General features: G+C 40.0%; 1 protein-coding gene across 2 annotated transcripts; it reads left to right on the top strand.

The window, feature by feature from the left end:
• Positions 1-47,810: 47,810 nt before the first annotated feature.
• Positions 47,811-119,479, top strand: LOC126260953 (2-amino-3-ketobutyrate coenzyme A ligase, mitochondrial). Of its 2 annotated transcripts, XM_049958466.1 has the most exons (9): positions 47,811-48,151; positions 72,356-72,517; positions 73,840-74,072; positions 78,376-78,477; positions 78,635-78,842; positions 97,995-98,178; positions 104,500-104,692; positions 113,180-113,357; positions 119,279-119,479. In XM_049958466.1, coding segments are annotated over exons 2-9 (1,257 nt in total). In that variant the 5' UTR covers positions 47,811-48,151; positions 72,356-72,516; the 3' UTR covers positions 119,437-119,479. The 2 variants fall into 2 exon arrangements, with proteins under 2 accessions (XP_049814423.1, XP_049814422.1); XM_049958465.1 differs by lacking the exon at positions 72,356-72,517.
• Positions 119,480-144,179: the final 24,700 nt, after the last annotated feature.

Below are 144,179 nucleotides of genomic sequence, written 5' to 3'. Positions count from 1 at the left end.
TAATGACATGCAGTTTGTTCTGTGTACCATTATTCCATTCCATCTCCCAAAGCTGAAAAACCCTATGACATAAGTCAGAATGCAGGTCAGGTTCAGAGATGCCCATCTCCAGAAGCAACTTCAGCATAGCCTGTTTGGCCAGCCTGTCAGCAAGTTCATTGCCTGGTATGCCAACATTCCCTGGGGTCCACGCAAACACCACTGAATGATGGTACTGTCCAGGGCATAGATGGACTCCTGGATGGATGCTACCAAAGGATGGTAAGGGTAGCACTGGTCGATAGCTTGAAGGCTGCTCAAGGAGTCAGTACAAAGAACAAACGATTCCCCAGGGCATAAACGGGTATACTGAAGTGCAGGAGAGATGGCCACCAGCTCTGCAGTGAATACACTGCAGCCATCAGGCAAGGAATGCTGTTCAAAATGGCCTCTGTGGAGGTAGGTGAAGCCAACATGACCATCAGCCATCAAACCATTGGTATAAATCACTTCAGAGCTGTAGAAGATGTCAAGAATCAAGAGGAAGTGACAGCGGAGAGCGGCAGTAGTAACTGAGTCCTTAGGGTCATGCGAAAGGTCCAGAGGAATCTGCAGCCTAGGTGTACACCATGGAGGTGTACATGGACAGACCTGGATGGGAGGTAGTAAAGGGAAGTACTCCAGTTCAGTCGCTACGGTTCCTGTAATATCCCTTATAGCTGTGGAGGGCAGGGGTCCGCATTGCTGGGAACCAGGTTTCCTGGAGGGCAATGTAGAAAGCAGGTGTAAAGCTTAAAAGTTGCTGTAGCTCAGCCAGGCAGTGGAAAAAACCGCCACAATTCAACTGGAGGATGACATCATTGTGTGACTGGGAAGGCATGCAACATTCAATGAGGCACCTGCTTCCACCGACATTTACCTGAGCAGTCTATATCCATTGTGTCTGAGGGTCCACCAGCAGACGCCAGAATCTCCACCCCATCCTCAGACACAGAGCTTTTAGGTAGTGGTGGTGTGGGTGCCACCGCAAGTTCTTTGTTCTTGGGGGTCTTCTTTTTCGATTTCTTGCACTGTTCCTTGAGTTTCCCTGGCTGGGAGGACTTCACTGAATCAGTCTCTGGGACTGAGGATGAGCGTGAAGCCCTACAACCAGCTGCTTTTGGGCTCTTAAGCCACTGGCGGGTACTAGCAGAAACCTGGGAAGGGAATGACCCAAGGGACACTTTCCTAGCAAGAGGAACTGAAGAAGCGTTATGCTTCTCTGGCTCAGAAGTGGGGACTGTGGTCCCCGATGGTTGGGGGATGTTGCTCCTGAAGTAGGTGGTGCAGGGGCAACAGGGAGGGAAGTGTCCCCCACCACCAAGAGGGCAGGTGTAGTCTCCCAGTTCTGAGAGGCAACAGGAATTCAAGGAACTGATGAGGCAACAACTGATCTCATAGCAGCGGCATATGAGGAGGTCATAGCTACAGGATACAGGCGCTCAAATTTCCTCTTAGCCTCAGTGTAGGTCAGTCGGTCCAGGGTCTTATATTCCATGATTTTCCTCTCTTTCTGTAAAGTCCTGCAGTCTGGCAAGCAAGGTGTATGATGCTGTCCAAAGTTGACACAGATGGGAGATGGACCACATGGAGTATTGGGATGTGATGGACATCCACAATCTCATCAGGTGTGGCTGGAAGTACAGTGGGAAGACATATGGCCAAACTTCCAGCAATTAAATCACCGCATCGGAGGAGGGATATATGACTTGACATCACAGTGGTAGACTGTCACCTTGACATGTGTCACCCTCGAAGGCCAAGATGAAGGCAGCAGTGGCAATCTGGTTATCCCTCGGATCCCTATGGATGCACCGGATAAAATGAACACCTCGCCGCTCAAAATTGGTGCACAGTTTGTCGTCAGACTGCAAATGAAGGTCCCTGTGGAATATAATACTCTGGGCCATATTTAAGCTCTTATGAGGAGTGATGGTAACAGAAACATCCCCCTACTTGCCACAAGCGAGTAATGCCCGTTCTAATGTTTTTGATGAGAAGAATGTGTGGAGTTGGATTGCTACCTCCTCACTTCTTTTACACACATAGACTCACTTAGTATGCACAGCCGATCTTCTTCTCTGGATGGCCAGCTACGTCAGTCTCCAAAGCTTCTCCGAAGAATGATGCTAGTTAAAGGAATATATACGACTCACACACCCTTACTCTACTCGTGAAATAAGTAGGTACTCAAAGAATACTTTTAGTCCACTGTCGATGTATTTCAACTTCCATAAAGAACAAAATTATCATTTCCCACATAAACATTAGACTTCCTGTAAGTCACCTGTGTCGTCTCACGTTAGACACAAATTGAGATACATTTACACATAGTTGATTGAACAACCACGGAAATCATGAACAAGTCTTGCCTGTAGCACATCTGTGTTAAAAGTTACTAAAAATCTTTTTTCAACTCAGCTGTTTATTTAATCACTACAATAGTCAAAGTTATAAAACAGCACAGAATAACACAGAAGTTCCTTGGGGCTGCCGTGTTCTTTCATTGTGACTTCCTTGGCGTGACCGACAAGTACTTGTCGGTGCCATTCGAACACCATGTCTACAGTCTCCTCACTACGCACTTCGGACCTGCACACACAGACAGGTGTCACGCAGTAGATAGGCTCTCTCACACTTATATTTGAAATATCGGGTGTTCAAGACAGTAGGAGTCTGAGTGGTTCTAGAATTTACGCGATAATTCTTGCGACACTACACCATGACTGGGCAGAGGACGCTGTTTTTATCAAAACTGACCCAGAGCGCATTTCGGACAAGCTCTCCACCTCCACAAACTTGTCCTCCAAATGCTCCACAAAAAACTGAGGCTTTATGGACATGAAAGATTCCCCATCAACTCTCGTATGTACAAGGTACCAGGGTGAATAAGCTTCACTGCCATCCTTAGCCTGACATTACTCAAATGGTGTGGCCAGGGAGGGGAACGACTTGGACTCATATTTCTTAGTTTTGTAGTCAGACTTTGCCCGCTTAGAGACTGCTGGCAGTGCACCACCAGCAAGAGATGATGTACTATGCTTCATGGCATGTCATTCACCCTGATGCCACCCGCTCCGACCAGGTACCCTTCCCATGGGTGCCACCCAGCCGCAGCAAAGGCCACATGGCAGGATGACCTTTGCCAGGAGTCCCAGTGCCCCAGGGTGACAGACATCTACTCCTTGGCATACATGGGGACTTAACAGCGGTGCAAAGAAGTCCATGGTCATCGTGGGCAAAGAAAGTGACATAGCATAATGCATGGTGGAAATGCACGCAGGAAGGTGTCCTCACCCAAGAGATGGAGAATGGGCAGGACTGCAGTGCAACAACAAGAAAGTGGGTTAAGATCTCAATGCATGATGGACATGATGAACCATGTAAGGCGCCCTTCCCCAATTGGCTCACTCTTCAGGAAAATTTTGAAAAATGGAAATCAAACCCTACAGGGGGCCATCACAGAAAGGCTGAAATGTGTGAGACTCCTTTTAGTTGCCTCTAATGACAGGCTGGAATACCTCGGGCTTATTCCAATCCCCAGACCCGCACAGGGGTCTGCAGGAGGGGGCTGGGAACAATGTACAGGTGTTATATGTACTTTTTTCCTGTAGTTGTTATAAGTCACCCAGTACTTATGGCACATGGCCCTGTCATGTTGCACAACAGTGTGGGCAAGATGGAAGCATGGAATGCTGATGTTGCTGTGGTTGTTGTTGTTGTTTGGCACTTTGCTGGCCAGTGTGGTGCAGAGGCCACATTTGTATGGCTGCCACATTGTCCTCCTCCCAAGAACTGACTGATGACCTGGAATAGGAGCAACCATGGTGATGTCATGCCTCAATCTGAACCAGCAACATGCAGTACCTTGAAAGATTGAGTAATATTTAACACTTGAGCCAAAGTTTGTTTCTCAAGGTTGTAGTGCACATTGACACATCTTCTTGTCAGGAGCCAACTAGATGATGGTGTCACAGACCACAGTATCAGCATAGTAATGAGATGAGCATTGGTTACAAACTGACATTTGCCACTGAGGCCATGGCATTCAGCCACCCAAGCTCGGTAGGACTGGTGGGGCTGTTTACGGCAATGATAGAACAGTACACACTGCAGTAACATTTGTGTATTTGCGGTGATGATTTGACAACAACTTACACATTGCATTGGATGAAAATTATCCAGGTTCCTGAAGTGGAGCTAACTGGCACAGCAATTGGTAGATCCGATGAGAAATACAAGAAAGCAACAAAGCCTTACACATGTTTGCCTCAATGACACCAAAAGCAAGAAAGTGTTGTTGATGCTGTTTCTTGTAAGCCTCCCAATCTTTGGTTGCATTATTGGTAGGGGGAAAGGACATTGAAGCCCGCAAAGTCAATGTGACTGACAAGCTGGTGATAGCAAAGGTAAGAGTGTGCTATTGCTCGAGGAGAGGTTGGAGCACAACCTCCATGAGCAGAAGAACTGAAGGAACAACCAAATAAACTGAGCACTTGAATGTGAACACCACACTCATTGCTAATTGTGTCATACTGTAAGAAACAAATGGGAGCATGGCCACAATGAACCACAGTTTATTCTTCTTGGCATATAAGCAATTAACAGTTGAGAATACAGACACAAACATAGAAACAACCCAGGTACTGGCACAAGCAGTTGCTGACAACAATTATGAACACAATACGAGAGCGAGTATTGGCTGCACTGTGCTTATAAAGAGAAGGGCTATGGTAAGTGGCACAGCTCACTGCGTGTGAAGCTGGTAGCAGTTCCACGTGGATGCTGTTGGTGGAATATTAAAACTTTAGTGCACTGGTAGCCTGGTGCTGCAGTGTATATCTGAATATTATGTACAGGGTTATAGCACATTGTATTACTTTTTCATACAAATTCCTTATAAAAACAAATAATTTGTAAAGTTTTATGTTTAGATAAATATTTACATATTTTGATTCCGGTAATTTTAATATGAAATTCAAAAAATAAGCATAATTCTTTTGACACCATTGCCTCTAGTGCTACTATTTTTCTAAGAAATTTGCATAATTCTACAAATTTTAATTATTTTGACATTATTATGAATAAGATATATTGTTACTCAGCACATAGTGGAAATGTTGTTAGTTGTGGAAAAGACAGCAAAAAGTCTGCTAATCAAGTGAGCTTTTGACCAGAAAGCCTTCTTCTGAATTAGACAAAACACACACACACACACACACACACACACATTCACACAAATGCGTCTCTCACACATGCCAGGCTGACAAAGCCAGATAGTGAGCCACTACACATGTTGGGAGAAGCGGCCTGGGTGGTGGGAGTAAGAAGAAGGCTGGGTGGGAAGGGGAAGGGATAGCAAGGTAGGGGTGGGGGATGGTAAAGTGCTGCTTGTGGTAGCATAAATGAATGAGGTGGAGAGAGGGTAGGGCAGATAGGTGAAGTTGGGAGGTAGATGTAGGGCAGGGAGGAGGGGAGGAGTGGGAAAGGAGAGAAGTAAACAGACTGTGAGTGTGTTGGTGGAATAGAAGGCTGTGTAGTGCTGGGATGGGAACAGGTAAGGGGATAGGTTGGTACTGAATAATGAAGGTCAAGGCCAGGTGGGATACGGGAATGTAGGATATATTGCAGGGAAAGTTCCCACCTGCCCATTTCAGAAAAGCTGGTGCTGGTAGGAAGAATCTGGATGGCACAAGCTGTGAATCAGTCATTGAAATGAAAAAGATCCTGTTGGGCTGGGTGCTCAGCAACTGCGCAATCCAGCAGTTCCTTGGCCACAGTTTGTCAGTGGCCATTCATGCAAACAGACAGCTTGTTGGTTGTCATGTCCACGTAGAATGCAGCACAGTGGTTACAGCTTAGCTTGTAGATCACATGACTGGTTTCACAGGTAGCCCTGCCTTTGAGGGAGTAAGTGATGCTTGTGACTGGGCTAGAGTAGGTCGTGGGGTAGGGAGCAGGAGATGTGCAGGGATGGACAAGGATATTGTGTAGGTTTGATTGGCAGTGTAATACCACTGTGGGAAGGGTGGGAAAGATAGTGGGTAGGACATCCTCATTTCAGGGCCTGACGAGAGGTAGTCAAAACCCTCCCAAAGAATTTGATTCAATTTCTCCAATCCTGGGTGGTACTAAGTCACCAGGGAATGCTCATCTGTGGCTGTATGGTGGGACTTTGGGAGGTGGTAGGTGACTGGAGAGATAAGGCACAGGAGATCTGGTTCTGTACAATGTTAGGAGGGTAATTATGGTCTGCGAAGGCCTCAGTAAGATCCTTGGTATATTTCAAGAGGGACTGCTCATTACTACGGATGTGCTGGTCACAGGTGGTTAGGCTGTATGTAAGGGACTTCTTGATATGGAATGGATGGCAGCTGTTGAAGTGGAAGTATTGGTGGTGGTTGGTAGGTTTGATATGGATGGAGGTACTTATGTAGCCATCTGTAAGATGGAGGTCAACGTCAAGGAAGGTGGCTTGTTGGGTTGAGGAGAACAAGGTGAATCTGTTAGGCATTGGGAGTGGTAGTAGTCAATAGCACGAAGGCCATTGGCATTAGGGATGTTAGTGTAAAGGCAGATTGTATCAATAGTTATGAGCAGGCACTATGTGATAAAGGAACAGGAACTGTGGAATTTTTTTTTTTGCAAGCAGTCACTAGTCATAATATCTTTCAAGGCATATAAAAACAATAGTATAATATATATTGGATTAATTTGCCAAATTAATCTGTTTTGAAATATATGATAAATTTACAGTTGAGATCTAATTTCTGAATAATACAAAATATCAAATCAATTTGGATACAAAAGAAAATAAATACTAATGCTCAGTTCATGCAAAATGGTTACGCAGATCAAGGCAAAGATGGAGAGATTTCAGTATTGCTGGTTCCAAGTGACAGTTGTGGTACATGCATAAATGGACTTTGCACTTGAAGAAAGGATGTATCCTGTGAATCATGTCTCTCAAATGCATATGTAGAATTTTTTCGCTTATCTCCATCGTCAGCCATGACAACTCATACCAATTAGAATAAAAATTCACTAAAAATCACACTACAATGTTCACGGCAGAGTGCTCAGAACACTACTGACTGCTCATTGTATTGGGAAGAATGTGTGTCATCAGCTGCACAGAACCAGTGTAAACTCGAATACTGTCATTTGTGATGGCAATGTTGCAGGGTGTCGTTGGTTGAACCTGAGATTCCAGATGGCCAAGCTGAATCTGGGACCCATGGCGCCACTTTTCATCAGGGGGCCGATCAAGTTCAATAGCATCAAGGGGCAGTGCAGAGAGATACAGCGGTATTTGGAAGCATTGCTTTATTCACATAATTTACAGTACTACGATGGGTGCAGTGTAGTTTCACCGTGCCACCTGCAGCATTGTTGTGTGAGTCCAGCTGGCTCAGCAACTCCTGGTATGCCAACGCCATTGCTCTGTCATCAAGGCCACTCAGCTGGGAGTCGGCTGCGCTCTGCCTGGTAGTCGCCTTGCCAAGGAGAAGCGGTAGGCACTGCTCTACTGCCTGTGGTTCCGGAGACTGTTACAGTCCCTGGTCCCCGCTGCCCTCTGCCCCATTTGGCCTGCTGTGTCCGACCATGGGACGAAGGTGGTTGTACTGGTCACCCGTGGCCCTCAACTGCCGCTGCTCCCAGGGCAGGCCCGGACTTGAACCCGCACCATCTTGGTGCGGTGCCGCAACTTGCCGCTAGTGGTGCTTGCCGGATTGCAACATCCGCCGCCGCCTCTGACGATGCTGCACCTCCCGTAGCATACGCCTGGCCCAGACCCCGGTACACCAGGTGTGAAGTGAACGTGGCCAGTTCTGGATCTACTGTAGACCGCTGTCACTGCCCTCCTTCAGGCAGACCATGCAATCTCCAAGTACCCGGCTGCTGTTCCGTCCCACCCCGGTGTTGTGTCCTCGAAGGTGGAATACAGCCCGAACAAGTACATAGAAATAAAGTAGTGTAGTGTCAGAGAGAGACAGAAACTATGGCAGGGGTAAATTCCCATACATCAGCCACTTACACATCATCATTCCCAGCTCTGACCTACTGCCTCGCCTCATACATCACATAACTTACAGCAATGCTGCAGTTCCCTGCCTCATGGTTGCTCCAGTCCAAACAGTATGTGCAATATGCCACTATAGCTCCACACATTGTTTACTCTGCCTGGCCCACTGGCTGCTGACTATTACCACAGCCTGCCATTGGCCCCAGACTTCACACTCAACCGTGCCTTTACTGAATTTTTAACAAAATTCCCCTTTTCTATGACTAAGACTAATACTAGTGCAGCACACCTTCCCCCTCTCAACAAGATTCGTCCCAAATTGAATTATAACAGCCATGGCCTGTGGCTGCGTAACATACCTTTTTCACAAAACTTATATGCTACAGACTAAAACTAACGAGAACATAAAAACATTAATGCTATCCCTATACACTGTTTACACTGGTTACCCATTCCATAGGCAACTGATGTGTTGGCACCTCCTCTACTGGTGCACGTTTCCACGCTCTCCACAAGGCTATACTCAAGAAAAATAGAAAAACGGCACACCCTGTGGCTGAAATGCTCACTGTCATTATCCTGTTGTTTCTATGCTGTTGTAACGTTCAAACGTGTTGCAATACTTTATTAACCATGACAGATCCTTCCTGTGCATTAATAAAGGAATGCAACATTTCCAAAAACTCTGGATTTAATGTGGAGTTTAAATATGTCAGATTCTGCAGTGGTAATATCTCCAGAACCCCTTCCGGATGAAACAACATCCCCTGTGTCAAAGTTAAAGCTGTTTCACCCATACATGATGCTGGAAGATGGAAATCCTTCCCCACAATTTCACAAGCCATACTATTTGTAATTATTTCAATCTCCCGCAGTTGCAACCTCCTTATTTTATTCGCTCTCTGATTGGTATAACAAGTGACCATCACCCATATCGGCATAAATACCAAATATAACCAATGCCTCCCTACCTTCTGGAAGTAGGAATGTGTCGATAACACCTCTTTCTCACAATCTGAAGCATACTTCGCATGTACTACTGTCCAAAAAAACAGGTTGATTAGGGCAAATCATCACTCGTCCTTTTGTAGAAAAGGAACAAACTATGCCTGTACCACTCCTTTCCACTACAAGTTACTACAACATCATACAACATCCTCAAAAATTCCCAATAGTACACTCCGCCCCTATCGAACTCTCTGAAAATAGTCTCCCCCATACAATGACAAAAAAACTAAAACAACAAACAAGAAAAATGCAACTATTATCTGGCCCACCAAAACACACAAAAAAAATGCAAATTATCCCTTGATACAAAAACACAAAATGTAAACATGCCATACAATATTACACAGATAATAATTTACTCCCTCCGTGACCATAATGCATACGGAACATTATGCATATGCTGTTGTCCCTCTGCTGCGAACTTCTTCTTCAATTTGGGTCACTTCTTTGTAGTTGAGGTAATCCATCCAACATTCCTTTAAAAGGCTTTACTCTATGTACATCGATAACAGATGTTTTTGTTGACAGCTACAGCTGCACTTTAACATTTACAGGGAAGGTCATCTCCACGATTTCGTCTTTCCCTTAGGAGTATATGGATTCATGGATTCATGATCAGTACCCATTGATCTACCCTGTACTGTGGTAAAGGTCCCAACCACTTTTCTGTTCTTCCTGCCTTTCCAATGCTTTTGTATTGGCCTTCTGTACCCTCTTCCAGACTTCCTGTATTGTCCGTGCAAATTTCCTCACTTCGTCCCCTTTAGCTCCTGATTTCAGACATAGAACGTCAAACAGTGATGCCATCTTTCTTCCTTAGACCACCTCGAACAGTGACATTCTGACTCCCGAATGTATTTTGATGCTATAACTCGATACCATGTACGAAAGATAAACATCCCAGTTATCATGGTTTCCATTCACATAATAACTTAGCATTTTTGAAATTGTCTTATGTACTCACTCCATTCTCCCATCCACCTGTGGATGAAATGGACTGGACTGTAATTTTTCAATAACCAACACAACTGTGACATTAATTCGGACATGAAGTTTGTTCCCTGATCCGTAATTATGGTATCAGGCACCCCAAACTTCAATAACCAGTTATTGACTAAAGCCTGTGCTACCACACTTGCCTCTTGGTCTGGTATTGTGACCATGGCTAGAAGCCTTGAAAAGTGATCAATTATAGTTGAAATGTAATGATTCCCTTCCAGTGTTTTGTTATGTGGCCTGCAGATATCTAGCCCAATAAACTTGAAAGTTTTCAAAGCCTCTGGTAATCGTTGCAATGGAATCCTTGCATGCATCACATCCACTCACTGCACACATGGCACACAATTTGCTATGTATTGTTCCACATCCCTTCTCCGAGTGCACCACCAAAATCATTCTGCTACTCGTCATTCCATTACTCTATGACTCCCAAGCCCTGAAAGCACATGATCATGGGCCTGCTTCAAGACTTCCTCTCTCAAACTCTTTGGTACCACTACCCATGGTCCACATCTGGTAACTCTACACAACAAATTTCCTCCACAATGAAATGTGATTGTGTTCTAAAACCCTGGCACTCCTCATCCTCTGCTTGTGCTCTTTACCATTCCGCGACACTCTTACCCATTACTACTAATGCATCTAACCTGTGACTTAATGCATCTGCATTCCCATGTTTCTTCCCTGGCTTATGAATTACTTCAAGTAAAACTCATTTAATTTTAGAGCCCACTGTGTTAAGCAACTAGAAGGATCCTTGATTCCCAGTAACTATCTCAACACCGCATGATCTGTCATGACGTTAAACTTCCTACCATAAAGGTAATGACAAAAATACGTTACTCCAGATATTACAGCCAACATCTCCTTTTCCATTGTGAAATAATTCTTCTCTGCCCTATGTAACTGTCTGGAAGTATATGCCACCGGATGCTCCTGTCCCTTTACCATTTGCGTACGCCTCGCCCGGACCCCGGTACACCAGGTAGGAAGCACACGTGGCCCATCCTGCACCCACTGCAGACCACTGTCACTGCCCTCCTTCAGGTAGACCATGCAATCTCCAAGTACCCGGCTGCCATTCCGTCCTGCCCCAGTGTTGTGTCCCTGGAGGCGGAATACAGCCCGAACAAGTACATAGAAAAAAAGTAGAGGTTTACGTAGAATATTTACAACATCGTTGCCAGACTGGCCCCTATAAGCGTAGACCAGCACAGGTCCAACCCGACTCTCAACTGACCTGGCACACCCCCTCAAGCGAAAAGTGTCTGACTATTTATACTGCTTTTCCCCTCACTTCTGATGTAGTGTCAAATAGAGACAGAAACTATGGCAGGGGTAAAGTCCCTCAGCCACTTACACATCGCCACTCCTGGCTCTACTGCCTCTCCTCATACATCGCAATAACTTAAAGCAATGCTGCAGTTCCCTGCCTCACGGTTGCTCCACTCCAAACAGTACGTGCAGTTAGCCACAGCAGCTCCGCACCATGTTTACTCTGCGTGGCCTACTGGCTGCCAGCGGCCCCTGACTTCATCACCCAACCGCGCCTTTACTGAATTTTTAACAAAATTCCCCTTTTCTATGACTAAGATTAATACTAGCGCAGCAGCAACTTTAGGACATCCGGATTTAAGTGGCGTCTAAATTTTGAAAAACAAAAATGTTTTATTTGAAAAAATATATGCAAAAAGTTGTGATCTATGTGATATGAAAGCATTGTTTACATGGTAGAGGGTGTTACAGTATTCAGATATTGTGGACACATTACTCAACCCTAACTTGGCAAATCGTATTCATCATTAAAATGGTGCATCTTATTCATCATTAAAATCAATGTGATACTATGTTCAGTTTCAGTACAACATGTGTGTGTGTGTGTAGTCTGTATTAGTTATCTGTGAAGAAGAACGTCATTTGAAAGCTTTGCAAAGTTTTCAGTCTTGATTACACACCCATTCAGCACCTCAGCTTTACAGTGAATTGTTACTTCTGTTCCATCCATTACTTATTGTTGCACAATTTTGAGAAGCTATCTTGAATCATTTGCATACATCACCAAATCACAAGGCAATATTGATGGCAAAATATCTATATATAAAATGAACAGAAATACTACAAGAGAGAGCCTTGCAGCACAACTTTTTTGACTGATAACAAACTTGATCCAGAATGAGATTTTCACTCTGCAGCGGAGTGCTGCAGAGTGAAAATCTCATTCTGGAAACATTCCCCAGACTGTGGCTAAGCCATGTCTCCGCAATATCCTTTCTTTCAGGAGTGCTAGTTCTGCAAGGTTCGCAGGAGAGCTTCTGTATAGTTTGGAAGGTAGGAGACGAGGTACTGGCAGAAGTAAAGCTGTGAGTACCGGGCGCGAGTCGTGCTTCGGTAGCTCAGATGGTAGAGCACTTGCCCGCGAAAGGCAAAGGTCCCGAGTTCGAGTCTCGGTCGGGCACACAGTTTTAATCTGCCAGGAAGTTTCTTAACAAACTTGATCTTTGATTATTTGTATACATAAGTTATTTTCCTGTTTCTTAGGTGTGGTTGCAAAAAGGTGTTACACTCTCTCATGTTACTCAGTGTTATAGGTTTTTACAGTATTTAGGCTATTGAAGGATACAGTAAAGGAGGTTTTCCGTTCAGTAGAGTTGTCAAATTTACAGATATATTCTCAGAGCAATTCTGTACTATCATTAGAATTCTCTAGACTGTTATCATGATAGAGAGCTCACATCTGAAGCTATATAGTCCCTGTTACTGTTGATTATTACATTCAAATTATTTGTTCAGCTGATGGTGCAAACCACACTTAATTGTTTTAAAAATTATTAGTGAAAGTGAAATGGGTTAGTAATAGACTTATAAAAAAGTATGATTATAAATATTTTTAATAATTTTCATTCAATATGTTTTTGAAAGAATTTTAATTTCTTTTCTTGTGTTTTTAATTATAAAATTAGAATGGACTTGTTCTGTATTATTTTCTGTTTTTAGGTTATTCATATTTAGAAGCTAAACTTTTTTGTATTCACTACAGATATGTCACTATTAAACTGTGTTATTCCTCTGTTGAAGCGAGAGCAGCTGAGGAGGTCATGATTTAGGATAGGTAGGAAAAGGAAAAATAGTTTTTTTTTTTTTTTTTTTTTTTTAATGGTCAATTTCAATGTTATTTTTTGCCAAATTCAATGTATTTTCTTATTGCCAATTTTAATGTTATTTCCTTATGACTTATTTTTCAAGGATACTCTTTATTTATCTCCTTATAAGCATTCTGAATATAGTGTCACATCTCCTTATAAAATACTTAAAAACACTGAAATATACTGCCAATTTGACTGACCTGCAATGGTTTTCCTCAGAACAAAGACACACATCTGATAAATGTAACAGAGGCAGTCTTGTGACACCATTAGAAAAATCATATATTGATACTCCCACATCCCTGCTAATCAGTCTTTATCCAGAGGAAGTCCAGTAAACTCGCCTGAAAAATCAGTACATTTTTGTATTTTATAATATGATGCAGCAATACACCCAGAATGAATTTTAATGAGATTGACTTTGTCTGCAGAATCCTGCACATTCTTTATGTTCATCTTACTTACTGTTTTTCAGTGATATGTTGAAAATGAAAGTATAACTATTAATTGTTGAAAATGAAAGTATAACTGTTAATTGCATTACATTTACTGACATCCTACACCAAATTTATTTCCATTATTGAAAAAAATGAACATTAATATTAAACCTATAAAATCTTATTGATTTAAGAAAACCCTGTTGAAAGTTTTTCAAAAGAAACCACTGTCACAATAACTAAGTCCTCTTCTAAAAGATTTTTCACTGATCAGTCAACACTTCACTATTATGTGAAAATAGCTTCTTGGAGTCTATACTTTGCAAACCACTGTAAAGTGTGTGGTGGAGGGTACTTTCCATTGTACTACTTATTAGAGCTTCTTCCCAATCCATTTTTGCTCATATGCTTTCCAGAAGTCAAGAAATACTTCATGTACCTGATTTCCTTGATCCATGGCTTTCAAGATATCATGTGAGAAAAGTGCAAGTTGGGTTGTGTATGATCACTGTTTTCAGGATCACTGCTGGCATGGAGGAGGTCATTCTGCTTGATATACCGCATCATGTTTGAGTGCAGAGCATGTTCTAGGATTTAACAATAGATGGATATAAATGAGATAGGACAATAGTTTTGTGAATCACTTACGTTATCCTTCTTGCAGGTAGGTGTCACCTATGTTATTTTCCAATAAGTGGCCACAGTCTTTTGTTCAAGAGGTCTGTGTATATTGCGGTTAAAATGTGAGTTGCCTCAGTTGCAAACCCTGTATAGACCCTGACACAGTTTACATCAAGGCCCGTAGCCATGTTTAATTTTAATATTTCTCAATATCACTGACACTAATACCTATCACTCACCTTAGCAACAGTGTGAAAAGTACAGTGGGACAGTATATCTGTATCATCCTCAGTAAACGAATATTTGAAAACAGTTAAACATTTCTGCTTTCTCTTTGAAATCCTCAATCTCAATTCCTTTGCCATCTTGGAGCTGTGGTTTATCTAATGCAACTAAATGAAAGGCTTCTGGTATTGTGCCATACATGTTTCACTTCTTTTTATTTGTGAAGCATATAAGTTTTGATTAAACACCTCACTTCCAGTGTTCACTGTGTTTTGGTTTGGTGTGTATACTGTATGTAGTGTTGCTAATTGTCACTCTGTGGTTTTTTGTTTATCATTTGTTTGTGTTTTGGTTACTGTAATTAGTTAGATATTTCTTTGTTATACATTTGGATCGATCTTTTTTTTGAGAGAAGGTGGGGTTGGTGTTGTGTTATTATTTAGTCTGGTTATGTCCTACATCTGTGTTTGTTATTGTTTTAGTGGCTAACATGATCAATAAGCTGTTACTTGTCTTGATTTGGTCATTTAATACTTTTGTGTTCATTGCATAGACTCTTTGTATGTGAAAGTTTTCCTACAATGTTGTGATTGTTCATCCTAATAATTTTCATATACCAGTACTTTCTATGTCAGATGCTTCATGTCCATGTTTATTAGGTTTTCAGTAAAGGTAAAATGGACTTTCCGTATTTCCAGCCTCTTATGTGTTCTTTATATGTAGTTTTGAAATTTCTGGTGTAATTCCCAAATACACTGATCCACAGTTTTGACATTCTAACTGGTATATGTGAGCTCCTTGATAGTCACCCTAGTTTCCTCTATTTGTATCTGTAAATGCAACTGGAATGTGTTTCTTGCTCTGTATCCCATGTGTAATCCTTGTTTCTTTGTATACTTACTATTCTGTGTACTTGTTTGTGTTTCTATGTTAAAAAGTCCCTCTTCTTCTTGTTATTCATGTCAAGGTATTCCCATTCTGTGTTTTTGTGTCTTTTGTAGTGCCTGTGTTGTTCATGGAGTTTTGTGGTGTTTGTTCCCTCTGTTTATTCTCATTTTTCTTTAGTTTTGTTTCAGTTTTGTTGTTGAGTTTTTGTATTATTTGGGTGCCATTGTTTTCGCCTATGAGCTTGAAGTGTTATAGAGATCAAGTTAGTGTGTTGTAACTGAATGAAAAACGTAAAAATTTGTCACCTTGACTTTGTTCATGAGCACTTTTACGTTACTGAAGATTTACAGTCAGTTTCTTTTGTTTTCTCAATCCAGAGGACATGCTACCAGTATGCCATGCCACTAATTGTGCCATGGGACTTCTTCACTATCTGTGGTGGCTCAAGGGTGGTAAGGAAGCTCATATCTACACTAACTCTTCTGCATTTGGCTGTTCCCATATTTAACATTTACAATGTTAGATGACAAATATCTTATTACTCAGGAAAATATATCTGAAATGAATCTTAGAACAGAACATAAAATGGCTTATCTCCTCAGCTTCTTTCAACTGCTTTTTCTGATGTTTACATTATCAGCAGAGGTGCTTGTTCTGTGTCTTCCAAAATACTGCCAAGCTGCGACACCGAAGTATAAACGCCATCCCATAGCAGGTGGAGACTCTTGACAGCATTGTGCCTTTTTAATGTTCTGGGCTTACACTTTTCTCATCGTCCCTGCACACACCAAAATCAAAGAGTGCACAGTGGGAATTCTCTACATGCTAATTATCCAAACAATAGTTTTACATGAACATCTTTCATATAAGTGTGAGGAAAAGGTGGAACAACCTGTTATACCATGAGATATATTGTTTCCACTATTTTTCATAGTTCTCTCTGCTGAGAGAGTTTTATTCAGACTGTGTATTGTGTTGGAAAGCTGCTATAAGTGGTTTTTTGGATGGTTTGTTGTGGTATGAATAATGGTATCTGTCACTGCTGGCTTTTTGTTAATGTCAAATTTTTGCTTATTTTCATCTCCCTTTATTGTTACTGGTACAGCAAAGAAATGTATTTGTGTTTGTGTTTCTTTGTCTATGGTGACTTGGATATTTCTGTTTTTATTGTTTTAACTGATTCAACAGTGGGTTCTTGGTGGAATATTTTATATTGTATTAACTAAATAAAACACTTTCTTAGCCTTGTTTCATAAACTTTATTATTATTGTACAATGTTGGTTTGGGGTTATAAGCTCATTTGCTAGTGCACATCGGGATCTGATAGGTTTCAGGTTATAAACGCATTTTCTAGTATACATCTGCATCAGATAAGTACTAGAAAAAAGGCTTGTAACCTAAACCTAGGTTGTTCAATAATAATAATAAAGTCTGTAAAACATGGATATTTTCACGCATAATGTTTATGTTTGCATTAGATGATCCACCTCTCCATCAATATAGAAGCAACAAAGGAATGACAGAAAACATAGAAAATGACAGTAGTAAGTAGTCTGTGATAATTCATTGTTAGTGCAGTGTACATATTAAATTTCTGCAAATTTACTCTCTTTTGTTAATTATACTTTGCCCCATTCCAAATCCCTAAAGAATTTTCTTATTGATGGGATCTATGGAACATGATGAATGAACAAATCAATGGATGAATGAAACAGTAGTAATGGTAGTAGTAGTGGTAGATGGAGGAGGAGGAGGAGGAGGAGAAGGAGGAGGAGGAGAAGGAGGACAGTTCTCAGTAAAAGTAGATGGCAGTAGTTTGTAATCCAAGTGGCTGAAAAAGTACAGGTTTCTCCTGTACATAAGAAGAGAAAAAGAATGCTTACGCAAAATCAGAGACCAATATCCATAATGCTAGTCTACTGAAAGAGCTCCAGAAAAAATTTAACTGTGTGCTGTACTGTAGACTGTTAACAGAGGTCCAAGCATACAAAATAGGTTCTCAAATAAATTTTTGGCTTGAGACCTTTTTGAGTTATAAAATGCAGTACATCAATGTGAATGGTGAGTATTTATCAGAAGCAGAGGTTAACATCAGGAGTGTCCAGGGAAGTGTGGTAGGGCTAACATAAACAATTTGTGGGCACCAATATGAGCCTCTTTACTGATGACACTGTCTTGTTTGGGGAAGTTTTATCATCAATGGACTGTAGAGGAAAGAAAAGTTGACTTAGAATTTCTGTATAATGCAATATAGGTATCTTGCTAAAAATGCATATAAATGTAAGATTATACAGACAAGTAAGAGAAACATCCCTATAATATTTGAATAGGCAAATGTTATTAATGCTATACTACTTTTCTCAATTGTGTTGATTAAGTAGCTAGGTATGACACTGTGGAACGAGTTGGGATGGATCAAACACTTCAGGTCTCTTGTAGGGATGACAGATGGATACCTCTGATGGTTTGGGAGAATTCTGGGACATTGTGAAAGATGGCGGTGCCTTCTGGGCAGGCCACTGTTGTGGTAATAGCCATCAGGCACTTCCCCTTTCATTTTGTTTTGGTGATTATTATAAAATTTCATTCACCTTTGGTGTATCTAAATTTTCCCTGATTGATATTAATCTGATGGGATATTAGGGTTAGGGTAAACCACTGATTGATCTCACAGTACTTGCATGACTTGAGAAGTGGTAGTAGAATTAAACTTGGCTACAGAGACAGATTTTTGGATGCTGGAGGTGACCATTGTATTAGGGGCAGATTTAGAACTTTCCCTGAGCAGCAGGCAAGTTCTCACAACCTTCTCATTGCTAACCTTCCTTTGTAGTCAACAGAACTGGCTGTGGGCCTTGCAGGGCAGTGGTTTATGGGCCACCATTCTGGCAGTCAGCCTTGTTCCGCTAGCAGCCAAAGCAAGAGGGTGGGAACACCATGGCTGAATGCGAAATGACACTTCTTTAGAAACTGGCAGCGCTGGGCATCCTGGCGCCAGCCTATGCTTTGTTAATGAGTCGATGTGGTGTGGGTGTCTGGTCTCCTTATCCCGCATGTGGATCCAGGTAAAGCAGCATCAGGCTGGTGCTCAACTAATGTGTTTATTACAAGAACAGCATACCTTGTGAGACAGGATGACGAATTTCTCTGGATGTCGTGTTTCTTAGATGCCACCACACCTTTCCAAAATGGCACCCACTAAATCGTTTTACAGATGAGATGCAGCTTGTTTGCCCTACGAAGCTTTCTTCATCTTGTATAATGCACTGGGGTTGAAGAAGATTGGGTCTCCTTGCTAGAAAACATGAATGGCACAGTAACCATTGCTGTGCCATGATAGGCTTATTCAAGAACATCAGTGGGAATCACCATACTTTGGAAGGTTTTGAGCAATGTTAGAGGCTGGGACTTGCTTCTCGACCATCACGGAGTACAGATGCTAGAGCTCTTCTGTTTCTATGGAGAGGACAGTTAGTTGTAAACTCAACCAGACCCCCGGGCAAAACTTTAATATTTTTGCAGACATGAGACATTCACCAGTGGACATGGGGTCATCTCCCACAGTATGATGTGCCACTGAACCTTGCAGTGCCCACACACAGACGGCAGCATCTTGCATCTTGTCTTTCACCAGCTATATCGGTAACGTTGCACCGCTTCGGCGATTCAGAAGCTTATCAGTCGTTTTCATGGCCATCTATTTTGTAGTAGCCTTGTATTCGCAGTACTTACTCCCAGTGTCCATTGCATGCTTAATTACATTTTGACGTGAGAGACCAATCAATGGAACTATACTGCAGAGTGTGCTTGCCTACATTGGCATTCTTCCTCTCACAGTAGCCAGTCTCATCTACACATAAATTCCAATTACATTCCCCAATCTATTGCCAACCAACCTGATTTTGTGTTAATGAAATGTTATACACTTGAAATTTCTGTTTATATGTTTGTTCTTTCTTGACCTCAGTATTAGTTAATAAATCTCTCTGTGAAACCATAGGTTGTTGTTATTGATTTTTCAATAACACCCACTCTCATTCCCTATGGTGTTTATTTTGTTGTGGGGTTGAATTTTATGTCAAATTAGTCAACTGATTAGATGATGCATACAGGGGATACTATTCAATGAATGTCAGATTTCCTTGCGCTATTGATAAACATGGCACCTCTTGAGTGTAGTGGTTACAACTTTTTAGTTGTTTGGCGGATGAAGAACTGCCACCACCATAGGCCAGCTTGCAAGTGTGGCACACGTATAAAAGAGACAAATTATAGAAGTTTGTATGGCCCATTCTTGAATAATAATTGACTGTCTGGGAAAACCACTATGTCATACTAGGGGAAGACAATGAATCAACTTAGAGGTGAGCTATTAGTTTTGCTACTGGTCAGTCCCATCAGTACAAGGGCAGTATGTAAATGTTCAATGTGCTTAAATGGGAGTCCTTGGGGGAAAGATGACAATCTTTTAAAGAAACACTACTGAGGAGACTAGAGAACCATTTTGTGACCAACTGCACAATGATTCTACTATTGCTAATGTTAATTTCACAGAGGACACTATAAAGAAGGTTCACGCAGAGATACATAAGCATCCTTTTTGCCTCACATCATTTGTGAGAAAAACAGTATGTGGAATTACTAGCAATGGTACAAGGTACCTGCCCCCTTCAACTGCCAATTGTTTGTTAAGGTGGGTGTAGATATGGAAGGTCAATAAGTGTTCCACACATAGCGTCACAAGGCTCCACTTTTTGTGCATACGTAAGGGACTTCTTTTTCTTTGGTGATTTGTGAAAATTGGTCTTATGGCAGAGTAAACAATTTTGCATCTCCTGCCATCCTCACAAAAGATTGGTTCATCTCATTCTGAGTGACGCATCCTTCCTTTACAAACTTCCCCACTCTATTCTGCTCTTATTCCTGAGAGTGGCACTATTACTTTTCAAAGCTTTTATACTACAGTTCCAACATTTCTCCTGATGAAAAGCAATGGCCAGATGTCGCATAATTTTATGAAGAATGGTTCAGAATTCTAGTGATACTGGAATGGCCAAGAATCCGTATGAATGACACTCAATGAGGGGTTGCTGCAAAACAAGAAGCTATAATTCTCCAACCTCTTTCATACTCTGCAAATTGGTGTGGAGAATCTGACAGATGATGCTTCCCATTGTCCCTCATATCAAGGTTTCTTCCAATTCCAGTAGGGTTTGGACTGCAAGAAGAAAGATTGCATAAAGGCCTTTATAATAAGTCTAATACTGTCTTTGTGAACCCTACAGAAGTGGAATGAAGTACAATATAGTATATTCACAGTTTCTTCATTTACAATTGGTTCTTCAAACTTTGTCTGTAGGCCTACATGGCATAGTTGGCAACTATCTGCAAACATCACCCAGTTTGTGTGTTTCAGAGTTTTCATAATGCTTACTGCTGCACACACAGTCACATGATACACAGTGATGTATATATCACCACAGAGTGCCACTAACGAGGCACTCTCCACACCAGGCCACACTCAGCTCCAATCTGTCTGCATGAAGATGGTGTCGATAAACTTCAGCTTCCACTATGAGACCTTCAAATTGTCTGCTCTATCTTATAGCAGAATACTGAGCCATTAGGATAAAAGAATGGAGCAAGTGATGACCACATTTATTGAAAACTGTAATAAAATTTGCATGACCATAAAACAACATAATAAAATTCAATTCAACATGGACTCACAGCTCACTATAAGGAAGTATTAACTTAAATAACAGTCAGTGTTCCAATCACAACAGTGGTTATTTAAGAAACATTAATACTTCAGATATTTCAATAGGTTTATAATTAACACTCAATTGAGAACACATTAATCTCTAGTTGTTTGACAGCTTGGCAAGTAACATTCTAGCAAGGTAGCATTAGCTAATATTCCTTTCTAATATCTAAACAGGTTTTCCGGCAACACTTAATTTAGGAAACAATTATGCTTTTAGTTATTTAATATATGCTGGCACTTAATAATTAAAAACAACAGCCAAAATATCCTGCAGTTGTTCCAGCAGCACATACTTGAGGAAATGGTTATACTTAAGTTATTTAAAATAGACTGGCAAGAAATATTTAATTAAAATGTATCAGGCTATTTATCCTTTACTTATTCCAACAGGTTTGGCAGCACTTAATTAAGGAAACAGTATACATTAGTTAATTGAAATAAAATGGCAAGTGAGATTTAATTGGAAAAGGTTACTTCAAATATCAGCCAATATTGAACATACAGTTATGATCAATAAGGAAAAACTTTTTATTAATTAGTTCCCTTCAGTACAACAATTAAGATAACATAGGGGATGAAACTACTTTGTGGCTGTTAAGGTAATCATAAAAAAAACTATCTTACTAACATGTCCAAGTAACATGAGCAAAATACAGTAAATTTAAATTAATGTAAAGATACAAACAACATTAGCTTCCCCTGTGCACTGCATGCTACACTTGTATAGCCCTCCTTCCCACATGTGGCAGGCATGTAGCACTTTCATTCATTCAAGTAACATGTGTACAAAGGAATCAAACTTGCAACAAACTATAATTAATAACCAGCAATCACTTTTTTTAATTATCAAGACTATTCAGTACTTCTCCTGTTCACTAAAAATGTGGGCTCATGGTTATACCAGCACACATCCAAGTAACTGATTGTCAGTTACATGAGCCCAACTTGGATTCAGAAAATAGCATGTAGAAATGCCAGTGTAGTCACAAGTCTGTGGGTTGCTAGACTTGCGAACTTGATATTATGTCCTAGTCACAACCATAATTAGATACGAAGAAATGTGTGGCTTGCAGTTACATTTTGTTTTCTTAAATAGCATGCCTTCTTATTCAACATGATAACTGGAAAATGTGATGTGCTCACTAATGCAAAAGTGTAAACAGTTAAGTTGTCTAGGTAATGAAGTGAACAAATAAGCAAGCAGAAAACACTGACAATATTAAAGTCTTTGCAACTCCACACTGCAGCAAGGAGAAGGCATTTTACATTGGTTGTGGTAGCCAGTGCGTGAACCCTATTGACATCTACCAAAACATCGGCTGATCATCATCAGTTGTCTACAGTGGCTATCACTTGTCGTCCATACGTAGCCCCCTTTCAGGAAACTGGAGTGTCATCCTCAATTGATGCCCAGAGTGCAGTCCATGAATTGTGCTGGGTAGAGTACCCATCATTCAAAATAGGTTTAACGCTGAGTCAGAGTTGGCAAAGGATCCAGGGGAGGTGGCTTGGTGACAGGTGGAGGTCTTGTCTGATTGTGTGAGAGATGCTGGTATAAAGATTCTTGTCTTATGAACACTGGCTTCAACCTGTCAATGGATCCAGTTTTCCTCTCACTGTTTATGAGGATTTCAAACGTCAGTCACCTCTGTTACTGATGTGATGGGGACTGGTATAAGGTGGCATCAGTGGAGTTTTATGCTGTCTCTTAGGAGCATTACATGCATTCACTGTTATAACTCTTGATGTACACTACGTGGTCAAAAGTATCCAGACACCCCCAAAACATACACATATGTTCTGGTTTGCACCAATAAAGTTTACTAATTTTAGTTTTTTAAAAAGTATTCTCCCTTTTGTTCTTCCAATTTTGGATGTTTAGGAAGCCTATTGGAACATAGTTTTCACTGTAGTCGACATCTCTTAGGCGCTGACACGAAATTAATAGAAACTATTTTCACTTATATGTAATTATTTTTCATGTACCTTTGCAATTCCTTTGCTGTTTGAATGAGTTTTCATTAACATGTTGTAATAAGGGTTCTGATACAGCACTTGAATATGTATCTCATAACTGCATTACAATATTTTTATTACGTGAACACTGTTTTCACCTACTAGGTAATATGTGTGAATCAGATAGCTGAACCACATTACCCACACTATTCACTAGCCAACATATTTTAATGTACAGCAATTTTTTGAGGTTTTTTATTGAGATTGTTAATTGGCTTGTACTTTTAGCACTGGTTTTGTAATAACCTCTGTCAGCTGTTGGTCAGGTTACATAACTGACAGTCATAATAGACCTTTAACAAAATCCATGCGCACTACACATTAAGCGTTCAATTATGATAATTTATATGTTTTCCCAATAGACAAGAAATTTAAATCCTCATCACTTTCATGTGATTATTTTACGTTGCTAGTTTGTCACTACATTTTAATTGCTTTAGTGAGTAATTGTGGAAAAATGTGTATAATCTGGTTCTAATTTGTCTATAGTATGATGTATATTTTGGAAATAATTTGTACTGTTACCTTGCCTAAGTTATGATGCTTTTTTCTGGATGTACAATGTATATTACTACTTATCCACACCTTGCATTTTAGATTAATTGTTATGGCATACTTTGGATATATGGGTATTTTCAAAATCAGCTTTTATGTTATAGGGGGTCCCATTGCTGCTATATGACATGTAATAAAATTATCTCCTTCATACGAGTATCCAAAACCATTTGCTTGACAGTTTTCATTTGTGTTGTATCACCTGTAAATGCATGAATGATGAGTTCTGACCCAGTGCTTGTGCAAAAGTGCATAACCAGAGTGCAATGTATTTTTTTTGGGACAAAGCTTTTATACTTTAAAGAGAACACTGTTTCCTTATACCCAAGTTCTGTTTGTATCATATGAGGAATTTTTTTTTATAAATAATAGGTGTGGTAGTGGGGGTTTCTACTAGGCTACCGTATGTCATACACTTGTATCTCTAGCCAACATTCTTTGCAATTTGTAACAGTAGTTCTTCCTTATGAGTGCGCTAAATGATCTCTGCATCCACAATGTGTTTTTATATCATTCTGCTTTTCATAATTACAATGAATTTTTGTAATTAAGCCTCCGAAATAGTTGTAATGTGTTAACACGTCCCATAGGGATGAATGAGATGTGTGTATCATCATGTCGTTAAATACGATAAAAAATTGTTAGTCTGCACCCTAAAAATTTTTGCATAAAGCATAATGTTTTTATGACATTTTGACCTGTTAAATCATGACATATATTGTACAATTACCATTATTTATGCATTTGACTTCCTGGTTTCAACGTAATATTTTCGTAAATTAAGAACTTTGCACCTCTGACTTCCCACACCAGATGGCGGTTACTGTGCTATAACAAATTCTGTTATATTTGATGTCATGTTATTTGTATCTTTTTCTTTTTTACTAATCTTGTAATTTTACCTGTTGATTTTTATTCTTGCATGTTTTTCTAGTTGTTTTGAAAATAACACACCAGTGTATGTTGGCAAGATGTGCATTTCCCCCTTCCTTTTTGCTATGTGTTTTTAATGTACAATTTTAAATTTGGAATATTCAATTAATGAGCAAAGTCAATGAAATTGCATGTTCTGGAGGCGGAGAGTAGACTATGTTACATATACACACCTTAATAGTGGAGAGACGAGGCATTCTAGAGATGTGGCGTCAAGGTGAAACAGCAATATTATCCTGTACATGAGCAACACAACCTAACATCGCGCCATCACTTCTGTGTGTAAGGGGAAGGTTACCAGGGGCGGTGGTAAACTGCGATAAGACTGTTACATCTCCTCTGGCTACTGATCGTAACGTTTATTTCTTCGTTTGCATTTATGGCTGTCGACAATCATTTTATAGGGCTATTGTGAGCGTATATAATTTCTGAAAATAATCGGGCTTCAGCTTCGAAACCTCTGGAAACCTATGTGGTGGTTTTTTTTTTTTTTTTTTTTTTTTTTTTTTTTTTTTTTTGTACAGCGATTGATGTTTTCTTTGTTGTGCAAGATAGTAGCTTTATACTTTACCGTTTGTCACCATAGTTTATCATATGGAGCTTGCAGAGAGAAAGTATGTCATGCACTGAGAATATATTTCTTTTCACATTCGATTATGAACAGCGTCGTATTACACACGACTAATAGGTTGGAAGCTGTGCCGCTCTAGCAATACAGTGTGTTTTAAGTACAGAACCATGTAGCCTTAGGAGTGTATGTGTTTATGTTCCACGATTATTTCTCTTACCAATACCTTCTTGGTACTGCCTCCAGACACTAGGACAGTACTTCTGAATTGATAGCACAGTTGCTTTATGTGAAATGCTTCAAACTACGTCCATTTGGAGCTCCATCATGCATAAACCACATGTCTCTTCTTCATAACCGCCTGTTATATCATCACAACACTCTCATATCAGCTATACACCAATAAAGGGTGTTAACCTCCTCATCATACGCGCATCTGGAGAAATCCTTTACATTTGGGTGGGCGCTGTGAGTAAGATTAGCCAACGGCCTTGCCACAGTAGTAACACCGGTTCCCGTCAGATCACCGAAGCTAAACGCTCGGATGAGTGGCCATCCGGTCTGCCGAGCGCTCTTGGCAAGCGGGGTGCACTCAGCCCTTGTGAAGCAAACTGAGGAGCTACTTGATTGAGAAGTAGTGACTCCGGTCTCAGAAACTGATCTACGGACGGGAGAGCGGTGTGCTGCCCACATGCCCCTCCATATCCGCATAGTCATGCCTGTGAGCTGAGGATAACTCAGCAGCCAGTCGGTACCTTTGGGCTTTCATAGCTGTGCGGGAGGAGTTAGTTAGTTGTGAGTAATATTAGTGCAGAACACTCTTCACTGAACAGCAGTTACAGGCTCAGTTCACTCTGCTGCATAATGTGCATATAGTAGCCTCCTACTTATGGTCAACCGCAAGTTAAATCAGTGACAGAGTTTCAGGGAGGGTTGGCCAAAGACAGTGCAGGGATATCTCTCAAGCTACAACTTTATCCTCAGAATGCGAGAATTCTCTGTGGCTGTCAGCCGCGTATGGAAAGATGGGCAATCGTAAGTGCAGATAACACATTATGATAAAAGTACTAGAAATATGTAGATCAGTATAGTACTCTGTCTGGTATACTTTGGTACATAAATGTGAGAGAATTAACAATGAATGGACATACTGCACAGTCATCTATCTACATTCACAATATTCTATAGGGTACTCGCAAAGTAGTGGAGGGGTGGTCCAGCAATGATACAGGAATTGGGAGGCACACTGCCGCCTCATTGCTTGGTGTTGAAATTACAGAAAAATGTACAAAATTGCTGAAATCGATGGCACTATCAACTGCGGTTCTTATTACAGTAAATCGACCTCATCTTTTCTATCTCATCCGTACATTGGTACACTGTTGATCACCACAAGATTATTGACTAACATCACTAGTTTGAGATGGAGAGAGAGTCTCAGTGGGAGCAACAAACTCTGCAGGTGGCCTGCACCAAAAAAGTGATCGCGTACGTGACTGTGATATGCTGGATCAGTAGAAATAGGATACTAGATATCTGCTACCATGTAACTGAGAAAGATGGCTTTAAATGTAGGGGTAATCAATCACCCTCAAACAGCTGTTTGGAAATGCCCCACAATGCCGCAAAATTCTACCAGTTTCCATATGTTTTGATGTCTTCCACATTTTTTTGTCAATAAGAACCACCACCTCTGTCTTTTATTTCAATTATGCTGCGTGTATTTTGGAAGTGGCATCTGCATGATTTACGCCATGTGATGTCCAGCTTTCTGTGAGGGGCAGTGGATCAAGACATGTTAACGTCAGTTTAGCACTTGACACATACCTTTAAGTCATGGTGGACAAAACAAATTCATGGCTATGTATATAACCGTATTCATGCACTGCTTAGATGTGTTACAGCAGAAAAAACACTGTATAAGACAACAACACAGGAACCTTCTCTTGCAATTGATAGCCTGTGGGGTATCGTCCTCCTACAGTACAGGTGATGAAACTTTACACTGGTCTGTGGAAGCAACTGTGACCATGAACCACCTGATCCAATGAACCAATACCTGTATATTTAATAGGATCACCACATATGGTCAATGCCGGCCCACAGACAGTATTTGTTTCCGATTCATTGGAAGACAGACGAGGGGTAATACCTTACTCTCTCTAAAAGATGATGTTAGCAGAGTTTTTATAGTGCATAGTTTTTCTCTGTTGGGTGGTACAAAATACCAAGGTGGGAGGGAACATTTGGGTGACAGACAAGAATGCACCCTGAGAGACGCAGATCTCCTTCAGACTGTGGTACCTGTACGTAATCTGGAGATGTACCTCAATGCAGTATCAATATCCTTGTTCTTCTTCCATGCCCTGTATGATGTGGAGTTTTCCTAATTTAGCGACGAAGCGTCATTCACCAACAGCGGTAACGTAAACCAGCATAATGTGCACTATTGGACAATGGAAAATCCACGATGGCTGCGACAAGTGGAACATCAGCGACCTTGGCGGGTTAATGTATGGTGTGGCATTATGGGAGGAAGGATAATTAGCCCCCATTTTATCGATGGCAATCTAAATGGTGCAATGTATGCTGATTTCCTACATAATGTTCTACCGATGTTACTACAAGATGTTTCACTGCATGACAGAATGGCGATGTACTTCCAACATGATGGATGTCCGGCACATAGCTCGCGTGCAGTTGAAGCAGTATTGAATAGCATATTTCATGACAGGTGGATTGGTCATCGAAGCACCATACAATGGCCCGCAAGCTCACCAGATCAGACGTCCTCGGATTTCTTTCTGTGGGGAAAGTTGAAGGATATTTTCTATCATGATCCACTGAGAACGACTGACAACATGCGTCAGCGCATTGTCAATGCATGTGTGAACATTACGGAAGGTGAACTACTCACTGTTGAGAGGAATGTCGTTACACGTATTGCCAAATGCATTGAGGTTGCCGGACATCATTTTGAGCATTTATTGCATTAATGTGGTATGTACAGGTAATCACGCTGTAACAGCATGCGTTCTCAGAAATGATAAGTTTACAAAGGTACATGTATCACCTTGGAACAACCGAAATAAAATGTTCAAACATACCTACGTTCTGTATTTTAATTTAAAAGACCTACCTGTTACCAACTGTTCGTCTAAAATTGTGAGCCATATGTTTGTGACTATCACAGCGACATCTATCACAAAGCAAAAAAAGTGATCCAATTAAAACATTCATATTTCTTTATGTACTACACGAATATGTAATAAAAAATGGGGGTTCCTATTTTTAAAAAAACGCAGTTGATATCCGTTTGACCTATGGCAGCGCCATCTAGGGGCCAACCATAGCGCCATCTGGCTTCCCCGTTCAAGCTAGACAAGTTTCGTTGTTTGTAGTTTTTTCGTTTGACGGTTATTTCGTGAGATATTTGGCCCGGTCACGGTCAATGGACCACCCTTTATATACAGTGTTGTCAGAAAATGTCTGAAGCGCTTGTAGGGATGTTGCAGGGCAGGTTGTACTGAGATATGAATGTTACAAAAAAAATTCGATACGTTGCGCAGTTTCCGGGTTATTTAGCATTGAAGTTAGCCAATCAGATCGTCGCGCGCGTAAATTCAAGTTTCAGCTAACGAGACAAAGCACTCGTTGGGCAACACCGCCCCTGGCAGGCCGCTTGAGTGTGAGCGCGCAACGCCCCGATTGGCAAAATTCTACGCTAAACAACTCGGAAACGGAGCAACGTATCGAATTTTTTTCTTAACATTTGTGTCTCAGTACAACCTGCCCTGTAACATCCCTACAAGCATTTCACACATTTTCTGACCACCCTGTATATAATTTAAAAATATTAAATGTCATGTAATATTTTGTGTAATGTAATATCTTGTATAGACACCTTTTATTAACCTGACACGTTCCACATCATTACGAAGTGTCGTATTCATAGTCTGTGGAACAAGTACTAATCTAATCTAATCTCTATACACGTGAGTTTATTTACAGACACTGAATGCAAGAGGCCGGCCGGAGTGGCCGAGCGGTTCTAGGCGCTACAGTCTGGAACCGCGCGATCGCTACGGTTGCAGGTTCGAATCCTGCCTCGGGCATGGATGTGTGTGATGTCCTTAGGTTAGCTAGGTTTAAGTAGTTCTAAGTTCTAGGGGACTGATGACCACAGCAGTTAAGTCCCATAGTGCTCCGAGCCATTTGAACCATTTTGAATGCAAGAGACGCTCTCAGGTTATGTAATTTGTCCATCAAGTTGAAAGGAATTGCTTCATATGGATGTTTTTTTCTCTGGAGTTTAAATTCTCGCTTTTTCTTTACTCCAATCACAGTTTCGAGATAAAGAGGACATTCTATGGTGATTGGTAATTTTTGCAGCAAAATAGTCGATTTTATGCAGGGTGGACACATCTCTGCCGATCATTTGTGATCCGTGACGGTGCACTTCGTTGACCATCACAAAATAATGAGATGCGAATTGTATCCTGCAATCGAAAGTAATAAACTATATCGATTTTGCTGATAAAACTAAAAGTAAATGAACTATATATATATTTCCGTGGAAAGAGGACATTTATTATTGTCGCTATTATGTTCCCTGTTCCCCTTTTCTAGAAGGTGATCCATTGTAAGAGATGCATTGATGTTAAATTGCAGAACAACAGACTGCTGGGGGCATGGGAGGCAAGTCTACTGTGGGTAGTCGCCGGACATAGCAGTGCTCCGACTACGGTGCTGTTAAATTTCCCTTTTGTGTTGGCGAAGGACTGTCACTTCAAGGTAGGCCGTGTACCGCAAGCGGCCGCTGAGGATTGCGGAGGGCCTGGTGAGGCCAGCGGCCACAGAGGGGTGGCAGTGGGACCACAGAAAAACAGGGAAGCACTCAGCGAAGCAGCTAGCCATTTGAAAAAGCGATCTGGAGCGTTCTCCAGAATTTTGTCGTTGTTCTAGAGGGGTCCAGTCTTTCTAAGAAATACATTTAATAGATGTTAAGAAAGAGTTACATTGGTGTTAAATAAAAGTGTTCTCCATCACAGAACGATAGGCCTATTGGAGACATCAGGAGTGTGCTTAGACCGTGTGAGGTCGCCAACGCAGTTGCGCCCCATAACCATTAGCTGCAACGTGTGGGTGTGGGGCTGTGTTGCTATATTTTAGATGAGGAAGTTGCACTTGGGGCAGCCGTCCTTTTATCTCCTATTGTTTAGTTTGACTATACATGCTATTGTGTTAGCAAAGGAGCATCACCTCAAGGCAGTTAGCGACTGTGGCAAAGGTGGTAGGGCAGTAGAGCGCAAAGCACAGAAGAGCGGCTGATCATTTGAAAAAGCCTGTGTCCCCCTCATAAGTGAATGGATTAAGGGAGAGGAGGGATGAGGGAAGGTAAGAGGGTTTTGAATTTCGGCAGCTTGTGAGCACCTATCGAGGAGAATGCACGTTCAACTGCTGCACCCTCTGCAGCCTTTCGGGACGAAGATTTTCCCCAGTACATATGTTGTATTATGACCCGTTCATTATGAGTGCTGTTTTTTTCATGACAATTTCGAAGTGTAGTTAGAACTGTGATGCATTTTTTCATCAGTTGTGGTAGCATGTATTGGCTTCAATTACCGGGGCTATGGAATGGTTTTTGAGCAGGCGTCTGTAGCGAACTCTGACAACAAACAATGATGAATACTGTCCTCATTTGTATGCTTACAGGTATTATACTTATTAAACAACATCTCGTCAATTGAACGTATTTCCCGCCAGAAAGAATAAAGATAGTACGTTACACCCCAGCCTCCTTCCTGCCAGCTTGTAGGTGAAGTGTAGAGTTTGAGTGTGTCTGTCACTTGTTTTGAGTGGTATTGTGAAATTTTTTCTGGCATGATAACACCAGTTGTATGATATTGTCAATTTTTGAAGTTTGATTCGATTTTAGGCAGTCCTTGTAAAGGCTATGCATATAGTTGTGTAATTAGGCTCAATCTTTATGATTAATTATGTAATTGGAACCGATCTTTACATCAATTTCCCAAACAAAATAAATAAAGTACACTAACCTAACCTTCCTTTCCTGCATCAGGACAATTTCCATGTATTGGGGGGAGCACGTGGGCTTTCCATCCAGAAGGATAAGGTTTCGAGTCCTGGAAAGAGTACCACATTTTTAATTTCCAGCCTATTCCAGACACCTCCAGTGGTAAAATTATGTTGAGGGGGGGGGGGGGGGGGGGACCTGCACTTGGGCTTTCTGTCCATGGAGAGAAGTGTTTGAGTTCCAGAAAGGGCACCGCCAATTTTAATTTCCTGCCAATTCTCGGGTTGGAGGTGAGGTGTTATGTCAGCACAGCCCATGGACAAAGAAATTCCCACAAAAATTCGAAATTGCCGCCAAATTTGAAATTCCCGGCAATAGGGATGGGTGGGGGAGGGGGGAGGGGGGAGGGGTCTGTGGCCCACGTGCAGGATGAGAAAAACACATGATGTCATCTGGGGGTGGGGTGGGCATGGTCGGGGGGATTAATTGATAAAATTTAATTAATTTGCATACCAATTCTATATCATAATTATGCTCGTAACCCTATCTCCCTACTACTGCTGGTTTGTCTCTGCCGCTCCCCCCATCGAAGGCTTGACATTCCTGTCAGCCACGGACTTTTCCATTTTCTGGAACTGTAGGTCTATTGGTCTGTACCCTGTACTGAATTCACGTCTTCTTTAAAGTACCTCTCTATTTTCGGTAGGTACTGGACCCAGGCATCGTGTCTGTCAGGAACCAATATTCTAAAGAACATTCCCAGCTGGTGCATGTATCGTTCTGAGGGATTGGATTGAGGGTTTCTAATCGAGGAAGAATGTCACTTTGATCCCTTCCTTTTTTAATCCTGCCTTCAATTTTGGAGATGTGAAAATTGTAACATGCTCTGAGAGAATTTTGTTGGGCCTTCCACATGTGCGCACATAATCTTCCATCAAAATTTTTACACAGCTTTTCGTTGTGGTGCGGTTCGTGGCATAAAGCCTGACATGCTTAGTAAACGAGTCCACAACAACGAAAATAAATTGCCACCTGATATGTCCTTTCAGCATAGGACTGTAGTGATCAACACACAACACGTCATTCGGTGCTTCTGGTGAAGGCATGCATTTCATCTCCCACAATTGCGTTTGGATGTTTCACACGCTGGTACATGTTGCATTTCCTCTGTATCTCCGCCACCTTCCGTCTGAGAACGGCATGTTACCGTTCCTTGGCAATTGTAGTATACAACTTTGTCACTCTGCGGTGACAAGGCGCTGGTGATAGCGCTCGACTAAATCTTCCAAAAGTGCATGAGGAACCACATTTTCCTTTGTTCTTTCACATTCCACCGGAAACATGCCTTCTGCTCGATCGTGCACAGTAGAGGAGTACTTCTAATTCGCACATCCTCGCCACCAATGTCGTACGTCAGAAAGTCGTTTACTCTCTGGATTTCTGGCTGTTGGTCTTGTGCTGTGGCTAACTCTGTCCTGTATTGTTGGATGCACTCCTGGTCCCATTGTTGTATCTTTGCTATTACAACCTCATTATTTTCTCCTGCGAGGTTTTCGTCGCTGTCCTACCGCAAAGGATTTCTCTTAACCAGTCGGCAAATTAGTTGTGTTTACACTGACAAGACGCGATTTCCAGATCGAGTTCCTGCATCGTCAGGGCGCCACGCATCACTCTGTTACTTGTGTATCTGACAGTTCTTAGGAACGTTAGAGCATGGTATATAAACGAGTTTTCCAGCCGAGCAGGTAACACCTGAACTGTTTTGTCGCATTAGCAGCATTTCTAGTTCTATAGTGAAATACTGTGTCTCTGCATCCAGTAGCTTCCGGCTACATGTGGACACAATGCCCACGGTCCCATCCTTGACTTCCTGTTGTAGATCTCCCCCAACGCCTTGTGAACTTGCGACTGTGAAGAGTTGGAAAGATGCCGAGAAGTCAGGATGCACCAAACAAATACTGTCATGAAATGCAATCTTAGCCTTCTCGAACGCATTTTCCTACTCTTTCTGCATCTCCACTACTTACCCTTCCTCAATAGCGCATTAAGAGGACTCAGCATCTGCGAGAAGTTGAAAATGTGCCCCATGTAAAATGAAATCAGCCGCAAGAACTGCCTTAATTCTCGCACGCAGGATGGCCGTTTCATGTTCGTGGTTTCTACCAATTACACCTTTCTGGACGGATACCTTCTGGCGAGATCTCGAACCCGAGACATACCACCCCGTTTGTGCAAAGGTTCGCTTTGCAGGCCTGAGCGTTACATCATATCTCTGGAGTAATGCCAGCAGCTGCTTTATATGGCACGTGTTCTTCAAATGTAGCGAACGCGACAGCTATGTCGTCGGTGTAGGCAGCCCAAAATTCCCTCATCTCTGGTGTGATTATTATAGGGCCCTAACAATGCCGAATGCGAGAACAGTAGTTACAAGGCTTTTTGCACTTATGTCTGGCAACGTACTGGCAAATGCAAAGATGAACATATGTCAGGGCAGTGTGCGTCACAGTCATGCCAGTCCATGGCAACATACGCTGCTCACTTCCTTGTTCTTGCGGGATACTTGGTCGACAAAATGACAGCAATGGGCGGCACATGCTAACGCAATTAGGACAGAAAATAGGGCGCTACAAGGGTTCGTGCAGCACAATGACTGGCAGAATTGGTGCAATAACGGACGAAGGAAAGAAGAAGGGAGTAGACGAGAGCGAGATAGACGCCATGATTCAGACTAGGGAGAGCAGAGTAGGAACGAAGTACCACACCACAGACACCACGTGAACTGCGTTCAAGCCTAGCATAATTGGAGAGATCTGAGAATAATGAGGATTCACCACCTCTGGCCCCTCCTGGTGCAGAGGAGCATGAGATCACACGAGTGAATGACCAAAGACAATGAGATATTACAGGGGACGCCAGAGAAGAGAAGGGCTATCACATATGTACTGTGTGGTACTGGCAATCACTAGCACTGTCATGACCCAGAGTTGCCGAAAAAAGTGGTCAATCGATGTCCTCTCATTGAAATAACCGTGGAAGGAATTAGGACGAGAGCATGTCTGGATTCTGGGTTGGAAGTAACAGCAAATTCGACGTCTTTTTACGAAAAACTGGTACAAAGTGGTAGTAAAAAAAAAAAAGTCGTGTGACTAGGACTTTACGTCGGGTAGACCGTTCACCGGGTGCAAGCCTTTCGATCTGACGCCAAGTCGGCGACTTGCCCGTCGATGGGGTTGAAATGATGACGATTAGGACAACACAACACCCAGTCCCTGAGCGGAGAAAATCTCCGACCAACCCGGGAATCGAACCCGGGCCCTTAGGATTGACATTCTGTCGCGCTGACCACTCAGCTACGGGGGACGGAGAAAGTGGTAGTAAATTAGGTAAGATGCCCTTAAAAGGAATCTCACTAATTCCTGTTTTTGGGGAGAAAAGGAAGATGGTAGAAAAACAGGTCCTGTTGTCGCTAAGTGACGGAAGACGTAGTTTCCAGGTGAATGCAGCAGTCACCTGTGGGTTGTCACTCGATTTTATAATCGGCAATGTCATGCTCTCGAGTACTGATCATGGATCGTCCGGAAGTTGTCATGCGAACTCCATGCACACAGCCCGTGAAACAGCATCTGACAGACACGAAGCGATTGGTCGTGGGTTAGAGGCCTTCGCACATGTATTGTTCATTTAGAGAACCAGAGGCCGTAAACGAGTGCGCTCCCATGACTCCTCCAAGCCGCCCATGCTAGTATAGATGACACTCTCAAAACGGAACTTAATGATACACTCCTGGAAATTGAAATAAGAACACCGTGAATTCATTGTCCCAGGAAGGGGAAACTTTATTGACACATTCCTGGAGTCAGATACATCACATGATCACACTGACAGAACCACAGGCACATAGACACAGGCAACAGAGCATGCACAATGTCGGCACTAGTACAGTGTATATCCACCTTTCGCAGCAATGCAGGCTGCTATTCTCCCATGGAGACGATCGTAGAGATGCTGGATGTAGTCCTGTGGAACGGCTTGCCATGCCATTTCCACCTGGCGCCTCAGTTGGACCAGCGTTCGTGCTGGACGTGCAGACCGCGTGAGACGACGCTTCATCCAGTCCCAAACATGCTCAATGGGGGACAGATCCGGAGATCTTGCTGGCCAGGGTAGTTGACTTACAGCTTCTAGAGCACGTTGGGTGGCACGGGATACATGCGGACGTGCATTGTCCTGTTGGAACAGCAAGTTCCCTTGCCGGTCTAGGAATGGTAGAACGATGGGTTCGATGACGGTTTGGATGTACCGTGCACTATTCAGTGTCCCCTCGACGATCACCAGTGGTGTACGGCCAGTGTAGGAGATCGCTCCCCACACCATGATGCCGGGTGTTGGCCCTGTGTGCCTCGGTCGTATGCAGTCCTGATTGTGGCGCTCACCTGCACGGCGCCAAACACGCATACGACCATCATTGGCACCAAGGCAGAAGCGACTCTCATCGCTGAAGACGACACGTCTCCATTCGTCCCTCCATTCACGCCTGTCGCGACACCACTGGAAGCGGGCTGCACGATGTTGGGGCGTGAGCGGAAGACGGCCTAACGGTGTACGGGACCGTAGCCCAGCTTCATGGAGACGGTTGCGAATGGTCCTCGCCGATACCCCAGGAGCAACAGTGTCCCTAATTTGCTGGGAAGTGGCGGTGCGGTCCCCTACGGCACTGCGTAGGATCCTACGGTCTTGGCGTGCATCCGTGCGTCGCTGCGGTCCGGTCCCAGGTCGACGGGCACGTGCACCTTCCGCCGACCACTGGCGACAACATCGATGTACTGTGGAGACCTCACGCCCCACGTGTTGAGCAATTCGGCGGTACGTCCACCCGGCCTCCCGCATGCCCACTATACGCCCTCGCTCAAAGTCCGTCAACTGCACATACGGTTCATGTCCACGCTGTCGCGGCATGCTACCAGTGTTAAAGACTGCGATGGAGCTCCGTATGCCACGGCAAAGTGGCTGACACTGACGGCGGCGGTGCACAAATGCTGCGCAGCTAGCGCCATTCGACGGCCAACACCGCGGTTCCTGGTGTGTCCGCTGTGCCGTGCGTGTGATCATTGCTTGTACAGCCCTCTCGCAGTGTCCGGAGCAAGTATGGTGGGTCTGACACACCGGTGTCAATGTGTTCTTTTTTCCATTTCCAGGAGTGTATACAGAGAGAGACCACAATCAAATGCCGTGACGACAAGAGTGCTGAGAAAATGAGAACCTCTGAAGGTCAAGTCCCCACAGCAACAGAGAAGTTCATGTGGAGTGTCGAATGCGAAAATGATTGCATAGTGGCAGAGGAGCACTGTGCAGTGAGCCGTAGAAGTACTAACGCCCATTCGCCAGCAGTAGAAGGCAATGTTGTTCCCTCTGCGGTCGCAAAATATGCAAAGATACGACGGTTTTTGGAGGACTGCAGGGTTTTCATGCGTCGAAGTGGCGAGATAAATTGATCACGTCTCACTCTGAAACAAGGGATACGGTAGATCGCACCCTGTGTACAGGTGAAAAGCTGATCCCTGGTGGAGCCTACAGCAGAAACAGGAGGTGAAAAAACAATCATGGAATTCGCGGATACATTCTCGTTCCTACCTGGAAGATTTTACGGAGCGGTCCCCAAGTTTACAGTAACGTGTGACCGTCCGCCGACAAGGAAAGGGTTCTCAGTGGCCTGGAAGTACAGTAAAACTACCAGGGAAGCGATACAGGCGATAGAGGCAGCCAGAGTCATATCGCGGGCCACGTCGGAAAATGTGAATCTTCTTGCAGTTGTGGCTAAGAAAGACGGATCGGTCCGTTGTTACCTCAACACGAGTGTGTTAAATGATCACATTGAGGCACACGGAACAAGGCCGGAACATATCGAGGACATACTGCGCCAATTCCCGGGAAAAATTTTGTCATCTTTTTCTATCAAGTAGAGCTCGATCCATCCTGCCGAAAATACAGTACCTCCCTATCCAAAGGGGAACAGTACGTGTACAACCAAGTAGCATTCGGGTTTAAGGACTCAACTTGAGCAGTGGTATTTGTGCCTCGTGCATCGGGAACACGCCCTGCAAATTCTATGGCGTGTCCCGCGTTACAGGGACATTACCTTGCCGCATTGCAGACACTTGAACTCGCCTTTCTGTTTCCTTGGATGATTTTCTTTCCTCGTCTATTCGCACAGAGATATCAGTCATCTTCGCGTTTACCCGCGTTTCACACTCTTTTCTCACCTCGTCCACGCTGATGGCGACCTCGGTCAGTATCTTTTCTGTTTCGGTCTCCATCTCGTGCCTAACTTCAGAGGTCTGCCGATCAAGCTTTTGACTCCAAAGTTTTAACTCAGTTTCCAGTCTTTCAAACTGTGTTTTATTCTCCTCTCTCATGGCTGTTAACTGTGATGTGTGGTTTTCTAATATCGCGAGAATTCGTGCTAGTGGACTTTGACTTTGCATACCCCGCACAAAAATGCGTTGAGTTTCCTCTCTTGCCACCGATCTTTCCTCAACTGGCCTGACTGTTTCCATATTTATAAGTCCCCCAGACCTCAGTTGCATAGAAAAACGAATCTAAAACTAAAAGCACTCCACAGAACAACCAGACAGACAATACGACGCTGATGACGACGCTGGTATCAACAAAGAGAACTATGAAATCGTGGAACAGAATAATCACAACAACAAACTATACGTTCTATAACTACATCACAAAATACGGGGAAAGCTGCGGGAACCGAAGCTAAATACACCGACTACCACAATATTTACTTTATTGTTCATTAACACACCCTTCTCACACACAAACACACTAACCATGCGCCTGATGTCACACACAGGTTAACATTTGCTAATGAAGGAATGGGAATTTTTCCTGAGTCAGGGCTCAAAATTTAAAAGTTCTCACACTAACAACAACGTGAGAATGAAGTCAAGTTGTGCCCCTCAAAAATGGTTCAAATGGCTCTGAGCACTATGGGACTTAACGTCTGAGGTCATCAGTCCCCTAGAACTTAGAACTACTTAAACCTAACTAACCTAAGGATATCACACACATCCATGCCCGAGGCAGGATTCGAACCTGCGACCGTAGTGGTCGCGCGGTTCCAGACTGTACCGCCCAGAACCGCTCGGCCACCTCGGCCGGCTTGTGCCCCTCGTTGGGTGCCATAAAACGTGATGAACTGTGAATTCTTCTCTGATGTCGGACATGAAATGACGAGTATATGACTAATGAGATTGCCCCAAACTGGGCGCCATAAAATATGGTTATCTGGGAATGCTTGTCTGCTGTCAGACATGAAATGATGAGTACATGACAAATGAGATTGCCGCACGTTGGGAGCCAACAATTAATTGATATCAATGATTCAACGAAATCGAACACAAAGGGCACAAAATTAAGAGGTTCATGTATGAATTATAAGATTGCTTATATTATCAAAACATACAAGAAACGTGTTATTTCAGTGCCATTTACACAAACCAAAACAAAATTACAAATCTCATGGCCGATTTGACTGAGCGTGGACACGACTTGGTTATGAAGGGGAAAGAGGGGAGGATGAATCGTCTCACCATTATTCATTATCATTCGATGTGTGTTGCTGACGGCGGCAGGCGCTGCGTCGGTACTGTGCGTCATCTCGGAGATGTGCGGCGTGAGTTATCTGCCCTCATCAGCAGTCGTGGCTTTGCGGCGGCGCCCAGGTACAATCTCCACGTTGACTGCCGTTGTCAGTTGCGTGTGTTGGAAGGCAGACGTTAACAATAATTAGAAGAGAGCTCATGTCCTCTCGTTTCCACGCCATCTCATCGACTCCTCATCCACATCTCAGTTCACCTCCTCTCTGACATTTTATTCCTTTCGGCGTTGTCACTGGTGGGCAAAATGTTCAGTCCAATGACAGGTCGCCGTTTCATGGCCACGCCTCTCCATGCAGGGTGGAAATTTCCTATTTGACGGCAGGCTGGCGTGTGCCTCGTGAATTGGCATCTTTCTCAGAATTTCACATTCTTATGATTTTTTTGTGCATTCCGACGCTATTGTGAGAGCAGCTACGCAACACTTCTTTGTAACCACTCTCTCTGCGTGAGGCCTGGACAGACTCATGACTGGGCTTCACTAAGAGTCGGCTGGCATCCGTGATTTATAGGGAACATCATTACTGTCGAGAAAAACATCGTCTTGAGAATGCTGACTTCTTTCACACACCTCCTTGTGCGATTTCTCCGCGCTTTGTGTACGCTTCTCCATGTAACCGTGGGTTGTTGGAATTGTCGGCACAGTCCTGTTTTCTAAGCCAGGTAAAATGACTGCCTCCTGGCCAGAAGAACTCGCTTGCTTTCGCACGTATATTCTTCCCCATGAACCATGGACCTTGCCGTTGGTGGGGAGGCTTGCGTGCCTCAGCGATATAGATGGCCGTACCGTAGGTGCAACCACAACGGAGGGGTATCTGTTGAGAGGCCAGACAAACGTGTGGTTCCTGAAGAGGGGCAGCAGCCTTTTCAGTAGTTGCAGGGGCAACAGTCTGGATGATTGACTCACCTGGCCTTGCAACATTAACCAAAACGGCTTTGCTGTGCTGGTACTGAGAACGGCTGAAAGCAAGGGGAAACTACGGCCGTAATTTTTCCAGAGGACATGCAGCTTTACTGTATGGATAAATGATGATGGCGTCCTCTTGGGTAAAATATTCCGGAGGTAAAATAGTCCCCCATTCGGAGCTCCGGGCGGGGACTACTCAAGAGGACGTCGGTATCAGGAGAAGGAAAACTGGTGTTCTACGGATCGGAGTGTGGAATGTCAGATCCCTTAATCGGGTAGGTAGGTTAGAAAATTTAAAAAGGGAAATGGATAGGTTAAAGTTAGATACAGTGGGAATTAGTGAAGTTCGGTGGCAGGAGGAACAAGACTTTTGGTCAGGTGAATGCAGGGTTATAAACACAAAATCAAATAGGAGTAATGCAGGAGTAGGTTTAATAATGAATAAAAAAAAAAGAAGAGTGCGGGTAAGCTACTACAAACAGCATAGTGAACGCATTATTGTGGCCAAGATAGACACGAAGCCCACGCTTACTACAGTAGTATAAGTTTATATGCCAACTAGCTCCGCAGATGATGAAGAAATTGAAGAAATGAATGATGAGATAAAAGAAATTATTCAGGTAGTGAAGGGAGACGAAAATTTAATAGTCATGGGTGACTGGAATTCGAGTGTAGGAAAAGGGAGAGAAGGAAACGTAGTAGGTGAATATGGATTGGAGCTAAGAAATGAAAGAGGAAGCCGCCTGGTAGAATTCTGCACAGAGCACAACTTAATCATAGCTAACACTTGGTTCAAGAATCATGAAAGAAGGTTGTATACATGGAAGAATCCTGGAGATACTAGAAGGTATCAGATAGATTATATAATTGTAAGACATTTCCAGTGGCAGATGTGGACTCTGACCACAATCTATTGGTTATGAACTGTAGATTGAAACTGAAGAAAGTGCAAAAAGGTGGGAATTTAAGGAGATGGGACCTGGATAAACTGAAAGAACCAGAGGTTGAACAGAGTTTTAGGGAAAGCATAAGGGAACAATTGACAGGAATGGGGGAAAGAAGTACAGTAGAATAGGAATGGGTAGCTCTGAGGGATGAAGTAGTGAAGGCAGCAGAGGATCAAGTAGGTAAAAAAACGAGGGCTAGTAGAACTCCCTGGGTAACAGAAGAAATATTGAACTTAATTGACGAAAGGAGAAAATATAAAAATGCAGTAAACGAAGCAGGCAAAAAGGAATACAGACGTCTCAAAAACGAGATCGACAGGAAGTGCAAAATGGCTAAGCAGGGATGGCTAGAGGACAAATGTAAGGATGTAGAGGCTTATCTCACTAGGGGTAAGATAGATACTGCCTACAGGAAAATTAAAGAGACCTTTGGAGAAAAGAGAACCACTTGTATGAATATCAAGAGCTCAGATGGAAACCCAGTTCTAAGCAAAGAAGGGAAAGCAGAAAGGTGGAAGGAGTATATAGAGGGCCTGTACAAGGGCGATGTACTCGAGGACAATATTATGGAAATGGAAGAGGATGCAGATGAAGATGAAATGGGAGATACGATACTGCGTGAAGAGTTTGACAGAGCACTGAAAGAATTGAGTCGAAACAAAGCCCCGGGAGCAGACAACATTCCATTAGAACTACTGATGGCCTTGGGAGAGCCAGTCCTGACAAAACTCTACCATCTGGTGAGCAAGATGTATGAGACAGGCGAAATACCCTCAGACTTCAAGAATAATATAATAATTCCAATCCCAAAAAAACAGGTGTTGACAGATATGAAAATTACCGAACTATCAGTTTAATATGTCACAGCTGCAAAATACTAACGCGAATTCTTTACAGACGAATGGAGAAACTGGTAGAAGCCGACCTCGGGGAAGATCAGTTTGGATTCCGTAGAAATATTGGAACACGTGAGGCAATACTGGCCTTACGACTTATCTTAGAAGAAAGATTAAGGAAGCATTTGTAGACTTAGAGAAAGCTTTTGACAATGTTGGCTGGAATACTCTCTTTCAAATTCTAAAGGTGGCAGGGGTAAAATCCAGGGAGCGAAAGGCTATTTACAATTTGTACAGAAACCAAATGGCAGTTATAAGAGTCGAAGGGCATGAAAGGGAAGCATTGGTTGGGAAGGGAGTGAAACAGGGTTGTAGCCTCTCCCCGATGTTATTCAATCTGTATATTGAGCAAGCAGTAAAGGAAACAAAAGAAAAATTCGGAATAGGTATTAAAATCCATGGAGAAGAAATAAAAACTTTTAGGTACGCTGATGACATTGTAATTCTGTCAGAGACAGCAAAGGACTTGGAAGAGCAATTGAACGGAATGGATAGTGTCTTGAAAGGAGGGTATAAGAAGAACATCAACAAAAGCAAAACGAGGATAATGGAATGTAGTCGAATTAACTCAGGCGATGCTAAGGGAATTAGATTAGGAAATGAGCCACTTAAAGTAGTAAATGAGTTTTGCTATTTGGGGAGCAAAATAACTGATGATGGTCGAAGTAGAGAAGATATAAAATGTAGACTGGCAATGGCAAGGAAAGAGTTTCTGAAGAAGAGAAATTTGTTAACATCGAGTATAGATTTAAGTGTCAGGAAGTCGTTTCTGAAAGTATTTGTATGGAGTGTAGCCATGTATGGAAGTGAAACATGGACGATAAATAGTTTGGACAAGAAGAGAATAGAAGCTTTCGAAATGTGGTGCTACAGAAGAATGCTGAAGATTAGATGGGTAGATCACATAACTAATGATGAAGTATTGAATAGAATTGGGGAGAAGAGGAGTGTGTGGCACAACTTGACAAAAAGAAGGGACCGGTTAGTAGGACATGTTCGGAGGCATCAAGGGATCACAAATTTCGCATTGGAGGGCATCGTGGAGGGTAAAAATCGTAGAGGGAGACCAAGAGATGAATACAGTAAGCAGATTCAGAAGGATGTGGGTTGCAGTAAGTACTGGGAGATGAAGAAGCTTGCACAGGATAGGGTAGCATGGAGAACTGCATCAAACCAGTCTCAGGACTGAAGACCACAACAACAACATTCTTGACATTCCGTCCTAATGGCCGCAGGTGCCCATCAGTTCTTGGCATGCTTCTCATTGTCAGACAAGCCCTTTGCAACGTGTCCCTTCTTGAGCGAGGCGAGGGCATCCGCCTGGCTTCCCGTTGTGTGCGTCCACAGTTGCTGCAGTTGCCTTTCCTGTCCCTGAGTGCAGTGTCCTGTCCGACAAGGGAACCTCCCCATCGCACCCCCCTCAGATTTAGTTACAAGTCGGCACAGTGGATAGGCCTTGAAAAACTGAACACAGATCAATCGAGAAAACAGGAAAAAGTTGTGTGGAACTATGAAAAAAATAAGCAGAATATGCAAACTGAGTAATCCATGCGCAAGAAAGGCAACAACAAGCAAAAGGAGAGGTCAGGGGCACCGTGGTCCCGTGGTTAGCGTGAGCAGTTGCGGAATGAGAGGTCCCTTATTTCAAGTCTTCCTTCGAGTGAGAAGTTTAATTTTTTATTTTCAGACAATTATTATCTGTCCGTCCGTCCGATGCGAGGTAACTGCGCCGTAGTATGGGGACGCTACACCTAAACAAACATCGAAACACCCGACGTCAGTCGACTACAGCGCACGGAAGAGAGAGTATTCCTGCTAACGAGGTTCCCTGGCTGTCAGTTGACTGTTCGCTACTTTGGACGAGAGTGCATTAAGTACGTGAGATGTATTCCGTGGGCAATATGAATCCAGCAAATATAGCTCGCGACTTCAATAATAAGGTCAATGGATATTTTCCGAACTGTAAGAAATCGGAAAGTTCCTTAAGGAATCGAACGATTGTCGATCATTTGTATCATTATTTCCTACATTTGATGATAAACAGTACGTGTGGTGATGACGATACCTTGTGCGGGGCTGTATGTACCAGATGATGAGATTGTTGACGATCCGTACGAAGAACACGAAGAGGAAATACTGCGTCTTCAATCTGATGGTATTTATTTGGGTTACATGAAGGAAATCTTCTAATACACGTTACCGTCCAAACCAATTAAAAGGCGCAAATATAGATTATCGAGTGAAGTAACAAAAAAAGTTAAGAAATTTAAAGGGATGGAGGAAAAAATCACAATTAAATATTGCAAAGAAGTCGTGGAACGAGGTGGAACCCGGAGACAGAAGTTCAGTGAACTAGAAAACCATGTATACCGACAATTTATTAAAGCCAGAAATGAATTAAGTGCAGTGCATGCTACAGGCCTACAGATTTGGGGATTGCATTACGCTAAACAAATCGGCCTGGACTTCTCAACACTTCATCTCATTGGCTTGTCATGCGTTCAAAAGAAAATACAAAATTACGAGCAGGAAGATTACGAAATATGTAAGCAAGAACTACGAGAATAAACTGGAAGAACTTTTAGAATATTCCAAGACGTTTGTTACAGAAACTAACGTCAGATTCCAACAGTATGAAGACGCATATATAATCAACACAGATCAGTCAGGTTTTAACTATGAAATGAAATCGATCCGCACGTTATCGTTAGTTGGCGAAGGCGACACGGAATGTACTGTAGACCAGCTGCATGCCACTTCACATAGTTATACCATACAATATCCTCTGAACAAAGCAGGATTTCTTTTACCTACATTTTATTTATGTTTGCAGGAAAAAATGGTGTATTTGGACCGCAAGTTCAGCAACAGGTGAATAGGGTACTTGCGCAAACGCCGAATGTCATTGTGAATTGCAGTGCGTCAGGAAAAATTGAGAAAAGACTAGTGAAAGACTTTAATGAACGTGTGATTGCTCCTTACGCGGACAAAGATTTTGCCTTTCTCCTTGACAGCTACACAGGACAGAAGGATCAGGCATTGTACAATTTTAGTGTCGGAGTAGACGTGATTACCATTCCTCTAGGTTGTACACCTCTTGTGCAACCGTTAGATGTGTTTGATTTTCGGCAAGTGAAATACTTTGTGTAAAGATTCTATGATTTTGCGAAGCTGCACAGGTACACAGAGCAAGTTTTGTTTACGTGATCGTGTGTCAATTATAAAAGTTCAGGCACTCACACATAATCAACTTCGCTCCCCAAAATTCCAGGACATGTTCAGATATGCTTGGACATATGCAGGATTTGACGGTCTACACACGGAAAAATTTGAAAACGTTAAAAACATATGTTTGGACAGAGCACAGGGAAAACTGTGCGACTGTGAAACTGTTGCATTCATTTGTTGCAGTTTATGTGACAAACTCTTATGTTTTCATCACTTTTTTGGGAGTGATTATCACATTCAAAAGAAAACCTAAATCTGGCAAGGTAGAATAATCTTTCTACCCATTCGCGAAGTGTACAAGTTAGGTGGGTCGACAACATATCCCTGTCATGTGACGCACATGCCGTCACCAGTGTCGTGCAGAATACATCAGAGGTGTTTTCCTATGGAGGAATCGGTTGACCTATGACCTTGCGATCAAATGTTTTCGGTTCCCATTGGAGAGGCACGTCCTTTCGTCTACTAATCGCACGGTTTTGCGGTGCAGTCCAAAACACAGACACTAAAATTATTACAGTTAACAGAGACGTCAATGAACGAACGGACAGATCATAACTTTGAAAAAATAAACTTTTCACTCTACGGAAGACTTGAACCAAGGACCTCTCGTTCCGCAGCTGCACACGCTAACCACGGGACCACGGCGCTTCTGAGCTCATATTATCCTTGATGTTGCCTATCTTGGGCATGGACTACTCAGTTTGTATATTTTGCTTATTTTTTTCATAGTTCCACACAACTTCTTCCTGTTTTCTCGATTGATCTGTGTTCAGTTTTTCAAGGCCTATCCACTGTGCCAACTTATAACTAAATCTGAGGGGGGTGCGATGGGGCGGTTCCCTTCTGAGTATCCAGCTCCCTCCTCTTTCTCGGCCACTCGCTGCGAGTTGGCGAAAGTGGTCACGGTCGGAGATACAATATGGCTGCCATCCCCCATTTTGACGAAGGTTTTTGGGGGGTTTCCCTTAGTTGTAAGGCATATGCCGGAACCAGTATGCCTCTTCCATTTATTCTCAATTGGGATCTCTCATCTGCCCCCGTATCAGCTTGTCTGATACTTGGCTGAAGAAACAGTGACTCTCCAAGGGACCGGATATCGAACAGCCTGCTCCAGTCCTAGGAGTGGATAGTGAGAGAGAGAGAGAAACTCCCTTCCTTTCCTCTTGTGTTTCCAGCAGAATTGTCAATTGGCTTATTTCGATTGCTGTGGCAGGTTAAACAATATCAGAGTGACGGTACATTGCCTTTTAGTTTCTTTTTTTGTATCTTTCTTTTTTTAATGATACGCTAAATTTCGCATTTTGATTGAGCTCGGTTTGTATCCCTGTCAAGCTGCATTAGTTTAACTTTGCCCCTGATTTCCAAACTCGGACCCTCTACATCTGCACATTACAGACTTCTGTAAAGAAAATAACAGGTTATATGTTTCATTATACCATGTAAATCGTGCTTTTTCCCAAGTCGCTCATGAACGGACTGCAAGAAAAATAACTGTAATTCAGGTTCGGGTGGCAGCTTGATATTTTCAGTATGGTCATATCTAATTTCTTCTTATCTATGACACTCATTCACTCAGGTTTAATGCTTCGTCTCTAATTGATATTGAATCATGGAGTCCTTACAAGGAAATACACTACAAACAATACATTCACATAGCTGTGCGTGAAAGTTCAAGAATGGGTCGGCTAGTCAAGTGTGAGGTTTCACATGCAGTATGGTGTTACAATAGTACCATACTAGAACTTACAGTCAGGAGTTTTCAGCGCTAATTTCTGTTGCAGCCAACTTCGGGAAACGGCTCAATGGTTAACAGACTGAATTCCTTTTCTGAAAAAGCAGGTTCATATGCTGGGCAGGTCATCCAACTTCAGGCTTTCTGTTGTTTACCTAAATCAATTTAAACGAATCTTGGGTGAGTTATTAAACAATGACGTGGTCAATTTTTTTCCAGTATTGTCCATTTCGAACTTACGCGCAATCTGGAGGTAAGCTCACGTCAATTCTTAACCCTCGTTCAGCGTAGTGTAACCAGAGAAGAAACTTTGTAATGTATTATTAAACTCGATAAGTCACATCGAAGTGTTTGGTAAAATGCCGCATATCATACTGTAGGCCTATTGTACTGCACCAGTATATGCAAGGCATACCAACCAACGTTAAAGTTTGGTTTTACTGGTGTTGCACATGCAGTAGGCCCTAGATTGGTAAAACGATCTGCTAGTAGTTATGCAGTTGAACAATACGTAAATGCTGGGAATACAAAATTATTAAGCACAAGCAATCCGCACTCGTGAGCTTTCTGAGCAAAGGAGAAATAAATCCTAGCATAGCTTTACAGGGGACGTAATTGATCTAACCTTGCCTTACCACCCCCAAAGTACCTAAGTCAGTGAAAAATTTTCTCCTAAAAGTGACCAGTCGGCCGCTCTGTAAATGACAGGAAAATACACGCAAATACCTTACTGACAAACGGTGTTCTGAGGGCGGGAGAAATGAATAGGGTCTGTATGTACGGCTACAGATGATGCCGTTGATCTTGCCTTACCGATTGCCAAATTATATAGGTCAGTGTAAAGTAGTTTCCGGTTTCTCTTTTAGACTTTTTAAACAGCTACCTATTTACGAAAAAGTAAGTCTTTTATCTTTGAAGGTCTTGCAGATTTCTCACGAATAAATTTTGCGTACGGAAAGTAAGTTCAGTGATTCACGCAGAATTCCTTTTCTCTTTTCGACGGATTGGTATTTTAACTGAAATGACTAAGCTGAATGTCACAAGAAACCTCACAGCCCTCCAGCGCTTGCCGCAGTTTTTGTTTTTCCTCTCTCTCGCTTCGAGTTCGCGGCGATCACCTTGAAGAAACTTGTTCTCAGTGGGCGTGACCGCTCCGTGCCGAAGAGAAAAACAGACAAATAAGTTCCTAACTGCTGCGAGAAATGTGTTTTCGCGATCACTTCGTGTAATCGCGTGAAAGACAAAAAAACGTAGCAGAATTTCTCGATTCAGATGGCTCTCTCCTTTGCATAGCATTGTGATTTCAGTTATACGTGCACAGTAGTATCGGTGACATCGTAGCAATAAAGTACTTTATGTTTTTGATGAGTTTATATACTGCGTGACTGTACCTCAGGAGTCCTGCTCCACTGCGCTCGGACAACAATAATTCCGTTGCAGATCCTCGGAGCGTGCTACTCATATGTAGCACCACTGTCTTCCTGAAGACGATAGAATGACGGTTCTGGCGGCAGCTAAGTCGTTTAAATGCTGTAAGTGCTGATTTTTTGTCCAACAAACGTAATTTGAACTGGAGCTTCTCTTTTATTTCCAGACAGTAGTGAAGTCAATAGGGATGTCCATGGTTCACAACGATGATGAAAACAACACTGAATTTTGTCCTGTTTATAATAAGGCATTGAAGACTAACAAAATTACGAGCTTATGTTTCACTACGCTAGATTCATCTCTCATCGTCGTAGTGCGCCTTTCCTTTTTTTTAGGATTAGACCCTAATATTAGTCTTACTATTTTGATGGGTATGCTGCTGTTATTATCTCTACATATTTCAGGATCGTCTGTATAACTAAAAATAAACGTTCAGTTTCTAAAAATTTTGTTTAGACGATGTCAGTTGATGGCGTGACAGCCACCTGTTGAACTCAGAGTGCGGTGCAGTTTCTAACGGCCGTAAGACGCTGGCTTAGTTACTCTAAACTCTAGCAGATTGTCCTCGAACACTTATAATGTGTCTTTCAAATTCTAGGTAACATATACACAATGCAAGCAAATTTCGGATTTCTCAAAAAGTTTGACGAGTCAAAAATACCAGTCCGTGCTTCTCTTAAATAACAATTAGGCTACACAATTGCGATATTACGGTATATTTTACTTTATTTACATTTTTTTTTCCGGGGAGGGTTTGTAGAAGGTATCTGTTCTCATAACCCAAAGGCGGGAATATTTTGATATTACAAGAGACATTGGCGAATCCTTTTTTCAGTTAGCCAAACTGTTATTATCATTGTCATTCTGTTACCAGCTTTCGCATTTGTTGGAAATTACATTTGTTGAAATACACAGTCAACATATACTTTCTTACTGCAATAGAATAAACTGCCCGACGTTTGAATGGCGTAGGATCTTCAGTGACACACCTGTACAGTTCATATTAAAACTACACTAGTTTAACTTTTATTCAGATCCTTTCCTCACTCTCTCATCTGTAAGTCCAAAATAGAGAAATTAACTAGAAGCAATCAGTAAATAATATGTTCAGATATATTAAAGAAAATAAAACGTCCTGATTCAGTGTTAACCTCGTCTATAACTCCCATCTGACTGATCTTTGTTTCACAAATAGCTTTAGCAGTGAGAAATCCAACAGAAACAAATAATTTGTCACATGAATGTTTGGAGAGCAAATGCAAGGCTGTATGCAGAAATGCATGACCAGGGGAATGCTACATGCCACCTATTAGAAAATTAAAGAGATCTGTATGAATATCAAAAGCTTAGATGGTGCCTAGCCAGTACTAAGCAAAGAAGGGAAATCTGAAAGGTGGAAGGAATATATTGAAGGGCTACAAGTTAAATGAACTTCAACACAATATTATAGAGCCAGAAAAAGGGACAGGTGAATATTGAATGGGAAATTAGATACTGTGAGTAGAATTTGACAGAGCACTGAAAGACCTAAGCCTAAAAATAACCACTGGAGTAGACAACTGAGATATTGTTGGGAGAGCCATCTATAATTAAATTACTCCACCTCATGTGGAAGGTTAATGAGACAGATGAAATACCTTCAGACTTCAGGAAGAATATAATAATTCCAATTACATAAAAGGCAAATGCTGTAGGAGCATGTAAGGCAATACTCATCCTACAGTTTATCTTACATACTAGAGTAAAGAAAGGCAAACTTATGTTTACAGCATTTATAGATTCAGAGAAAGCTTTAGACAAAGGTGATTGGAATGCATTGTTTTAAATTCTGAAGGCAGCAGGCAATAAATTAGAAAAAGGTTATTCACAATTTGTGCAGAAAACAAATAGCAGATATACGAGTCAAACAACATGACAGAAAGCAGGAGTTAAGAAGGGAATGAAATAGGCATGTTGCGCACCCTTGATATAATTCAATATGCACACTGAGCAAATTGTGGAGGAAAGCAAGGACAAATTTGTTAAGGGAATTAAAATTGAGGGAAAAGAAATAAAAACTTTAACATTTGCTCATGACACCATAACTCTTCTACAAATGGCAAAGTACTGGAAATGAATGGAATCGACTGAGTCTTGAAAAGAGGTTATGAAATGAATGTCAACAAAGTAAACAGCAAAAGAATTGTAATCCTATTAAATAAAATGATGCTGAGGTTATCAGAGGAGGTAACAAGACACTAAAAGCTTTTAATGCGTTTTGCTATTTGGGCAGCAGAATTATTGATTATGTCCAGTGTGAAGAGGATTTAAAATGTGGATGGCAATAGCAAGGAAAGCAGTTGCAAAAAAGAGAAATTTTTTAATACTGAATATAAATTTAATAATTAAGAAATCTGTTCTGAAGATTTGTGTCTGGAGTGCAGCCTCGTGTGGAAGTGTAATGTGGACGATACACAGTTCAGGGAAGGAGAGAATATAATCTTTTTAAATATGGTGCTGTAGAGGAATGCTAAATTTTAGATGGGTAGTTCACTTAATTAATGAGGAGGTGTTGAGTCAAACTGGGGTGAAAAGTAATTTATGGCATAATAGGACTATAAACTGAAATCCTGTTATTCAGAGCAGTATTACAAATGTCAAACTCTCTACAGAAATGAGCCTTGTCCATCCTGATCTGACACTGTTCAATGTTCAACCTTAACAGCCATATTCTCTGATTGAATCTGACTACTTAGATCATCCGTAACACAGAGGTGTGTTTTTCTAATAATACTGTGACAAAAAAACTGTACCTGTCCCCTGAAAATGAAATGAGGTAAAGTATTCTTTATTATCCCCTGTTGACTGATCACATCCTAAGGAATCGAGGATTGTCAGTTCAGTTATGGAAGAAAGTTTGTGTGTGTGTGTGGGGGGGGGGGGGGGGGGGAGAGGGGGTTGTAAAATCATAGAGGAAGACCAAAACTTGACTGCAGTAAGAAGTTTCAAACAGATATAGTTTGCAGTAGTTATGCAGAGGTGAAGAGACTTGCACATGGTAGACTAGCATGGAGATTTGCATAAAACCAGAAAACCAGCCTTTGGACTGAAGACCACAAAAATAACAAATGCAACTGTGGAAGTGCATGACAGAACTTGTAAATCATATATTTGGAGTGACGGATGCCTTAGTTAAATTGCATTCAGATAAAGTAGAAATAACTTCTACTTGACACACAACATACAACACACACAAAATACAATGGAAACTGCTGTCTAAATTAGTCCATTGGTACCAGTAGTTGTCATTGTAATGTGGTAGAATACACAAATGTGAGCATACTCCTCAACAGCAAACTATATGCGTTCAACAGGAAGAAACATCAGATACCAACAAATGCCACATGTTCTCTTAAATTATAGGAGGAATGGCTAATGAGATATCCTTTTATATCATTTTTGAATAAGTGGAGATTTTTAATTTCCTGCCTGATTTCTATCAATACCCTATCAAACATTTTTTTCAACTGAGTATATCATTCCATTTTGAACCCTAGAGAGAGGTGTATAATCTAAGTGAAAATAAATTTTAATTGTAGTAATGTGACTAAGAATTGCAGAGTTTGTCCTAAATTTAATCTTGTTATTAATCACAAATACTATTAGGGAGCAGACGTAGTGACATATTGGAGTAAAATTTCCCAGGACCCTGGAGAGACTTCTATGAGATGTTCAGCTTTTACCCAATATTCTAATTGCACACCTCAGTAAATTAAATCCATTTTCATTTTATGTAAAATGCTCCACAGAATTATATCATAGGACACTATTTACAGAAAGTATGTGAAGTATTCTATACTAGTAATCCTGCCTGTAGGTCAACACAATTGGAGGACAGGGTGAGAGTCCGTTGTGTTTCGTGATGTAAGCTGGTTCTGCCTCAGTACCATTGATGGCATGTGTTGGTCAGAAGGAGGCCAGGTGACGCCCTGAAACCACCCTTGTTGTGTGCTTGACACATCAGACCTACCCCTAGAGTTATTTTCTGTAGTGTGATTTCATATGACAGCAGGAGCACTGCCATGGTTATCCCACACACCCTGACTGCAAATTTGTGCATCAGTCTGATGTTTCAACCTGTTATGCTGCCATTCAAGAACAGAACACTAGGAGCTGTTTTCTGACAGGATAATGCTTGCCCACATACATCTACAAAGTATCAACAAGTTGCCTTGGCCTGCTCAATCACCAGATCTGTCTCCAATTGAGCACATGTGGGACATCATCAGAACACAACTCCAGCATCATGCATCAACCAGCATTAACGATCCCTGTATTGATTGACCAAGTGCAACAGGCATGGAATTCCATCCTACAAACTGACATCTGCCACCTGTACAATAAAATGCATGCATGTTTGCATGCTTGTATTCAATGTTCTAGTGGTTATAGTGGTTATTAATGTATCAGCACTTCACATTTGCAGTGGCTTATCTCACATTTACATTAATTGTGATCTTGCAATGTTAATCAATTACGTATGTTACCTAGACAAATGCATTCCCAAAATCTCATCACTCTATATTAATTATTTTTTGGTGTTGCAATTTTTTTCCTTCAGTGTATTTAAAAAAAAAATTATATCCATTACAGGAAATAAAGTCACATTATGACCTGGACCTCAGAATTCATAATAAAGAAACTGAGATGGTAGCTGTCACACAATTTTCAGGTGTGCACATAAATGACAATTTAGACTGGATATCCCACATCCTCAGTATTGTTAGTAATCAGTATTGTGTGCAGTAGACAGTCTAGTTGAATTGTCTACTTTGAGTACATTCGTTCTGCTATTACCTATGGCCTCACCTCCTTGGGTCATAATAAGACAAATCTGGAACAAACTTCACTCTACAAATCAATTTATTAGAATAATTACCAACAGTTCAAGGCTAACACCCTCCCAGTAGCTATTTCAGCAGCTAAATACTGCATCCTTACTGTGCCTCTGTATACAGAAACTGTAATTGATATAAAAAGGTACATTGACAATTCGAAAATTAAGTCAGATCTTCACTCTTACAGTACAAGAATGTGAAGTGTTATTCATATAAACGGAGTAAACATGGCTTTAGCACAAAAACATAGAAACATTCAAGGTACTAGATTGCATAACAAACTTCCAGTACAGATAAAAGAAATAAAAAATTGTCCTCATTTAAGAAAGCAGAGTTCAATTTTTAACGACCATCTGTTATTACAATGTAAATGAATACCTGTAATAATCTTGTAGCAAATAATAATATTCATATGCTGTATCAACAGTATTTTTAATCCAGTAGCAGCTATAGTGTGAAATAATATTTGAACAAAAGTGTTGGAACTATTATGTGTTTCTATGAAAATATCAGTTATGTATTCAGTGTAAAATATCTTTACATACGTTTAAGTAACTAACCAAATTTGTGTTATACATTTTTATGTTACGTACTTTCTGACAAAATCCATGCAATATACACTCCTGGAAATGGAAAAAAGAACACATTGACACCGGTGTGTCAGACCCACCATACTTGCTCCGGACACTGCGAGAGGGCTGTACAAGCAATGATCACACGCACGGCACAGCGGACACTCCAGGAACCGCGGTGTTGGCCGTCGAATGGCGCTAGCTGCGCAGCATTTGTGCACCGCCGCCGTCAGTGTCAGCCAGTTGGCCGTGGCATACGGGGCTCCATCGCAGTCTTTAACACTGGTAGCATTTCGCGACAGCGTGGACGTGAACCGTATGTGCAGTTGACGGACTTTGAGCGAGGGCGTATAGTGGGCATGCGGGAGGCCGGGTGGACGTACCGCCGAATTGCTCAACACGTGGGGTGTGAGGTCTCCACAGTACATCGATGTTGTCGCCAGTGGTCGGCGGAAGGTGCACGTGCCCGTCGACCTGGGACCGGACCGCAGCGACGCACGGATGCACGCCAAGACCGTAGGATCCTACGCAGTGCCGTAGGGGACCGCACCGCCACTTCCCAGCAAATTAGGGACACTGTTGCTCCTGGGGTATCGGCGAGGACCATTTGCAACTGTCTCCATGAAGCTGGGCTACGGTTCCGCACACCGTTAGGCCGTCTTCCGCTCACGCCCCAACATCGTGCAGCCCGCCTCCAGTGGTGTCGTGACAGGCGTGAATGGAGGGACGAATGGAGATGTGTCGTCTTCAGCGATGAGAGTCGCTTCTGCCTTGGTGCCAATGATGGTCGTATGCGTGTTTGGCGCCGTGCAGGTGAGCGCCACAATCAGGACTGCATACGACCGAGGCACACAGAGCCAACACCCGGCATCATGGTGTGGGGAGCGATCTCCTACACTGGCCATACACCACTGGTGATCGTCGAGGGGACACTGAGTAGTGCACGGTACATCCAAACCGTCATCAAACCCATCGTTCTACCATTCCTAGACCGGCAAGGGAACTTGCTGTTCCAACAGGACAATGCACGTCCACATGTATCCAGTGCCACCCAACGTGCTCTAGAAGGTGTAAGTCAACTACCCTGGCCAGCAAGATCTCCGGATCTGTCCCCCATTGAGCATGTTTGGGACTGGATGAAGCGTCGTCTCACGCGGTCTGCACGTCCAGCACGAACGCTGGTCCAACTGAGGCGCCAGGTGGAAATGGCATGGCAAGCCGTTCCACAGGTCTACATCCAGCATCTCTACGATCGTCTCCATGGGAGAATAGCAGCCTGCATTGCTGCAAAAGGTGGATATACACTGTACTAGTGCCGACATTGTGCATGCTCTGTTGCCTGTGTCTATGTGCCTGTGGTTCTGTCAGTGTGATCATGTGATGTATCTGACCCCAGGAATGTGTCAATAAAGTTTCCCCTTCCTGGGACAATGAATTCACGGTGTTCTTATTTCAATTTCCAGGAGTGTACATTGTCTCTGGATGAATAAACTGCTTTTGCTGCTACTACTGCTACTACTACTACTACTATATGATCCTCTGTACCTTCACTATTTCATTTCTCTTCTGTTGTATTACCTTCATCTGTTGTATTCCTTTCTGCTGTTTCAGTCAATAATTGCCTAATACTCCTTCTGAAATTCTCAACTACCTGTGGTAGGTCCCATATCCATGATTTTCTAACTTTTTGCAATTTCTTGAGTTAAAATTTGCAGTGCATAATAAATAACAAATAAATTAATATCACACTTCACATTTGCCTCAGGAAATATCTTAGAGTTTAAAACTTGTTTTGACATCTGTGTCTTACCCAACTTAAAACCTCCAGATCTCTTCCATGTATAACATTTTCCTAGTGGATTCTTAAACTAAGTGATAGTGATGATTAAATTATGGTCTGTACAAATTTCTAGCCGGCAGCTTCCTCTTTCATTCATTTCCCCAGGTGTTGTTCTCCTATCTTTCCTTCTCTTCCTTTTCTTACTACTGAATCCTGCTCTCCAATTACAATTAAATTTTTGTCTGCCTTAACTATCTGAATAATTTGTTTTATCTCTTCACAAATTCTTTCATTCTCTTGATCATTTGTAGAGCTAGTTGGCATATAAACTTGCACTAATACATAGGGTGTTGGCTTGTTGTTTATTTTTGGTTCAATGATGTTTTCACAATGCTGCTCTTAGTGGCTTACCTACATTCCTATTTTCTTATTCATTATAAAATCAATGGCAACGGCCTTGCCACAGTGGATACACCGTTCATGTGAGATCACCGAAGTTAAGAGCTGTCGGGCATGGTCAGCACTTGGATGGGTGACCCTCCAGGCCGCCATGCGCTGTTGCCATTTTTCGGGGTGCACTCAGCCTCATGATGCCAATTGAGGAGCTACTCGACCGAATAGTAGCTGCTTCGGTCAAGAGTACCATTATAACGACCGGGAGAGCGGTGTGCTGACCCCATGCCCCTCTTATCCGCATCCTCCACTGAGGATGAGACAGCGGTTGGATGGTCCTGGTAGGCCACTCGTGGCCTGAAGGCAGAGTGATTATAAAATCTATTCCTGCATTACTCCTATTTGATTTTTTATTTATTTGTTGGTACCCACCTCACCAGAAATCTGGTGTTCCTGCTACCACTCTTCAGTTATTCCCACTGCACCTAACTTCAGTCTATCCATTTCACTTTTCAACTTCTCTAACCCACCTCAACAATTAAAGAATCTGTATTCCATGCTCTGGCATATAAACACCATTTTGTTTCTCCTGCAGACAATATCCTCATAAGTAGTTCTCATATGCAGATCTCAAAGGGGGACTGCTTTACCTCCATAATATTTTACTCAAGAGCTTCATGCCTCTGGAAAAAACAACAGCTATAGTTTTCTTTTGCTTTCAGCAGTTCACAGTACTGGCAAAGCAAGGCCATTCTAGTTGATGTTAGAAGACCCGATCAGTCAATCATCCCTACTGGCTTTTCTGTAGATATCCATTTGTTGTGGTTGCACCTACAGTACATTTATTTATGTTGTTGAGGCATAAAAGTTGCCCCACACTGGCAAGCTCTTGGTTCATGAGATACATTACCAGCTCACTCAACATGCCAATGCTGTAAAATTTGTCTCTGGAGACAACTCTCACCATGGGACTGATGCATGCTGACCTGAAAAGCTTTTTCAGAGGAGCTATATGGTTACTTGTAGTGGATGCTGTCTCTAACTTAACTATGTTGCTCAGAAATTGTCAGTGGCTTCACCTGCTACAAACTGAGTACTGATGAAAATATGTGTCATGTTGTTGTTGTTGTGGTCTTCAGTGTGAAGAATGGTTTGGTGCAGGTCTCCCCACTCCTCTATCCTGTGTGAGGTGCTTCATCTCTGAACAACTGTTGTCACCCACATGCTTATGAATATACCTACTGTATGCATCTCTTGGTCTCTCTTTATGATTTTTGCACCCCACCCCCTACACTTCCCTCCAATACTAAATTGATGATTTCTTGATGTCTCATAATGTGTTCCATCAACTATTCCTTTTTTTTGGTCAAGTTGTGACACAAATTTCTTGTTTCCCTATTTCTATTCAGTATCTTCTCATTATTTATATGATCTACCCTTTTGATCTTCAAAATATTTGTCTCTGACATCACATTTAGAAAGCTTCTATTCTCTTCTTGTCTAAACTGTTTATCATTCATATTTCACTTCCATACATTGCTACACTCCATACAAATACCTTCATCAATGACTTCCTAACACTTAACTCTATTTTTGATGTTAAAAAGTTCTCTTCTTCAGAAATACTTTTACATTTTATATCTTCTTTACTTCAACCATCATCAGTTATTTTGCTGCCCAAATAGCAAAACTCATCTACTTCTTTAAGTGTCTCATTTCCTGATCTAATTCCCTTAGCATCACTTGATTTAATTCAACTACATTCCATTATCCTTGTTTCACTGTTGTTGATGTTCATCTTATACCCTCCTTTCAAGACACTGTCCATTATGTTCAACTGCACTTCCAAGTCCTTTGCTGTATCTGACAGAATTACAGTGTCATTGGCAAACAGAGTATTTATTTCTTCTACCTGAACTTTAATCCCTACTCCAAATTTTCTTTGGTTCTCTATACTACTTGTTCAATGTACAGACTGAATGACATCAGAGACAGGCTACAATCCTGTCTCACTCCCTTCTCAACCACTGCTTGCCTTTCATGCCCACTGACTCATAACTGCCATCTGGTTTCTGTACAAGTTGTAAATAGTCTTTTGCTCCCTGTATTTCACCCCTGCACCTCCAAAATTTCAAAGAGAGTATTCCCATCAACATTGTCAAAAGCTTTTTCTAAGTCTACAAATGCTATAAACATAGGTTTGCCATTCCTTAAACTATCTTCTAAGGTAAGTCATAGGGTCAGTATTACCTTGCATGTTTCTACATTTCTCTGGAATCCAAACCAATCTTCCCCAAAGTCAGCTCCTACCAGTTTTTTCCATTTGTCTGTAAAAATTTCGTATTAGCACACACATCAAAAAAAGTTTGGCATCACCACGGTTCCCAGAACTCCTGAAGATAGATGTTGACTGTGGATATTGTATCACAGACATAGTCCCTGTGACTATTCAGAGATGTAACTAAACCCACCCAAAGATGTAAACAACCATGCATGAGCAGCACCTATTAGACAGAGGGAGTCTGACAGCCGATCACCAGGAAGGAGGTACACGGCTCGTGTTATTTGTAGTTCAACCATGCCTAGACAGTCAATACTGTGGTTCAGTTATGTCTGCATTGTTACTTTGTGCCAGGAAGGGCTCTCAACAAGGGAAGTGTCCAGGTGTTTCGGAGTGAACCAAAGCGATATTGTCTGGACGTGGAGGAGATACAGAGAGACAGGAACTGTGGATGACATGCTTTGCTCAGGCTGCCCAAGGGCTACTACTGCAGTGGATGACCACATGGCTTGGAGGAACCCTGACAGCAATGCCACCATCTCGAATAATCCTTTTCGTGCAGCCATGTTACGACTCAAACTGTGTGCAATAGGCTGCATTATGCGCAACTTCACTGCCAACGTCCATGGCGAGGTCCATCCTTGCAACCATGACACCATGCAGTGCAGTACAGATGGGCACAAAAACATGCTGAATGGACTGCTCAGGATTGGCATCATGTTCTCTTCAGTGATGAGTGTCACATATGCCTTCAACCAGACAATTGTCGGAGATGTGTGTGGAGGCAATCTGGTCAGTCTGAACGCCTTAGAGACACTGTCCAGTGACTGCAGCAAGGTGGAGGTTCCCTGCTGTTTTGGGGTGGCATTATGTGTGGCCAGCATACGCTGCTGGTGGTCACGGAAGGCACCGTAATGGCTGTATAATATGTAAATTCCATCCTCCAACTGATAGTGCAACCATATTGGCAGCATATTGGCGAAGCATTAGTCCTCATGGATGACAACTTGTGCCCGCATGATGCACATCTTGTGAATGACTTCCTACAGGATAAAGACACCACTCGACTTGAGTGGCCAGCATGTTCTCCAGACATGAATCCTATTCAACATGCCTGGGATAGAATGAAAAGGGCTGTTTACGGATGACGTGACCCACCAATCACTCTGAAGGATCTACACAGAATTGCCATTGAGGAGTGGGACAATCTGGACCAACAGTGCCTTGATGAACTTGTGAATAGTATGTCATGATGATTACAGGCATGCATCAATGCAAGAGGATGTGCTACTGGGTATTAGACGTACCAGAGTGTACCGCAGTCTGGACCACCACTTCTGAAGGTCTCGCAACATGCAATGTGTGGTTTTCATGAGCAATAAAAAGGTCGGAAATGATGTTAATGTTGATCTCTGTTTCAATTTTCTGTACAGATTCCAGAACTCTTGGAACCGAGATGATGCAAAACTATTTTTGATTTGTGTATTTTGTAACCGTGAGTTATTAAACTGATAGTTCGATAATTTTCAGACCTCTCAGCACAGCTTTCTTTGGAATTGGAATTATTATATTCTTCTTGAATTCTGAGGGTAATTTGCCTGTCTCATACATCTTGCACACCAGGTGAATGAGTTTTGTCATGGCTGGCTCACCCAAGGCTATCAGTGCTGCTGATGGAATATCATCTACTCCTAGGACCTTGTTTTGACTTTCAGAGGTCTGTCAAGTTCTCATACTTTCAGAACCCTGTCAAATTCTTCTCACAGTATCATATCTCTCATCTCATCTTCATCTATGTCCTCTTCCCTTTCTCTGATATTGCCTTCAGGTTCATCTCCCTTATATATTCCTTCCATCTTTTAGCTTTCCCTCTTTTGCTTAGGAATGGTTTTTCATTTGAGCTCTTGATATTCATATAGCTGCTTCTCTTTTTCCCCAAAGGCATCCTTAATTTTCATATAGGTGGTATCTATCTTTCACCTAGTGAAATAAGCTTCTGAAGCTTTACATTTGTCTGCTAACCATTCCTGCTTACCCATCTCACACTTCCTGTCAATCTCATTTTATAAAAGTTTGAATTCCCTTTCTCCTGCTTCATTTACTGCATTTTTGTATTTTCTCCTTTCATCAGTTAATTTCAATATCCCTTGTGTTATCCAACGATTTCTACTAGGCCTTGACTTTTTACCTATTTGTCCTCTGCTGCATTCACTATTTCATCTCTTAAAGCTGCCCTTTCATCTGCTACTGTATTCCTTTCTCCTCTTCTAGTCAACTGTTGTGTAATACTGCATCTGAAAGACTCAGCAACCTCTGATTCTTCCAACTTATCCAGGTCCCATCTCTTTAATTTCTTACCTTTTTGTAGTTTCTGCAGTTTTAATCTACAGTTCATAATCAATAAATTGTGGTCATAGCCCACATCTGCCCCTGAAAAGTCTTACAGCTAAAAATCTGGTTCCAAAATCTCTGTCTCATGATTATATAATCAATCTATTACCTTCCAGCTTCTCCAGGTCTCTTCTGCATATACAACCTTCTTCCAGATTGTTAAACCAAGTGTTGTTGTTGTTGTTGTTGTTGTTGTCTTCAGTCCTGAGACTGGTTTGATGCAGCTCTCCATGCTACCCTATCCTGTGCAAGCTTCCTCATCTCCCAGTACTTACTGCAACCTACATCCTTCTGAATCTGATTAGTGTATTCATCTCTTGGTCTCCCTCTATGACTTTTACCCTCCACGCTGCCCTCCAAAGCTAAATTTGTGATCCCTTGATGCCTCAGAACATGATCTACCAACCAGTCCCTTCTTCTTGTCAAGTTGTGCCACAAACTCCTCTTCTCCCCAATTCTATTCAATACTTCCTCATTAGTTATGTGATCTACCCATCTAATCTTCAGCATTCTTCTGTAGCACCACATTTTGAAAGCTTCTATTCTCTTCTTGTCCAAACTAGTTATCGTCACTTCCATACATGGCTACACTCCATACAAATACTTTCAGAAACGACTTCCTGACACTTAAACCAAGTGTTAGTGATTATTAAATTATGCTCTGTGCAAAATTCTATCAGGTGGGTTCCTCTTTTGTTCCTTTCCCCCAGCCCTTATTCACCTACTAATTTCCCTCATCTAACATGCCATGCTTCGAACTGCAGAATGGATATTTGTCATAAAGGGCCACATACTATTGTATCTGCTATTGTATCAGCAAAAATAATGCATAATGATGAAATCATTTATAATTCAGCTAATAAATCAAAGGCTATGTGGAGTGTTATAAAAAAAGAATGTGGAGAATACAGACAACCTTGCAAAAATATAACACTATCACATAAAAATAAAAAAGTAACAAACCCCTTAGAAGTAGCCAACACATTTAACAACTTTTTCACAGGTGTTGCTGAAAATATGTCACAATCAAACTTTAAGAGCACCCAGGCAAATGAATATAAAATAAGTGCATGTAGAGGATCAATGTACATCAGTTCTGTTTCACAAGATGAAGTAGCTAAAGCAATAAAAGGACTAAAAAGTTCCAAATCGGTAGGTATTGATGGTATACCTGCAACAATGTTAAAGAAGAGCGCATCAAACCTAATTGAAGTACTCACACATTTATGCGACTGCTCACTTCAGGCAGGCACTTTCCCTGATGTGTTGAAAACATCAAAAGTTATTCCTGTATATAAAAAGGGGGATAAAGACAGTGTAAATAACTACAGACCCATCACAATTTCCTCCTGCATCTCTAAAGTACTGGAAAAAGTTATGTATGAGAAACTTATGAAATTTATAAATAAAAACAGCATCCTATGTAATGAACAACATGGATTCAGAAATAAGAGGTCAACGACAACTGCAGTCTATGAGTGCATCAATTCCATCCTAAACCTGATGGACAAAAAACAGGAAACAATAGGAGTCGTTATTGACTTGTCAAAAGCTTTTGACATGGTGGACCATAAAATTCTGCTTTCAAAGTTAGAAAGATATGGTATTTGAGGTCTGTCCAACAAGCGGATTAGTTCCTTCCTGACTAATCGTATGCGGGCAGTGTGCGTCAAGCACACAAATATTGAACTAAAAACTGTATCTAATCACTTATCTGACTATAAACAAATAAAATGTGGTGTACCCCAAGGATCATTATTGGGGCCCCTTCTGTTTCTTCTGTACATAAATGATCTAAGCTTAAATACTGATGCACACAAAACAATCATATTTGCAGATGACACCTAAAAGTAGACGATGATGAACAGTTACAGCAGACAGTAAACATGGTCACCAAACAACTTAGCAGCTGGGCATGGAGTAATCAGCTTGTAATAAACAGTAAGAAAACCGTTGCTCTAAAATTCCACAATGTTCCTAACAAGGACATGTTTATCCCATCAGTCTCTATCAATGACGAACCAGTTGGAAACAGTACTGAAACCAAATTCTTAGGACTTTGGCTGCAGAGTAACATCAGATGGAATAAGCATATTGAATATCTCAATGCAGAACTGAGCAAAACATGTTACCTTCTTTGTTCATTAAAATCATGCTGTAGTGAGAAAACAGTATTGAATGCATATCATGCGTACTTTCATTCTCGTCTTAGATATTGGGTCACCTTCTGGGGAAACTCTAAAACAACTAATAGCACTTTTAAACTACAAAAAAGGGCCATTAGAATATTGTTTGGGTGCAAGCCTAGAGACTCTTGTAAACCCCTGTTTAAGAAATCTGGTATTCCTCCATTACCATGTGTATACATTATGGAAACCCTTTTGTTCTTTAAATTAAATGTAATAGGCAAGGACCGGAGACTGCAAAAAAACTGTGATATACATGAGCACTTTACCAGACAAAACAGAAACTTACATATGACTCAAATCAGCACAGCACTGTGCCAAAAAGGTACTTTTCACGTGGGAGTTCAGCTTTGTAACAAACTTCCTGAAAACATAAAGGTTATCACTGAGGTCAATACATTTGGAAAATCTCTAAAGTCATATTTACAGCATCACTGCTTTTACTCCATTCAAGAATATTTAAATCTATGAAATGTGTTATATAAATACTTACGTGTAAAGTGTATTATTGTAAGCTTAAATATGTATGCCTTGAAATGACTTTCAGCATGTATATTTATAACTTGACTTGTCCAATGTCTTATGCATAAGCTGCTATGTAGACAGCAGGACCAATAAAATACAATCTACAATCTGCAATCTGACAATGGCCTACATTTCACATCTGATGAGTTCCATTGTTTTTGTCATAAGAAAAGCAGAGTGGTTGATCAAAATGTCCAAGACTCAAAGTAACACAATGATGATGATAGTGACTTCTGATGTATTCATGGCATGCCTTCTTGCTTTATATAGATCCATTCCTGTACAGAACCATATACCAGCAGAGGCACCATACCCATTTGACCTTCTGCCCCTATCAAGCAATCCCATTCCTTGCAGCCATGGAGGTACTACTGTATTGGTTCTCTAGTTTGGGGTTATTCTGGGTTGGACTCAAGGAGTTGTCACTGGCCACATGTTAAATGAAGTATCAGCCAAACAAGAACATTTCCTCAGTCATAAGAATCATCTCCATTCATGAGAACTAAATATTACACCCCAAAATACAATCCTGTCAGGCCATAGTAACTTCTCAAGACTACCACCAGTGCCAGCTATGCCATACACCTGGTCCAGATGCATACTGTCACTTTATCTATTTGCAAGTTTCTTGTATCCATCCCCCGTGTGTCATGGGTATGGCCTCCATCCATGCCATGGGCCCATTATGTCGAGATCATAGGAAATGGACTATGAGGAGCCTATGGAGATAAAGCCACTACCACCAGTTGTGGAACTTTCATCTCCACTGGACGAAAAATTCCCTGAGGCTCTTCACATGCAGCCAGTTATGATTAATAGAGCCTCTGGCAGCAATTCTGACCTCCCCTGTGCTCCTTGTATCATCAGCTCCAGTTATATCATGGGCAATACCATTCTTAAGGTCTGTTTAAAAGGTGGAAGTGATCAAATATCCTGCCACTCCAGCAATATCTTGGCAAACTCATAGAGATATTATTTGTATGGCTCAAAGTTACGATTTTGGTAGCCATGACTCATGAGATCTGGCAGACATGCCACTTGTGGATGTTTGTTAAATCACACCAGTTTGAGTTCATGTTGCTTGCAGTCACATCATTCACTCTCTACTACATTTACAGCCATAGTGTTAGCATGAACTTTGGTTTCCACTTATTATGAAGATTTTGAACTAGATTACAGCACAAAAGGGCATTGTCCTTAGCCGGCCGCTGTGGTCTAGCGGTTCTAGGCGCTCAGTCCGGAACCGCGCGACTGCTACGGTCGCAGGTTCGAATCCTGCCTCGGGCATGGATGTGTGTGATGTCCTTAGGTTAGTTAGGTTTAAGTAGTTCTAAGTTCTAGGGGACTGATGACCACAGATGTCAAGTCCCATAGTGCTCAGTGCCATTGTCCTTACATCACATTCCTCAATCCAGCAACACTCCTAGCCTCAATCTGCCTAGGCCCTATCTTGACCTCACAGTCCATGTGTGCCTGGATCTTGCAATGAAGTTCAGACCAACTTTTATCCTTACACTTCATTCATTTCACACTTGTTCTTTTCAATGGTCAGATCAATGTCTCAATGATTCAATGGTCTGTAAGAGTAACCTTTCTTTGTGTGAGCACAGTGGGCTATATCATCTTGGAATTGCCTGCTGAGGTTCTCCCCCCACTCCCACCCTCAACCCCCCTCTCCCCCCCCCCCTAGACAACCACATCTTCAGAGTTTTATTCAGTTGACTTAGTAGGCAGAACTGCAGTAGGCCCCCTCATCTTGCCTGTGTCTATTCACTGCCATTTGCATTCAGGAGGGCGACAGTTCAAACCCGTGTCTGGCAATCCTGGTTTAGGTTTTCCATGATTCCCCTAAATCACTTATGGCAAATGCTGGGATAGTTCCTTCGAAAGGGCATGGATGATTTTCTTCTCCATCCTTCCCTAATTTGAGCATGTGCCTGTCTCTAATGACCTTATCATCAACAGGATGTTAAACACTAATCTCTTACTCCCCCTATTCTCTGTCAAGCTGCATTTCAACAATGACAATTTTGCTTTTGCTGTTAAAATAGCAAGCATGAAAATTGTTGAGGGCACACAGAACACACCAAATTGTGCTGTGATCTTCAGGTGAAATAATGATGCCAGGGGGATAAATTATATCCCTAAAATACCCCCACTGGAAAGAGCTGATGGACTGATTTCAGGAGACTGGGCCAGCCATTCAATCAGATTGTGTTGTCTGATCCACTTTCTGAGAATTTCTGGTGCAACTAATTCCATACTGTCCCAGTGTTGAGGGGGTGATCCATACTGCTGCTACCGCAACTGATCAGAGTAACTTCACTCTTGTAGTAAAGGTTGACAGTGTCCCTTATGTGGTTCAGGTAATTGTCACTGTTGACACTGTCTCCAAAGATTAGAAGGCCAATGACACTTAGGTATATGACATTTCATAAGAACTTTTCTTGCCATATTCAATAACCACCTTTGGAATCAACTCTGCCAGCAAACACAATATTATGTTGGTTCATATTACCAGACAGGTAAACTATTACTTTATCAGTCCTCTCAACACCATATTCTAACCATGGATCCTATTGGCAAGCCAGTCTTAAGAAAACTGAAGGAAATGATAAGGATCATATTCATTCAACCTGTTGACACCTGTCAGATGATGTAACTTCAATTTAGTATCTCTGAGCATTCACTGTATTGACATTTTATGAATTGTCGGCATTTCCGACAGATGGAGTGTTGATATTTTAGTTAGATCATAATGATGTGGAATGAGCCATTTTACATCCACATTGCAAATTAAATGGTACATATACTTATCTTCTGAACATTCTAAGTTTTTGTCCACCATTTACTCATTACAGCAATAGAAATTCTTCAATGGAATAGAAGGAGTTGTCAGGAAGAAGCTTTGCTAGTTGTAGCATAGCAAGCTGGGACCCATTCCTTTTCGGTTTTGTTATTTGCATTCTTAAACAATATTTTTTTACCTTCTTAATTATCATTATTGTTAGTGAGAATTATGCCATAAGATAAAGCTGTCATTTTGTAGTTCTGGGTATAAGACCAAGCCCAACTCTGATAATTAAATTTGTCAGAATAATTTCCTAATTTATTTGAACCATTTCATGTTACTAGTTTTGCTAAAGCTCTGTTCAATTAACTAACAGTAATCTTTTCCTATTTCAGTCACATTGTTGACATGTAGACAGATGTAATTACTATATTACTGATAAAGTTTCTATCTACATCTGTACTTTGCAAACCACTGCGAGTTTGCATGGCAGAGGGTATGTCCCATTGTACCAGTTATTAGGGTTTCTTCATTTTTTCATTTTGTGAAATGCACCATTTTACATTTCTGAACATTTAGAGTAAGTTTCCAATCTCTGCACCAGGTTGAAATCTTATCAAGATTTGACAGTATTTATGCAGCTGCTTTCAGCAGTACTTCATTATAGATAACTGCATCATCTGCAGAAAACCTGAGATTATTAGTAATATTGTCTACAAGGCCACTGATATACAACATGAAGAGCAAGGATCCCAACACACTTCACTAGGGTACACCCAAAGTTAGGTCTGCATCTGACAGTAACTCTCCATCCAAGATAACAAGCTGTGTCCTCACTACCAAAAAGTCCTCAGTCCAGTTACCCCATATGATCAAACTTTTGACAATAAGCATATGTGCTTTTTGGAACTCAAGAAATACTGCATGTACTTGTTTACCTTGATTCAAAGCTTTCAGTATGCCATGAGAGAAAAGTGCAAGTCAGGTTTCACATGATCAATCTTTTCAAACTCCATGCTGGATGGCATTAAGCAGATCATTCTGTTCAAGATACTTCATTACATCTGACCTCAGAATATGTTCTAAGACTCTACAACAAATCAGTTTCAAGGATATTGGATGGTAGTTTTGTGGATCACTTCTACTACCATTCTTGTAGATGGTTGTGACCTGTGCCATTTTCCAAGAAATGGGCATAGTTTTTTCGTTTGAGGGATCTACAATATAGTATAGTTAGAAGAGGGGCTAACGCAGCAACAAATTCAGAATAAAATCTGATATGGACTCCATTGGGACCTGGAGCTCCATTCAGTTTTAACGATTTCAGCTGTTTCTCAGCACCACTGACACTAATACTTATTTCATTCATCTTTTCAGTGGTATGAGGATTAAATTGGGGCAATTCTCTTGGGTTTTCCTGTGTAAAGCAATGTTTGAAAATGGAGTTAAGGATTTCAGCTTTTGCTTTGCTACCCTCAATTTCTAGTCTTGTGTCATTCGTTGCCAAACAATATCACATGCAGCTTCAGTTTCTATCACAGTGGATTTGAGTTTCTTCTGTCGTGAAACAAATACACCAGCGCCATTTCCCATTTGCCTTTCCTTTTGATATACACTTAAATTCTCCCCAAAAATCTCACTGCTGTCAATTTTTTATTTCAGCCAGCTTTCTGTACCTAGAATTAAGTGAGCTTCACTAATTTCATGAGTACTTCAGAAGTTAGTTCAAAAGTCAGGATAATAACCCTTAGAAATCCTTAAAGTATTCATGTAGCTAATTTCCAAAATATGATATGAACATCAGCACTTAATTAGTTTCCATGTAATTAACACTTTTATGTGTGGTTTTGTTTAAATAGCTATTTTTGTGGTTTTCATCATCAGGAAGGCTTACCTTAGTCAAAATTCTTATCAAACATAAAGTTCAGATCAAAATCAATCTTCCTGCACTGTTCAGTTAATTTGGGATGTAAAATTTTGATTATAAATTATTGAAATTTCGTATTTAACAATGTGAAACTTTAGTAGCCATTTTTGAGAAACTAGGTAAGCACTGGGCCTGAAGCCATTTTTAGGTCAGTCTGTTGAGAAATGTAACTTATGTTGAACAGAACTGTAATAATGGTGCAACGATGTGTTGTTGTGAATAAGAAGACAGACAGTGAAGTAGGGCAGTTAATAAATATTACTGATTAACTTTAATATAAATGTGCCACATATATTGTTCATCTGAGTGAGACTGTTGTACGCTAGTTAGGTTATACTGCCTGGTGACCATTGTTGTATGATTAGAAGGTACTGTATGTGCATACATGGTAAATGGAACTTAATTAAATAATTAAGACACGGACTGGCCACAACTAATTCAGTGAGGGGAATCTGTTTTTTGTGGGAGTGAAACCTGTGAAACCAAGTGTGTGTGTGTGTGTGTGTGTGTGTGTGTGTGTGTCAGCCACATTATTGGATATAGATAGCGCTGTACCCACCCACATCTACAGCCAATTTTTCACTGCGATCGCTACCACTGAGGAACTACAAGCTAATTTATGACCAAGTATGTCACAAGTCTGTTTTCAAATTTTGGTTTGCTGTCTGTCAGATGTTTTGTATCACTGGGTAAGTGATAAAAATGTTTGTTATAGCAATGTACATCCATTTTTGTGCTAAAGACAATCTTAATGTTGAGTTATGAATGTCAGTTTTCATTCAACGCACACAACTGCCAACTACAGCATCTTGGGCCAGCATTCTGGCTCATGATGCTGGAGCTAGCAGTCATGCATGCATGAGGTGTGCTTGCTTGTGTTTATGAATGGTGTTTGTCTTTCTTTTCGTGGTGAGGGTTGTGGCCAAAAGCTTTATGTAAGGGTCTTTTAATTGTGCATGTCTGCAATTTAATGTGTCTTCTTTATGGTAATTCGCGATCTGTCTTTTCCTTCATTGTTGATATTCCTACCTGGAGTTTCCATTGTTTGATTTCATTTTTCCTTTTTTTATTGTAGTTACTTACTGCAGTGTTCCTTTTGAACTGTAGTGGATTATTTACAACAAATTTCATGAGGAAATAAATATACTGTGAAACAGCAACCAGAATGCCCAACTCCTTCAACACATGTCTACAAGATGATCATGGGTGACCATCACACATTATCCTTACAGCATGTTTTCGAAAACGAAGATTTTCTTTCTTAAAGATGAGTTGTATTTGTGGGGATGGCAATACTAACACCTGCTTCTTGTTCTTGGATGTGTTGACAGTTTATTACCTCCCCAAATATGGTGTGCCCAGTAAAGTGGCAGTCACATCTAAATTTTTGTTTAAACATGGAATGGTCTTCATCTTTGGTCCATCCAATGCATTTTCATGGTACACTACTGGCCATTAAAATTGCTACACCAAGAAGAAATGCAGATGATAAACGGGTATTCATTCAACAAATATATTATAGTAGAACTGATATGTGATTACATTTTCACGCAATTTGGGTGCATAGATCCTGAGAAATCAGTACCCAGAACAACCACCTCTGGCCATAATAAAGGCCTTGATATGCCTGGGCATTGAGTCAAACAGAGCTTGGATGGCGTGTACAGCTTCAACACGATACCACAGTTCATCAAGAGTAGTGACTGGCATATTGTGATGAGCCAGTTGCTCAGCCACGAATGACCAGATGTTTTCAATTGGTGAGAGATCTGGAGAATATGCTTGCCAGAGCGGCAGTCAAACATTTTCTGTATCCAGAAAGACCCGTACAGGACCTGCAACATGTGGTCATGCATTATCCTGCTGAAATGTAGGGTTTCACAGGGATCGAATGAAGGGTAGAGCCACGGGTCATAACACATCTGAAATCTAACGTCCACTGTTCAAAGTGCCGTCAATGTGAACAAGATGTGACCAAGACGTGTAACCAATGGCACCCCATACCATCACGCCAGGTGATACTCCAGTATGGCGATGATGAATACACGCTTCCGATGTGCGTTCACCGTGATGTCGCCAAACACGTATGCGACCATCATGATGCTGTAAACAGAACCTGGATTCATCCGAAAAAATGACGTTTTGCCATTCTTGGACCCAGGTTCGTTGTTGAGTACACCATTGCAGGCACTCCTGTCTGTGATGCAGCATCAAGGGTAACCGCAGCCATTGTCTCTGAGCTGATAGTCCATGTTGCTGCAAACATCATCGAACTGTTCATGCAGATGGTTGTTGTCTTGCAAACATCCCCATCTGTTGACTCAGGGATCGAGATGTGGCTGCACAATCCCCTACAGCCATGTGGATAAGATGCTTATCATCTCGACTGCTAGTGATACGAGGCCATTGGGATCCAGCAAGGCATTCCGTATTACCCTCCTGAACCCACCGATTCCATATTATGCTAACAGTCATTGGATCTTGACCAACGCAAAAAGCAATGTTGCGATACAATAAACTGCAATCACAACAGGCTACAATCCAACCTTTATCGAAGTTGGAAATGTGATGGTACGCATTTCTGCTCCTTGCACAAGGCATCACAATAACGTTTCACCAGGCAATGCTGGTCAACTGCTGTTTGTGTATGAGAAATCGGTTGGAAACTTTCCTCATGTCAGCACATTGTAGGTGTCGCCACTGGTGCCAACCTTGTGTGAATGCTCTGAAAAGCTAATGATTTGCATATCACAGCATCTTCTTCCTGTCGGTTAAATTTCGCATCTGTAGCACATCATCTTCGTGGTGTAGCAATTTTAATGGCCAGTATGTATATATGGTGATGAACTTCCCACGAGTTTTCAGTTGTTGATCACAGGCATACACAATACTCATTGTGCCAGAGGAATACTGCTAGTTGCCACTTCAGAAGTTCTATCTGCAACCTTTAAGAAATGAGCACTTTAGAAGATTGTAATATGACACTCTGCTAAATGTTCAAAGTAAAGCTAGTCACATATGTTCTTCTGCTACACATTATTGTGATTCAACCTTCAGTCCACTACTTATGGGACATTGGTATGTTACAACAAATGAAAATTACTATCAAACTTCGACTCAAACCTGGATCTCTTGCTTGTCATGATCCATATTTAAGTGCAAGTTGTACATAAAGATTCATTTGCTAAGACAAATTTTTTATACCTCTCTCCAGCACATTTATTCCTTGATGATATTTGTTGCTAATAATAGAAATCAGTTTCAGTTAAATTATACTTTAGACAACCAAAATACAAGAACAAAAAGTTATTCCCATGTGCAGTAGGCCTATGCCTTCTCTTCTTGATTTCATGGTGGGTTCTTGCACTTCACTTTGAAATTCTTCAACAAACTCTCTTCTGATGTAAATCAAGACATTGAGAATTCTAATAAATTCAAAAGAAAACTAAAAAATATCTTTATAGTCAGTTCTTGTATAATTTTGAGGGTTGAAGATTTCTTGTAGCCAAATGACTTATAGAAATATTGTTTCTACATAGCCCTTTATTTATAGTTTATCAATAACTGTTGTTCAATGATAAATATTAATATTGACATTTAGATATTAAACTACTAACAGAAGATAAACAGCAGGTTTTTAATACAAGATCTAGTAGAATGAACAGTATGATCTGAGTCACACAATATGGTGTTTGTCTTGCAGCTGCATGAAACATACATGCACACTGCATATTGAGGAAAGACGGCCATTTGTAATTATGGCCCCAAGGAGTTCAGAGCATCAAGCATTTACCTCGAGCATATTTCAAAAGTAATGAGTCTCCAATCACAGTTCAGTGACTCTTTTGTCACTGTGCAATTTGAAACAACATGATAAGGTCCTGGATCTTTCAATAACTGTACAATTGGTGCAACAATTCAAGAGTACTACAGCTTGAGCAAGGAAGGAAAGTCCAGGGAAATGGAAGACAGTGGACTGCAGAGCGAGCGAAGGAGGCGCATCAAGCACTCATCTAAAATCCTCACCATTCTGCTGCCAGATATGCTTTGGCACTAACAACAGTGCAATGTTACCTGCCATCATCCATGATAACCTGCACATTTACCCATACAAATTGTAGGTCATACAGAAACTAAATAAACAAGATAAAATTGCCTGGTAAATCTTCAGCTTACATTTCCTTGAATTTTTAGCAGAAAACCTGCAGATATGAAAATATAAATTGATCTCAGGTGACACCCATTTTTATCTAGATAGTGGTGTAAGTAAACAGCATTACAGATACTGGGCATCACACAGGCGAGATAAATCTCCTCAGTTGTGAGAGAAGCCCCTGCACTGTGAACATGTGACTGTGTAGTGCAACATGGTTTTGTGTGGCATCATTGGTCCATATTCTTTTGAGGATCTTTATTTACATTCAGTAACAGTTACTAGGGATCACCACATCCTAATGTTAAATGACTATCTCCTTCCAAAGTTGAACAGCGACATATGTTTCCAACAGGATTGTGAAAGATCTCATACAGCCCATCAGTTGATGTACATCTTGGGGTATCATTTTTCTGGTTGATTTTTTTCCAGATTTTGAGACATTGATAGGCCAGAACAATCACCCAATTTTACTGCCCTGACTTCTTCTTGTGGGTGTGTCTGAAGAGTCAAATGTATGCTACACAACATCATATCATGGCTGAAATCCAGGAAAGGACTCACACAGCTGTGGAGTAGATCTCATTGAACTGAGTGAGTGCAGCACTTTATTTATGTGTATATTGATGAGTTCCCTAGGAACAAGGCAGTGCAGCGGCCAGCACACTCCACTCAAATTAAGCAGGAGCGATGTTCTCTCCCTTTTTAATCCATTCCACATCTTTGCAATTTCTATTTCATCACATCTTTGCAGTTTTTCCTTCATAGTGGGATCTATAGGCTATGATGAATGAATAAATGCATAAAACAGTCTGTACCGAAGGATGGCGAGTTCAGTCTTGCTCATACCAATATCTGTCCTATCTGAGTTTTGCAGCAGACACTATATAGGGAAGGAAAAATAAAACTGGCCCAGAAAATTATATTTAATTGACCCTTGTTAATGAACAGAAGAACTGCACTCCCATAAAATGCTGGAAACCATGTTTTCAGTGCACCAATTGGTTGTTGCTGCATGTATGCTCATACACATCTCTCACATGCTCTGTTCTGAGTACTTGGTTGTGTCATTATTTTTGAGTTTGTGAGAGGAGCACAAAACGGCGCTCATGATAAAACAGTGTCTGTTCATTGCTGAGTGTTATACAAAGTACAGTTAATGGAAAATGTGTTTGGAACTGTTTGTATAAAAGCTTAAAACTGGAAGTGTTTTGGCAAAACCTCCAGCAAAGTCTGCAATGCAAAACTTAATGGCAAAAGGCACAAAACAGACCCTGTAGTGAATAAAAACCACAACTTCAGTAACATAGGTTAGCCCTGCATCAGTCTTGCTGTAAGTATAAATACTTTACAGGCCTGTTTTATTTGGCCACTCTGACCTAACAAGGCATTGTACTCTAATGACCTGTATAAAATCACAAACTTTGTATGTAATAAAAGAAACAGTCAATTGCCAATGTTCTACTAAGCACAAAATTAGGTACAGCTAACATGAAACAAACAGTTTCAAGACATTTGACAACTGCAAAGGGAAGCAAAATGACCAAAATATAGCAAGCATGGTTTTAATGAGATAACATATTGTTTGTAGAGATGAGAGTTTCTTTTTGGGTGCAGGGGTATGAGAGAGAACATGAGCAAAAGAACAAATGCTAAAGCTGATGGCTCTTAGAAAACACTGTATGCTGTGAAATGCACGTTAAATTTTATTAAAAATCATTGAACTTCTTTGATAAAATTTCTTGTTTTAAGGGAGCACTTGTCTTTGTGAATAAAGCACGCACTCTTCACACACACACACACACACACACACACACACACACACACACATCTATGCAAACATGCACAGATGCATGCAACAGAAGGAGAAAATGCTAGTCTTAATGTTTCAATATATGTGTTTTCCATGCTCACAGTGACATCACGTTTTCTGATACAGTCCAAGGATGTAGCACTGTATCGGGGTGTGCAGTCAAATGCAAGTGAACACCTTAAAAGCATTTTACGTGAGGAAATAAATAACATAAAAGCAGCTGGTACATGGAAGGAGGAAAGGATTATCACATCAAGCCAAAGCACTTTGATCAGTGTTGCTGGTCAAAACACTAAGATACTGAATTTCTGTGCCAATAATTATCTTGGTTTATCAGTAAGTATAGTGCAGTTGCATACAAATTATCTATGGATTTTATAACAATGCAATCTATGCTTTCATACTTTTATTTTATTACTTCAGCTGTAACAGTACACTCATTAATAATAGTTATTTTTTACTTATTCTTGTATAGTAGTTCTGTCATACAGCAATACTTCAGGTACATTCAAACTAAACAAAATCATCTTCACAGTCAGCAGTGATTCATGGTTTCCTGAGAGGTACCACAAAATTATAAATATTGTTGTTGTTGTGGTATTCTGACCAAATACTGGTTTGATGCAGCTCTCCATGCTATTCTATCCTGTGCAAGCCTCTTCATCTATGTTACAACTCTGTCTCACTCCCTTCTCAACCACTGCTTCCCTCTCATGCCCCTCGACTCTTACAAGTGCCTTCTGGTTTCTGTACAAATTGTAAATAGACTTTCATTTCCGTTATTTTACACCTGCCACCTTCAGAATTTGAAAGAGAGTATTCCAAACAAATTGTCAAAATTTCGTTAAGTATACAAATGCTAGAAACGTAGATTTGCCTTTCCTTAACCTAGCTTCTAAGAAAGGTCATATGTTAGTATTGCCTCACATGTTCCTACATTTCTATGGAATCCAAATTGATCTTTCCTAAGGTCAGCTTCCACCAGTTTTTCCATTCATCTCTAAACAATTCTTGTTAGTATTTTGCAACCATGACTTATTAAACTGATAGTTCAGTAATTTTCACACCTCTCAGCACCTGCCTTCTTAGGAGTTGAGATTATTATATTCTTCTTGAAGTCTGAGAGTATTTCCCCTGTCTCCTATATCTTGCCCACCAAGTGGAAGAGTTTGGTCATGGCTGGCTCTCCCAAGGCTGTCAGTAGTTCTAACGTAATGTCGTCTACTCCCGGGGCCTTGTATCTACTTAGGTCTTTCAGTGCTCTGGAAAATTCTTCACTCGTAATCATATCTCCCATCTCATCTTCATCTACATCCTCTTCCATTTCCGTAATATTGCCCTCAAGTACATCGCCCTTATATAGACCCTCTATATACTCCTTCCATCTTCCAGCTTTCCCTTCTTTGCTTAGGACTAGTTTACCATCTGAGCTCTTGATATTCATACAGTATGTTCTTTTATGCTCCAAAGCTCTATTTGATTATGCTGTAGGTGGCATCTACCATATCATCCCCTGTATTTGTAATCTAGTATATATAGTATATAACAGAGGGAAACATTCTACGTGGAAAAAATATATCTAAAAAGAAAGATGATGAGACTTACCAAACAAAAGCGCTGGCAGGTCGATAGACACACAAACAAACACAAATATACACACACAAAATTTTGTGTGTATATTTGTGTTTGTTTGTGTGTCTATCGACCTGCCAGCGCTTTTGTTTGGTAAGTCTCATCATCTTTCTTTTTAGATATATTTTTTCCTAGTATATATAGTGTATTAATTAATTACAGATGTAGCTCAGACACAATTAAATAAATAAACCATATCACTAGTGATGTATGCTTCTACATCCTTACATTTGTCCTCTAGCCATTCCTGCTTAACCATTTTGCACTTTCTGTTATCTCATTTTTGAGACATTTGTATTCCTTTTTGCCTACTTCATTTACTGAATTTTTATATTTTCTCCTTTCATCAATTAAATTCAGTATTTCTTATGTTACCCAAGGATTTCTACTAGCTCTCATCTTTTTACCCACTTGATCCACTGCTGCCTTCAGTATTTCATCACTCAGAATTACACATTCTTCTTCTACTCTATTCCTGTTCCCTATTCTTGTCAATTGTTCCCTAATGCTCCCTCTGAAACTCTCTACAACCTCTAGTTCCTTCAGTTTATCCAGGTCCCTTCTTCTTAAATTCCTACCTTTTTGCAGTTTCTTCAGTTTTAATCTCCAGTTTATAACCAATAAATTGTGGTCAGAGCCCACATCTGGCCTTCAAAATGTCTTACAATTTAAAACCTGGTTCCTAAATCTCTGTCTTACCATTATATAATCAATCTGAAACCTTCTGGTGTCTCCAGATCTCTTCCACATATACAACCTTGTTTCATGAGTCTTAAACCAAGTGTTAGTGGTGATTAAATTATGCTCTGTGCAAAATTCTTCCAGGCAGCTTCCTATTTCATTCCTGTCCCCCATTCCATATTCACCTACTACTTTTCCTTCTCTTCCTTTTCCGACTTCGAATTCCAGTTCCCCATGACTATTAAATTTTCATCTCCCTTAACTATTTGAATAATTTCTTTTGTCTAATCATAGATGAAGAAGCTTGCACAGGATAGAGTAGCATGGAGAGCTGCATCAAACCAGTCTTAGGACTGAAGACCACAACAACAACAACAATCATACATTTCTTTCCCTTTCCTACTATCAAATTCCAGTCCTCCATAACTATTAAATTTTTGTCTCCCTTAACTATTTGAATAATTTATATTGTCTCATCATATATTTCTTCAATCTCTTCATCATCTGCAGAGCTAGTTGGCATATAAACTTGTACTACTGTGGTAGGGGTGGGCTTTGTGTATATCTTGGCTACAATAATGTGTTCACTAGGCTGTGTGTGGTATCTTGTCCATGTTCCTATTTTTTATTCATTGTTATACATACTCCTGCATTACTCCTATTTGATTTTCTATTTATAACCCTGTATTCACCTGATCAGAAGTACTGTTCCTCCTGCCATCGAACTTCGTTAATTCCCACTATATATAACTTTAACCCTTTCGTGGTTGATGGGTCATATATGTCCCACTAACTTTGAGCGCCAGTTTGAGTGTCGGGATATATGTTACCCAGCTCTGCATGGTGCTGCCATCTAGGGACAACTGTACTGAACCTAAGAAAATAATCGGGACTGCACTGCAAAGGCAATAGAGAAGCGGTGACTACTTTTGTTGACTGGCGTGTATATATGGCCACTGTAACGCCACTTATTTGTGTCATTCTTCACTTTCCAGTGATGTCTGAAGTAAGTAATTCATCTTATTATTAACTTAATAATCATTTTTTAGTACAAATACAGCGTGGAATGTACTTCTCAGCGACTGTACTATCTTATAATCGAAATAAAATTAGTGGGACACATGTGTCCCAGCAGACATTATTTGTAAAGATTAGCAAGACAATTGATTAATGGGTATTCATCCAGAAAAAAGAGGGGATCAATGCCCACTTTCTTCCCAGCAAAGAGAGGATTCTCTAGTGTGCCAGATGACGTCCGGCTCGTGAACATAGGCAAACATGTACCGAAAGACAGTGGCACTAGGAAGCGATGCAGATTCTGCAGCACAAACTCTAAAGAGAAGAGAACAAAAGTTGTTTGCTGCTTGTACCACTCCATGCCACACCATGTTTTTCCAAGTTTCATGGCATGTAAAGTTTTGTAAGTATTGATCATGTATCATGAAAACTGAAATGTAATGAATATTTTTTACACTGGCTCTACACAAATAAAAAGATTACATGCATGTATAATTTGTAGTTATTTTACTATCTGCAAAATCCTGTTTATGGCTAAAAAATTAAAATTACAAAATCAGTCGGTTAGCAGAAGAGGTATCTTGCATTGGTTCATGGGACATGTGTGTCCCACTTCCTGTTGTGAAAAAATGGAGAACTTAAAAAATATTTTGTTGGTGAAAATATAATAATGGGGCTGAAAAGAAACTGTTATCACCTTAATATTTTAAAAATCAGTAAAAAATGAATTTTATCCATGAAAGGGTTAACCTATCCATTTCCCTTTTTAAATTTTCTATCCACTTGCCCCATTAAGGGATCTGACATTCCACACTCTGATCTGTAGAACACTAGTTTTGTTTCTCCTGACAATAGTGTCCTTCTCAATAGTCCCCACCCAGAGATCCAAATGGGGGACTATTTTACCTCAGGAATATTTTACCCAAGAGGACACCATCATCATTTAACCATACAGGAAAGCTGCATGCCCTCAGGAAAAATTATGGCTGTAATTTCCCCTTGCTTTCAGCTGTTTGCAGTACCAGCATAGCAATGCTGTTTTGGCTGATATTACAAAGCCAGTTCAGTTAATCATCCAGACTGTTGCCCTTGCAACTACTGAATAGGCTGCTGCTCCTGTTTAGGAATCACACATTTGTCTGGCCTCTCAACAAATACCCCTCCATTGTGGTTGCACCTACGGTATGGCTATCTCTATTGCTGAGGCATGCAAGCCTCCCCACCACTGGCAAGGGGGATATTAAGCATTCATTATATGATAACAAGTACAGTTAATTTAATAGAGATAATGTAATTTGTTTTCTTTCAGAATCATCCAGAAGTAGTCCATGCAGCAAAAACAGCTCTTGAAAAATATGGTGCTGGACTGAGTTCAGTTCGTTTCATTTGTGGAACACAAAGTATACATAAGGTAAAAAAATAATATTGTTATTATCATCATCATAATCATTATTATAGTCCAACTTATTTAATCATGAGTGGAGTTGTGTTTCTTCATTGCTAAATTAATGTCTAAGATGTGATATGTGCATTGTGCTGCATACTAAGGAAATTTTCAAATCTTGCAGGAACTAGAAAAGAAAATTGCAGACTTCCATTGTAAGGAAGACACTATATTGTATCCCAGTTGTTTTGATGCAAATGGTGGCTTTTTTGAGTCAGTGCTTACACCAAAAGATGCAGTTATTTCTGATGAACTGAACCATGCTTCCATCATTGATGGTATACGTCTCTGCAAGGCACAGAAGTTCAGATACAAACACAGAGATATGGCAGGTACTCGGGTGCTATATGTGTAATCAAACAGTTTGTAACAAGTGAAATTTATTGAATCTGATGATGCCTTTTCTCAGCAGTTGTTAGAATATTTAAGACATTAGAGAATACTGGCTCTCAGGCAACAGTGTATTGAATACATGTTCACACTTGATGAATCAAATAGCAATCAGTTAGATAACTTACCACACTGTAAGTAAGAAAGAGATTGTTATTTGCATTTATAGTGATAGAGAGGTATCACAAATACTGAAGTACATTGGAAAAAAATTAACAGGCTGCCAAATTATGAGACAGGGTATTGGAATCTCAGATACATTTAAAAAAATAAATTGTAGTGTCTCTCCATCCAAACTGCTCACTTGTGAAATCCTTGAATCTGGAGCTGAAAATGTCTGATAGTTTTCTCTTATGTAGTGTACCTTGAGTAGTATAATTATATAGATTTATAAATAAATGTCAATTTTATTCTTTTACTTTGTCATATGGATATACACATGGTTGTATAGCAGCTTACTTTGGTGGACAACAAATAGCTTGAGGGAAACAAGTGCTTATGTGTTTGCAGAAGGATACATTTGTTTATTGTCCTGCAAATAGGAAAGCTTGTTTATTGTTTCACATGAATGAAACAGCTGAAATCAGCAGTATTTGTTATCCTAGATATATAAAAAGTATTAAATAATGGAGAGATATCAGCCATCCAGCCTATGCTTCAGTAGACAACATGGCTTAAAAGAAGATAGTCCAAAAAAGAGCTGCCAAATCATTGTAGATTATAAAGATTCAGGAGAAGAGTTTGAGAACTCTAGAACTTAAATAGTAAAAAAATTAAATAATAAACAATATCATGACAGAAATCTGGAAAACTAAACAAATACCGTTTGAATGGTGATGAGCACTCATCCATCCACTTCACAAGCAGGGGAACAAAACAGACCCAAATAATTACAGAAGAGTATCTCTCTTGCTTCTCACCTACAAAGTTCTGTCAAAATTACTCTTAAAAAGATTGGTAAAACAGGCAGACCCAAAGATAGAAGATTTGTTGTAGAATCATAGAAAATATTCTGAGCTCAAACATAATGAAGTATCTTGAACATAATGACCTCCTCAATGCCAGTGAGCAAGGATTCCAAAAACATCTTTCATGTGAAACCCAACTCACACTATTCTCACAAGACATACTGAAAGCTTTGGATCAAGGCCATCAGGTAGATGCAGTATTTCTTGATTTCTAAAAAGAATTTGACTCAGTATCACACCTATGCTTATTATCAAAAGTATCATCATAGAGGCTATTGAGTGAAATTTGTGATTGGACTGAGGACTTTCTGGTAGGGCGGATACAGAATGTTATTTTGGATGGAGTGTCATTGTCAGATGTAGAAATAATTTCAGGAGTGCCCCAGGGAAGTGTGTTGGGACGCTTGCTGTGCATGTTGTATATCAATGATGTTGTAGACAATATTAATAGTAAACTCAGACTTCCTGCAGATGATGCAGTTATCTATGATGAAGTACTGTCTGAAAGAAGCTGCATAAATATTCAGTCAGGTCTTGCTAAGATTTCAGCATGGTGCAAAGATTGGCAACTTGCTTTAAATGTTCAGAAATGTAAAACTGTGCACTTCACAAAATGAAAAAATGTAGTATCTTATGACTATAATACCAATGAGTGACTGGTGGAATTGGCCAACTCATACAAATATCTGGGTGTAACACCTTGGAGGGGTGTGAAATGGAATGATCACATAGGTTTAGTAGTGGGTAAAGAAGGGTATAGACTTCAGTTTATTGGTAGAATATTTTGGGAGTGCAATCAGCATACAAAGGAGATTGCTTAGAGATCTCTCATGCGACCAATTCTAGAATATTGCTCAAGTGTGTGGGACCATATCGGATAGGTTTAACGGGGGATACTGAATGTATTTAGAGAAGGGCAATGCAAATGGTCACATATTTGTTTGATCCATGGGAGAGTGTCACAGAGATACTGAAGGAACTGAACTGGAAGTCTCTTGAAGATAGATGTAAGCTATCCCGAGAAAGTCTATTAACAAAGTTTCAAGAACCAGCTGTACATGACGACTCTAGGAATAACTACAATCCCCTACATATTGCTCATATAGAGATCAGGAAGATAAGATTAGAATAATTACTGCAAGCACAGAGGCATTCAAACACTCATTCTTCTGATGCTCCTTATGTGAGTGGAATGGGAAGAAACCCTAATAACTGGTGCAATGGGACCTACCCTCCGCCATGCACTTCATGGTTGTTTGCAGAGTATAAATGTAGATGTAGTCTGCCAGAGAAGTTGTCACAGGGGATGCTCCTGCATAAAACATATCAAGAATCTTAAGTTGAATGTTCATATAAGGATCATGAGAAATACTGGGGTCACCTCAGTATATTTCAAAAAGTGGCATGACTTCAAAGCAAACAGGCCAAAGACTGTAAAATTAAATTTGTGAGTTGAATTTCTGAGACATTTTAAGTCACAAACAGAGTGACACATGATGACAGGCTTTTGCCACCACTCATCATCATTGTTTAAATACACTCCTGGAAATGGAAAAAAGAACACATTGACACCGGTGTGTCAGACCCACCATACTTGCTCCGGACACTGCGAGAGGGCTGTACAAGCAATGATCACACGCACGGCACAGCGGACACACCAGGAACCGCGGTGTTGGCCGTCGAATGGCGCTAGCTGCGCAGCATTTGTGCACCGCCGCCGTCAGTGTCAGCCAGTTTGCCATGGCATACGGAGCTCCATCGCAGTCTTTAACACTGGTAGCATGCCGCGACAGCGTGGACGTGAACCGTATGTGCAGTTGACGGACTTTGAGCGAGGGCGTATAGTGGGCATGCGGGAGGCCGGGTGGACGTACCGCCGAATTGCTCAACACGTGGGGCGTGAGGTCTCCACAGTACATCGATGTTGTCGCCAGTGGTCGGCGGAAGGTGCACGTGCCCGTTGACCTGGGACCGGACCGAAGCGACGCACGGATGCACGCCAAGACCGTAGGATCCTACGCAGTGCCGTAGGGGACCGCACCGCCACTTCCCAGCAAATTAGGGACACTGTTGCTCCTGGGGTATCGGCGAGGACCATTCGCAACCGTCTCCATGAAGCTGGGCTACGGTCCCGCACACCGTTAGGCCATCTTCCGCTCACGCCCCGACATCGTGCAGCCCGCCTCCAGTGGTGTCGCGACAGGCGTGAATGGAGGGACGAATGGAGACGTGTCGTCTTCAGCGATGAGAGTCACTTCTGCCTTGGTGCCAATGATGGTCGTATGCGTGTTTGGCGCCGTGCAGGTGAGTGCCACAATCAGGACTGCATACGACCGAGGCACACAGGGCCAACACCCGGCATCATGGTGTGGGGAGCGATCTCCTACACTGGCCATACACCACTGGTGATCGTCGAGGGGACACTGAATAGTGCACGGTACATCCAAACCGTCATCAAACCCATCGTTCTACCATTCCTAGACCGGCAAGGGAACTTGCTGTTCCAACAGGACAATGCACGTCGGCATGTATCCCGTGCCATCCAACGTGCTCTAGAAGGTGTAAGTCAACTACCCTGGCCAGCAAGATCTCCGGATCTGTCCCCCATTGAGCATGTTTGGGACTGGATGAAGCGTCGTCTCACGCGGTCTGCACGTCCAGCACGAACGCTGGTCCAACTGAGGCGCCAGGTGGAAATGGCATGGCAAGCCGTTCCACAGGACTACATCCAGCATCTCTACAATCGTCTCCATGGGAGAATAGCAGCCTGCATTGCTGCGAAAGGTGGATATACACTGTACTAGTGCTGACATTGTGCATGCTCTGTTGCCTGTGTCTATGTGCCTGTGGTTCTGTCAGTGTGATCATGTGATGTATCTGACCCCAGGAATGTGTCAATAAAGTTTCCCCTTCCTGGGACAATGAATTCACGGTGTTCTTATTTCAATTTCCAGGAGTGTATTTATCAAGAATTGGAAAAAGAAGCAGAAGGAATCCTAAATGTCATAATAAAACAAATTCAACATGAAATGTCTGGCATTTGCATATAATCTCATAAACATAATGAGCCATGGAGAGGAAGCCAAAGACATCAAGAAATTGCCACATTGAGAAACTTCCATACTCTTGGCAATAGCAAACCAAAGGAAAATTGCACAGCCTCATCCTCTCAGGTATTTTAGGAAAAGTGATTCATCCATCAGGAATTAATGTAGAGGCCAATCACAAAGGAATCAAAAATTCCAAAAATCATACATGCTCATGTGGAATTACGACAGCAAAACTCCATATTAATGAATGAAAATTTAAAGGACTACAACACAGTCATATTTCCAGAAGTACTTTACATATACAAATGACACAGATTGGTGATCAAACAAAAATTAAAGAAATGGGAACAGAAAATACTTAGAAAAAAATTTCAGTCCAATAAATAGAGAAGGAATTTGAATGAAGAGACCAACATCAGAAATGTAGAAACACACAGATAATCATGGGAATGTTCAGGACAAGAAGGATCAAATTTTATTGAGAGATTTTCCAGGATGAGTGAGAACCTAATCAAAAGAAAAATTCTTGATGTCATGCATTCAGCCAAGCAAAAACAAAATTGGCAAAGAAAGTTAAAGATGAACTTAAACAACTAAGCATGGCAGCAGATGATAAGAAAGACAGCAAAAGTTCAGGAACACCAACAACAAACACAAATTTGAAACTACAATAGTAAATAAGACGACATGATGCAAGTACACATAAGAGTGAATGAAGCAAAACTGAAAGAACCAGAGGTTGTACAGAGTTTCAGGGAGAGGTCAGGAATGGGGGAAACAAATACAGTAGAAGAAGAATGGGTAGCTTTGAGGGATGAAATAGTGAAGGCAGCAGAGGATCAAGTAGGTAAAAAGATGAGGGCTAGTAGAACTCCTTGGGTAACAGAAGAGATACTGAATTTAATTGATGAAAGGAGAAAATACAAAAATGCAGAAAATGAAGCAGGCAAAAAGGAATACAAACGTCTCAAAAATGAGATCGACAGGAAGTGCCAAATGGCTAAGCAGGGATGGCTAGAGAACAAATGTAAGGATGTAGAGGCTTATCTCATGAGGGGTAAGATAGATACTGCCTACAGGAAAATTTAAAGAGACCTTTGGGGAAAAGAGAACCACTTGCATGAATATCAAGAGCTCAGATGGAAACCCAGTTCTAAGCAAATAAGGGAAAGCAGTAAGGTGGAAGGAGTATATAGAGGGTCTATACAGGGGCGATGTTCTTGAGGACAATAATATGGAAATGGAAGAGGATGTAGATGAAGATGAAATGGGAGATATGACACTGCGTGAAGAGTTTGACAGAGCACTGAAAGACCTAAGTCGAAACAAAGCCCCAGGAGTAGACATTCCAGTAAAACTGCTGACAGCCATGGGAGAGCCAAACCTGACAAAACTCTACCATCTGGTGAGCAAGATGTATGAGACAGGTGAAATTCCCTCAGACTTCAAGAAGAATATAATAATTCCAATCCCAAAGAAAATGAAAATTACCGAACTATCAGTTTAATAAGTCACAGCTGCAAAATACTAATGCGAATTCTTTACAGACGAATGGAAAAACTAGTACAAGCTGACCTCAGGGAAGATCAGTTTGGATTCCGTAGAAATGTTGGAACACATGAGGCAATACTGACCCTATGACTTATCTTAGAAGAAAGATTAAGGAAAGGCAAACCTATGTTTCTAGCATTTGTAGACTTAGAGAAAGCTTTTGACAATGTTGACTGGAATACTCTCTTTCAAATTCTGAAGGTGGCAGGGGTAAAATACAGAGAGCAAAAGGCTATTTACAATTTGTACAGAAAGCAGATGGCAGTTATAAGAGTCAAGGGGTATGAAAGGGAAGCAGTGGTTGCGAAGGGAGTGAGACAGGGTTGTAGCCTCTCCCTGATGCTATTCAATCTGTATTTTGAGCAAGCAGTAAAGAAAACAAAAGAAAAGTTTGGAGTAGGCATTAAAATCCATGAGGAAGAAATAAAAACTTTGAGGTTCACCAATAACATTGTAATTCTGTCAGAGACAGCAAAGGACTTGAAAGAGCAGTTGAACGGAATGGACAGTGTCTTGAAAGGAGGATATAAGATGAACATCAACAAAATCAAAACAAGGATAATAGAAGGTAGTCTAATTAAGTCAGGTGATGCTGAGGGAATTGGATTAGGAAATGAGACACTTAAAGTAGTAATGGAGTTTTGCTATTTGGAGATCAAAATAACTGATGATGGTTGAAGTAGAGAGGATATAAAATGTAGACTGGCAATGGCAAGGAAAACATTTCTGAGGAAGAGAAATTTGTTAACATCGACTATTGATTTAAGTGTTAGGAAGTTGTTTCTGAAAGTATTTGTATGGAGTGTGGCCATGTATGGAAGTGAAATATGGACGATAAATAGTTTGGACAAGAAGAGAATAGAAGCTTTCGAAATGTGGTGCTACAAAAGAATGCTGAAGATCAGGTGGATAGATCACATAACTAATGAGGAGGTATGGAATAGAATTGGGGAGAAGAGGAGTTTGTGGCACAACTTGACTAGACGAAGAGATCGGTTGGTAGGACATTTCTGAGGCATCAAAGGATCACCAATTTAGTACTGGAGGGCAGTGTGGAGGTTAAAAATTGTAAAGGGAGAACAAGAGATGAATACACTGAGCAGATTCAGAAGGATGTAGGCTTCAACAGATACTGGGAGATGAAGAAGCTTGCACAGGGTAGGTTAGCATGGAGAACTGCATCAAACCAGTCTCAGGACTGAAAACCACAATAATAGTAATAATAATAATGAGAGAAAATATACAATAAAACTTCTCACATTTCATGGAAAAGTCTCATCAAATGGCAACAAATGGAAACACATAGAGAGAAATGAAATAGATGTCTAATGGGATCAGAGGCTGTTTTTTACCCCAGAAGAGAGGAAAGGTTGGAGAAAACAAAGGATGTTTGATTTTAAGAATATCATAAAAATCACACCAGGACCATGGATCAAGGGACACTTACCAGGCAGTATGAAGCAGAAGAAAAGATTGTTGGTACCAAAATATATCTGAAATCCAGAGAACTTACATATCATAGACAGGATAGTAGGACAGTAAACAAGTCAGTATAAAGAGGAATGAAAATCTCTCTCTCTCTCTCTCTCTCTCTCTCTCTCTCTTTCTCTCTTTTTCTCACCCACGCACGCATGTGCACTCACACGCACACACACACGCACACATACATACACACACACACACACACACACACACACACACACACACACACACAAAATTATGAAGAATGAACACAGTGTCTAACTTATTTAAACATTTTAGCTACCAATAACATGAACCCTAACAAGTTAAAGAGACATCTTGAATTAAGGGGAAAATCAAAAGAATTTTTTGTCAGAAAACTATATGTTTGAAACTTCCTGGCAGATTAAAACTGTGTGCTGGACCAAGACTCAAACTTGGGACCTTTGCCTTTTGCAGGCAAGTGCTCTAGCATCTGACCTACCCAAGCACGACTCCCGCCCCCTCCCCCCCCCCCCCCCTTCACAGCTTTACTTCTGTCAGCACATCATCTCCCACCTTCCAAACTTTACATAAGCTCTCCTGCGAACCTTGCTGGACTAGCACTCCTGAAAGAAAGGATATTGGGGAGACACAGCTTAGCCACAGCCTGGGGGATGTTTACAGAATGAGATTTTCATTCTGAAGTGGAGTGTGCGCTGATATGAAATGGAATATCCTTTCTTTCAGCAGTGCTAGTCCTGCAAGGTTCGCAGGAGAGCTTCTGTGAAGTTTGGTAGTTAGGAGACGAGGTACTGGCAAAAGTAAAGCTGTGAGGAGGGGGCGTGAGTCATGCTTGGGTAGCTCAGATGGTAGAGCACTTGCCCGTGAAAGGTGAAGGTGCCGAGTTCGAGTATTGGTCCAGCACACAGTTTTAATCTGCCAGGAAGATTCATATCAGTGCACACTATGCTGCAGAGTGAAAAATCTCATTCTGGGAATTAAATGTTTTATTGTCTATCCAGAAGAACTTTGCTAAAACAACAAATGTGAATTCTAAAGCCCTTTTAGTCCCTTACCTCATTTTGCATATGATTTGCAGACACTCTAGTTTTACCAGCAGTGACTGATATAGTATCAACAGTGTGTGGTGACTCATTTGCTCAGCTGTTGAAAAATATTTCTATCTCTAATGACACAGTACATAGGAGAACTTTAGACATTTCTGATAATTTACTCAAGCAGTTAATCAGTATATTCCATAACAACTGTTTTGCACTTCAAGTGGATGAAGCTACTGATATTCATAAAGATGCTTCTTTCATTGCTTATGTTTATTTCATTGATGAGTTTAAGTGATGAGTTGAAGCACTGGAAATTGTTTCACAAACTTTTAAAATTATTAAAGCAAAATCTATAAATTCATAGCTTTTTGGTGTGTTATGTGAGGATATGGGTACTGAACACACTCAGTTGTTCTTTTATAACAATGCACAATGGCTTTCAAGAGGTAAAGTACTAAATATAGTGTTTGATCTGTATTCTGTTTGGTGAAGGATCAAAGTCACTTTCTGGCATGCTGTTTCAGTAATGGAGATCTTTGTTGAAAGTGGCTTATCTCACTGTCCTTTTTGAGGAACTAAATAGTCTTAACAATGCAACGTAATGAGGCAACTCTATTATCTTGAAAATGAAAAAGTGAAGGCATTCATAAAGAAATTATTGCTGTGGAAAAACTGAATGAAAAATGGCATGCTACTTGTAGATATGTTCCCTGCTCTACTGTCAATTTTAGAGAACACAGATAATCTGATACTTCCAATGGAGATAAAAGCCCGTCATTTTCCTCATCTTCCAATGTTAAAAGTTCACTTCAAGAAATATTTCAGTAATGATTTTGATATATTTAATTGGATTAAAAATTCATTCAAAATGTTCCTGGAACATTGTTTTTAAATATAAAAATGCAAGAACAACTTACTGATCTCACTTGTGATACTTCACCGAAGAGTAAAGTTAATGAAGTATCATTCTTGGAGTTTTGGATACATAATAGCAAGGAATTTCCAACTCTGAGCCAAAATGCAATGAAGGCCTTTATTTCTTTTGCAACAATACACTTCTGTGAGACTGGCTTTTCAGCTTTGGCAGCTGTTCAAAGCTAAATGCAAGCAAAAAACTTTGAATGTCTGTTTCTGCTATTACACCACTTCTCGATGAACTTTCTTCTCAAAGGCAAATTCATTCACCACACTGAAGTTTGTAATTTAAATTTGTAATGATCTTGGAATCTTGGTTTGCTGAATGGTAAATATTGTTCATTTCATAGTTTCTGAATAAATGAAAAGTGATAAAAATAAACAATTTGTTCCACATTTTAATTATAATAATTCATATAGTTTTTGACTGTGTTGCATATATTCCCTCTAAACTGAATTTTGTATAACAGAGAATAAGGAAAAGAAATATAAAAAATGACTGTTTTTGTTAATAAAATTCGCTGATGGGGGGCTGATTCTATTTTTCCTCGTGATAAGTGGCACAAAGGAAAGAAGTTTGAGACCCACTGACCTAAACTATTATTAATTTTATATATTTATGATTATGATTACAGCAGTTGTGCAATTATCAGTTAATAGCTGTTACAACATACAGTTACTAAAAAAATTAAATTTTAGGTACATATTCTGTTATAAAGTTTTTGCAAACCACAAATTACATTTCAAAAACTTCCACCAATTCCTACCTCACTATGAAGTGTACCCGAGTTATTCATTAATATTAAGAGGACACTATCCTCATGTTGTTTGTGTGTGTGACAGTCCCTCACGTCAAAGTTATTAGCACCCTTACACATATTCAAAGAAATGATTGTGGATAAAATGACAAAAACTTGCTGTCACACATTGAGAAAGAAACTCATTCACTCATTCCCACCACACTCACATTGTCCAACACAATCACACTGTCTCACAGGCCTAATACAATGGAGGAAGGTAAAAGGTGCTATACATGGGATTAAAACATAAGTAAAACCACAGAAGAGCTAGAAGAAAGGCACAGGGAAATGTGACTGGCTGACCACCAGTGAAAAAGAATATGGTGTTAACACATTAAGAACATCTTCCTAAAATTTTAAAAAATAGGTTGAACAGATTACAAAACCATAAAACTTTCATCTACATCTTTAACCACATTCATTTCTATGACGCTTAAAATAGAGGACAGATGTGCGAACAAATCTGCCACTGCCCTCTGATCTGAAAATAAACCACACTCTAATAAAATGTGGTGCATGGTGATCTATATGCCACAAGCATCACACTCTGGAGGGTCCTCTTGCTGGAGCAAGAAGCCATGTGTCATTGAGCTGTGGCCTATGTGAAGACAATTAAAAAGGACCTCATCCCATCTTCATGGCTGAAGTATGCCATGGCCACATAGAGGGCTTTGCTAGATGCAGCTTATTATCAGTCACTTCCAGTCGTTCATCTTACCATCAACATATGACTCTGTAATTCAACAGTAAGGTGATAGCATGCAGGGGGATAGTGTACCGTAATAACTGAAGATTCCTACACACCTCCTTGGCTGCTACAACCACCCTTTCATTCCTTGCAATACCCATGTGCCCTGGTACTCAACAGAAAGACACCTCCTTCCCCAGCTACTATAGTTGAAGGAGGGCATCCTGGATATTCTAAACTATTTCATCTGCCATGTACAAATGTATATCTTGCAGGGGGACTGCAGGGCACTCAGAAAATCAGAACAGACAAGGAATTATGCACTTGAAGCATGCCTCATCTGCTCCAGTGTCCACAAGATTGCACACAGTTCTGCATCGAATACAGTAAAGTCTCAAGGCAATATCAGACCTTGAGGACATGATCAGCAAAAATAACAGAGCAACCAACTGAGTCCCCCTGTTTCAATCCATCCATAAAGACAGTTGTAAAATTGTAGTGCTCTGTTAAAATGGCAGAAAATAAAGTATTAAAAACATTTTCAGGAGTGGAATCTCTCCTGTACTGTACTAAATCTGAAATTACCATGGGCCTCTGCAGTAACCATGGTGGCAGGTGGTTAAAACCCTGGATTTGGGGCTGTACATGCTCCACATCAAGTGACTCCAGCTCATGCTACACATGGATCGCAAATGGCATTGTTGCTCATGGACAATTGGAGAAAAGGCACTCCAGAGGTGGACAAGCAACAGTATGGTATGCAGGTGAAGTCAGAACCATGAGGAACTTACAAGCCTGTTTCACTATGAGGAGCTTGTGCCAGAAGGTAAGGGTCAGTTCCCCAGCCTCAGCACAGAGACTGGGCAAGGGGCGGGTGCAGTAAGCACCTGTGGCTAGCCGAAAGGCCTCTCAGGAGTGGTAACCACGACAGTTTGGAGTAAAAAATGAGGCCCATAAACCTCACCAAGTCTTTAAAATGTAGAATTGTATCCCTCTTATGCAAGTCAGATAAATTAAAAATACAATAAGAATGATTAAAATGAACATACACACACTTGTCTGCAGAAAACTAGAAACTTTTCTTTGCAGCCCAATTCTCTAACCTCCGCAAAACTGATGGGTTGCTGTTGAAACACTGGAGGAGTAACAGAAAAATGATCCACAAGTAAGGAACACTGTGCAGGACTGCTTTTCGTACATGTTAAGCTGCTTGTGGCTATGGCAAAGAGGGTAGAACTTAAAATACTGCCTTGAGCAATGGCATTCTCCTGCTCAAAATAATCTGACACCTTGTCACCAACTCGAGACCTAAGAAAGCACTTAGGCTGGAAAGACTGTATGAAGTTGGAGAGGTGGCCACAAAAGCCCCATAGAGGGAGTTGCATGAGAATGTTGTGCCTCTAAGAAGTGTTGTATGCATTGCTGATATTAAATAATACACCAAGACAGTGATGTTTATGTAGGAAACCTGCTGAATAGCTGCCTCTAGCAGGGACAGGTTATCAACAGTGGACCAAAATCTCCAGAATCCACATTAACAGCAGCTAAGGAGATGACTGGTCTGTAACAACCAGACCAGATGAGGGTTAACCATTCACTCCACAGCCTTTCCTACACACCTCTTGAAGGTGACACTCTGTTAACTGCTATGACATGTGCTGCCCTTTCCTGGTTTGAGGACAGATATCAGAATTTCCTCTTTCCATGAGTTGAGAAAGTTACCTGCCTGCCATAAAAGATTAAAAACATTCAAGAAATAATTCCTTTGGCACTGCTGGCAAATGCCAAAGCATGCAGTACTGGATTTGGTCATGATGGGGTACAGTATCAAGAGTCTCAGACAATGGTGATTCCACCTCCCATGTGGAGAAAGGGCAGTTGTATGACTCAGAATTGTGGGATCTGAAGTCCAACTTGCCCCTCTCTGCAGTCGCACAGCAGGGGCAAAATGTCAGATCTTGGTTGGCATTGGCAGTAGTTGCTACAAAATGCTCTGCCACCGTCTGAGCAGTGTTTCCAGGCATTGTTGGGGGAGACACCCCTGTTTCAGCACTGTTTTTTCCAGAAATCCTCCATGTGGTTTCCCACATGTTTGTTGAACATGTTTAATGCTTGATGGAGTCTAGGAATGTTTTCCATGCCTGTTTTGTGCTCTTCTTAATGACATGTTGAGCCTTGGCTCTAATGACTTGAAAGGTTTTGAGGTTGTTTGCTACTGAGTGACATTTAAACTGTCAATGAGCTGCACACCTGCCCTGATTGTTGAATGGCACTCATCAGTCCACCAAGGTACAGGTCACCTCCTAAGATGACCTGAAGCTGGGATAAATAAGTGGCATAATGGATCAGTCATGTGATGTGGTCCACCCTTTCCTGGATGCTGTTGCAGTGCTCCAACACAGCCAGTTGGCAGAACATCATCCAGTTTGTCCTCCTGGCCACCCATTTTGGTGGCTTCTGTTCAAGCAATTCTCCATCCTGTATGTGGACCCACAGTGGGAAGTGGTTACTGGAATGAAGGTCATCAGTTGCTTCCCAAGGTGCTGAGCCTGCTGGAAAGCAAAAAGAGAGGTCAAGGCTGAGGATGGCATATTAGCAGCTGAGAAATGAGAGGGACTGCCTGTGTTGAGGATGCACAGCTCCTGAGACATTGAGGTTCTTCAAGTCTAAATCCCTGGGACAAGTATAAGTCGAAACCCATAATGCGTTATGGACACTGAAATCAACCAGTAGGAGAAACGGGAGTGGGAGTTGTACTATAAGGCCTGCTAGAGCCTCACAGTCTGTCGCATCCTGTGGAGGTAAATACAGGAAGCAGATAGTGATCATCTGACCCACATGAACATCAACAGCTACTGCCTGAAGGTCAGAAACCACGGAAAGAGCAAAGGAGTGGTGTGTGTGGGTTTGAAATGTGTTTCCTGTAAACAGAAGGATAGGGGGTGTGTCTGTGCCAGAAGTTTCAGTCCCTCCACATGAATCCAGAACCCATTTATGTTCCACTGTAATATGGGAGCCATTTATGACAAGGGTTGCACTTTCACACTGTCTTTCTGCTGGGGTGGGGAGCCCGCAACAGTTGGACATTCAGCCTTGGGGATAGGTGGTTGTCACAGACAGACTTTGCAGTCCACTGGCTCTGAAGCAGAACCATTAAGTCAAATGACATCAACATGGTCTGATGGTTTACCACCTGTTTTCACCTACCTTTTTGGCCTGGAAGGGATTTTTTACCACCTTTTACAGCCTTTGGGTGTACCGGGAGGTCCACAATGGCGGCAACTGTTGCTTTATCTGAAGTTCTTGGGAGGGCTATGAGCTCTGAAACAACTGCACTTAACAAGTGCACTGAAAAACACAGGTACTAGTGCTGATACTAACAACCTCCATTTGCATAGAAGCATTGGCTGTCAAAATAGGCTTTTTAATGGCTGATGCAAAAGACATAGTGAACATGGGTGGCTTATAGATCTTCTTGGCCTCATCTTCTGAAATGTGTTTATAAATGTTAATCTCCTGTATCTTCCTTTTTTCAAGCAAGACACTGCAGTCCCTACTCCAGACAAGGTGATCCCCAGAGCAATTTACACACATTGGAGGGGAGGATAAGTCAACTCCGTCCTGGGTGGCCTTGCCACATTTGCCACATCCTAAGGTAGGATGCGCAAAGTACTGGCATTTAAAACAGGACATTGGGTTGGGAACATATGGTCATATGCTTAGGCAAAGGAAACCTGCCTTGATATGTTCTGGGAGTTTCATGCTATTGAAGATAAGGATGAATGAGTCAGATTTTATGAGCTCCCCTTCCACCATTTTCAGTATTTTTTACACATCAATAATCCTTTGCTGAGCCCACTCTTCATTTCCTCCTTGGGAATGTCAACTGGATCTCTACATGACACAATACCTTTGCTAAAGTTCAAGGTGTTATGGAGCTTCATTTCTATGGCATATTCCCCAAGGCATTTAGCTTTCTGGAAGTTGGTAACTTATTGGGTTCTAGCAGTTTCAACCAGTAGTGCCATTATGCAATCAGCTGACTGATTTCAGTGTACCTGGGATGTCCTCTAAACCTTTTTGAATGTAAAAAAGTGAAACCTTGTCATAGCTGCCCTTTTTTTGCTTCACAGTCAAAAACACCTGACCGGCAGCATGCAATCTGTTACTATTCAATGACAAATTCTGTGTAACCCCTGAATCCAGAGGACTGGCTACAGAAGCCCTCATATTTGATTTGGTGTTAGTACCTACCAGTGGCCCACCCTTTCTCATGGAAGGAGAAGGAGATTGTTTTGAAGGCTCCATTTTGGTCTCACAAGCAGCTGGGGTAAATAAAAAGTCCACCTAGACAGAGCACTGCATACCTAGGTAAGCCTTATACAGCTGAGGTGCAGCAGGATCCCTAGAGACTGCCTGCTAATGACTGTTCCACCTGAAGAGTCAAGAATCTTGTCAACATAAAGCACACATTGAAATTGAGGGTTTTGTTTATAGAGATTTTTACCATCATCGGTATGTTAACACAAGAACAATGTCATCTGAATATTAATGAATAACTATATGCTTTGATGCTTTTCATACAGAGCCAGAATGCGGTAGAAACATTTTACAATATAATTTATGTAAATAGTATTTTAGCAACTGTAAATTGTTGCAGCTGTTATTTGAGAGTGGCACAATACCCAAAAATTATAATTGTAAACAATTACATTTAATAATAAACTAAGTGGAATGCATTATTGTTTCAAAAAAAGTGATTCTTTCTTTGCATATGTTCTAATAGAGAGAATGTTGCTGAAAAAGCAATGTCTAATAATAATTTTAAAAAAACAGTTGAAAAAATCACAAGTTTGTGAAGAGAAACCTTTTTGGCAGTATGGCATTCCACATTTAAATGTCTTGATGTGGTTGACACTAATACTTTTCTAAACCTTTATAATGCTTAAAATTTCGATGATGAAATTGAGACGACAAATGCATATGCAACTTCAACAAGATTAAGAGTTAGTATATAAAAATTGGATCTTGTAGCTTGTATCAGATCATACAAAATTCGTCATGTTTTTTTTGACACATCACACCAAAAAATATTTCCTACAATTCAGACATTGTTCCAGATGATTTAATTGAAACATCGATTCCAACTTGTAGAATACTAAATATCTAACAAGGAGCTCAGAAAACTTTCACACAAGTATGAAGAATGCGTTCTTTATCTGGTTATTCTACATCTACATCTATATCTGTACCCTGCAAACCACTGTGTGGTGCATGACAGAGGGTACATACATTCCATTGTACCACTTATTATGGTTTCATCCTATTCCATTCACATATGAGGCACATGAAGAATGATTATTTTAATGCCTCTGTACATGCAGTGATTATTCTAATCTTATATTCATGATCCCTATGTGTGTGATATGTAGGGGATTGTAGTATACTCCTAGAGTCATCATGTACAGCTGGTTCTTGAAACTTTGTAAATAGACTTTCTCGGGATAGTCTTTCAGTTCAGATTCTTCAGTAACTCTGGGACACTCTCCTACAGATCAAACAAACCTGTAACCATTTGTGCTGTCCTTCTCTATATAAATTTAATATCCCCTGATAGACCTATCAGATATGGTCCCACACACTGGAGCAATATTCTAGAACCAGTTGCACAAGAGATTTGTAAGCAATCACCTTTGTAGGCTGATTGCACTTCCCAAATATTTTACCAATAAACTGAAGTCAACCACCTGCATTACCCATGATTGAACCTATGTGATCATTCCATTTCAAAATTGTTACAACCAGGTATTTTTATCAGTTGGCCAATTCCAACAGTGTCTCATTGATATTATAGTCATAAGCTACTAAATTTTTTTCATTTTTTGATGTGCACAGTTTTACATTTCTGAACACTTAAACCAAGTAGACAATCTTTGTACCATGCTGAATGTTATCAAAATCTGAATGAATATTTATGCAGCTTCTTTCAGAAAGTAGTTCAGCATAAATAACTATACCACCTGCAGAAAGTCTGAGGTTACAATTAATATGGTCTGCAGTGTCATTATTATATACGACATTCACAGCAAGAGTACCAACACACTTCCCTGGGGCACACCTGAATTTATTTCTAAATCCAACGATGACTCTCTATCCAAGATAACATGCTGCATCCTCTCTACCAAAAAGTCCCCAGTCCAGTTGCAAATTGCACTTGATACCCCTTATGATCAAACTTATGACAATAAACATAAATGTGGTACTGAGTCAAATGCTTTTCGGAACTCAAGAAGTACTGCATTGCTTTGATTCAAAGCTTTCAGTATGCCATGTGAGAAAAGTGTGGATTGGGTTTCACATGATCAATGTTTTCAAAACCAATGCTGGTTGGGATCAAGGAGGTCATTCTGTTCAAGACATTTCATTACATCTGAGCTCGGAATATGTTCTAAGAGTCTACAACAAACTGAAGTCAAGAATATTGGATGGTAGTTTTGTGGATCAGTTCTACTACCCTTCTTGTTGATGGTTGTGACCTGTGCCTTTTTCCAAGAAATAGGCATGGTTCTTTTGTTTGAGGGATCTACAATAGAGTATAGTTAGAAGAGGGGCTACCTCAGACACAAATTCAGTATAGAATCTGACATGGATTCCATCAGGACCTGGAGCTTCATTCGGTTTTAACAATTTCAGCTGTTTCTCAGCACCAGTGACATTAATACTTATTTCACTCGTCTTTTCGGTGATACAAGGATTAAATTGGGGCATTTCTCCTGGGTTTTACTTTGTAAAGCAATGTTTGAAAATTGAGTTAAGCATTTCAGCTTTTGCTTCGTTATCCTCAATTTCAGTTCCTGTCTCGTTCCCTAGGGACTGGACACTAACTTTGGTGTCAATAACAGCCTTTAAATATGACCAGAATTTCTTTGGGTCCTGTGAAAGCACATTTGGCAATATTCTGCTATGGTAATCATTGAAGGCATCAAGCATTGCCCTCTTGATGGCCAAATGTGTTTCATTCAGCATCTCTCTGTCTATTGCCCTACATTTTGTTTTACACCTATTATGCAGTAGTCTCTGTTTCCTTAGAAGTCTCTTTACTGTGACTGTATACAGTGGAGGTTACCTCCATTATGGATTGTTCTACTGGGTACATATCTATCCAGTATGTGATCAACTATTCTTTTAAACTTCATCCATAGTTCCTCTACATGCTCCTGCCCTGTGCTGAAAGTCTCAGGTTCCTCATTGAGATATAACACTACTGTGTTCTTTTTTTTTCCCTAGTTGACTGACCATATATATCTTGTACTTTAGTAATCATTGTCGCCACAACTGCGTCATGCTCACTGATACCAGTTTCGATGTGGACATTCTCAAAGAGGCCAGGTCTATTTTTTCCCATTGTATACAATATCTTTCCATCATGAGTGGTTTCCTAACTATCTGTTCTATGAAGCTTTCAGAGAAGGCATTTAGTAAAGTTTCACAGGGTGTCTTATCATGCTCACCATTAACAAAACTGTAACTTTCCCAATTAATTGTTGGATGCTTAAAGTCTGGAGATGAGTCTGGTGGGTGATAGAAGGATCCAGTTATCATTTTATACCCATTCCTGCTACTAAGTGTTGCCCAAACAATCTCACATGCAGCTTCAATTTCCATCTTGATGGATTTGAATTTCTTGTGTCCTGCAACAAACACACCACCTCCATTGTCCATTTGCCTAGCCTTTCAATATACACTTAAATTCCTTAAATTCTCCCCAAAATCTCACTGCTGCCGATTTTGGGTTTCAGTTAGCTTTCTGTACCAAGTATTTAGTGAGCTTCACAGCTTTTCAGTAGCACATCGAACTCCAGCACTTTGTTGCAAAAGCTTTGGCAGTTTACCTTTAGGATTTTAATACTTTTGCCTGTGGGAGGCATTTCTTTTGATCTTACTCAGATACTTCTGGTTTTCCTACAGCTATTGTTATCTGGATTGGATGGAGAGCCACCAAATCTAAAAACCCTTGTGTGCACACCACACACAGTCAGCTAACTGAGCAGCAGCCTCTCATATGTAGTGCACATCTGACCTATTTAGGGGGACCCTAAGGTTCTCAACTCTATGGCAAGTCCAGGAAGTCGCAGCCTATCTTGTCTCAGAACGTTCGAAGTCTCTGATGGAGTCATTCCACTCGACTCAGAACCAGAACCATTATATGCCATGTTCATTCTTTGCACCACATTTTACAGCACTATTTGGTATGAATCTTATTTCATGAGTTACAGCTGCTCATGGTGACAAATTTATTTAATTTTATTGTATTAATTCATATTTTTTCCTCTCATACTCTTGCACAATACTGTAAGACATGCCAATAATATAGGAAACAACGATCGTATTGCCAACAGCAGGCATTGTGGAAATATGGAACAATCTGAAGTTGTTATAGCATGAATAAAGTAAGTTAATCATGAAGGAATTTAGGAGTACCTAATGAACATTGTTATTTATGTGCTACTGTTAAATTACAATGGTTTTAGGAAAGGTTAATAGGAATAAACTAACAGCTTTAAATTGGTAAATATATCAAATACTTCTTGCAGTCTCAAAGTATTTCTTTATGCCAGATTTGGAAGAACATCTGAAGAAAGTCGGTGATGCTAGACTGAAAGTGATTGCCACTGATGGTGTATTTTCAATGGATGGCAATGTTGCTCCTTTGCCAGATATATGCAAACTGGCACAAAAGTATGGGGCTCTCACATTTGTGGATGAGTGTCATGCAACAGGATTTTTTGGGAAAACAGGAAGGTATAGTGTAATATATTTACTACATTTTAAACTGTACTGTCTCGCATTAACATTAATGGTAATTATCTTTTTTGTCTACTTCTAAAAATGCAAATCTTCAATAGAAAAGCTTTTTGATCATAATATCATTTTGTTGTTTCCACTTTAGTTTATTATCCATGTGAACAATGACAACTTTTATACACTGGATTTCTCTTAGTGTGTGACCATTAATGTCTACTTATGGTTCTTGAAGATCCTTGATATTTTTTTAGGATTCCATAATATGTATTAAATGGTTTGTCATTGGATTGGTTATAGTCCTGTTCCATTAACATTTTGGTTTAGTTAACTGAATTGGGCCCTGATTAATACACTACTGTTAATACCTAGCATTGAAGGTGGTTCACATCATGAATAATAGCATATCAAATAACAAGTTTTAAGTTTTGTTTCCCTGGTGCAGTCTATTAATGTGCTCCTGTGCATTCTGTAAGGAAAAAACATGAGATTAACACCCTCCTATAAAAAAGTGTGATGTTATTCTAACACAGACCACTTAAAAAATACTGGGTTCACATAAGTAACAATTCCAGTCTTATTTTAAATTATGTCACAGTTGGTAGCATATTTGTTAGGAAAAAGAATTAAGTGATTGCAAGAAGTGAAGGAGTTGTTCTTCATCATGAATTCAGAACACAAAGTTTCTGGCTGTTGAGGAACATCTCTTCCATGTGACCCCTGGAAAGGATGACACAGACATAACTATCCTTGTCTGTTCATAGGTTTGGCCCTCTAAAGTGAAGCAGTTATGGGAAGAATGAAGTTGACTAGTGTGACAATTATAATTTTTTTGGGGAGACTTTCAAGTGTGCTTTGGGAGAGGTTTATACTTTTAAATGTCCCTGCTGGAAGCATTTGGGATTTTACTTCTCTCAAGTAAGTTCTGGTCAGGTATTTTTTCCCCATTCTAATTCTAAAGATAACCACAAACCAGATCGAAGTGAATTTTTTGCTCGGAACCCTTGGAATTTGAGAAATGTTTGCCTAGTGTTCAAATGAGGGTTCTAGTTTTTGTTATAATGCTATTTAACAAGTTACAGACAGATATAAATGAAGAAACTGAAATTTTTACAGTTCTAAGGGAAAATTTAAAAATATATTATCACACACTTCTTTTGTAAGTGATCACACTGTCTAGATCCAAGAATTGCAGTTTACTATTAGCTGTGTGATAGGTAACAATGTCAAATGTAAGCTGGTCTTTATTTTCATAACATGTAGGAAACTGGTGTTACGCGTTTAGTCAGATAAACATTAAGTAAGCAGTAGTTGCTATTACTTAGTGTCGCTGAGTAAGTAATAACTTCTTTCCCTGTTAGTTTTACTCTGTTCAATGAAGCCTGGGTAAGCACAAAGTGTATAAAACAGATTGGTGATGATTAATTGTTAATATAGTATTTATCTGCAATATTTTTTTCTTCTGATGGTCAATCTGTTTCTGGACTTTTTCCTCTTCATGAAGGATCTCCTTCATGTTGGATTACACAAAACGCAAATAAATAAATAAAAGGATGAAAGATCCACTTCTGAAAAGATCTAATAGTCAATCCATTCCTGGCCTCTTACCTCTCTGTGAAGGATCAGCTTCATGTTGGGTTATACAAAACACAAATAAATAAATGAAAGGACGAAAGGTCCACTTCTGAAAAGACCTACAGCAGCAGTTGGAGTACCAGAAGCAGCAACATTCAGCTTATGTGTAAACTCATTTATAAGCAACCTTCTTCCTTCATTGATGAGTCTCTCATGGCTGTACTTATGGAATGATACAGTTGATTAAATCTGTTTGTTTCTCCCTAAGAATTAGTGATACAGCAGAAGTGTCTTGCAGGACTATAACTTGCGGTTGTGGTTACAAGAATTCTGTACAAGTGGAAGTTATGAGTGTGAAAACATAAGACAGAGGTAAACAGAAGTGAGTTTTTGGAGTCTCTAAAATAGTGGGTAATATTTTAGTTTGTAAACACCATGATGATGGCAAGGTGAGTCTTGAATATGTAAAGTTACTGACCTTGTTATACTGTGCTGTTCTTCAGTAATGCTGAAATTTTGAAGTCTCATTATCTGAAACTGGTTGGAGTTGTAACTCAATAGTTAACAATGGACGTGCCACTTCTGATTTAAAATTGAGATTATTTCACATTTATCAGTGCAAAAATGCGTAATGATGATGGTCAGCTTCTTCTATCAGCTATTTTTATAGTTCAAATGAACCAAGTTATCAGCTACACTGGATGAACTCTAAACAGTGGTAGATTCATTAGTACACATTCCCACAGTGAAGTCATCGCTCTTGTCTCTACAAATGTTGAAATAAGTTCTGAGAACATTTACATTTACTGACTGTAACATAAAGGTCTCCACATATTAGTGATCTTAACATTAAAATGTTGATTGACGAGTGCAAACCATCAATTTTTACCCTGAGACACTAACATAAAGATTGCTAATAGTGGACTCTGACACAGAGATTTTAGGAGGATTATTGTTAGGTGCAGACTGCCAGACTTATTACCCAATTGTTGTACTTAAAGACAGGTGCATCAAATTTAGTGAAATCTATAAAAACGTAGTTCTATAAAGGGAATAATGTCAAAATTAGTGGCAATGACATTACAGAAAACAAAGTAATAATTTCTTTTATCCATATGATAGATAAGTGGACAATTAACCTAGTGATTATACAATTTTATTCATACCTTGTGCAGTACTGCAGGGATTTATTGAGCTTCATGCAATTTTTCAGGTTTGTAATTCTCTTACTTTGCATAATTTTTTTAATTAACACATTATTTTCATAACCAAAGGTATTTTCTAGTTCAGAAAAATGAGGGAAGCAAAATTATAACATCAGTTCTCAGAATTAAACATGCCTAGAGGCCCAATCAACAAAAATATTTTGTGCATGTTGGAAACTTAATTATGAATAACTTTTTAATAAATGACTTTTCATGTAAAGAAGAATGTTTACTGAAAGAGTGAAATCAGGACTTTCAAATAAGCTATGTCCTTTTGAAAACAAATAATTATTAGCTCATAATATTTTTCTGAGCACTGTTTTCTGAACATGTTAAGTTAAAGATTTCTTTTAAAAGAATATATTTACTGAAAATAATAATATTTACTGAAAATAATTATACTAGTGGCATTAGCAGAATTAAAATAAACTCATGAATAATGAACTTTACTGAAATATCAGATAGACTAGATATTTGATACTATTTTATGTAAATGTTGTACATACACTACAAGTATAAAATTTTCTTCTCTTCTTAGGTCTTCAACCATCAGGTTGGTTAGCCATAGCTCACCATGCTTTTCTGTCTTCTGCATGCCTCATGTGTGTGGTATAGGTGATGTAGCTGGTATCTCCATGATATCATTGAATTATTCCTCTTTCTTGTGTTCTGCCCTTGAGTAATACTTTTAATGACACCATCATATCTCAGCAGATGGCTGACCCTTGTGTTCCCTCTGTATTGGATGAGCTTCAAGAGACATGGGATCTCTTTGTCCACTCTGTGGAGCACCTCTTCATTTAATATCTTGTCTACCCTAGCATTCTGTGGCAGCAGCACATCTTGGAAGCTATTATTTTGAATTTCCCTGCTTCTCCAAGCATCCAAGTTCCACTTTAAAGCACCAACACACTCCAAATGAACATCTTTATGAGGTTTATCCTGAGATGTTTGTCTATGCAGTTGGACATATAAAGGTTTCTTCTCTTGTTAAAAGCAGATATTTCCTGGTGGATTTGGCTAATAATATCCTTCTTCAACCATCCATCTGACATATATTGTCCAGTCATATTAATGTGACTGACTGTCTAAAGCCTGATTAACCATCTTTGGCAGCATGAGGCATGCTGCAAGAGAGTCAGTAAGGTTCTGGAAGGTATTGACAGGAATGTGGAGTGCCATGAAAAGTTGTATTACATTTCTCAGATAAGCATCCATGGTGGGAACAGCCTGATTGAAGAGTTCTCACAGATTCTTGTTTGGATCTAAATGTGGGGAGTATGGTGGCTAGGGGAGTACAGTAAACTCCTCCTAGTACTCTTCAAACCATGCACATACACTGCAGGCTGTGTGATGTATTACACTGTCCTGCTGGTAGTTGCAACTGTGCCGAGGAAAAAAAAAACTGCATGGAGGGGTGGAAATGGTTCCCAAGATAGATGTAAACTGGTATTGATCCACTGTGCTTTCCAGAATGATGAGATCATCCATCAATCCCATGAAAGCAAATTTCGAGACAATAAAACTCCTTCCTCCGTGTCATTTGAGCCAACACCAAGGTGTCCAGTGGAGCATAACATGTGGTTCATCAGAAAAGGCCACCTGTCGCCACTCTGTGGATATCCAATTATGATATGCAAAGTTCAGCCTTCATCCCCAATGAACAGTAGCCACTAAAGGGGCAAAAACCAGGCATATGCTGTGAAAGGCCACATGCCGACATTGTTGGTAGCTGCTTGGTTCATCTAGGCAGTCAGTTACTCAACAGTTGCACATCTATTTGCTTATACACATCCCTGCAGCCATAGTTCAACCTTGTCATCTATGTCCCATGGTGCATCACAGTTGCCTCAGTTTTTGTTTACTACACACTAAGATTTTTGTTATAGATTTATTGATTTTCTTGTTATAGGAAGATCTGAAGGTTGTTGGCCACCATCTCTTCAAGTTCTTCTGTATCTTCACTTAACACTGCGATATCATCAGCAAATCTCAGCAAGTCTATTTTCTTACCATGGATTTTAGTTCCTCCTATGTCTCCTAGCTCTCTCTGATTTCATCTATTGCCCTCTGAATGTATTTACTGAACAAGACCGGAGAGAGTGTGAAGCTCTGTCTTACAACCTGCTCAATAGTAGCTTCTTCTTTATGTTCTCCACATCTTACTAGAGCCACGTCTTCTCTATACAGTCTCTGCATTAGTCATGCGTCATTATGCCACTGTCTCTCAGCATATCAAAAAGCTGCCACCAGTCTACCCCTTCAAATGCTTTTCTAAATCAACTAAGTTAATGTGTATGTCCTGGGTCTTCTTTTGTCTTTTCTCAATTATCAGTCATAAACTGAGTACTGGCTACCATGTGCCAACACATTGCTTAAATCCAAATTCATTGTCCATGATTATCACTTCCATCCCACCTTCAGTCCTCCTTAGAATGATAAAGGCCAAGATCTTGGAGGCATGTGTTACCAAACTGAGAGTCCTGTATCATTCACATCTGTTTGCAGATGCTTTCTCTGGTATTGGTACTGTTACAAATCTTTTAAAATCTGTAGGGAGCTCCTCATTTTCATATACAACCTATATTAGAGGGAAGAGTTCTTCCTGTAGCTGTTCAAGAATAGTACTAATATAGAATAGAAAAGAAAAAAATAAGTTATCTGAGGAGTAAAATTACAGCAAATAGTTTTATTACACTCCGCTGTGTTTCAAGTCCCAGTGTGAATGTGGAGCTTAGGTTTGGTAGAGTGAAAATTTGAGAAGTTGCTGGAGAGAGTATTTCATATGTGTGTGACTAATTTTCTATGGATATACCAAATTGCTGATTTGTTTTAGAGGGAAGTGAGTGAAAGGATTCTTATAAAACAAATTTAGTGTTCATTTCTGACTTTTCAGAGGGAAAAAAGGTACTCAAATGTTTTCACAGTAATTACATCCTAAATTTTGCAATTGTCAGTTGGGACAATAGTCTGACCTGGCATATTTTAGTGTGGTGTTTTTCTCATAATTTTTTGCAACTGTAGGCCTTTTTGAGCTTTTATTGGGGCTGCAAAATAGTATTAGTATTGAAGACCTTAGTTTGATCTGCTGGTTGATCTAAATGTCTGATCAAATGTAGATACCTGGAAAATTTCCCTCAAATCAGAGAAGTCACATCTCGGCTGAAAAGTTGCAGAAAGAGGGAATGTGAGTGCATAACAATTATTTTATTTTAACTTTATCTGTAGTGTTCATTTTGTTTCAATATTGATTATTGGGAGTTTTGCCTCATTATTGTTGCCTGTTTAAAATTTTTTGGCCTTTTATTTTTTTTATATGCCTATTTAACAGAGAGAAAGGAAATAATGAAGCAAACACCTCATGTCTATAAATATGTATGGTTAGTATGGTTTATTTTACAACAGCAAATCTTAAACACTATTTAACTTGAGCAGTAAAAGCTCTTCTTCAAGTAACATTACATTAATCCTCATATAATGTCATAATTATCAATCATATTTTCAATTTTATCTGAAATTAAATAAAAAGTCTTCCTTTCAGGGGGACTGAGGAATTCTACGGCATGATGGGAGCAATTGACATTATCACATCTACACTGGGAAAGGCAGTAGGTGGAGCTGCAGGAGGATACACAACAGGTCCTAAGGAGTTGATTGATCTCCTAAGACAGCGTAGCCGGCCATACCTTTTTTCCAACTCAATGCCGCCAGCTGTTGTCGGAGCTGCAATTAAGGTAATTAATGTTTCTGTATACACATTAGATAACTACAGGACTGATTCTTGTTAATGTGATAGACACACCAGGTAATAACATACACAACTATGACAATATCAAATAGGTGGGGGAGAGAGAGGTCATTATGGGTTGCTCACAACTGTATCATTCAATAAGCTATGTGTGTCTCCCAATCTCTGCTACATTGTGAGCTTCTCAGGAAACTTATCCAGCATTAGTCAGGTTCTTAAGCTGAGTCCTTTGTGACTGTCAGCTCTGTGCATAATTCATTGACCACAGTTGGGCATCATGTTGGAACAACAGAAAATAGAAGCCCTCAATTTCAAAGTATGCTATGAGCGTATGGAGTGGATCATACATGTTGGGGTAATGTGTGAATCACCATCTGTCCTTCCATTGTACAAGGTGGTGCACAAAAAGCCAGCCCTGAGTACTACACTGCTCATTGTCACCTGCCAATTGTCATCTATTGTTTAGAAGCTGTTGCTTGCATTAACTTACTTGTTATTTTTTTATCTGTTTGCTGTTTGGCGGGCAACAATTTATGTGTAATTGGTGAGCAGTTTCTACTGAGGAAGGGTTGTTCAGTTCTGTAGGATTTTATCTAAGTCAACTTTTCATTCCATAGTTGCTTGTGGGAATGCAATATTTTCCAATACAGCAAATAAAAACACTTCTAACATCATTGCTGTTCTGTATGAGAGAAACACCATTCTCTCAACAAGCTCACAAAGAGCATCTGTCCAAAGGTGTATTATTAACAGTAACAGAAAACCAAGAGTATACAAAAGTGTATATGAAATAGTAAAAACAGTAGAGGACTCATTTGAAAAAGTGTTTTTAGTCCATATGCAAAAAGATATCCAATGTACATTATGTATCTTGCTATTGGCAAAGCATTTCAGAAATGTGATACTGTTATTTGAGAGAGCTATTTCCCATCAGGCTATACAAATCCCAAATGCAAAAGCTCTGACCAAGAAATATAACTTCATCAGACCCTCAAGTTCAGTAAGTATATTGCCTTGTGCAGAGACTTAGTGCCCATTGACATTTAAGAAGTAAAAGAATAATAACAAAGTGGTAGAATGTTGTAAAGAAAATGAAAGGGTAACTGGTGAACTTAAGAAAAAACTTTTACATTGATACTTAATTCAGCAAATTCGTTTGAATACATAATTGATTTCATTTGCCTCAAGGCGACTGTGCCAATATAATGCTTTTAAAGGATTTGCTAAGATACTTGTAAATCAGAAAATAGTTTATGAAATAGACTGTGTTTCATGTTCCTATTCTGCCATCACTCTGCAAATATAAATAAAGGCTGGAGTATTTCTACTTATAACTGAGACATTTGTAATAACAAGAAATATGGAAATTATGTGGGTAGTAATTAGTTACTGAATATTTTCTAATCTTGCCTCAATCAATCCTCCTCAATTTTCCTGGAGACATGTGAGTCTCAACTTTATGGTGGTGGTATGTAGTGGCTAGTGCACCTGCCTAGTAAGCAGGAGGCCCAGGCTGAAGTCCCAGCCACGGCACAAATTTTAATTCATTGCTTCAGCTTCTATCCTTATTGAAGATGAAGTTGATGAGACTCATATGTCTGCAGGAAAATGTAATTCTATCAGATCAATAGATCATCTATACTGAAGAGCTGAAGAAGCTGGTACACCTGTCTAAAATCGTGTAGGGTCCCCGTGAGCATGCAGAAGTGATGCAATATGACATGGAATGGACTCAATTAATGTCTGAAGTAGATTTGGAGGGAACTGACACCACGAATCCTGCAGGGCTGTCCATAAATCCATAAGAGTATGAGGCGGTGAAGATTTATTCTGAACAGCGCATTGCATGGCTTCCCAAATATGCCCAATAATGTTCATGTCCGGGGGGTTTGGTGGCCAGCAGAAGTGTTTAAATTCAGAAGAGTGCTTGTGGAGCCACTCTGTAGCAATTCTGATATGTGAGATGTTGCATTGTCCTGTTGTAATTGCCCAAGTCCATCGGAATGCACAATGGACATGAAAGGATGCAGGTGATCAGACAGGATGCTTATGTACATGTCACCTATCAGAGTCATATCTAGACATATCAGGGGTCCCATATCACTCCTACTGCATATGCTCCACACCATTACAGAGCCTGCTTTAACATTCCACTGCTGACATGCATGGATTCATGGGGTTGTCTACATACCCGTACATGTCCATCCACTTGATACAAGTTGAAACAAGACTCATCTGACCTGGCAATATGTTTTCAGTCATCAACAGTCCAATGTCAGTGTTGACGGACCCAGGCAAGGCATAAAGCTATAACACCACGTTAAAACTCATTTAAATCTTGATAACCTGCCACTGTAGCTGCAGTAACTGATCTAACGGCTGCGCCAGCACCTGTTGTCTTATATAGCCGCTTCTGACCACAGCACCGTATTCTGCCTGTTTACATATCTCTGTATTTGAATATGCAGGCCTATACCAGTTTCTTTGGTGTTTCAGTGTTTGCCTGATGTAGAGGCAATATTTCACCATTACATACAAAGCTGGGGTGCTATTCCAGTGTCAGAGAGCCTCAGCAATACTAGTGATTCAAAGAATGGGAAAATGGGCTCAAGGTGTGAATTGGAGTTTGTGTCCGGGAGGGCAATGGACTAGGGTAGTCTGTACAGGTGTGGTGGCCATAATGCTACAGTGGTGCAGTTGTCAGAATATCTATCTAGTAAGCAAAAGATCTGGGTCAAGTCCCAGCTGCTGCACAAATTTTAATTCACTGCTTCAGCTTTCACCCAATTTTTCTTTGTAACATATCTATTGTCAGTTTTAATTTTCTTTCGTTTCTGACTTTATCTGCTGCCTTCATATATTCCATAAATTTCAGATTATGAAGAAGAAAACATTATGTAGAACATTCATAAGGAATGAATAATACATTCATAATTTGATAGCAATTTAGTGAAAAAGTACTTTTTGCATGATCTGATTCAATGTTCTCAATGAGCTTTTGTAACACAGGCCAACGAAAAAATTTCTTTGAAAACCTTTTTTTACTTTGATAGCTGATGTTTATAGATTTTTATAAGCTGAATCCAAATCTAGCCTTAGTTTCTTTGTATCACCCATAGTTTTGCAATATGCTTTTTATTATATAGTGCAAAAATCCTATGCTATACGGTAAGTGGGGAAATTAATGAAATGCTTTGTTACAACATAAGCATAGTTTGTATTTACAGAAAGCTACTTAAAACAATGATATGTGTTAATAGTGGTTTTACTTGTCACTTGGGATTGGTTTATATTTTCTTTCTGTTTTTTTTTTTTTTTTTTTTTTTTCTTTGAAGCTTCTTTTTCTATGATGAGTCACTTGCTGACCTTGTCGGTGAAGTGACCAACAGTAGTCTCCCATCACATTGGTATTCCAGCAGCCTTGGTAGCATTTTTCCATCACTTTAATGTCCTGGTGAAAACATTCTCCTTGCTCCTGACTAACATATCCCATATTGCCTGGGAATTAATCAAGGTGGCTGTTTAAAAAGTGAACTTCCAGGCTCATTAAACATCCTAAAGTTTTAAACTTCTTTAACATTGTAGCTATAATAGAAACATATCCTGGGTCTTTTTCATGTCCTAAGAACTTTGTAATGACTTGCCTGAATGATACCCATGCTTCTTTCTCATTTAAGGTCATTGTGAATTCAGAGTTAATATCAAACATCAGTTTTCTAATGTCAGGTCTGACAAAGATGCCTTCTTTTAGTTTATCTTCTGAAAGGTGTGGAAACTTTTGGCAGAGATACTTAAAACATGGTCCATCTTTAGGCGAAGCCTTTACAAACTGTTTCATTAGGCCTGACTTTATATGTAGAGGTGGTAGGAGTATGTTTTTTGGATCTACAAGGTTTTTGCGTAGGATGTTCTTCTCACCAGGTTTTAAAGACTCCCTCACAGGCCAGTTCTTTCTGCACAAGTGTTGATCCCTAGCCCCACTGTCCCATTCACACAAGAAACATGGAAATTTGCTGAAGCCACCTTGCTGGCCAAGGAGCAAGCATGTTATTTTTAGATCGCCACGTATCATCCAACCATGAGCAGAATATCCTATTTTATTTAGTACTATTTATAGGTTTTCATAGCTTTCTTTCATATGTACAGAATTTCCAACAGGTATAGACACATACATGTTACCATTGTGTAATAAAATAGCCTTTAAACTAGTTTAGGATGAATCAATAAACAGCCTCCAATCTTCCTTTTTGTATTCAATACCAAACTCATTCATCAGACCGGGAATGTCTGAGCAGTACACTAAATCACCTTCTTGTTGAAAAAACTTTGAAAATTGATGCTCTCTCTTTCTATAAATGTATATGCTGGTTCCAACTGTCAATAAGTTCTTTTCTTTTAATCTAGAGCCAAGCAATTCAGCTTTTTCTTTGGTTAAGCCCAGATCCCTAACCAAATCATTAAGCTCGGTCTGAGTAAACAATTTGGGCTCTAGACTTTCTGTATTACAATGGAATGCATCATCATCTACATCTACATCTACATACATACTCCACAATCCACCAAACGGTGCAGGGCGGAGGGTACCTTGTACCACAACTAGCATCTTCTCTCCCTGTTCCACTCCCAAACAGAACAAGGGAAAAATGACTGCCTATATGCCTCTGTACAAGCCCTAATCTCTCTTATCTTATCTTTGTGGTCTTTCCGCGAAATGTAAGTTGGTGGCAGTAAAATTGTACTTCAGTCAGCCTCAAATGCTGGTTCTCTAATTTCCTCAGTAGCAATTCACGAAAAGAATGCCTCATTTCCTCTAGAGACTCCCACCTGAGTTCCTGAAGCATTTCCGTAACACTCACGTGATGATCAAACCTACCAGTCACAAACCTAGCAGCCCGCCTCTGAATTGCTTCTATGTCCTCCCTCAATCTGACCTGATAGGGATCCCAAACGCTTGAGCAGTACTCAGGAATAGGTCGTATTAGTGTTTTATAATTGGTCTCCTTCACAGATGAACCACATCTTCCCAAAATTCTACCAACGAACCGAAGACGACTAACCGCCTTCCCCACAATTGCCATTACATGCTTGTCCCACTTCATATCGCTCTGCGATGTTACGCCCAAATATTTAATCGACGTGACTGTGTCAAGCGCTACACTACTAATGGAGTATTCAAACGTTACAGGATTCTTTTTCCTATTCATGTGCATTAATTTACAATTTACAATTATCTATATTTAGAGTTAGCTGCCATTCTTTACACCAATCACAAATCCTGTCCAAGTCATCTTGTATCCTCTTACAGTCACTCAATGACGACACCTTCCCGTACACCACAGCATCATCAGCAAACAGCCGCATATTGCTATCCACCCTATCCAAAAGATCATTTATGTAGGTAGAAAACAACAGCGAACCTACCACACTTCCCTGGGGTACTCCAGGTGATACCCTCACCTCCGATGAACACTCACCATCGAGGACAACATACTGGGTTCTATTACTTAAGAAGTCAAAGTCTGGTTCATCTAATTCACATTGTACATCAGAAAATACGAGGGCGGTTCAGAAAGTAACCTCCGATTGGTCACAGTGCGGGTTGTGGGGGGAGTAGCGACGCCATCTGTGCGTTCACGCACTCAACAGGTCAGTCGGCATCAAGCCGTGGTCGAGTGAACGTCGTACCTGTGCTAGTTTAGTTTTTGTGGCAGTTTGAAATGTGTGCTGCAATAGAAAACCCCGCCAAATGTGAAGTGCGTGCTGTCATAAGGTTTTTTACAGCCAAAGGATATTCTGCAGCAGCTATTCATCGTGAGCTTTGTGCCGTGTACGGACCAAGAGTTATGAGTGAAGGAGTTGTCCGTGAATGGGTACGTTTATTTAAAAGTGGACGAGAAAACATTCATGATGAAGAGAGGAGTGGTAGACCATCATTGGTGACTAACGAACTCGTTCAGACAGTTGATGCAAAGGTTCGTGAAAATCGACGTTTCTCAATGTCGGAGTTGTCTACTGGTTTTCCACAGATTTCTAAGACTCTCTTGTACGAGATAGTGACAGCAAGATTGGGTTACCGTAAGTTCTGTGCACGATGGGTGCCCAAAATTCTTACCGACCACCACAAAACTCAAAGAATGGCCTCTGCATTAGACTTTCTGTCACATTATGAGGACGAAGGAGAACCATTGTTAAACAGAATCGTGACCGGTGACGAAACCTGGATTAAGTACGTGAACCCTGAGACAAAAGAACAATCAAAGATGTGGGCACATTCAAATTCGCCTACCAAACCAAGAAAAGCCTCGCAAGATTTTTCTGCCAGAAAACTGATGGCAACGGTGTTTTGGGATGCCAAAGGGGTGTTGTTGGTTGAATTCATGGAATGTGGTACGACCATTAATCAAGACGTGTACTGTGAAACAATAAAAAAGTTACGACGGGCTATACAGAACAAACGCCGTGGTATGCTGACTTCCGGTATCGTTTTTTTGCACGATAACGCCCGTCCTCACTCTGCTCGCAGAACCAACGGCCCTTCTTGAGTCCTTCAAGTGGGACGTTATCAACCATCCACCTTACAGCCCAGACCTGGCGCCAAGTGATTATCACCTCTTCATGCATTTGAAGAAATGGCTCGGGGTCACAGCGGTTTGATGACGACGAAGAGCTCAAAGATGCGGTCACAGGCTGGCTCCAGGCACAAGCGGGTGATTTTTATGCAGAAGGAATTTCAAAGCTTGTGAAGAGATACGATAAGTGCCTCAATCGCTATGAAGACTATGTAGAAAAATAGTGCAAAGATGTAGTTGTAAGATGTATATATTAAAATATTTTTATTTAACTTGGTGTATTTTTTTTAAATCAACCGGAGGTTACTTTCTGAACGGCCCTCGTACTTCTGTTGGAATAGAATTTAAAAATCATCTGGTGGTTCAGGAACCAGCAAATCTACATCATGCCCTACTGGTCGGATGACGGACAAAAGTTTAGAATAGCTTATTACCTCCTTGTTTTTCAAATTATGACCAGTAATATCAACACTGCAAAAGTAGCAATCATCAGAATGATTTCTTGGCTCCATCCATATCATAGGAAAAGCAAATCTAAAGGCTTTTTTCTTCTTTTTGGACCATTTCCTCAGATCTTCAACACACACATAACATACCTTATGCGGCACGTGAGATTTATCTTGATCACCAATTTTATATCTAAAGTATGATACATAAACCTTTTTCACAAAGTCTGTGATGTTTCTTTGGTGTTTTTAAATCACAAATTCACCACAAATATAGCAAAACCTGTCAGCAGAGTTTTTACAACCATGATTAGACATTGTACTGAGCACATGTACAGGAAATGGGAAAGTGAGGTTAGGGTGACAGTAAACAAAACACTATCTGTTAACAAAAAAATAGAATTGACCTGTTTTTGCCAGCAAATGTTTTTCAGCAGTGCTACCAATGTTATCAACATTCATTACACTTAATTTTTAAATTATTTTAACTATATAAAAGGTATTAAATTCTTTAAAAATCGCTTAATTTAATAAATTTAACTGTAAAATGTGAAGAAATGGCGGGTGATACAGTTTATTAAGTATCATATTTGGATTTCCCACCCTAAAAAACATAAGAATAAGGTATTTTCAGCAAAAAAGTTTTTCCATCGTTGGCCTGTGTAATCCTCAGATACCCACAAAGTGCTGCATGGTTATGTGTTTCCTGCATGTGGATGCATGTATTTTCTTAAGAGCTAAAAACAAATAAAACAATGTTTTATGCAAGGTGAACCATTTCAACAACACTTTGTTACTGAAAATAGCACAAATCACCAAAAGGCTCTTGTGTAATACAAGTTGAACAGTTTTTCTGGCTACACAAAAGTAACTACACAGTGAAATTATTTCAGATTTCAGTTCAGAAAATAAGGGAATGCCAACCACTCACCTAGAGCAGATTGATGCATGGAACATAGAAACACATAAAAGAAAACAGTGTTCACACTAGCTTTCAAGAACTAGCCTTTTTTCCTAGGAAAAGTGTACATTTGCATACACAACCATACAGACACCCAAATGCATACTTCTATTTCCGCAAGTGAGTGGTTACCTATTTCTTATTTTACATACTGCTCCATCTAGGAATTTCCATTATTGTTATTTCAGCTTCTTTTCTTCCTAAATTTTCTAGTATGTTTGTATTAATTTCCTTCTGACAACAATTAATAGCAATATTCGAATAATTTATTGTGTGCTGAATTATCTCACAGTTCATAGAACACTATGATGTAGCTAAAAATTAAATTCATTAGTTATCAATAACAATTGTAATACAGCAAAACCATCACTACGTTACTCAAATGTCAATGAGTCTGTGGCAATTTGTTATATATGAAACTGAACAAAACCTTTATTTCATAATGATATTAAGCTTTGAATGACAGCAGAAATAATCAAGGGCTTTTTATGTTTCAGGCACTGGATTTGCTTATCAATGACAGCTCATTTACTGAACGTATTCAGAAGAATACAGAGAGATTCCGTTCTGCAATGACTAAAGCAGGATTCACTATTGCTGGGGAGGATCATCCTATCTGCCCTGTCATGTTAGGTGATGCTAAACTTGCAACTAGTTTTGCAGAACAAATGTTGTGTACGTATTTTTATTATCAATAACACAATATATGCATATTTCCACAAATTCACTTTTGAAGCAAAACATTTTGGAAAATAAGCAGTACATCTAAAAGTGCAGCATATATAAATTGTTCTTTCACCTTTTCAGTTAGTCTATGTGAGGATCTTTCAAATCTACCTTCAATTTTTTGATTTCTTTTATGCTTGATAGCTTAAAATCAGAAGGTAAAGTCATAAGTAAGACAGAGATTTACTGAAAAACATTGTGCAGTAGCTAACAAGTGTGGAAAGCTAAGTGCATTATAGTTGTTAGAAGTGGGGCAAGGGGGAAATGAAACATGTTAGAAGATAAAAGATATAGAAAACTAAAAGGGAATGAAAAAAGAAATGGTTACTAAGAATAAATGCTGGGACCAAAGAATTTAAAGAACATTATTAACATATATTAACACCAGGGGGCAGTGAGAAACAAGGACATGTTGAAACACCTGTTCCCACTTGTGGAGTTCTGAGAAACTGTAATCTGGGGGAATAATCCAGATGGCACATGTGGTGAGGCAGGCACTGAGGTCATAACTGTCGTGTTGTAGACCATGCTCAATAATAGGATGTGTGTTACCAGTAAACACCCTCTGTCTGTGTCCGTTCATCCTAGTTATTCTTTAATCTTTACTCCTCCCCCCCCCCTCCCCCACCACCACCAAAACCACCCCCCTTCCCCCCTCCCCCCCCTCTCTCTCTCTCATTCTCTCTGTATGGGGGGGGGGAGAGAGGGAGAGAGAGAGAGAGAGAGAGAGAGAGAGAGAGAGAGATTTCCTTAAAATAAGCCAGGAAAGTGTGTTTTAAGTGAAAGGCTTTACAAATTATAATATACGACATTTTTTTATATGATGAAAATAGGAATATCTCCTAATTATAGTTGAGTATATACAAAAAGGAAAGTGCACAAAGTAATAAAGCAGTGAAACTGCAGTCAGTTCTGTACTTTCACATGTTGCACAGCACTTATTTAACTGGTAATTGCTAAATGTGGGGGCTACTTTTGGATAACAGGTGATAAAGTATCTTTGCTAAATTGCCAAAGTTTAAACGTGATAATAAGACTGTGACATAAATACTCACTCACAGTGTTCTAGTCATTAAAATTTACAAGAATGGCAAATTTTGCTGTTTATGTTTCATCACATGCACATAAAACTAATACTATAAAATGTGACAAAGTGTTAATTATTTATGTCATCTGTTCATCTAGATTCTTTCAGTTGTGTATATAAACAGCTTTTGCCAAACGGCACTTCAAAGCATCAGTTTCTTAATTTTTGTGTTTGGGTTTTGTCCACTATTTCTGCTGAGAAGCAATAGATTTTTTTTACGTAAAGCAATAGTAAACATATGAGAGGAAGAAGACGTAGAAGATGACTGGAAATTAACCTTCATTTATCTTCTGTATAGAAATGGAAATACTACAGAGGTGAATAATCATTGTGGTATCTCTCTATTCTCAGCAACATAAATAATTCTAACATGTCTATGAAAACAAGACAGGCATAAACAGGGAAAAATTAAAGAATAATTTTGAGCAGGATGATCAACAATGAACACATACTGAATGTGGAAACAACGTTATTTACACTGAGAGAAGACAATATGCATTTATATAGAATGAATTTTAATTCTGCAGTGGATTGTACACAGATCTGAAAGTTACTTGCAGATTAAAAGTGTGTTCTGGACAGAGACTGGAACCTGAGACCTCTACCTTTCACAAACAAGTGCTCTTCTGACTGAGCTATCCAAGCACATCTCACAATCATCCATCAAAGCCCTACTTAAAGCAGGAGATGGAGGATTGGAGGAAGTAGGACTGTGAGAGTGGCTTGTGAGTTGTGCTTGGATAGCTCAGTCAGTAGAACACTTGTCTTATAGGCAAAGGTCCCAGGTTTGAGTACCAGTCTGGCACACAGTTTCAATCTGCCAGCAAGTTTCAATATGTATTTGTATTTGAAAATTTTAAAAGGGCATATGACTCCATTGGATATGATTTACTACTTTCAACATAATGGAAGAAAATGGGAGACAAGTAACTACGACAGTATATGAGGGTAACATTGACTAACATCAAGTCCAAGATTAAAGTTTTTTCTAATCCCTTTGAAATTAAAAGATGAGTTTGTCACAGATACAGAATCTTGGCACTTTTTCTCAGCCATGTACTGGAAAAAATAAGACATGAGTACCAAAAGGAACAGGACTAAGGAGGATGGTGTGGAAACAGATTGTTTACTTTTGCAGATTATATAGCCATAATGACGGCACCTTTAAATACCTAATAAAATGGTTTATAGCAAATGGGCTAGATAAAGGAGCATTGACAATAAGAGTCATAGCATTGGAGGTAGTTTTGCAAACCACACAAAACATTTACAGTATGAAGTTCTTTTCCATGAAAACTATAATTTATTATTACAATTTTGTCACAAAAACCAGCTTGTCTATTTGTAGTTGTGTCTCTTAGCCTCTTGATAGATGTTTATTAGAGACATTTTAATGAAAAGCAATGGAAGATCTTGTACAATAGACTATGCCAAAATAATAAAAAAGGTACCTACACAAAAAATATCAAAAATAATAATATTAAAAAATAAATAGAATTATGAACACTATGTGTTAACACAGACTTTGATTTTACAGCCACTTACAAAAAATGGATGACCACAAATGTGTGGAATACTTCTTCAATGTCTTTGACTCACAACTGAAAACAAGAATTGGTAATTCCCCTAACTTAAAAAAAATCCACACACAGAGGAATTGGACATACACCCACAAGACATCAAAACTAAAACGTATTCAGAACAGCTATATAGTTTTTCTTCACCACATAGACCAGTGGTACCCATCTGATCATCTTCAGTCTGAATGAAACTTTCCATAGATATTCCTTTTGATGAATTAAAACTAATTTGTGCAAAATTTGAGCTCAAGATAGAAAAAAATTCGAGGTTTTAGGATGATTCTAGAATGAAACTTTCACTCTGCAGTGGAGTGTGCCTTGATATGAAACTTCCTGGCAGATTAAAACTGTCTGCCAGACTGAGACTCAAACTTGGGATCTTTGCCTTTCGCGGGCAAGTGCTCTACCAACTTGCCCACAAAAGGCAAAGGTCCCGAGTTCAAGTCTCGGTCCGGCACAAAGTTTTAATCTGCCAGGAAGTTTTAGGATGATTTCAGTCACGAGCTGCAATAGGTCTTGCAAGTTTCGTGACAGGTTAGACCAAATTTATGATGGCTTACAATTGAAACTAGTAGTAACTTAATCAAGATTTTTTGATAAGAAGCACAACTTTTAATGCTATTCACACTGTTAAAATTTCAAAGCTGGGTCATTCACAATTTTCTTACTACTTGATGTAAATGTTTGGAGAAATCAATCACGAGAATTATTCAATCATTTTTGAACAAGCAAAGAATTCTCAGTGCTTTTAAGCAGTTCTCCAGAAAATTAGTTGCTATCACTTCTGTGAAACTGTAGCAGTTATCTGTAAATATTTGAAAAATTTTTGTTTTTTTGGTTTTCAATCCAAAGACTGGTTTGATGCACCTCCCCATGTTAGTCCATCTTGTGCAAGCCTCTTCATCTCTGCATAAGTACTACAATGTCCATCCATTTGAGCTTGCTTACTTTATTCAAGTCTTGGTCTCTCTCTACAAATTTTACTCCTCACACTTCCTTCCATCATAAAATTGACATTTTCTTGATGATGGCACAGGATGTGTCCTTTCAACTGATCATGTCATTTAGCCAAACTGTGCCATAAATTTCATTTTTCCTTAGTCAAATTCAGTACCTCTGCATTTTTACTCAATTTATCCAACTTATTTTCAGCATTTTTCTATAGGACCACATTTCAGTAGCTCCTGTTCTCTTCTTGTCAGAAGTGCTTATTGTCCATGTTTCACTTCCATACAAGGCTACACTCCTGACAAATATCTTCAAAAATAACTTCCTAACACCTAAATAGATATTAAATGTTACAGAATTTTCTTTTTCAGAAATGCTTATCTTGCTATTGCCAGTCTGAATTTTACATGCTCTCCACTTTGGCCATCGTCAGTTATTTTGCTGCCCAAATAGCACAGTTCATCTACTACTTTTAGTGTTTCATTTCCTAATCCAAGTCCCTCGGCACTGCCTGGTTGAATTCAACTACGTTCCAGATCCTAATTTTACTTTTGTTGATGTTCTGCTATTTTCCCTTCCTCTGCTATCCAATTCTAGCCCCCATCACAATTAGATTTTCATCTGCCTTAACTCTCTCAATAACTTCTTTTATCTCTTCACACATTATTTCAGTCGCTTCATTATCTGTGTAGCTTGTCAACATTTGAACTTGCACTAAAGTGCTGGGCATTGGTTTTGTGTATTTGCTGTGATAATGCATTCACTATGCTGTTCATAGTAGCTTAACTGCATTCATTGTTTGTTATTAGACCTACTCCTTCAGTTCTCATATTTGATTTTGTATTTGTAAATCAGTGCTCGCTTGACTAGAAGTCTTGTCCTTTCAGTAATTCTCATTGTATCTAACTTCAGCCATTCCATTTCCCCTTTTTAAATTCTTTATCCTACCTACCCAAATAACGTACATAATATTCCATGCTCTGACCTGAAGAAAGCCAGTTTTGTTTCTTCTGATGTGGCATCCTCCTGAGTAGTTCATACCCAGAGATCTGCATGGGTACTATTTTAACTGTAGAATATTTTATCCAAGAGGATGCTCTCATCATTTATCTATATAGTAGATCTGCTTACCCTTGGAAAATTTCCCTTTTGCTTTCAGCTGTTCGCAGTACCAACATAGTAACTGATATAGTAGCTGATATAACAAGTCCAAATCAGTGAACCATCCAGACCGTTGCCCCTTCAACTACTGAAAAGCCTGATGCCCCTCTCCAGTACCCATGGGTTAGTCTGGCCTTTCCATACAGGTTGCACATGTCATTAAGCTACCTGTATCATTGAGTAATGAGAGTCACTTCAACCTTGGCAAGGTCCATGGTCCATGGTCCATGGGGGAATAAGTAAAAATGCCATCAAAATTTTTTCATCAAATTTGAGCATAGTTTATGTCCTATTGCTAAATGTTATCACCTCCCATTCTGTTTACTTTTATTCAGTACAAAGAACACCTGTTTTGTACTATATGTTTATTTGTTTGTTTGTTTGTTTTGGAGACCCTCAGAGTAAGATTTAAACAGTGCATTTGAAAGGCCTCAAAACCTTCTGGATCAGACAGCAGGTCTTCAGAGAAATTCTACTAACCACTGATAAATTACCTTTGCCTCTGCACTGCAGCACTGTTACAATAACATTATGAATTTCTGTATCTCTTAATGTAAAGATACACAATTTGTTTTCAGGGATTAATTATTAGCACAAAAGAAAGCTTTCATTTTACTGTTTATAATGAGACTGTAGAGTCCTGGTAGGAGCAAATTTTAACAGAGTACATGGAAGTAAACTGTAGATTAGTACGTATGTGGCATGTATTAAGTTTTAGAAGATGAAAATTGGTCAAGTATGCCCTACATCACTAAAAGCAACAAGGCTCATTGGTTAATGGTCACATTAAATTTTTAGGGAAAAAATTTTGGTGTTTGAGCACAAAATTTTAAAATTTGATCCAGACTAACATACAAAGATCACTGTATCTTAAGCTATTGCAGCTTCATCTTATATTAACATCATGCCTGTAAGATCTGGATCACTAGCTACAAATCTAGGACACTGTTTTAGTGTCAGCAAGTGTTCTCAGAGCTAGGTAGCAAGACACGGCTTCAATTATTCCTGAAAGTAGACATTTTTAATTATTTTATGTTTGTAAGCTGTAGCTGGATTACTTATCTATAATTTCTAATCACTATGCTTGTTTGCAGGTAGAGGCATTTATGTGATTGGCTTCAGTTATCCTGTGGTGCCCAAAGACAAAGCCAGGATTCGGGTGCAGATATCTGCAGCACATACAAATGATGAAATTGACAAAGCTGTGAATGCATTTGTTGACATTGGCAAGAAGATGAATGTGATAAAATAAAATACTTCTCATAACATGATAAATATTAAATATGTATAACAGACATGCCTCACTTTTAAATTTGCAACACTGTGTGAACAATGATCTGTTTTCATTTAAAGCACAGCCAGTCATTTTACAAAATTCACACTCTTAACAAACTTTGTTTCCATGAGATTATGCAGTTTTATAGTGGAATAAACATAATACATATCAGCACTCATTATTGCAGTTATTGTATTTGGCCATGAGTGGAAACTGTGGAAGTGATTATAAATATGTCTTGGGGATGAAATGAGTTCATAAACATTTTGAAGACTTTGTGCATGGCACAAATGGTAAACACAACTAAAAGAGCACCAAAAAGGTAAACATCAGTCTTAGACCATGTACTTACAGATACAGACAGGGAAAATTGTAATGTATTTATAAAAGGCTAGTGAAACAGGCAATGCTTCACAACTGCTGAATATGTATGGGAATTGGATATACATCTTAATCTCCTTCTGTCCCATCTCTCTGTCCATTTTCTCCTCCCCCTGTCTTTGACCATCCCTTCCTGCCCACCTTCTTTCTGTCCATAACCTCCTTCCCCTATCTCTCCATTTCCGCCTCTCTTTCTCTGTGTCCATCTCCTATTCCACTCTCTTTCTCTGACCTTGAGCCTTGTTTATTGTTATTGCAAACTAAACAATGATTGGGAAATGAAGCCGCTTAAAATTAATGTGAAAATGGTTGGTGTCATTGGTATACAGAATATAAGAGAGACCATACTAGCTGCTGGATATGTGTGGGTAGTAGCTTCAGTGATAGTATTTTGCATAGCTTTAATCTGCACATAGGCATGTAACGTTACAAGCAGCTGGTTTGCCTGCCACAAGATGGACTTTATCTGACAGGTTGGCTGTGGGCTGGTATGAATGTTTGTTGGGGCAGCCAGCTGTCAGACAGGTGTGACAGGTGAGCTGAACAGAAGGAAGCCATGAGGCCCAGTGGTCATCAGGATTTTTCCAGGCAGGATGAGGGTTGTGTACCAGTGACATTGCCATGGAGTGATCTAATATATGGAAGGACCTGTGACTTGAAATGTTTTCACTAATATGATTTTAGTGTAAATACATTAAAATTAATTATGAGTAGGGTAAAGAAAAACCAATGACTGTGTTGAAACTGTGACAGTGGGATGATATCTTAGAACAGAAATCTGTGTCTAAAGCTTTAATAGTTGAAACGTTATTGACATTATTACCAACACTGTTATAGTAAATTGTAACAAATGAATCCATCTCAGAAGTCACACTTGTGATATACCAGAGGTAAGAGAATAATGCCGGCAATGTAATGAACACATTGTTTTTCTAATTAAACAACTATAAAAATGTTCTAAACAATGTAGATTATTTACATAAATAGTGCCACAACTATGATCTCCTCCACAGAGATACAAATGATCTTATCAGCATTAGGTTCTTTCCTTAATATTCCAATAACATTCAACGTGTGTTGAATTGTGGTTCTGATTTATGAAGTAGGTGAGGTTCATGTTTTGACTAGAGTGGTGAATGTGGTGATTTATGTGTTTGTGATTTGTCTAAAATTGTTTAAAAAAATGTGTAAATGAGCTTGTTAAAAGATTGGAAAATGACTTCAAAGATTTTCATACATTTTATTATAAGTAATTATATGAAGTTGTTCTGAAAATTATGAATGGTGTTTGAGATGAAAGAATTTGCATTAAATGAGGATGCAAGGCAGAGCTTGTGGCATTTCACCTGTAGTTTGTGTGTGGAGTGTTGGTGAGGCATTTCATCTGGAGCTATAAAAAAAAAAGTTGAATTCTTTTATCTTGGCGGCTCGCGCATGCCCGCCCAGACGCGGGAGATTGCTGCGTTGCCAGTTGCACACGACGCACGCGCCTAGAGAAACAGCGCCATAGTACAGTATAGTTCGCAAGCTTACGTTTAGGGGGGAGCGCGCAGTTTATGAAGTAAAGCCACCACGTCCGCATTAACCCTTTCGCTGCTACAGAGACGTGCTCCCCGCATTCCGCGCTGTGCGCGATTTTGTCACTGCACTGATCGCCTGTGCTGACACATGGTGTTTCCGACTGCTTTGACACACTTATCATTCGATTCCACAACAACTATTTGGCCCAAAAATTAGATTTTTACACATCTTCTTGACTGATACCTTCCCCCCACTTCCTTTGACTGACTGAAGTGCTTTAAAATAAAGCCAAACGCGCCCGGGGTATATAAAACTTTTATTACAGTCGCGAAAGACGGAATATTTCTCAATATTACATACGACACCTATGTGGTACTTAAATTAAATGAGATATTGTTATACAGTAAATTTTATATGAAATTTAGGTACCTTGTCCACATTTCATTCTCAACATTGTGGCAACTAAAATCGACCATACGGAAAGTATACGCTATGGACTTTTACCTCTGCAAACTCTTCAAAATTTCGTGCAATGGTTTACTACATTTAATGCTGCACAATAACTGGGTTGAACATCGAAACAAAATTAAGTTATTTATGGGGGGAAGGTATCAGTCAAAAAGATGTGTAAAAATCTAATTTTTGGGCCAAATAGTTTTTGTGAAATCGAATGATAAAGTGTGTCAAAGCAGTGGAAACACCATGTGTCTGCACAGGCGAGCAGTGCAGTGATGACAAAATCGCGCACAGCGCGGAATGCGGGGAGCACGTGACTGCAGCAGCGAAAGAGTTAATGAAGAGACAAAGCACTAGAAATTTCAAAAAACTGCATTCAAACGAATAAAATTCGTGAAGTAAGACACTTCGATATTGTTTTAAAATAAAAAAAAAATATTTAGCATCGCACAAGGTTTGAACTCAGCACCTATCACCTTCAAATCCAACGCCTTAACCGTTGCGCTAACGCAGCTCGACGTGTAATATCACTCCATAAGGACTCTTAACACGTCACGCAAAATTCTGACGAACACTGTTGGTATGCCTATGAATTACTCGCACTTCGTCGAAGTACAATAGGAAATAAACAATTACCGCTGTTCTTTATTGCGAAAAAGCGGTTCGTGAAATTGATACAAACACCTTTCCATGCTATCGCCTGAATTAAGAGTCTTATTGCTTGTTTGGTTTAATTAATTAATAGAAAATGAAGCAATTGGCATAAAGAATGGTTTTTCCAAACTTTCAAAAAACAAAGTCTGCTATCAAGACATTGCTTTTGTTCTATTACTTTATTTATGACTGAACGTTTCTAAAACTGAAGACACTCGTCCGTGCTCTGTACTACAGTCGAGATCTGGCAACGTCGTTCTCTGTTCATTGGCTGACTGTATGTTTTGACGTCAGATGCGCAGAACGAACCTAAACTCGGCCGCCAAGATATATGACGCGCACTTTAGTAATGCTACTGGCGGTGTGTATGCCGTGAATGTTATTTTTGTGCACTGGGACTTGTGTGTTGGAATTTAACACATGTTGCTGGGTATAATGCTGCATCTGCACAAAGTAATACCAAAATTTGCACTGGCAATAGACACTGTTCAGTTATTCAATGAGTTACTAGTTTGTGGCCATCATTTGCATACTTTGTACTCTTCTAAAAAATAATTAAAAGGATTTATATAAAACTTAAAATCATTCTGTTTCAAGCAATGTCATTATCCTTTGAGATTTCGATCAACAGATTGAACCTCATTACATCTTTTATTAAATTATTTGTTAATGTCTTACTGCTAATGTAAGGCTTTGGTATTAACATTATGATGTTGTGTTGAGATAATGAGTGATGGTGTTGGCTACCTCCTATTGATGTTAGCCTGCCATACTCCAAGTTAATGGCCATACATTGCCTGCACCATGGGGAACAGGAGAAAGCATCATAATTGGATTGGCTCATCCTGGAATTGACTGTATTTTCATTCTGTTGATATTTCAGATTGGTTGTCCCAGTATCCCAGCTATAGTAATGAGCAGTTAGCGTACAGACTCGCAAGTTTCTGTATAGTGCGGCAGTGGTAAAAGCAGCAACAGCAATAATAGAGCACTTAGTGCAGACAATATGCATAATAGCATGTGTTAGTAACAGCAGCGGTAGACAACAGCAACACAGTACTTCTCCATGCAGCAGCCCATGAGGACAGTCACCAAGCAACATAGGCAGTGGCTGCATGGGTCGCATGTTGGCTACATAACATTGGCACCCATCAGCAGAAGCGGTGTCTCACACAGGTGGCATCGCATCGACACTGAGTTGCAGATGCAGCATCTTCACATTGCATCACACGTGAGCAACATCACATCGCCACCAAGCAGCAGAAGTGGCGTCACATGTGGGTGGCATCGCATCAGCACCAAACAGCAGAAGCAGTGGCTTCACACATCACATGAGGCAAACGGTGGTCTGCGTTGTGGGATATATTGCATCAATGTCGGACAAAACAAAGGGCACCAGTGGCTGCATATGTCGGTGGAGAAATGCAAGTTAAGTACAGTCAGCGGCCATATTGAAAATTCTTCTTGTAGGCAGTCATAGTCAATGTTGCAAAGTGATTGCAGGTCAGAATATGCAGGAAGTGGTATTATTAGTGACAGCATGAAAGGGAGAAGGGAAGAACTAGTTTGGATGCCAGGAAGTGATCTGAATGCGTCGTTTGAAACATTGAGCAAGAAATTGGAAAAAATAGATTTACAAATGGGGAGTATAAAATCTGAAATAGTTGAAAATATAGATTACAAAATGGAGAGTAAAACAGGGAGTATAAAAATTGAAATAGTTGGGTATATAGATCTAAAACTGGAGGAAATGGAATCAAAGCTCGTTGATAAGTGCAGTGAGTGGAAAATTTGATCATCTGGATAGTAAATTCTCTGAGATTACAAATAAAGTTGAAAATACTGTTAAAATGGTCAAGTGTGTTATTCTCAGAATTGATGAGATAGTTAAGGGATTGGTAGATCTGTGGAAGATCATCTTGTGAAACAAATTGAGGCACAAGAAAAGGAATGAAATACAAAAAAATGCATAGTTTAAATCAGTGAATGGGGCAGTGCCAATTGTTATAAAAGTATAGGTAAAAAGCTGTAAGGGGAAGTTAGCAAAAGAGAGAAACAGATTAATGAACTCAAGGAATCAATAAGTAATGTAGCAGTTGGCCAAGGGAATTTAATGCATCACACGTGAGCAACATCACATCGCCACCAAGCAGCAGAAGTGGCATCACATGTGGGTGGCATCGCATCAGCACCAAACAGCAGAAGCAGTGGCTTCACACATCACATGAGGCAAACGGTGGTCTGCGTTGTGGGATATATTGCATCAATGTCGGACAAAACAAAGGGCACCAGTGGCTGCATATGTCGGTGGAGAAATGCAAGTTAAGTACAGTCAGCGGCCATATTGAAAAGTATTGTGTACAAAATCATTCAGTGGAGAGGTTAAGTACCATGCAGTGGGCTTCTTGGCTGTATGTAAAGATAATTTTGTTGATGGCTTGAGTAAGAGGACTAAAACTAAAATTGTAAAGAGGCAGTTAGGAGGGGGGGGTGGGGGGGGGCCTCAGACATGGGGTAATCAGCATGCAGAGCAATTTGTTGACTTCAAGACTTTTGAAGTGGTGTTCTTAAATAAATACTGTGGAGGGGGGGGGAGGCAAGCTAAACAATTAAGATTACAAAATTAATTTTTGAATGGGCAAGGATATAAGAGTGGTAAAAACAGAACAAGGGAATTTTGTGCAAGAGAATTAAATAAATTAATACATTTGGATAGGCCATTAGGGGTACTTACAGAAATCTATACATTAAAGAGGAGACTTTGAACAGGGGCAGGGGGACTAAAATGTAATATATATGTTGGAAACTGAATAAAAATTTGCTGCTTATTAATTAAAAGGAGAATTTTGAAAGAATGATTGAAAAACAAATTGGAAGGTACAACTATCCTGAGTGAACTTTAACTGGCTCTAATATAAACAGACCTTCAATATTCAACCCATATATTCAGCATTTAACATTTATAAATTTATGTACTTCATTTTCTTGTTACCGCTATTGTGCATGGAGACTGGTATGACAATACTGGTTCTGGATCACCCCTCCTCTGCTCACGCAAATTCCTCTTGTTAGCTTCAGTCCTCTTGATGCAGCATTCTCGGCACATCGCAGAACGATGAACAGACGGGTATCATTGCCGTGAAAATATGAATAAACTCTGCTATCTTGATAACACTTTTTAATATACGATTGGAATACAGACATTTTAACAATATTAACACACCCTTTTGACTTTCGCAGCAACCCTTAACGATGCCATTCGTTGGATTGGTCATTGCGTCAGAGCCCCAGTATGGTTAAAGTTATGGTGATTCTCGTGTACAACTGTGATGGTGTTATCCTAAAGCATTACATTCCTCCATGGCAGACCGTCAGAGCACAGAATTACTGTTCATTTTTGGAGCATTACCTGCGACCACCTTTGAGAAAGAAGCGGTAACACTTTGTGCACAACCCACCCATCATTTTGCATGACAATGCGTGGGTGCATACAGCGCAAGGTGTGGCTGCTCTGTTTGGTCGATGGGACTGGGAAGTACTGTACCATCTACTATCCTCCCCGGACTTAAGTCCTTGTGACTTTGATTTGATTCTGAAGATGAAGGAATCACTTCATGGCATTCGCTTCAGAACTGTTCCAGAGATTCCAGAATCACTGTGCAGTGGGAACTCACCCACATCCCAACTGTTTCTGTACAAAAGTTTCTGGATTTCATAGTAAACATGGATAGAGCTCTGTGTTACAGAGCAAAATTTGTTGAGCAGAGGGATAGTAACAGAAGTCATGGCAGAGGTAATTACAATAATAATTTAAATGTAAATCATAGGAAAGGGGGGAGAGGTTATAGGAGTGTACATAATAATCACAGTAGGAATTGAAGAGAGAGACAGCAGGGAGATAATGGGAATTACAATGAAAGAAGAGAGAATTTTGAACAAAAGAGAGAGGAAGTAAGGTGAGGGCCAAGGCATGAGAGTGCACAGGGTGCAAGGTTTCAGGTCAGACCACCAGAAAACTAATGAGAGCCTCACTCAAGATCCACTGGGGGGCTAATGGATTTGCAAAGAATAGGACAAGACAAGGTTACAATAGGGAAGAGAATTGTAGTGCGAAACAAAGCAGAGAGATTGCTGTATGCAAGGATGCAATAACAGGTAATGAAAATATGTGGGAATGGTTTAATAACTACAGTAATTGGAACAGGAGGAAGAATACTAATAATACATGAAATATGAATAAATGGAACAATGATGATTCTAGCTATTATTTTTGGGAATTGTTTGCTAGAAATAAAATGGTTGAACTGGAAGATAATTAAGATTACAGAGAATTTTCAAACAGAGGCAGTCGCTCTGCTGGAAGTAGAAACAGGTGTTGATGTGAAAATGAGGGGCAAAGCAAAAAATAAAGAAGTTATTTGTAGGCTGGTTGTGCACATGGACATGGATATGAGGAATGAGGGAAGTTCTTCAGATGTGAATGTCTGTGAGCCTGATCAGAGTGGAGCATGTTCTATTAGGGTCAATATTGATATTGTGCCTTTACCAGTGGGTGCACATGGTGCAACAGTAGCTAATGATGTATATGAAAATGCAGTGACTTTAGCAATGGGTGCACTTGATAGTACTGTAGGTGGTAATGATGGTTTAGTGAGTGAAGTGAGGTCGATTTCAGTAATGAAAATGTTGAGTTTTGTCCTGAGAAAGAAGTTGAGACACATGTTTTTATGCAAGGTAGTCAGATGGTTCTGAATAAGAATATTAGCACTGATTAAATGGGAAAAGAGGAAGCTGAGTATGGTGTTAATGACTGGGTATCTTATGGTAAGATCCACAAAATGTTAATACCTGAGGAATGGGATGAGTTAAAATTTAAAGTGGCAAGGAAAATTGTAGAATTAATGGGTGAACAGGATATATGGGAAGTAGTTCAGGATTTGTTTAAGGAAGATGCAGATATAGAATAATATGGGGATATGTATAAGAGTGTTCATATAATGGATAGAGAGAGCAGGGAAGACACTGAAGCAGATCTGTTGGAATAGACTGAATTAAAGAGGGTAATTATTGAAAAAGTTCAACCAATTATTAATGTCAAATGTAGAAAGCATTGGATTATTAGATTCTGGGTCTAGTGTGTCAGCTGTATCTCAATCATTCTGGCAACAGATAAGTATCAGAGATGTGGTGGAGTTGACTGTAATTGGGCTTAAAATACAGACTGCAACTGGGGGATGTAGCAAGCCAGTAAAGATCGAGATTCTACTAGATTTTAAGATTGAGGATCAGTATTTCAATGTAGTTTGCTTTGTGGTGCATGACCTTGCTATGAACATTATTCTTGGGATGAATTTTCTAAGTGAATATGGTTCCAGTATTTTTGTAACAGACAGAGTTCTGAAATTTAATGAGGGAGGTGGAAGAAAAAGAGTTAAATTTAGAAATGAATTGACAGGAGGTAAAGTGACAGCTCACCTAAAAATGGAGAATGAGTATAGTAGGGAGGCATGTTCTCTAGAGCAAATAAATGATAAAATAAAAGAGATCAAACATTTGTCAAAGGATCAAAGCTCACAGCTCAATAGGCTATTGAGTAAATATAAAGATGTGTTTTCAGATAAGCCTGGGGAAGTAGTTAATTTTAAATATCAATTGAAGGTAACACCCAATGAAGTAATTAGGGTTAAACATTCACTACTGCTGTGACAGACAAGGAAGCAGTAAGGGGCAGAATAAAGAAACTGCTAGACAGGAAGGTTACTGTGTTGGGCAGGAATGAGTATGCTAACCCAGTTGTTATAGTTAAAAAGAAAGATGTTTCTGTGAGGATTTTGTTAGATGTGAGGAGACTAAACAAAATAATTGTAAAAGAGAATGACCAATCAGAAAACATGAATGAACTTTTGCAAAAATTTAACAATATACATCTGATGTTTAGTGTATATTTAACATCTGGTTTCTGGCAGGTGAGGTTAGCTGAACACAGTAGGAAGCATACTGCTATCGTATTTGAAGGGTGAACATATATGTTTAGAGTGGTTCTATTTAGATTATGTATATCAGTGGCTGTGTTCATCAGGGCATTGAATCGTGTCCTTGGATATGAGTTGTTGAGAAAACTTACTGTGTATGTTGATGACATATTGATAACCAGCAGCTCATGGAAAGAATATTACCAAATGTTGAAGGTGGTGTTCAGAGCTATACATAAAGAAGGGATGATTCCTAACCTGCATAAATGTGAATTTGTGCAGGCAGAATAGTCATTCTTAGGTCATCTGTTAAATGCAGAGGGTATACTACCTAACAATGAGAAGATGAAGGCTGTTGCTGTGAGCAAGACTGGTTGGTTGGTTGGTTTTGGGGAAGAGTACCAAACAGCGAGGTCTTCAATCCCATCGGATTAGGGAAGGATGGGGAAGGATGTCAGTCATGCCCTTCCAAAGGAACCATCCCGGCATTTGCATAGGAAGCAACTGAAGTCATTTATTGGACTACGCATATTTTATTGAAAATTCATCAGTGATTCACCAAATCTAGCTAGATTGCTAAAAAAGAATGTTACCTGGAGTTGGTCTGCTGAGTATGATAAGGAATTTATAGCTGTTAAGAAGAGCTTAGTTAATAGTAAAGTATTATACTATCCAGATATTTCATTGCCTTTCTGCATTGCATCTGACAATTTAGATTATGGTGTAGGATCAGTCCTGTTTCAGGAGAAAATGATAGACAGAAAGCTAGAGAAAAGAATTATAGCTTTCACAAGCTAGATGTTATCCAAGTATGAAATATAGTAAGGGATATCAGAAAACGAGTTATTGGGTGTGGTATTTGGCTTGCAAAAATTTAGCATTTATCTGGAAAGCAGTGAGTTTGTTGTCTATACTGACCATAAAGCTTTGAGCTACCTCCAAGAATGTAAACTGTTGAGCAATTGGTTAATAAGATGGGCCATGTTTCCCCAGCAATTTAGTTATTATATTGAATTTATGAACGGGATGGACAACAATATTCATCAATAAAGTCTCTATGTAACTGAGACACAGGCAATTAGCAGACAGGTATTACACATTTGTATATTTGGAGAAAGGATAATGACTCTCATGAGTGGTAATATTGGCAAGTATCTTCTGGCAAACATAATCAATTCCTTATGTCAAGGAACATAATTTCTTCCGCCATCCTTTGATGAATGGCTCTAACTTCTTTTTGTAAAAAAATCTAATGTTAACAATTTTATATGAAAATATTAAATAATTTATCACGTAAATTATAAAATTATTCATGTATGAGAAAACTAATTGCTATAACAATTTTTAACAAATTAAGAAATTTATTGATTGTTGCAAGTTTAAGGGAATGATTTTGGGGGGGGGGGGGGGTGACTGTATAATTGTGTTACGTTCAGTACATATTTCATATTTGTTGAGCCCAGTATTTTTTTGTTTAAAGTGCAGTATCCCCAGTTATAGTCCAGTTGTCAGTGCTATGAGGAACTGTTGTAATAAAAGTTTGAAATCACATGCGGCAGAAATGTTTTTATTTCCATCTTCAATCATGCACCAGTTCCCAAGACCAAAAGTCATTACCTAAATGAGATAAATTAACTATGCAATATTTGCTGTGAGTTTACAATGTGCCACTTTGCAGATAATTTTAAAGTACTATAAAGCAGTTGCAATATCACTGGTAAAAAGTGCTCAGTTTTGGAAATTATTTAATAAGAAAAATGTGTAAAAGTAGAATTTGGTGACATAATAAAACTGTCATCATCAAATCTCAACATTGATATTCTTTAGCTGTGAATTATTTTCTGCCATTGTTTCTTCAACATACATGTTGAAAAGCAAGTGAGAAAGACTATATCCCTGCTACACTTCCTTTTTAATGGGAGCACTTTTCTCTTAAGTCTTCCATTCTTATTGCTCCCTCTTGTTTCGCGTACAGAGTGTATATTACGTCTTTCATTTATAGCTTATATCTATTTTTATGAGAATGTCAAACATATTGCACAATTTTACGTTGAACATTTCTTTCCAGGTTGATCAAATTCTGTGAAGGTGTCTTGGCTTTCCATAAGTTTTACCTCCACTAGCAAAAACAGTGTCAGAACTGTCTCTAAGGTGTGTTTACCTGCCCTGAGGCGAACTTTTTGTCATCTAACAGCTCCTCAATTTTCTTTTACATTCTTCTGTATACTGCCAGCAACCTGGACGCATGAGCTATTAAGCTGATTGTGCAAAAGTTATCCCACTTGTGTGCCTTTGATGTATTCAAGATTATGTGGATTACCTTCTCTCAAAAGTCCAATGGTATTCCTCCAGTCTCTTCTATTCTGTGCACTAACTTGAATAATCACTTGGGTGCCATCTTCCCCAAAGATTTCTGAAGGAATTTCTTCCAAACCTCTTTCAAATTCTGGCTTTAATACTGCATCCCTATGACTTCAAGATCAACACTCATTTTGCCTTCTATTGTGTCATCAGACAGTTCCTCCCCCATCTAAAGGCCCTCAATATAGTATTTCAACAAATCGGCTCTCTTCTCTGCGTGGAATTCCTCTAGCTTGATACAAACAGGATATGGTAAGTTCCACACAAGTTGTCCCCTAATGACTGTTTTGCATCCCAACACCACATACTGGAGGTATGCAAACCCATTCACCTTTGGGAACTAATTCACTGATGATCAGTCCTTCTGAGATCCATTAATTTTTATTTGTTCATCATTTCTTTTATTTGACTTGAGCAAATGAAAATGAGATTAGACAGGACTCAAGATAATCCAGCTGTCCTTTAATCCTTTCAAAGTATTACATACCAGCTGTGGCTCAGAAGCTTAAAAGTGAAAAATTTTCAGAGAATTATTTAGATAAACTCATTTAATTTCATTTTAACATTCTATTTTTTACCAATTTGTAGAATGCACATATACAAACTTAAACTATGTCATTTTGATACATTTAATTTGTGAACCTTTTTGCAGTTCCAATCAGTTTCTTCTTTCAGTCAAAGTTTGTCCTGATACTGAAAACATTCTTTCTGCACTGAACACACAGATGTGCAATGTGTTTTTAGGGCAAGTGAATACAAATATGGATAAACAAGTTTTCTTTGTTCCCACCACAACAGTAGATCACCACGTCTTGGGCAACATTTCGGAAATGTATTTGTTGGTGCCAGAGCCTTTGATTATGAAGATTATGTTTTTTCTGCCACTTCTTTGTAGAAATCTTCCAGCAAATTAAAATTTATTGTTGCGGAAAAAGATGAAGTTCGTGATGGTGGTGGTGGAACTATGAAGGAGAAGTTACTAACACAAATTAATTACCCTTTTCTTGTACTGACAATTAAGGGTGGACTCTGTGGAAACGAGAAAAGAAAAATAACAGAAGCAATAAAGATGTGGACATGAAGAGCAGTCACAAAAACAAATAAGATTGAAAATAAAATGTAATGAAAAAATACTAAAAGAAATGGATGAGAACATGACATTGATTAATATGATACAAAGAATAAAAACTAAAAAAAATGACTACAAAGTGTTATGTGAGGAATCAACCGCAACCAAATGTTAAAGTAGATGAGGTACAGTGAAAGATAGCTACATCAATATGGTGTTGCTTTCCGTGTCACGAAGATGAACAATTTATGAACTTTCTTCAAAATTCCATAATACACCTGCAAACATTTTGTGCTGCCTGCTTTCAACCAGTTTCTTTTTTAACCGTGGATAAAGAAATGTTGCTTCGCCAACATCATCCAACCTTTTTAACAAGACTCTCTTTGGTAACTTTTATCGTCCACTCAGACATTCCAGTTATTATCAGGACAACCCTTCCCAGTTTTTAACTGCAGAAATTGTTTTGGAATATCAGAGTCACAATCTCCATTTTTGGCAATGGCACAGTCTGCTCAGCGCTCATCTCTGTAGTTATTTCATAAAATATGTGAACTTGGTTAAATATTTAATGATTTGGAAAACCTCTGGCATCAATTTAAGTTCATCATTTCTGATAGCAGCTAAAGTGGGAAGTGAGCACTTTGTTTTCAAAAACACATACTATAATGTCGAAATACCATTTCCAGCAAAGTGGGATTTCTTCTTTTAATTTCAATACTGGTAAATTTAATTGCACCTGTTCTTTCAGTTTATTACCTGCAAATAAACTTTTCTTGAAATATTGAAGAGAGATTTAATTTCTTCCTCCACACTCTTGATTGAGCTTATACCTGATAATAATTAATTTGATATTGTGGGAATAGAGATATTTACAAGTTTTGACAGCAGTCACAGAGTTTGCTGTACTCTGTTAGAACTGCTACTATTTTGCCATTCATTGTCCAGTTGGTTACTTCTTTTCTTAAAAAAGGTTAACTATACTTTCAGCAACATGCTGTGGCAAAAATTCCAGGCAACTCAAACAAAGCAAAATGTCCCTATCATGATAATGCACAGTAGTAGCGAGAAAACATTGGTTGGTATTCTTTACAAACCATTTTAAGAAACTCAAGATCAATTTCTTTGTTTTAGAAATTGGATGGGGCTTAATCATGATGACAAGATTTGACAAAGCGAAGTGCACTGCTCCTATTGCAACAGGTTCAGCTATAGCAGATGCAGGTGCCCAATTTATCAGACTGCTAAACAGTTACAAATTAGTTTCAACTACGACAGATTCACTCTTTTCACTTAAAGCAGCTGAAGCAGACACTGAGATGGCAAATGTCAGGGTGAATTGCTGGGAACATTCAATGGAGGAGTCCACTTTTGCAGTGCATGTTGATCATGATCTATATCATGAAACTATCATCTTGGGAGAAACTGTGGGATGTTTCCTTTTCAAATTACATAAATTACATATAGAGCCTCCAACAATATTGATAATGACTTTGCAATATTTGCATTCCCCTCAACCCACCTCCCTTTTTTTACTGTAGTGGTAACAATTTCAGAAGATGAAAATTTTTTCATCTGTACCTTTAAAAGTTGCTGGGAATAGTTTTAAAAGGCACTTCCATTCACAGTGAGCAATATTACAAATAAACATAGATATGTACAACTGCAAATAATCAAAACAGTTGGACACTAAATTGTGGGAAAGGAGTTAATCAGTTGAATGATCAAAAACTTAGTTTCATTTTGGTAAATCCTCAAAAGGCAATTTTTAAAGGTTCTGTGAATTTTTAATGGGCTGTCCTCCTCTTCTTTTTACCCACCAGTTTGGTTTAACTTAATATAATAGCATAAGGGAAAGAGGGCCCTGGGCAATCAAAACCAAAAACATCCTGAAAAAGGTATCAAATTCACAAAATGTTACTTCAGCAAAATAAATTTATTGATTACCTAATGTAGACACAATGATTATTTTTATTTCCTTAGCTGTATGCATTCTCAGAATACATTATATCGGGCAGGTGACGTGCCATGTCAGTGACCCCAAACTAAGTAGAAAGAGAACTGAGCAGGCTGAACCAAACCTTTGTTCAAGACTGGGTTGACTGAACAAGAATGGGCACACACACAGTGAATGTAAGCATAACAACTCAGTACTGAACTATTAGTGGTGGAATTTGAATGAGTTACAACTTGAAAAAGAATGTAATCGAGACAGGAATGAGGAATGATGGAACTAGAACGAGTTATCAGTCAACAAAGTGAGAGACCAACTGAAAGAGACTGAGGTGGGAACAAGACCAAAGTGGGATTGAGATAGATTTGATGGTTCAAAGGCAGATGTTTTATTTTAGTCATCGCAGTGGTAGTCTTCTTACATCTTGACATATTGATGCAAAAGCCAATTTATGATGATGTGTGTTAAATATTCATCTTTTATTGTTATATATTGCTTATGCGTATTTGTTGAAAAAAGTGTTATAGAATACAAACGCAGATGTGATGAACAGCATTCAGATTTTGGGTGGTAGAGATATTACCTACATTGGTGGCATGCAGCATTAGCAGTTCAAGCAGCAAAGATGAAAACAATAACAGCCAGCCATGAGAAGATGATCTGACAGATATCTGGAATAATGACTTAATTTTTAAAAAGTAAGGGTATCATTTTGTGTTTGTTTGTGTAAACTGTTCCAAAATGGTTTAACATGGGTTTACAGCCAGTTCACACTGCGTGGTTCACAGGAGTCATCGTGGAAGAGTCAAGCTGAACTGGGTTTCTCAGTAAACATGGTGAGTGGTGAGGTGACAGTTATAGTAAGCTGTAGTATGAATATTCACAGTGAAGTAGTAGAACTCACAGTAACAGCAGAATTTGGTCACACTTGAGTAATTACTGGCTCAAGACAGTTGACTTGTTAGTTCTACGTGTTTGTGTTAGTGGAATAATGGTACACATTGTGAATAATTGAGTTAATAATACAGAGATCAAACTATCAAACAATGGAAAATCCAGGATGGAATGTAACAATACAAGAGAAGGAAAGTTGCTACTCACCATATAGCGGAGATGCTGAGTCGCGACAGGCACAATAGCTTTCGGGCATATATATATATATATATATAAACAAAGATGATGTGACTTACCAAATGAAAGTGCTGGCAGGTCGACAGACACACAAACGAACACAAACATACACACAAAATTCAAGCTTTCGCAACAAACTGTTGCCTCATCAGGAAAGAGGGAAGGAGAGGGAAAGACGAAAGGATGTGGGTTCCAGGGGAGAGGGCAAGGAGTCACCCCAATCCCGGGAGCGGAAAGACCCACCCTAGGGGGAAAAAAGGACGGGTATACACTCGCGCACACACACACACATCCATCCACACATACACAGACACAAGCAGACATCTCACAAGCAGACATATTTAAAGACTTGTCTGCTTGTGAGATGTCTGCTTGTGTGTGTGTGTGTGTGTGTGTGTGTGTGTGTGTGTGTATATACCCATCCTTTTTTCCCCCTAGGGTGGGTCTTTCTGCTCCCGGGATTGGGGTGGCTCCTTGCCCTCTCCCCTGGAACCCACATCCTTTCGTCTTTCCCTCTCCTTCCCTCTTTCCTGATGAGGCAACAGTTTGTTGCGAAAGCTTGAATTTTGTGTGTATGTTTGTGTTCGTTTGTGTCTGTCGACCTGCCAGCACTTTCATTTGGTAAGTCGCATCATCTTTGTTTTTAGATATATTTTTCCTACGTGGAATGTTTCCATGTCTGCAGTCTCAGAGAGATGAAACTACAGCTCTCTGACACTTGTAGACGTTTGTGCAAGTTGCACTTGCGTGTGTGTGTGTGTGTGTGTGTGTGTGTCTACTGATGACAAAGGCCTTAATGAACGAAAGCTATGATTGTGCGAATCTTTTCATTGTGCCTGTCACGACTCAGCATCTCTGCTATATAGAGAGATCAAACTATGTAATAATTAACAGTGTGCTTAAATATTTTTCTGGGGGTAGAAGCATTTTATTGTGATGACTGAAGGGAGGCCAAGTATTTATTGCAGTCGTAATTGAATATGAGGTCACATACTGACCTGGATCGTTCTGCAAGTTCTAACTAGTGTTCCTGAGCCACAAACTCGGAAGTAACTGAGTGTTGCAATAGTTGTTTTTGGTGTATGTAGTTAGTGCACTCAGATAGAACTGAATGTTCATCAAGATAGTTCTGTGTTGTTGTCCAAAGAGTGAGATACCGAGGCAAGAAATCACAAGCAAATTACAGTCGCTGCCACACACAATGTCAATGAGAGGCGTTGGCATAGACATGCCGTCACGAGTTCCATTTGTCACTGCTACAGTAAACTTATGTCAGGGCAGAGTTCTGCTCAGCCACTCTGAAATCATCGCTGCAGACAACAGCATTGTTCTCACTATAGCCAGCAGTGCAAGAGGGCAGTGAAGTTTATAGTCAATTATACTTCTGCTGTATCAAGTGACACGTTAGTGTTCAGTGACAGTAACAGTAAATATACATGACATCCCGTGGCAACCGATTCTTTAAAAGTTAACTATATCATCTTTTTCAAGTTATAATAAAGTGATATAATATTTTGTATTTGTTATAATATCAACTCAGTCTCCTCCAGAAGCAATCTAAAAACCCACCATTGTGCCAATGAATGTTATATTATCATATTAACAAATCTGTAGGACTTGCAGACACTGAGAAGATAGTATAATACATTATTCTTGCAAAGTGGAGTGTTCATTTGCTTTGAGCAATAGTGATTCTATTTGTGACATCTGGTATAGCATTAGTGCTACATACTTTTGGAATGAAAACTATGTATTGGTCATACAGAGTTAATTGCCAATATCATTCCCGTAACAATAAATACTAACTGCTGAAATCACTTAGGCATGTATGTCATAACACTATCATTACTTTCAATTTTTCAGTTGCTAGTGACCATTAAATTATGTAAAAACAGTGGTCATGATTGGCCAACAGCTAAAAAGTCATAAAATTTGCTTTGACTAAGTAATTTCAATGCCCAAAGTGGTGATGGCACGTAGGTTTTTTTCCTTGTAATTTTTAACTGTTACAGGGAAAAGATATTAACACAAAGATAGGGATTTTTGCTATTAATCGAGCGAAACAAAGAACTGAAGTTCAGAGATGGAAAAGTTAGCATTATGTCTAGTTTGTGATATTAACTGAGCACAGGATCAAATAAAAATATTTAAAGAAAGGGCATTTTTCTAATAGGCAATTAATATTGAAAGAGATAAATCATAGTAAAATATTTCAGAAAGAAAAATAAATAAGACACAATAGAAAAGAATTTTTCTTTTTTGACTGAAACAAAATGGAGACAAACTGTCAACTAAAACTGCACTGCTGACTTTGCAGTCACTCATCTATCTGATTTCTAACTGTTGACATGAAAACAGTTTTGAGTGACGTGACATTTAAATATTAAAATACATTGTGAGTAAAACAATTCCTTACCCAGTAGGTCTGCTCCGAATTAATTAACTGTGTGTAATAGGTGCTTATTGGATTTTAACTTAATTACAGATTTTACTGATTGCTGAAACTTAAGTTTGTTACATGTAAGTCAATGATATACTGAAGGATAAACTGTGCATGGAGACACACTTCCTTATTAAAATTTTGGTTGTGAACATTAATAAGACTAACTTATAAACAGTTATTGTATTGTGATAAATCAATCTTGATAGAAAAGCACAGATATTATTCTGGAGAAATAATTTCAAGTAATATGAAGCACTGAAACACAGCCAACAGAACTTCTTTATTGTAATTCAAATACACAGAGTACTTGTTAGCTGGTATCACTATTTATAATATGCATGCAAAAGCAGGACAGCATTACACAGTATAACTTGCTCAAAATGGAATCGCCTGGGACTAAAATAATTTTCCAAATTGGACAAGTTTCCAGATTACACAAAACTCACTGGGCTACTTAAAATTCGTCAGGTATTATGCACAAAAGTACAGTAAAAAATTTTAATTATGCATATACTGTATTTATATACCTTCACTCCAGCACAGATGTTCATTTACTATATATTGGACAATAGAACAATGGACTATTACACAAACTGATAAATAACACAGCATTTTTATATTTTTACTTGAAATTTAAATTTGTTTATTATTGTAAGTACATACATGTTATTCCCATGTTTATTCACTTTACATTTCACTTTTTTCACCACATATCAAGGAGGGAAACTTATTTTAATTTCCTGTTCAAAATTTTCTTTTTCTACGCAATTTTTGCACCATATAATAGTTTCACCAAGTTGGGAGAATTTGTGTGTGCTGCAAATTACTAACATCATTTATGCATGCAACGGCTTTTTCAAGTGTATTCATTTTTCTAGGGACATAATTTTGTTCCTCTTCTTCTTCTTCGTTTCTTCTTCTTCTTCATCCTCTGTGTTGCAGATTTCTATTAAATCTGTTGCTGAAGAGAAAGTGGAATGAGTTGACAAAGTCATCACTTCAAATGTAATATCTGCACTACATGAAATGTTTTGCATTTTCATTGATTCAGCAATTACTGCTGCATTTTCTTGAACTTCGATGGCCACAGAAGTGTCCTGTTCTTGACCCCCAGAGCCCACTTTGTTGAAGCATTTGGTGACAGTTTCAGGTTTTATTTCCTTTACTGCCAAGCCAATCCAATTTACTACATCCAGGAGAGAAACTGGTCGTGCAAGAGCAAACGCACTTTCGGCTTCTTCAACACTAAGAATAAGAGATTGCATCAGTAATCACCTATAATGACACTTGACTGTGTAAATAACCCTCAGGTCCATGGGTTGTGTGAGGCTAGTTGAACCTGGAGGGAACCAAGTCAATTCCACATTTGGTAACGTTACTTTCGGGTGGCAGGTTGCATTGTCTAGGAAAAGGAGAACTTGGCAATTTCCATTTTGGCATTGAAAGAGCCCAGCCATTCATCCATAAGACCATTCACCGTCCACGACTTTTTATTGCTTCGTCATGTGACTGGAAGCTTACTGACGTCTATGTGTTTTGAAACAATGTGGTTTTGCCGCCTTTCAATCACCAGTGTCCTATTTCACCTAACATGTTTCCACACAGCAGTACAGTGAGCCTTTCCTTGGAAATTTTTCCACCGGTGCACTTTTGCCTCAATTTTGAAGAAAGCACGCGATAAAACAGTCCCATTTCATCGGCAGTGAAAACATCTTTTGGGTCACCATTCACAATTAAGTTGGACAGTATTGTCTTCCATTCTGTTGCTACACTTTCCTGCACATCCTTAGCTTCCCCACACACTTCATTCCATGCGATGTGCCTGGGTTTGAAACTGTTCAGTCACCCTGTGGACACTTTAAACTCTGTAATTCCTAGCTCTTTAGCAACTTTCAGAGCCTCACTCTGCAACATAGGTCCAGTTAAAGGTAAATTTTTTTTCCTGTGCACTTGTGAACCATTCCCACACTATTTTGTTAATTTCTTCATTTCCGGTCTTCTTTGCCTTTCTTTTCATCTGCCCATTCCCTTTCATCCATTGTCCCGAATCTTACACTTGTTTCTTAAAGTATCACAAATTTGTGTTTTACCAAATTTCGTGCACAGAGGGTTTGTCTTTCTCACTCCCCCAGTTACATCAATCTTTTCGCTAAAAAACATGCGGTTTGTTCGACATCATGTATCTCTTAAAATGCTACTAGTCAACTGAAATTGGCTGAAAGTAATGACCTTGCGGGTAGAACCATTGTTTAACGGAACAATGCTCATTTCTTTCACTGCGCACATTGCAGCTGAGAGATGCGCAACAATATTCCTGTATGCGCTGGCGTACATCAATAATGAGGAAAATGAGAAAGCTGACAAAGAGATCGCTGACGAACGAACCATTTCCTTTGATGTGCTGCACCAACACTGAGCATAACTTATTCGTTGTTGCACAGAGCAGCATGGTTTTAGGTCCACACCAGTAGTGACATGCTGCACTGGACGTCTTTCCTTGGTTTTGCGCCGCTTAACAGAGGTTTGTAGAGTCGTCAATAATTAATGAATTGTAATACAGTAGTACTGTTTAGGCTCTTTTCCGCATTATACAATGAATTATTAAATTATATCTAAAAACAAAGATGATGTGACTTACCGAACGAAAGCGCTGGCAGGTCGATAGACACACAAACAAACACAAACACACACACAAAATTCAAGCTTTCGCAACAAACTGTTGCCTCATCAGGAAAGAGGGAAGGAGAGGGAAAGACGAAAGGATGTGGGTTCCAGGGGAGAGGGCAAGGAGTCATTCCAATCCCGGGAGTGGAAAGACTTACCTTAGGGGGAAAAAAGGACGGTTATACACTCGCACACACACACACATATCCATCCGCACATACACAGACGCAAGCAGACATATTTAAAGACAAAGAGTTTGGGCAGAGATGTCAGTCGAGGCGGAAGTGAAGAGGCAAAGATGATGTTGAATGACAGGTGAGGTATGAGTGGCGGCAACTTGAAATTAGCGGAGATTGAGGCCTGGTGGATAACGGGAAGAGAGGATATATTGAAGAGCAAGTTCCCATCTCCGGAGTTCGGATAGGTTGGTGTTGGTGGGAAGTATCCGGACGGTGCAACACTGTGCCAAGATGTGCTGGCCGTGCACCAAGGCATGTTTAGCCACAGGGTGATCCTCATTACCAACAAACACTGTCTGCCTGTGTCCATTCATGCGAATGGACAGTTTGTTGCTGGTCATTCCCACATAGAATGCGTCACAGTGTAGGCAGGTCAGTTGGTAAATCACGTGGGTGCTTTCACATGTGGCTCTGCCTTTGATCGTGTACACCTTCCGGGTTACAGGACTGGAGTAGGTGGTGGTGGGAGGGTGCATGGGACAGGTTTTACACCGGGGGCGGTTACAAGGATAGGAGCCAGAGGGTAGGGAAGGTGGTTTGGGGATTTCATAGGGATGAACTAACAGGTTACGAAGGTTAGGTGGACGGCGGAAAGACACTCTTGGTGGAGTGGGGAGGATTTCATGAAGGATGGATCTCATTGCAGGGCAGGATTTGAGGAAGTCGTATCCCTGCTGGAGAGCCACATTCAGAGTCTGGTCCAGTCCCGGAAAGTATCCTGTCACAAGTGGGGCACTTTTGTGGTTCTTCTGTGGGGGATTCTGGGTTCGAGGGGATGAGGAAGTGACTCTGGTTATTTGCTTCTGTACCAGGTCGGGAGGGTAGTTGCGAGATGCGAAAGCTGTTGTCAGGTTGTTGGTGTAATGGTTCAGGGATTCCGGACTGGAGCAGATTCGTTTGCCACGAAGACCTAGGCTGTAGGGAAGGGACCGTTTGATGTGGAATGGGTGGCAGCTGTCATAATGCAGGTACTGTTGCTTGTTGGTGGGTTTGATGTGGACGGACGTGTGAAGCTGGCCATTGGACAGGTGGAGATCAACGTCAAGGAAAGTGGCATGGGATTTGGAGTAGGACCAGGTGAATCTGATGGAACCAAAGGAGTTGAGGTTGGAGAGGAAATTCTGAAGTTCTTCTTCACTGTGAGTCCAGATCATGAAGATGTCATCAATAAATCTGTACCAAACTTTGGGTTGGCAGGCCTGGGTAACCAAGAAGGCCTCCTCCAAGCGACCCATGAATAGGTTGGCGTATGAGGGGGCCATCCTGGTACCCATGGCTGTTCCCTTTAATTGTTGGTATGTCTGGCCTTCAAAAGTGAAGAAGTTGTGGGTCAGGATGAAGCTGGCTAAGGTGATGAGGAAAGAGGTTTTAGGTAGGGTGGCAGGTGATCGGCGTGAAAGGAAGTGCTCCATCGCAGCGAGGCCCTGGACGTGCGGAATATTTGTGTATAAGGAAGTGGCATCAATGGTTACAAGGATGGTTTCCGGGGGTAACAGATTGGGTAAGAATTTCAGGCGTTCAAGAAAGTGGTTGGTGTCTTTGATGAAGGATGGGAGACTGCATGTAATGGGTTGAAGGTGTTGATCTACGTAGGCAGAGATCCGTTCTGTGGGGGCTTGGTAACCAGCTACAATGGGGCGGCCAGGATGATTGGGTTTGTGGATTTTAGGAAGAAGGTAGAAGGTAGGGGTGCGGGGTGTCGGAGGGGTCAGGAGGTTGATGGAGTCAGGTGAAAGGTTTTGCAGGGGGCCTAAGGTTCTGAGGATTCCTTGAAGCTCCGCCTGGACATCGGGAATGGGGTTACCTTGGCAAACTTTGTATGTGGTGTTGTCTGAAAGCTGACGCAGTCCCTCAGCCACATACTCCCGACGATCAAGTACCACGGTCGTGGAACCCTTGTCCGCCGGAAGAATGACGATGGATCGGTCAGCCTTCAGATCACGGATAGCCTGGGCTTCAGCAGTGGTGATGTTGGGAGTAGGATCAAGGTTTTTTAAGAAGGATTGAGATGCCAGGCTGGAAGTCAATAATTCTTGGAAGGTTTGGAGAGGGTGATTTTGAGGAAGAGGAGGTGGGTCCCGCTGCGACGGAGGACAGAACTGTTCCAGGCAGGGTTCAATTTGGATGGTGTCTTGGGGAGTTGGATCATTAGGAGTAGGATTAGGATCATTTTTCTTCGTGGCAAAGTGATATTTCCAGCAGAGAGTACGAGTGTAGGACAGTAAATCTTTGACGAGGGCTGTTTGGTTGAATCTGGGAGTGGGGCTGAAGGTGAGGCCTTTGGATAGGACAGAGGTTTCGGATTGGGAGAGAGGTTTGGAGGAAAGGTTAACTACTGAATTAGGGTGTTGTGGTTCCAGGTTGTGTTGATTGGAATTTTGGGGTTTTGGAGGGAGTGGAGCTGGAATTGGGAGATTGAGTAGATGGGAGAGACTGGGTTGGTGTGCAATGAGAGGAGGTTGAGGTTTGCTGGAAAGGTTGTGAAGGGTGAGTGAGTTGCCTTTCCGGAGGTGGGAAACCAGGAGATTAGATAGTTTTTTGAGGTGGAGGGTGGCATGCTGTTCTAATTTACGGTTGGCCTGTAGGAGGATGCTCTGAACAGCCGGTATGGATGTGGGAGAGGAAAGATTAAGGACTTTTATTAAGGATAGGAGTTGACGGGTGTGTTCATTGGCTGAGTTGATGTGTAGGTGAAGGATTAGGTGGGTGAGGGCAATGGATTGTTCAGTTTGGAACTGGTATAGGGACTAATGGAAGGAAGGGTTGCAGCCAGAGATGGGAACTTTAAGTGTGAGGCCTTTGGGGGTAATACCAAATGTCAGACAAGCCTGAGAAAATAGAATATGGGAGCGTAATCTGGCTAGGGAGAAGGCATGTTTGCGGAGGGAATGTAAATAAAACTTAATGGGGTCATTGTGGGGGTGCTGTGAGGGTGACATGGTATTAGAAGGTGGAAAGTGTAACATCAGGTGAAATGAAAATGAAAATGAAAATAAAAATATATGGGGAGAGATAAAGGTGGACTGGAAAGTAACTGGAGATCTGGTGTGAAAAAAGGTGAGAAGGTGTTGGTTACAACTGGGCTATGTTGGACTTGGGTTGGTAGATAACGATGTGTACAAAGGTTAGGTGGTTGTGTTGCCGCCAAAACACGTTAAAGGACGGAGAAATTCGGGAAAATTTCGAACAAACTGCGTGTAATATATTAGAAGGAGTGGTTCTGTGGTTGCAGATTATGAAAATGAGGCTAACAATTGTCTGACGAAGAAATAATGACGTTAAAACGTGTGGGAAGCGGATAAAAATTATCAGTGATGTGGGAAAAACGGAAATGGAAATAAAGCAAAAGTTATTAGAACTAGCCGAAATGGTTGTTTAAAAGGTGAAAGGAACTGTTTGTGAACAAGAAATGGTGGATTTTATAGCGGCGGTAGTGTTGAAAGCGGTAAAAAAAATTTTTTGGTTATGGTTTGGAAGTGGGTTACGTATTATTAAGTCTATATAGGCGGGATAAAATTGTATAGCAGATTACGGTAAAAAGGAGAAGGTGAATACAAAGTGATTAAATTAAGTATGTTCAAAGATTGGTTTCCATTTCCACATTAGGCATGTCCCACTTCATACAAAAAAGTCAGCATACAGAAGTGCACTGAATGCATCGGGACTGAAATACTTGTATGGTTTGGGCAGGTTTCTGAATTATACATGTGCCGATTTGAGCAAGTTTTACTGTATATCTAAGTAAAATAATTAACTGCAGCAACTATTATCTAATTTTTATTCAAATTTCAACACGTATTTGCAACTCATTTATGATAGCTTGTATTTATAATCATTAGTCAGGTGAGATGCGGCTTCGCAAACAATTGTTTGTACA

Source organism: Schistocerca nitens, chromosome 5 (genome assembly GCF_023898315.1).
Source record: "Schistocerca nitens isolate TAMUIC-IGC-003100 chromosome 5, iqSchNite1.1, whole genome shotgun sequence".
In the NCBI taxonomy this organism is placed as follows: Eukaryota; Metazoa; Arthropoda; class Insecta; order Orthoptera; family Acrididae; genus Schistocerca; species Schistocerca nitens.
The sequence above is the reverse complement of the archived record's forward strand: the minus strand, read 5'-3'. Positions and strand labels throughout refer to the sequence as shown.

What these genes read in the sequence shown, in the direction of transcription:
- LOC126260953 (XM_049958465.1), top strand. Translation starts at nt 48,115, where the DNA reads ATGACGGTTCTGGCGGCAGCTAAGTCGTTTAAATGCT. An exon ending in GAACACAAAGTATACATAAG is followed by an intron (nt 78,478 to 78,634) that starts GTAAAAAAATAA and finishes CAAATCTTGCAG; the next exon opens with GAACTAGAAAAGAAAATTGC. An exon ending in TTTTTTGGGAAAACAGGAAG is followed by an intron (nt 98,179 to 104,499) that starts GTATAGTGTAAT and finishes TCTTCCTTTCAG; the next exon opens with GGGGACTGAGGAATTCTACG.